At 33.0% G+C, this 113,588-nt stretch overlaps 17 protein-coding genes across 20 annotated transcripts; 10 read left to right on the top strand and 7 right to left on the bottom strand.

Moving 5' to 3' along the window:
- Window positions 1–831: 831 nt before the first annotated feature.
- LOC123882104 (UDP-glucuronic acid decarboxylase 2-like) lies at window positions 832–3,872 on the top strand. The gene is made up of 7 exons (XM_045930902.1): window positions 832–1,740; window positions 2,125–2,272; window positions 2,439–2,518; window positions 2,612–2,695; window positions 2,811–2,885; window positions 3,185–3,277; window positions 3,366–3,872. Exons 1-7 carry the CDS (start codon window positions 1,126–1,128, stop codon window positions 3,591–3,593), a joined length of 1,323 nt encoding a protein of 440 aa, XP_045786858.1. The 5' UTR covers window positions 832–1,125; the 3' UTR covers window positions 3,594–3,872.
- A 1,362-nt stretch (window positions 3,873–5,234) lies between these two features.
- On the top strand, window positions 5,235–5,543 carry LOC123922255 (late embryogenesis abundant protein Lea5). The gene has a single exon (XM_045974989.1). The coding sequence runs from the start codon at window positions 5,235–5,237 to the stop codon at window positions 5,541–5,543; it is 309 nt and encodes a 102-aa protein (XP_045830945.1).
- A 4,966-nt stretch (window positions 5,544–10,509) lies between these two features.
- On the bottom strand, window positions 10,510–12,850 carry LOC123922254 (uncharacterized protein DDB_G0271670-like). Its single transcript, XM_045974988.1, has one exon. It carries the CDS (start codon window positions 12,623–12,625, stop codon window positions 11,183–11,185), a length of 1,443 nt encoding a protein of 480 aa, XP_045830944.1. The 5' UTR covers window positions 12,626–12,850; the 3' UTR covers window positions 10,510–11,182.
- Window positions 12,851–18,517: 5,667 nt separating this feature from the next.
- Window positions 18,518–26,910, bottom strand: LOC123882103 (glyoxysomal fatty acid beta-oxidation multifunctional protein MFP-a-like). 2 transcript variants are annotated; one of them, XM_045930901.1, is made up of 18 exons: window positions 26,572–26,910; window positions 25,561–25,632; window positions 24,804–24,869; window positions 24,663–24,716; window positions 24,505–24,572; window positions 24,341–24,422; window positions 23,675–23,730; window positions 22,955–23,257; window positions 22,785–22,871; window positions 21,672–21,846; window positions 21,442–21,563; window positions 21,159–21,322; window positions 20,829–21,083; window positions 20,628–20,749; window positions 20,370–20,491; window positions 20,129–20,277; window positions 19,914–20,052; window positions 18,518–18,813 (listed from the first exon to the last, which is right to left on the bottom strand). In XM_045930901.1, the coding sequence occupies exons 1-18, from the start codon at window positions 26,669–26,671 to the stop codon at window positions 18,778–18,780; spliced, it is 2,172 nt and encodes a 723-aa protein (XP_045786857.1). In that variant the 5' UTR covers window positions 26,672–26,910; the 3' UTR covers window positions 18,518–18,777. The 2 variants fall into 2 exon arrangements, with proteins under 2 accessions (XP_045786857.1, XP_045786856.1); XM_045930900.1 differs by having other exon boundaries at window positions 20,829–21,322; window positions 26,572–26,859.
- Window positions 26,911–34,581: 7,671 nt separating this feature from the next.
- On the top strand, window positions 34,582–37,425 carry LOC123882101 (dynein light chain 2, cytoplasmic). Its single transcript, XM_045930899.1, has 3 exons — window positions 34,582–34,900; window positions 35,007–35,112; window positions 37,157–37,425. Exons 1-3 carry the CDS (start codon window positions 34,694–34,696, stop codon window positions 37,237–37,239), a joined length of 396 nt encoding a protein of 131 aa, XP_045786855.1. The 5' UTR covers window positions 34,582–34,693; the 3' UTR covers window positions 37,240–37,425.
- A 1,554-nt stretch (window positions 37,426–38,979) lies between these two features.
- LOC123922253 (protein MAIN-LIKE 1-like) lies at window positions 38,980–41,312 on the top strand. The gene is made up of 3 exons (XM_045974987.1): window positions 38,980–39,591; window positions 39,697–40,413; window positions 40,515–41,312. The coding sequence occupies exons 1-3, from the start codon at window positions 39,124–39,126 to the stop codon at window positions 41,310–41,312; spliced, it is 1,983 nt and encodes a 660-aa protein (XP_045830943.1). The 5' UTR covers window positions 38,980–39,123.
- An 88-nt stretch (window positions 41,313–41,400) lies between these two features.
- LOC123922252 (protein FAR1-RELATED SEQUENCE 5-like) lies at window positions 41,401–42,464 on the bottom strand. Its single transcript, XM_045974986.1, has 2 exons — window positions 41,551–42,464; window positions 41,401–41,470 (listed from the first exon to the last, which is right to left on the bottom strand). The coding sequence occupies exons 1-2, from the start codon at window positions 42,462–42,464 to the stop codon at window positions 41,401–41,403; spliced, it is 984 nt and encodes a 327-aa protein (XP_045830942.1).
- A 5,035-nt stretch (window positions 42,465–47,499) lies between these two features.
- Window positions 47,500–48,438, bottom strand: LOC123882100 (FCS-Like Zinc finger 15-like). The gene is made up of 2 exons (XM_045930898.1): window positions 48,112–48,438; window positions 47,500–47,885 (listed from the first exon to the last, which is right to left on the bottom strand). Exons 1-2 carry the CDS (start codon window positions 48,369–48,371, stop codon window positions 47,783–47,785), a joined length of 363 nt encoding a protein of 120 aa, XP_045786854.1. The 5' UTR covers window positions 48,372–48,438; the 3' UTR covers window positions 47,500–47,782.
- A 4,573-nt stretch (window positions 48,439–53,011) lies between these two features.
- LOC123882099 (lipoamide acyltransferase component of branched-chain alpha-keto acid dehydrogenase complex, mitochondrial) lies at window positions 53,012–57,493 on the top strand. Its single transcript, XM_045930897.1, has 8 exons — window positions 53,012–53,469; window positions 53,582–53,725; window positions 53,824–53,949; window positions 54,813–55,252; window positions 55,761–56,008; window positions 56,526–56,614; window positions 56,734–56,961; window positions 57,155–57,493. The coding sequence occupies exons 1-8, from the start codon at window positions 53,299–53,301 to the stop codon at window positions 57,266–57,268; spliced, it is 1,560 nt and encodes a 519-aa protein (XP_045786853.1). The 5' UTR covers window positions 53,012–53,298; the 3' UTR covers window positions 57,269–57,493.
- A 131-nt stretch (window positions 57,494–57,624) lies between these two features.
- On the top strand, window positions 57,625–58,836 carry LOC123922251 (heat shock 70 kDa protein 18-like). The gene is made up of 2 exons (XM_045974985.1): window positions 57,625–58,089; window positions 58,397–58,836. Exons 1-2 carry the CDS (start codon window positions 57,876–57,878, stop codon window positions 58,834–58,836), a joined length of 654 nt encoding a protein of 217 aa, XP_045830941.1. The 5' UTR covers window positions 57,625–57,875.
- A 10,874-nt stretch (window positions 58,837–69,710) lies between these two features.
- LOC123882098 (toll/interleukin-1 receptor-like protein) lies at window positions 69,711–71,130 on the top strand. The gene is made up of 2 exons (XM_045930896.1): window positions 69,711–70,432; window positions 70,715–71,130. Exons 1-2 carry the CDS (start codon window positions 69,756–69,758, stop codon window positions 70,800–70,802), a joined length of 765 nt encoding a protein of 254 aa, XP_045786852.1. The 5' UTR covers window positions 69,711–69,755; the 3' UTR covers window positions 70,803–71,130.
- Window positions 71,131–71,624: 494 nt separating this feature from the next.
- Window positions 71,625–75,140, top strand: LOC123882097 (probable acylpyruvase FAHD1, mitochondrial). The gene is made up of 7 exons (XM_045930894.1): window positions 71,625–71,808; window positions 71,904–72,069; window positions 72,149–72,201; window positions 72,926–72,988; window positions 73,577–73,627; window positions 73,739–73,856; window positions 74,681–75,140. Exons 1-7 carry the CDS (start codon window positions 71,701–71,703, stop codon window positions 74,791–74,793), a joined length of 672 nt encoding a protein of 223 aa, XP_045786850.1. The 5' UTR covers window positions 71,625–71,700; the 3' UTR covers window positions 74,794–75,140.
- A 275-nt stretch (window positions 75,141–75,415) lies between these two features.
- LOC123882096 (epoxide hydrolase A-like) lies at window positions 75,416–77,955 on the bottom strand. Its single transcript, XM_045930893.1, has 3 exons — window positions 76,994–77,955; window positions 76,534–76,775; window positions 75,416–75,900 (listed from the first exon to the last, which is right to left on the bottom strand). The coding sequence occupies exons 1-3, from the start codon at window positions 77,558–77,560 to the stop codon at window positions 75,654–75,656; spliced, it is 1,056 nt and encodes a 351-aa protein (XP_045786849.1). The 5' UTR covers window positions 77,561–77,955; the 3' UTR covers window positions 75,416–75,653.
- A 3,510-nt stretch (window positions 77,956–81,465) lies between these two features.
- Window positions 81,466–83,504, bottom strand: LOC123882094. Of its 3 annotated transcripts, none has more exons than XM_045930890.1 (3): window positions 82,869–83,504; window positions 82,261–82,535; window positions 81,466–81,764 (listed from the first exon to the last, which is right to left on the bottom strand). In XM_045930890.1, exons 1-3 carry the CDS (start codon window positions 83,174–83,176, stop codon window positions 81,709–81,711), a joined length of 639 nt encoding a protein of 212 aa, XP_045786846.1. In that variant the 5' UTR covers window positions 83,177–83,504; the 3' UTR covers window positions 81,466–81,708. The 3 variants fall into 3 exon arrangements, with proteins under 3 accessions (XP_045786846.1, XP_045786848.1, XP_045786847.1); XM_045930892.1 differs by having other exon boundaries at window positions 81,466–82,195; window positions 82,869–83,266; XM_045930891.1 differs by having other exon boundaries at window positions 81,466–82,181; window positions 82,869–83,266.
- A 1,709-nt stretch (window positions 83,505–85,213) lies between these two features.
- Window positions 85,214–86,618, top strand: LOC123882093 (RING-H2 finger protein ATL2-like). Its single transcript, XM_045930889.1, has one exon. It carries the CDS (start codon window positions 85,372–85,374, stop codon window positions 86,224–86,226), a length of 855 nt encoding a protein of 284 aa, XP_045786845.1. The 5' UTR covers window positions 85,214–85,371; the 3' UTR covers window positions 86,227–86,618.
- A 738-nt stretch (window positions 86,619–87,356) lies between these two features.
- On the bottom strand, window positions 87,357–89,792 carry LOC123882092 (pectinesterase/pectinesterase inhibitor-like). Its single transcript, XM_045930888.1, has 2 exons — window positions 88,603–89,792; window positions 87,357–88,405 (listed from the first exon to the last, which is right to left on the bottom strand). The coding sequence occupies exons 1-2, from the start codon at window positions 89,636–89,638 to the stop codon at window positions 87,669–87,671; spliced, it is 1,773 nt and encodes a 590-aa protein (XP_045786844.1). The 5' UTR covers window positions 89,639–89,792; the 3' UTR covers window positions 87,357–87,668.
- An 11,169-nt stretch (window positions 89,793–100,961) lies between these two features.
- LOC123922250 (exopolygalacturonase-like) lies at window positions 100,962–102,943 on the top strand. Its single transcript, XM_045974984.1, has 5 exons — window positions 100,962–101,174; window positions 101,323–101,643; window positions 101,732–102,021; window positions 102,152–102,377; window positions 102,472–102,943. Exons 1-5 carry the CDS (start codon window positions 100,962–100,964, stop codon window positions 102,688–102,690), a joined length of 1,269 nt encoding a protein of 422 aa, XP_045830940.1. The 3' UTR covers window positions 102,691–102,943.
- The last annotated feature ends 10,645 nt before the right edge of the window (window positions 102,944–113,588 follow it).

Raw genomic sequence — 113,588 nt, 5'->3', positions numbered from 1 at the left:
CACACATTCATTTTTCACTCAACTAACTTCATCTTATTCATTTTATTATCTTATTCACTCTCTTTATTTTATAAATAATGGCATCTTCGTCCAATGATTGCCATAATTTTTCTGTTAAATTTGAAGGCCGCCAAGAACATTTTAAGTTACCGATTAGCAAATTGAGTTCGGTTGCAGCTTTAAAGAATAAGATTGAAGAAATGTTCTTGTTAAAAAACAATGAACATATACAAATCCAGCATATGGCTTATTTAAATTCATGCACGGACATCACAAGTGACTCTATCGAAGCTACAACAACAAAATATTGGTACAAATTAAAAGGTGATTTGGAAGTGCAATTGATGTTTTCCTTTGTTGAAAACGAAAATGAACCACATCGTTTGAGTGAAAAATGAAGTTAGTTGAGTGAAAAATGAATGTGTGAGATGTGGTATTTATAGAATGAGATAGTAGAAAAAATTAAAAAAATTTCAAACACAAAAAATTTCAAATCTCCTCCTCCCATGCATGCAAGCCACGCGCAGGAGACAGGAAAAAACAACAAGGAGATGGCGCCATTCTGAATGGCTACATGCTTGGTCAATGGTGCCATTTCAAATGGCTACATGTGACAAGGAGACATCTGGTACAGGAGACACAGTAAAAAGCAGATTTCAGTCAATGTAGCCATTCTAAATGGCGCTATCACATGTACATGTAGCCATTTCAAATGGTGCTATCAAGTTTGTCTTGTGTCAGAGGTGCATTACGGGAAAAAAAATTGAGAGGGGGTATTACGGGAAATAAGAGAGGGAGATGGGTATATTTTGGGAAAAAAATCTTGCATCTCATTAGTTGTGGAATGAATTACTGATCTAAACAAAATTAGAAAAATGAGTAACCTCAAACTTAGAAATAAAGTAAAGTAGAGAGAATGCACCATTTACGCACACGTTGGAACGATTATAAAGCCAATTTTCATGCATCACTATTCAACATCAATTCCCTCTCTATCTTCCATTCTAATTCTATTCTATCAAACAACACCAACACAAAAACACACTATACTACTCTGTGCAAATGCAAATGCAACTGTAATATAACAAAAAATAACAAGAAGAGAAAACAACAAAAAAAGGAAATATGACTTCTGAATTAATTCACAGAAACCAAACAAGAGATCGATCTGAGAATCAAATCACAGATTCATCATCACCATCGTTTCGTCAAAATTCTCCTCCTACAAGATCGAGAAACATGCTTAATCGAGCCACGTTTCTTCTCATTGGCATAGCAATTTCCACTTTCTACTTCCATTTTCTCCCATCTCGATCCATTTCACCTTCTCAACATAATCATCATGATTCTTCGGTAATCGAAACCGAGGTAACTCTTCCGACTAGGCGAGTTTTGTTAGAGGATCACGGTACATCACGCGAAGAAGAGAGGAAAGCGAGAGTTCCATTGGCAATTGGATTGAAAAGCAAGAGACAGAAGAGAGTATTGGTTACCGGTGGTGCTGGTTTCGTTGGTAGTCACCTTGTGGACCGTTTGATTGAAAGAGGTGACAATGTGATCGTGATTGATAACTACTTTACTGGAAGAAAAGAGAATGTTATACATCATATTGGTAATCCCAATTTTGAACTGATTCGACACGACGTCGTTGAACCTATTCTTCTTGAAGTTGATCAGATCTATCATTTGGCTTGCCCTGCTTCCCCTGTTCATTACAAATTCAATCCTGTCAAGACCATCATATCCTTCTTCCGTATTTATTTTTGCATGTTTAATAGTAAATTATATGTTATATAGCATGATACTTCTGATAAAATGTGTCGGGTGTCTGACACCGACACATAATTACATATTTTCTCAAATTATTAGCAATGTCAATATGTTAGTGTGTCAGTGGCGTTGTGTCTTATGAAGCACAAATACAACACAACACATGATGGTGACACATCGATATCAATGTGATAGTCGGGATACCTAATCTGATGAGTGTATGTGCGCTTATAGGTCACGCTTGTATATGCTATGAAGATTATACATATTGTATGTTTGTATGCATGATTTATGTATGATGTTTATTGAAATTTTTTGGAATCCTTGATTCTGATTATTTGGTGTGGATTGCACAAGACGAATGTGGTGGGGACATTGAACATGTTGGGATTGGCAAAGAGAGTGGGTGCACGATTTTTGTTGACTAGCACAAGTGAGGTATATGGTGATCCACTTCAACACCCTCAAGCTGAGACTTACTGGGGAAATGTTAATCCAATTGGTAATACTAATGATTATTTCATTTCACTCTTTCAAATATTAATTGCATTGGTGTGTATTTGTATTAGTTTGACAGCAAAATTAGGATGAATCACTGTATATTTTTTGTAAAATCTAGGAGACTCATCTTGATTTTGGAAAATCCGCCATGTCTTAATTATGTATAGGTGTAAGAAGTTGTTACGATGAGGGAAAACGTGTTGCTGAGACTTTGGCTATGGACTACCATAGAGGAGCTGGCATTGAGGTTGGTTGATTTCACTTTCACATTATTTATGAATATGAAGTAATGTTTGTGGATGGAGATATATTAACAGAGTTCCAATTTAATAATTGTTAGGTGAGGATTGCTCGAATCTTCAACACATATGGACCAAGAATGTGCCTTGATGATGGCCGTGTGGTCAGTAACTTTGTTGCTCAGGTAAACCTCTGCCATATTTTTCCATGAATTCTTAAATTTATGTTACTTATTATTGCTTGGTGAAGTGTATATTATAAACTAGTACTAATAATTATAAATTTTAAACTTTATGCAGGCATTGAGAAAGGATCCTTTGACTGTTTATGGCGATGGAAAACAGACAAGAAGCTTTCAATTTGTTTCAGACTTGGTATATTTTTTTATGGCACATTCTTACTTACATGTTCAAATATTCATTGAATTGGAAATAGATTTGGTGTTTGGCTGGTTTGATTTTAATTGATCTCATAAACAGTGATTGGTAAAAAGAACCAGTTGACTCTGATGGATTGTGAAGAACAAATTTGAACCATTAATCACTTTCTATTTTTCAATTTTTTTGGGTCAACACGATCCTTCTAATTTTGAAAAGTACCCATAATTTAAGTGTACTATATAGAAAGCTATGGGAAATATTTCATATGGATGATGAAGCTGTACATATAACAGGTAGAAGGTTTGATGCGGCTGATGGAAGGTGAGCATGTTGGGCCTTTCAATCTTGGCAACCCTGGTGAATTCACCATGCTCGAACTTGCTCAGGTATTATATTTTTCTGCACTTAGCCACTCATTCTAATGTGTGTTTGGTTATGCAACGATAAGTAAATACTCTTGGCTAATCTGTGAAGGTGGTACAAGAGACAATAGACCCAAATGCAAAGATAGAGTTCAGACCAAACACAGAGGATGATCCACATATGAGAAAGCCAGACATCTCCAAAGCAAAAGAGCTTCTTGGCTGGCAACCAACTGTGTCCCTTCGCGAGGGACTTCCTCGAATGGTCACTGATTTCAGGGTAAGATTATTTGGTGACACAAAGAGTAATGCGGACAAATCAGGTGCAGCTGCAGTATAGAATAAAACTGAGGTCCAAAATAAAATTAAAAGAACAAAGTTAGCGAAAATAAACATATGTATAACAACAAAAATTAACTTATCTGGCTTGTTTTGGATCAAATTAGATATATACACCATTAATCATCGGATGAGATTTATATATACATTTGGCAGAGAAATAAACAGCACCCTGGTTAAGGGAACAAGATGCACTTTTTTGTTGTATTTTATTTGTATTTGTATAACGTAATTTACCAACATGTTATTGTGAAATGCAGTTCTATTTTTATTGTGCAACTGATTCTTCAAGTTTGTCTAAATCTCAACTGTTATTATATATTATCAAATATGTAAAATGTTGCAAATGACCTCCATATATTGGAACAATTATTTCTCAATTGAACATTAGAGAGGGAATTCGGTCCACAATTATACCTGGCCTTCATCATTGTACCTAAAGCTTAAATGGACTAGTAACTAAATGCAAGGCTAGTTTTAACAGATGATCCTGATTAAGGATTCACAAGTCTTTGAATCAAGCCTTGTTCTTCTTTCGGTAAGTAAATCATGTCTAAAGAAACCAGGTGAGACATCTATGTTTGATCAGCCGTAAACTTCCATATAAAATTCCTGCACATTCGCCTAGGTCTAAAACAAATAGACATTGGAAGAACGCAAATTTACATGACATATCCAGAAATATTTTGACAGAGATGATTGACCAATAGTAATATTACCTATATGAAAGTAAAGAGAAATTAATTATCTTTCAACTTGTTCATTTTTTTTTTCTCATTTTATCAATAAGAAAATGAAAGGAGTGTTTAAAGGTCCTTTGATGCAACATAGGCGCTCCAAGATACCGTCCAAAGTCTCGTCTTCTCAATTTCTAAAATTTCACTCAAACTACTAGCAAGAGTTTGAGTTGTATTTCTAGAAAAGAAAACCTCAATTAGATTTGTGGAGATTCACTTTCTAACCAGAATGATTGCAGAATTCATTGAGAACTCCACAAATTAAAACGGCTTGCTCATTAGAGATCTATGCAATAAGAACAAGGTTATATATATGTGAGATAATTGAGACCCATATTTTAAGTCAAAAAAATAAAATAAAATTTGAGACCCATATTTCTTCCACCAAATTTAAGAGTTTTCCAAGTTTGTGTTGTAGCTAAGTATTGAACTTTATGATTTAATTTTTCCCGGCCATGTTATTTAAGGATGTATGTTATTTTAATATTAAAATTTGACATGTATATTTATCTCTATTTCTTGGCTTGTTCATACTTTTTACACACATTTATAAAACACAAATGAAAAACACTCAACATCAATATATTTTTTTTTTATTTCTACAGAATGAACCGACTCTTGAAGAATAAGAAATATTATCCAAATGAGTCATCTTTATAGACAAGAGTAATATTATATTATTATCCTCTACATACAGCTTTCAAGAAACACAAGCAACTACTCCCATCCCACCCACAATAATCTTCTATATCTTGTTCTGTTCTGTGCATTATAAAAGGCCTCACAAACCCTAACATGAAGGGCAGAGAGCAATAGTAGCCAGCTGCTGCAAAAGCATTCTAAAAATCCATAAAGAATAGCTTTCGCAGCAGCAACACACTAATTAATTACCAATAAATAAAACTATGGCACGCTCCCTCAACCGTCTTGTTGCTCAATCTCTCCCTCTGTTTCATCTTCATCGCCGAGGTTTTGCAACCGCTTCTGATGTTTCAGCAAGACTTGGATTGGGTAGTATAGCCTCCCAGGCTCGTGGGAAGCTGGGAAGCCTCGAAGAGAAGCCTGTGTCTAGAGATGGCCCAGAGGCCTACTCGGCTTGGGCCCCAGACCCAGAAACTGGATACTACCGGCCCATCAATTATACCCCTACAATTGACCCTGTGGAGCTCCGACGAATGCTACTCAAACCCAATACCAGAAGATCATCCAACTAGAGTAGAGCCTACAGGAGCTGCTAGCTACTGTCACATCACAGTACCATAATGGGATTTGGAGTTTTTCTACTTGTGTAACCTTTGGTTTATGTTAAGCTATAACATGTCTTTTCTTATGTTTTTTATGTTCCACTTCATGGCAGTTTCAATCTTATCTACACTATCTATGATATGACTATCCTTAAATAAAAGGAGAATGGATTCTCTTGGAATTTTTTTTAAAAAAATAATGTGTGTTTCTATATCATTAGATCAATCAAAAAAATAATAATATTTTAATTAATAGTAACAATTAAGAAAGTTAATTAACAATTATTTTATTTTAAAACCAATACTAGACATAGTAAGATTATTACATATTAATTTATATTTTGTCATAATAACAAATGAGATTTAGGGTTTAGGACAAAAGTGTGTTTTGTGTGTGCGCTCGCTATAAATTTTGTAGTATAATGATTGTGTTGAAACTTTCATTACATTATTGAGCAACCTCTTCACAAAGATGTTGGACCTACTTATAAATATTTGCACACATATTAGTTTTCAGCTCATTCGACCTTTCAATGTAACATTTCATGATTTCAAATATCATTAAGATTGAGCTAATAATGGCCAACCTTCTAAAACTCCCCACAAAAATTTTCACCCCAAAGTGAACCCCACAATAATCGCTCTAAGACTATTTTTGGATGTCCATTCGTAGACTAATACTACAGTGGATCATCTTCACAAGTGATCCACCGTGAACATGTGATATTAAATACAGATCTATTTGTCTGCTACTATCTAACATTTAACTATTTTTTGTACTATTTATTCCACTTTTGAAAGAGGCAAATTTGATTTTGGAGTTTGTTGAATTGATTTTGACATGAAGCTTTTAACTCAAACAGATCATTTTTCAACTCAAATTTATTGTTTAATATTCACTATTACGTAGATGTATAATAATTTCTCGTTCAACTCACGGTCAATTAAAGTTAATTTTACAAAATCAATTTATCAAAAATTAAATTTTCTTATCACATAGCATGTTGAGTAGTTAAGAAATAATTACTTCTCATCATGTAATTTTTGTTTTTCCATTTCCAAATAAGACTTGTAGAAGTAGCTCAAATCGGACCTGGATTCTCTGCAGTTTTGGAAATCATGCAGTCATACAATCATCCCACTTTAATGGTCCAGATTTAAAACTCATCAAATAAATAAAAGACATAAATAAATTCAGTGGTTGAGATTTACCTGCAGTCACTATTTGACTGCAGGGAATCCAAATCCGCTCAAATCACATATGAATCATGAGAAATTAGGGTGTTCCGCGCACCTTTAATATTGTGAGTAACCCAATTGTTTCGGACGGGCCAAAAGGCCAACCAATCAAGAACTGCACCAAGGGCTCATTGTCTGGTACATGCTACTCCATTCGACATAAATATAAGAAAAAATCAACTACTTTTAAACTAATTAATACTACTATTCCTAATATATCCTTATTTAATCATTTTACTTTTCAAAAGTTTGTGTGATTTTCAAGGCATAAATCACTTTTCAAAGGGTAATATAGTAAACTTAACTCATGTTTTGCATTAAATCAATAAAATTAACTACACTTAACTAAATTTCTTAAACACCGCGTAAACTGTTATTTTTTCTTATATTTATGTCCAGAGGGTGTATAATTGTAACATTTTCACCGATCCTAATTACTCCCTTCGGTCCTATATATAAAAAAAAGTTCGTGAGAAACGAAAATTTACACAACACGCAATGGCTGACAAACCCTTCACCCGCTTAGTTGCAATTCGGGCTAATGTTCCAATATATCGAAAAGTCTCACATTGTTTAAAAATTGAAGGTAAAAATAATGTATAAAATAAACAACATTCACATTACCTAATTCAGCGAAACATCTTTTATAAAGAACAAAACTATGATAGCTCACACAAGACACAAAAGGTAGACTACGGTAAATTTGAGGTGACAACACCGGTGGTGCATATCTCCAAAAAAAAATTAAAAATTGGGGGCATAAGCTTAATGACAATCCCCAAGTACACGATTACTTAATTCTTTTAATGTAGCGTTGAAGCCTCATTTTATACTTTCTTTTATATTTTAATACATTTTATTATCGGTAAACTAAAGTATCTCCGTCACACAACTAAGAAGATAGATCCATTGAAATGGTTTTTCCTAGGCATAGTTGGAGATTAAATTTTAAAGAAATAGTTAAGCGATTCAAGTATCATTATTTGTGTCACACTATAATATTATTTTAATATGCTTTTGTTTGGACTGAAATAAACATTTAACTAACAATTATGATTATGATGATAATGCATTAGAATTTGGAAATGGTTCTTGAATGTGATCGTTGTTGAAGATGTACGTCCATGGCACTCCCACCCCACACACAGATGATGCCAGGATCGGAAGATTACTTCTGTCGTATTGTCTTAGACTGGACTGGACAACACTTGTATCAGTAAACTCCAACCATTTAATTCATTCAATTTTATTTTTAAGTTCATCCAAAATCATCCAATATCTTCAATTATGATTCACTTTTCAGAGTTTCTAAGCTTTTGTCACTTTATACAAAAAACTCCCCGAGTGAGTAGTGAGAACTATTGTCACTAGAAAGGACCCTACAAACCTGAAGAACCTGGAAAGCCACGTTCCATTGCTGAGCCTAAATTTAAGAAAACACAACAAAAGTAGTAGACCCATGGTCCTCGAATAGCCCATATATTTCACAGGGTGGTTCAAAAACTATTAATAACATTTTAACAAACACTAGCTTGAAAGTTTATAATATATCTAGATCATCCATAATTTTTCTTTTAAAGAATTGAAAATTATTTCATATGTTTAAAATCACTATAATGTATAAAATTTCAATCCAACTGTGAACTTTTTGTATTCGTTAATCTTGACGAGTCTCAATGGCATATCATATGATTTTCAATTTCTTTAAAATTTGATATTGATGATCTATATGCTATAAACTATCAATCTAACGATGAATTTTGTAAAATTCATATTCATTATAATGATATCATTAACTTGTGCACGATGCTCCATATGTATCACTTGTGCATGTTAGACTAAGCCTTTGTTATAAGGTAAGTAAAATTTGACCCATAATTATTTTTACTACAAATCAAACTCAAATTCTTTTGAACGATTTTGTTCCGGATCAGAAATTTGGGCTGAACCAAGCTCAATGTCACATTCATCGGCCTAATGCCACATCCATTGACCTATATATACAACTCTTCACCACCTCCTAAGGTATGCATTATTCTATATACATTCATCAGAGCATTTTTTTGCAGGTACCTCTCCTTTTTTCGCATCACCGGTCATCTACATGCTCGGATTTCGACCTCCAACTCGGAGCATTTCTTCCATCGATCCACCAAGTAAGTTCTCTACCCTCACATTTATCTCCTCGGATAAAACTTGAATTCTATTACAAACATATCCCATTATTTAACTACTTAAAATTAATGTTTTGATTAAACAATTCAGTAAAGAGTACAAGTGGTCCATCATCCACCAAATGGTAGCAAACTAGCAACAGAGTACCATGAGTCTTGAGTAGCTTTCATCTGTCTCACTCTCATTGCATTTCTGGTACAGTCCCTTAACAAGGACTCCTGTCATCATCATCATCGTTCCCTCTAATCTTACATTATTATTTTGTTATTATCCTCACCCACCACTATCCCTCTCTCTATCCAAGTAAGTTATTTGAGTTAAACTCAAAGTTGTTTGTTTTACAGTGTGATTGATTGAGTAAAAACGAAAGAATAGTATGCGTGTGTTTGGTTCTGCGGCGGAGATAATTGATTTTGGCAGAATTGATTCTGTAAAATTGATTCTGGCCAAAATTGATTTTAAGCTGAAGTGGTTTATGTTTGGATATATTCATGAAAAAGTGAGTTGAACAAAAAATTTGAGTGTAAAAATCAATTCTAGAATCAGAAGCTACGATTTCTAGCTTCAAGTAGAATCAATTCTGGAGGCAGAATCAATTCTACTTTTGAGAAACCAAACAAGTCAGAATCAATTCTACACGTCCAGAATCAATTCTGGATGCTCCAGAATTGAAACCAAACATACACTATATAATTTTTATGGACAAACCAAAGCATAGGCTCCTTTATCCCCCAGACCAATTTTCACTGTCCGATTGAGAAGTTTCATTTCATGGGATAGTTACTACTATAGTTTGTTTACCCACATCACATGTTATGCTGTTATTTGGTTTCTCACTTTCCTTCTCACTTTCTCCACCAAACTTTCCATCTTCACACCTCATGCACTTTCTTTTGGTAGTTGCTGCCAGGAGAATTTTCATTTTCACCCCCACTGAAATCTCCCTATCCGCATAGCCTCAAATGAGGCCATCTTTAAGGAGATTCCTCCTTACATATAAAATTTCTATTTCTCAACTTACAAATCAATTTTACAATAGTTTATATAAACAACTCAAATTATAACATTTTTTTCTTGAATAAGCTAAATTAACTTATCCAAATTAGCACCAAAGAGAATCGAACCTCAAATTCTAACATTAAACGGGTAAGCTCAACACATTATCATATTAGACTTGATGATAATGCTTTAATTTAACAAAAACCTTATTGTGATGGATTTGAGGCACACAATGATTTTTCACGACCCTTCTCTCCGGATGTGCACATGGAATAGAAGAGACCCGAGAGATTTCATTAACAATTGCAAGTACTCCTACTAGAGATTAGGTGCAAAGGTGAAAACTTGAATAAATGCCACACTCTATATTTTGCTAATAGTACATTATCTACTCATTGAATATGCAAATCAAGGGGACCACTACCAACCCATTGCAAATTATCAATGAGTTTGGATATATACTTCCAAAACTAATCAGTAACAAAACCTTAATAAAATCATAAGTAATTGATTAACGAAAAAATTAATACCATCAACAACTTATTAAATTGCATATAAACACAATGACACATAGCCAAAAGTGATTTGTATCCCTAATGTGTCTCTACACCACCACCCAAACATGTGTATGCATGTGAATAGTGATATTAAAAAAATTGAAATTACATAGCTTTGCCATAACAACACCATAGTCAGTGTGCATTACAATAAGGTAGTAGCTACAAAAAAATACTATAACCAATGTCATAGTAATTAAGACAAGCCACGTGATGACAGAGAAATGCATCGAGATTTTCTTCTCTTTTCCCTCTTCTCAAAGAAGTTAAAAGTACCATTATGCCACTGAGAATTTCTGAAGACTGAACTGTGAAGGGTATCTCAGAACTTCACAATCATAACCATAAACCTGATGAATATTAACAAGAAGCAAGCAAGTATCCACAAAAATGAAAGAGCTAGAAGGACTAATGAAGTAGTAAAAATTAAGATTTAATTAAGACAAACCCACAAGAAAAACAAAGTAGTAGTAGTAGTAGGTACTAATAACAGTGATTATAGTAGTAGTAATTAACTGCATATATATTAACTTCACACTAATTAATGTGTATAATAATAAACCAAATGTTAAACTTAAACCTCCTTTTATTCTTTCTTTACCAGCTTTGTTCTGTAATGAATCATCATCATCATCATCTTCATCCTCTAGCAGCAAGTAAAGATGGCATAGCAGATAAATTTGGTGTAGCATTAATCTTATCATTAGCATCTCTAATTATATCTCTTTTATTATGATGATTCTCTTTAGAAGAAGATGATCCTTTGCTACTAAAAGCTCTCATAGGACTAGCAAATGCCCAACCCCAACTCTTTCCACTACGGTTATTATTCTGAGAAATTGAAACAGAACCTTGTTTTCCACCTCCATTAACAGCATCATCAGTAGAATTAGAAGAAACCCAATAAGATGAATTTGATGAATTAGATGATGAAGATGAAGTCATCATGAAACCACTGAATATTCCACCACATCTTCTAAGTACTCTCTCTTTCATGCAATGGTGGTGATGGTCCTGACCACGGTTAACAGAAGAACCAATATTACCATTACCATTACCAGTAGAAGTAGAAGAAACTACCTTTGATTTACCTTCACGTTGTGATTCAACTCTTCTTAGAGTACAATCTCCAAACCCAGTTGAAATTCTCTCAAAAAAATCACCAGAGAAGCTTCTACTACCACATCCAACAGATCTAGATCTTGAAACTTTACGTCCATAAGATGAACCTGTGTTGTTTCTATTAGGACTGTTATCTTCTTCTTCTTCTTCAACAATAACAATGTCGTTTTTTCTTCCTAAAGAAGAACCTGAACAACATTTTTCCTTCAGTTTTGATGCAGCAGAAGAAGAAGCATTGTTTCCATCTCTAAAACTCTTGGAGTTGAAATTCTTAGTAGAAGTTGAAGATTTTGAAGAAAGATATAGAAATGACCAAAAACCGTTTCTTTTTCTTGGACTGAAATATTCATCATCTGCATCAACCAAAGAGTTACTACTACCTCTTCTTGGTGTTGCAGTTGATTTGCTACGTTTCAGAATAATATTATTCGAAGTAGCAGAAACAGAGCCAGAAACAGAGGTGTTAGAAACAGAGGTTTTCTTCTTCTTTCTCTTAGCTAAAAGAAAAGGGATACGAGTTTTTCTAGAATAGTATTCATGGTGGTAATGATTTTGAGTAGTTTTTGACGGAATAACAGAGAGAGAGATAGAAGAAGAAGATGAAGAAGGAACAACGGTTGTAGATGAAATGGTGTTGTTGATGATGGAAGAAGAAGAAGAAGGACAATGACGAGTAGTGGAAGTTGAAGAGGAAGAAGGAGCAATAATATTATTGGATCTGAAAGAAGGTGAAGAAGAAGAAGAAACAGAAACAGAAGCATGAATAGGAAGAGGAAAAGAAGAAGAAACAAGTTTACCAAGTTTTTCTTGAAGACAAAAAGCACAGATACCACCAGGGTTGTTTCTGTAAGGATGATCAATGCATTGCATTCCATCAATGGAATCATCTTCAACACCAATGTTAACTCTTCCACCACCACCACCACCACCTTTCATAGCTTCCATGTGGATGTGAATCATCCAAAGAATTGTTGGTTGGTTGGTTGGTTGGTTGGTTGATGAGAAAGTAGATTGTGTTGTAGTACTTTATTTGATTAATGTCTTGAATGCCTTTTGAGCAGCTTAGCTTTTTCTATAAGTGATTATTTGCTTTTTTCACAAAACACAATACACAAACTCAAAAGGAAGTGAGAGAGACAAAGAGAGAGAGAGAGAGAGAGAGAGAGAGAGAGAGAGAGAAGAAGGGTGTAGATTTGATAAAGAAGCAAACAAATTAGGGAGGGAACATATGGTCAGAGGGTGTAATTGAGGAAAGATGGAAATGAGAGAACAATGAATTTTTTTCTAATATAAAAAAAAAACAGATTTTTATATTTCAAAACTAAATTATATACTCCTCCATAATACTTTATAAATATATGTTTTAGATTCATTGTATATTTAATATATTTGATCTATGATGATCATATACATGAAATATACAGTAAACTTAAAAAATGCATTTCTACTTATAAATTATCATGGAGAGAGTAAATATTAAGATTATTTTATCACAAAAAACAAGTATTAGGTAGGCATTATGTCAAAAAAATGGTTCATGTTAAGGTGAGTTTGTTAATAAAAGATTTTTGCAGCAAAAAAATGTGTCTTATACTATAGTGAATTTGTTAATAAAAGATTTTTGTTGTTACTAAAAAAAATCAAGAATATTGTTGGTATTATGAAAAGTCCAAACCAAAATTCACGTATTCTCTTTATATATATTATAGATATAAATATAGTATATAGATATAATATAGATGAAAAAGCCATAAAAAGAAAAAGACAAAAAAAGTGAGGTAGTTAGAGGAAGTTAAGGGCAATTATGGAATAATTAGAAAGTCATAGAGAAAATTAAGGACAATTATGAAATAATGAAAAATTCATCCTAAATTCAAGTATTTTTTTACATATTATAGATAAGAAAAAATTTACGTAGATATAAATAAATAACTAATATATAACTTATAATATAAGTAAGATATATTAATTATTTAATATATCTAAAGAGTAATATTTTTATATGAAAAATTGGGGGTGTAGTATATTATATTTCCTATTTTTTTTAATAGTAATTGTTAGGTATCTTTGGTAATTGGTATCACAACAAAAGTTGATAATTTTTTTTCTTATTTCTTCTGTTTTGTACTTTTTACGTTTATACACCTTTTAAAAATAAAAATACTAAAAAATCAAACAAAGGAGTTGATATTAAAATGAATAAGTGGAAGATTCTGAGTTTGATCCTTAGATCTTAATATAAATGCAATATTCTTATTAATTGAGATATGCTTATTGAAATATTTCTTATTCTTTTTTATAAGAAATTCATTTAAAAGAATTTTATTTAAAATATATATGAGATTCATTTAAAAGGTCAATCCCAAGACCAAATGATTAATTGACCCAATTATTTACCACTTATACTGCACTATGTTGGTATTTTTTTCAATTATATAAATAAGAGTTTTGCTAACTAGTGCTGAATGGGCACTAGTTAAAGAACTTAAATGGGAAAGAAAAGAAAAGTTAGACATTAAAAGACTAAAATTTAAATTTTTAAAATGTTAACTACACGGATACTAAAATAACTTTACTATTACTGATTTTCTTAACTGAAATCCTAAAGACACCAGTTAGCATTTTCCTAAAAACTAGTTTAAAGACTCGTGCATTCGCATGAGTCCATTGATTTTTATTTGATATCTAAATTTGTCATTATATTAAGGTAAAAAATTTATTTAAAATTAAATATTTAAAAAATTATGATATAATATTGTTAAAATATAAGTGGAATTATTGTGTTTTTTCTTGTAAATTTATTTATTCAATTTTTTATGTTTAACTGATAAATAATGGTCTCGTGTATATTTTTTTAAACAAAATTATAAATTTTATTACGAATATTTAGGATAATTTAGTAGTTTGATACTATTTAACTTTATACCTTATAAATTTATTCATTCAAAATATTGTTTATGTTTTTTTTTATAAAGTATTGTTTTTTTATTAATTATTTTTATATTCTTATTTTTATACGGTTTCTTCTTATTTTTTTCTATAATTTTTTTATCGACTAAACTTTCTATAATGTTTTTTTATTGTTTTAAGCATATCATTTTTTTTGTATTTGTCTTATATTTTTTCTATATATTTATTTTTTTTTTATTTTTTTTGTATTTATCTAATATTTTTTCTTTATATTTGTTTTTTTTTTTGTATTTATCTTATATTCTTTTTATTTATATTTTTTAGCAAAATCACAATGAAAGATATAAAATTTGCAACATGGTTAAAAATAATAAGGATAATTTAGAAAATTTGGTGATAATCAATTTTAATATATTAGTAATAGATAATACGATAAAATATAAATAAATTCTCTTTCTTAAAAAATAAATTTGTAAAAATAAATATCCACAATCAATAAACTTACTACTACTATTAAAATATGGGTCATGCTAAACAGTGTCCCTGGGACACTAGTTAAGCATACTAAAAAAAGAAATAAATGATAAAGTTAATGATGAGAGATAATAACTTTTCACTTCATTAAAACATTGAATGCACAATTTACGAGATAAAACTTCTATATTTATATCCTTAACTAGTGCCCGGGGCACTGTTTAGCATTTTCCTTAAAATATTAATTCCCAAAATTTATTTAACGAAAACGGTGGTAATAGTATTAAAAATAGAGAGGGAGAAATGTGTAGGGTAGTGGAAGTGGGAAGTGGGTGTGGGAGACTTTCCAGGAGCACGTGGGAGCCTGACTCCGTAATGTAAAAAACATCGAAAGAGACAAACAAAGCAAAGCAAAAACCCTTATGACAATTTTTATTTAATTTAATTCATTTTATTTGAGACCTCTAACTTGAATCAGTGGGTGAGTGCTAGAGTGTGAGAATCTAATCTATGAAAGGCTCCAGGATTTGCAGACCTATTTTTTTCGTTTGAAGAACAAAACCTTCTCTCTGCCTAGATTCCTTCTCTTCTCGCAGAGAGAGGAGACCTACTTCATTTACATTTCCTAAACCTTTATTCTTAACTTATCATTTTTTTGATATATTGAAAAGTGGATGTACGTGATCTATAATATAGGTCATATATTTATTTTCAAATATACAAAAAAATAAATTAATTTATTTATAAATGTGACTGGAAGAAGTTCTACAATGTACACTTGGCTTGGAGTATTTTTTATTTTTCTCTATTGCTAAATTATTATCACAATAAGTTAGAAAAAAACTAAAATAGTGGAGAGAATCCATTCTCCTAGTAACAATAGTGATATGTACCAATGCGGAATAAATTAAAAAATTGTATTAGTAGACGAATGAGCAAAATATTGATTGTTGTGTTTTAACTTTTAAGTGAGTAGTTAAGTTTTACATTGATTATAAATGAGTAGAATATTAGATATATAAAATAGGTGACCTATATAATTAACTTAACTTTTTGAAGTTTTAATTAAATATGTGACGTGACTCTATTTTATAGGACCAAAGCATTTGACTCGTTATTTCTCGTAACGATCGATGAGTTTTATTAGAGAGGTGATCGACTCATTGTTGGGTTGTTAATTTCTCTCGATGCTTCTTGATCTAAACTCCCCAATAGCCTTGTAACATATTAAGGGAGGTTTTTTGTTCTAAAAAAACCCTATAAAGGGAGGTTTTTTTTCTAAAAAAAACACTATACCTTGAGTTATGAGCATGACAATTTAATACGTGTAAATTGAACTTTGAAATTAAACGTAGAATTACATCTATGCAACTATTCTGGATGAGCCTTAAGCCCAACAACCGAAGAAATTCCCTTCATCTAAAATTGTTGAACACGGCCCAAGCATGACAGACCCAAGGACGCGCACCTCTGTCCAATAGTCGCAGTATCCAACGATATTGTAACGACTGTTATAAGAATGATGGACATTTACTGCTCACCAAGGCTCTTCAACTGTTTCTCGATAGTCATTGATGGTGTTGATACGTTCATCAACAGTCTTGGCCTAGTGTTAGGGGCAATAAATACTCCTCTCATGCAGATGAATTATAGGTACATTATTCTACTCTCTTAAACCTTTGCTCCACACTTTACTGACTTGAACGTCGGAGTACGTGCATGTACAAAACCCTCCTCCACTCACCGGAGCTAAAGAGGATCATCACCGGACAAAGTCAACTCTGATCAAGATAAGATAAAATACAAACCTGAAAAAAGTTCGCAAATATATACATATAGTTTAAGATGGATATCACCATTATTAGAGACGTAACTTTAGGAGTGACATAAATCTTCACATTCATGTTGGGTAGTCCATATTACTGCAATATAACTCAACATGTTCATTTAGTGGACAGGTCACGCAAAACTTGTCCAAGAGAAGAAAAAGAATGTGAGAAGTTTTTCTTTCCTTTATTATACAAAGAACTATTAATGCACTTTAAAGCCAGCAATATTACATGCTACTGTATATACCAAAGGGGAGATGTATACTGTTTTTCTACAGTGATTGATCAGTACAATAAACAAGTGCAAAAGAACAGATTAAAGAACATCCCATGCTTCAGATCACACAAATTGAACCACATTTATTATTAATATTTTTCTTTCATATTTTCTAACTTATTCTAAAATATCACTAGTAAGTTGTATTCTTAGTTCTCTTAAATATGATGAAAGTAGTGACCACATTTTGTCTATTGTGTAAATTATAAGTGTGGCCATACTAAAAGCGAAATATTAGGGACCAGTTGTACCTTTGGGAGACAACGATATTAAAACTTTACCTATAAATACAAAAAAAAAAGAACCATGCATTTCATTTGCATATGTTTGGTAGTAGTAGCATGGTCAAGTTAATCAGCATATCATGCATCATGATCACAGGTCGCGAGGTAGATTTTAGTTATAGAGGACATATCAACTTTGGAGATATCGATTGGTTCTTTTCTCAACTTTCTTTATACCTACTTTATAATAATTTTATGAATAGAATGCTGATTTTTTGTCTGGGGAGAAGAAGTAACCAGCACCATTAGAAAACCTAAACACATAACGGAGAAATTCCGGATTCGAACATGCGTAAATACAAAAAAAAATATTCAGCTTAACAATTTTGACATTGTCAGTAGAATTAAACTTTAAGACATTTAAGTAGTTCTTAGTTTGTATCTAATTATAAGACCCTCCACAAATTTCTGTAGTTAACAATCTATTTGGTTTTAACATTTTCACAGCCATTAAAATGACGGTTTATTTAACAGACATAAAACGATAATTCTACTTAAGATTCTTATCATACAATTGAAAAGGATTAAGTTTTGTATTAATTAATAGTTAATTTTTCATTTAAATAAGGAATTTTGTCATATCACTGCTTGATCTAGATTCTAATTGCCCAGTAGCCAACATGAAGAGAAGGCCAATCCAATCCTGACAACAGTTTTCAGTTGATCGTGGCAGGTCAAAGCTCTGATGGTCCATATTCTTCAATAGGTTGTACCTTGTAAGGCACGGCTAGCATTATTATTTGTATTTAAGGCTCTTAAAAGAGTCATTTAATTCACAGGTATAATGGTTTAGCCAAAAAAATGAATTTCCTCTGCATTAAAAATCAGGATGTCAGCCTGAGTTACTGAGTAACATAAAGATAAAACAAAAGGGAAGGAGAACCACATGTTTTAAGGAGAAATTACAAGGATTGTGGCTCATACAGATACTAACCTGCATAATTATTGACTCATTTCCTTTAAACTCATCTTGCATTATTAACATTGCCATTATTAGTGGTCAGGAATAGGATTATCAATATTGCCATTATTATACTTCATTCCATCACCACCAGTCCACCACGTATGACAATAATCATTCATTTAAGCCAACAACTCAATACTTCCATTATTAGTGCTAGTAACAACAGACACAGCCAAGGGCTGCAAGTGGAGCAACCCATATACCTAATCCTAAAGTACTTCTATTTTGACCAAGCAAATCTGCTGTAGTCAATTATTTTCTAATCATACATTATTCAGATCTTTCTCCAGTTTCACCTATATTCTTATGATTTAGAAGAAAGAAAGGGGAAGAGAACATTTGATTAAGTAATCATGTAATGAGCTATTAGTACCCTACAACCGCGACTTAGCTTGCTCCATTGGGGCGCCCTGCAATAAACAGCACAAATTCCATTAGAGGCTAATAGAATATTTACTAGTATAGAATTATCCATAGTGAAGGTGATATGAATCATATGATTTGAGTTCGAAAACAAAGAAGTTCCCTGAGTTATCTTATGTTTTCTTTGTTGTAGTCAAAAGGTTTCACTTGAAACCATTACTATCTTAAACTGACATGCAGATTCATCATACATAAAGGAAAAATTAAAAAAATACTAGTAAATCTTATCATGTTATCCTAGGTCTCTTAACATAAAGACAATAAAAATGAACTATTTTTACTGAGTCGGAAAAATGAGTATGATGTCAACATGAAAACAAGTAGTAGTTATTTACTTTATGCCTCAAAGGTATGCAAAAAATTTATATGCAAGGTCACACGTGGAGATGCCCCACCCTTGTGAGATCCTAATTCAAATGAAAGGGAGTGACTACATTTATATGTTCACGAAGTATCTTGTCCATAGTAGATGTCGGAATGGGTAACTCTTCCCAAAGCTGACACTGTAAATGTTGGAATAGTACTCAGAAAAAGATAACGGTGTTTCATGCTTGCATGGTTCTTCCCAACACGCATTTCACATCTCTTAAGACGAGGCTCTATCATCTTTTCTACAATAAGAGCTATTCCAAAAAAAAAAACTATGATATATGTTTTCCTATATATCTTATCTCTTGTAGCTATTCATTTGTAAGACAAGGATAATAATACAAGTTAAGGCTTATCTTAAGAGAGAACATTAATTCTACTTGCTAAAAGTTTAAAGCAATCATTAAATTAAAGGAGTTGAATTTAGCCTTTATTATATAATCAATACTATAGAATAATGTATGTTGTATCAGACAAATTTCAAAGGTAGTGCAGTTTGTTAGTGAAGTGTCTTGTGGATCTGAATTACTGAAGAAGTATCTATATTTTCTTGAGTTACAGATTAGCTTAATACTCAAGCAAGATCCACTGTTGAAAATTACAATTTGTAGGTAGTACCCACCCACCAGTGACTAATTGATAATATAGCTAGCTAATCAATCCTAGAATAGCACGATAAGTACGTATGCATAAATGGAAATAAACATAGGTTACTGACCAGAGGAATCCCTTTGGCAGCCCTTGCAGCCAAGTAGGCACAAGGCTTGAAGAATGATCCATACAACTCTGACCATTTCTCCAATCTTGAATATATGTATTTAGATCCAAGAGAGTCAGCCCAGAATATGATACCTCCCCTGGAAAATTTCAATCCCAAAATTATGAACAATTGTGAAGTTTAGGAAAACATGCCAAATAATTTCCAAGACAAACCTGTAAGCTGGAAAGCCCATTCCCATGATAGCAGAAATATCAAGATCTGCTGCTTTGACTGCAATACCTTCATCAAGGACACGACAAGCCTCATTCACCACCGGAAAGAATATCATCTCAATGATGTCCTTTTCTTTTAACTTGACGAGCTGCCCAGGTTCAGATCCACAACATCAGATCTGATAGAATTTACCGTAAAAATTTACTTCGGATTTTGTTATGAAAGCAAGAATGAAAATACCATGGGATCAATGGAGACACCAGAAATGCTCCTAGCTTTCTCAATAAAATTCTTCAATTCAGGATCAGGACTGGCCTTGCGTCGATCATCATACAAATAAAAGCCTTTGCGAGTTGTTTCGCCTGTTAGAAGCAAGTGTTGTATAATGTCAATGTGAGTCAGTGAATTATTTATTAGAAAAGCACCATGGAACTTATTTTTAACTGGCTATATTCAACAGTTATATCTACAAACTAATGCAAAGTTTATCTTCCTTACCAGCCCTCTTATCCTCTTGCAAAAGAGGAATAAGCATTGATTTATAAGTTCGCTCAGGAAAGTTCTGAACAAATTGGGAGCCAGTTGCAACAGCCACGCCGAAACCAACAAGGTCGCACAATCTGCATTAGTAAATATGTTACAAACTAGACCCTTCAAGAAGTAGGTGCGGGTATCAAGAACTTATCCAGGCACTAATACCTTAAAGGCCCCATGGGCATTCCAAATTTGGTTACTGCTTTATCAATTTGATAAACATCTGTGCCACGTTCAATAAGCAAGAGAGCTGCTTGTGTATATGGGAAGAACATCCTATTAACAGCAAATCCTGTACAGTTTCCTACCACCACCGGAGTTTTCTTTATCTTCTTTGAAATATCTAACAAGTCAACTATTACTTGAGCAGATGTCCGCTTGGTACGTACAATCTCCAGAAGTGGCATAACATGTGCAGGACTGCAGAAGCACAAGTCAAATTCAGTTAGAAAGATACAGCAGCAGGAAAAATATTTAACAAATACAGGATACCACCTGAAGAAATGGACTCCAATAATTCGATCTTGAGACTTGGTCTTTTCTCCGATCAGGTCCAAGTCAATTGTGGAAGTATTACTACCAAGTATACAATGAGGTGGACAGTACTTTTCAAGATCAGCAAAGATCTGTTGCTTCAAGGAAACATTCTCAATAACAGCCTGCCCAAACATGGAACACCAACAGTTTATATTTTGCTGAAGCTTTACAAAACATAGAACCATGCATAAATGAATGTTAGAGTCAATAGGAAAATTTATATGCGAACTCATTCTAGCACCTCTATCACCATGTCCACATCTCTGAAGCTATCATAGTTGAGGGAACCTTTGACAAGAGACAATGCCTTTTCAAATCTTTCCTGAGTTAAATTACCTTTCTTAACACGGCTCTGTAGGTTTGCTGCACAAAAAGGAAAAACACTACATGAAAACAGCAACACTCATTTCTTAATCAAAAGTGAGTGTGAGTAGTGACTAGGGAAATCCAACTGAGATAGTTCATTATCACCTTTAATCCTATTGATACCAGCATCCAAGAATTTTTCATTCACTTCTTTCAATATGACAGAATAATTACTAAGTATTAAAGCTGTTGCTATCCCAGAGCCCATTAGTCCACCACCAAGGATGGCAACCTTTTTCACGGATCTTGGAACCAGACCACGATCAGTAACCCCTGGTACCTGTTCAAGCCAAGAGGTATTGGGAAATTCATATCTCTAGAATATATACAAAAACTCAGTACACAGAATCAGGCTAGGGCACGTTCACAACTTCTTTTAAAAACACTACTTTGAAATTTAAGACACGCGTTATAGGCACAGATTCAAGATGGGTTAGGATTCACAAATTTTGAATATTTGAAATTGTAAACAGAATTATAGAAATGGTGCTAACATTACCATTTTGAAAGGAGATACAACCTATTCACACCAGGCCTATGCTTTGCAATCAATAATTATAGACTATCAAGTTACAAAACAAACTATGGAGTTCATGAACTATCTTGTTGAACTATAATTACTCTCCTAAATCTAATTACTCAAATGATCTCATTTTTAACAGAAAACAAAAATTCACTCCTTCGTAGCAATGACCATATAATTTTAAAAAAAAAAAAAAAAATCTTTATGGGGAATAAAGGCCAAATTCAGTTCTTGGCCATAATTCTCCTTTATAGCCAGTTGGGCTTATATCCCCAAGTTAGGACAGGAGACCGGACTCAGTCCGAAGTATATTCCCTACATATATAATCTGGCATTTAAGGAGCCAAAGCTCAATAAGAAGCTAAACTGGAGACTTGAAAACACAGGGGCTGAGGGTGACCTTTACTTGCAGTGCAGAGATTTGAAATCCAACACTTGGGAAGAGATTAATTTCACACTCAAAGGGGGTGGTGGGAGTTCATCATATTCTTCTTTAACATAAACAAGTAAAAGGAGACAAAAATGAGTAAAATATTATTTCTTTCCAAAACTCCTGTGTATCAGTTTAAATTGTGTTTATTAAGCTAGACCACAAAAACTTTATTTTACTCTTAATAACTAGCATAGCCTTGCAGAGATATTTTCTCACTCGAAGGGGGAGAAACGTGTAAAATTAAGACATAACTTCAACAAACCTTAGATGTTCCTCTTTGAGCAAAAAATATGTGAATTAAGCTTTTGCAAGTATCTGATTGTACCAGTTCGTCAAATGCTTCAGCTTCCTTCAAAGATCAAACACGATGTCATACACATTCCTGCAAAGTAATATGAAGGGGAAAGAATGTACACTAGAGACAGATATAACCTTCCAGAGCCCAGCACGGGGACCAGAAACTATTCCTGCTTCAATAACATCAATGCAGACTTGAGGATGCTTGAGATTAGGAGCCTGTTTTCGGGCTTGAGCGCGTGCAAATTTCAATATCTGTCTAGCTTCCCCAAGAGGTTCTATTTTGTCAGCCTTGTAAAGACTGGTAATCCATGGTCGTCGGCGGTCCAAGATATCCAGGGCCCATCGGCGTGCAGTGTTTACCAACTGATCAGGTGATACCAAAGCATCTACAAGCCCCAAATTAAAAGCGTCCTTACCTTTCACTGGCTTGGAAGTCTTAATTTAGAGAGGAAAACAAAAAGAGGTAAAGAAATTAATTAAAAATCATTGGACAGCCATGTTGAAGTCAACTCTTAAATATTTTCTGGAAAACGAAAAATGTAACTCCATTCCAAATGGAGAACTGAACCAAAAACCTGTCCTGTTTAATAAAATTTGATCATAGAACAGTCAATATGTTGTTTGATCGATTGCCAATCATGAAATTGGATAGATCCGGTTTTTAATTCAGTTCTTCATATTCAACAGAATCGCAAAATTATATATATATATATATATATATATATATATATATATATATATATATATATATATATATATATATATATATATATATATATATATATATATATATATATATATAGAGAGAGAGAGAGAGAGAGAGAGAGAGAGAGAACAAAAATTGTGGCATACCAACATCATCTCAAGTGCCTTTGGCAGACCAACGAGACGAGGAAGTCGCTGTGTTCCTGAGATAATTTATAACTTAAGGTTAACATTACTAAAGGAAAAAATGAATAAGAACAATTAGCCATAGGACATCAACTGTTACTCATGGTCAAACTTCTCTCTGTGTTTATTGCTTTTTTCCAATTATTCGATGTCTACCTAACATAAGAATCAAGGTATCAAGCCATCACCTCAGGTATGAACTTTCACTTAATACATTTATTAAAATTTAAAAGCATGCCTATAAAATTTGAACATCAAATAGGTTTCCTCTGTCACTCAACACATCATCCAGTAGCAGTGGTTAGACATGTGTTCAAAAAACAGGGAATAGACAAACGAAAAAAGTCATATGTAGAGACGAATGGAAAATAAGCCATACATTCGTCGAAGTTAATCATGACATGCACATCAAAAGTTGACTATGGTTTTTCATACTTACCTTAAATCCTTAATAATTTATAATGCACTGCTCCGGAAAAAATATCTCTCCTTATACAAACATTGCTAATAGCATAAATGATGGTCAAGTGATCAGATCTCATTCCAATTGTTTGTTCAATAACTTATTCAAACACAAAATATAAGTAGACTTGATGAAGATAGAGAGTAATTAGTACAATCTACTACCTCCAAATCCAGGAATTATCCCAAGCTGAAGTTCAGGCAAACCTAGTTGAGCGGTTGCAGTTGATAACCGTGCGTTACATGCCTATATGCGAGAAAACTTGTAATGTTTTGTAGAAAATAATGAAAAAAGTTTCTTTTTTTCCATAACAGTTAGAAATTCATACCATTGCAACTTCTAAGCCCCCACCCAAGGCAGGGCCATCAATGGCAGCAACTGAGGGTTTCTTTGACGCTAAAAAATGAAATAAATCAATTCAATGATTCAGCATAGCACAAATTGCAAAATGATTTGTAAATAAAGAAATTGATGAAAATCAAATACCTTCTATTGTATCAGTGATGATTTCTATTGATATCCACCCAGGTTTTGGACGCTCTATAAGTAGGGGAAAGGGTTAGTATGTATGAGCATCATAACTACAATTGAAAGACCCCACTCCACTCCCAAAATAAATTGAAGTACCTTTTGCCTCTTGAAGACCACTAAATGCAGAAATATCAAAACCTCCAGAAAATTTTCCCTTTGCACCTAATAATGGAAGACAAGAATCAGCTATAAACCAGTTGACCAAGATTATCTCTAGGGAAGCATAAAACTAACTTGATGTTTCATTTTCTTTTCCTTCTTAATAGATCATTTTAATTCTTTACAGTTTGAAACCGTAGTGTTTATCAATATGAAAAAAATGACAATCATATCATAGGAGTAATTCTAGTTGAGGAAGATAACTATAGCACGTTAGAAATATATTATTGTTACATAATATGATATGTCAAAAATCACTATCAAATTTTAGGCTCGATCAAGGCCTTTCCAATTTGATAGAGAATAAATATTTCAACCGATAAGATCTTAAACTAACACTTGGTCATTTTGCTCAATTGGTTCTAGAGGGTGGGAATTCGGGTAAACGGTTATCAGCTCAAGTGATGCTTATCTATAGGGACGATGATTTGACCTAAACCTAATTGCTATGACTAAAAATTAACCACGAAAAGTAGGAAACTAGGTATTTTATTCATCAAATACATCTGGTTAATTTACCTACAAAACTTTGCATGTAAAAGTACCATAGTATGAGTATGTAACCCATCTCATACCTGCACAACATGTTTATGATACTTTAAAATTAAGATTTAAAAGGTATTTGAATAATTTTTTAATTGAGTTGGGTGTTAAGATTTGAAAGCAATTCAATTCAAAAACCACATTGCAATACCTGTAACAACAATTGCCTTGACATCATCTCTCTGTGCAGCTTGATCAAAACTCTCCTTTAAACTTCGCAAAACTGGCAAGAGACATGAAGAAATGAGCAAGATAGTATAATCTTAAGTAACAAAAAGTAATTTATGATGAAAATAGAGAATGACAGTAAAAATTCTGGACAATGAAGTATCAAGTTTCACAGCATGACATGCTCAATATTTGAGAACAGAAAAAATTTAAGCAGGAATGAAATCACCAAAGTTAGCTTCAATAGTCATTAAGGACGGAACAAATTGAATAAATTACAATTAACCGAAGCCGTGATTATATTCGGGTAGAATTTAAGTGTGAGACACACACATTGAACTCCATATCCTTTGGCCTTGTTTGGGAAGGTCAATAAGCTACGTATAGAGCTTTTAGCTTCTGTTTGGTAACAGTTTCTAAAAACGAGCTTAAAGCTTATTTTACTAACTTATAGCTTATTTTTCAAACGCTATTTTTATTAGCTTATGAGCTTATAGCTTATCATATTTTCTTCCAATTTTACCCCTATCATCTTACTTAAAAAAAAAAATTAATTAATTAAACATATCTTTTTTATGTTATTTCATACTTATAAGTTAGTTCAACCGCTAATTTTAGCAAACAATACAAATTCAACCAACTATAAGCTTGCTTATCAGCTATCCGCCATTTTTTAGCAAACAGAGCCTTTGTTGTCAATCGTCATCCACCTCATTCATCAAATTATCGAATTATACGAACGGGAAAAAAAAAAAGGCAAACAAAAATGGTTTTATTATTATATTCCTGTTGCGTGTTATATTATATCCGTTCTTTCTAGGTTTTTATATGACTGCATAATTATTGAAATGAAGTTGATGATAGTGATGAAACAATGATAAATTTGAACTCAGCGAAATACATGGATGATAAACAGCGGTTCAATTTGATTTTACATAATAATTGTTATATGAAGAAGGGAAATGAGGAATTAGAAGTATATGATTGATTGTACCATCACGGGAGAGAGAATTGACAGGAGGATTGATGATGGTGATGATGGCAACTCCATCAGCTCCAACGTCCATAACCGTGTGACCTTTTTTGCTATTCATTTTGATTGATTACAGAGAAACTAATCACAACAATTACGCGATGATAACAATGGGAGTTTGTTTTGGTTTTGAGAGAGAGATTCAAGTTTGAAGGAAGAGAAGAAGTGTCGTAAACGGACCCTTTAGTTTAGAGTGACTGTGACTATTATTAGCACTACAATTCAGGAACAACGGTAGTAGTAGTAGTAGTAGTAGTCACATTATATCGTATTTATATCATTAATAATTAATTAATTAATTAATACATTATCTTAATATTTGTCCTGTGTATATATCCAAATCCTCACACCATTATTACAATTTACCCATACTTATCCGTATGTATCTCTACGCGCGCTTCTCACCGGTGTTCCCACTCTCAATTTTCTTCGAGTGTGGGTTTTCTAAAACTTTCCTTCTTTTTTTTATTAAAAAAAAATATGGTTTTTTTCACCTTTTTTCGATAAGGCTAAAACAAAAAATATGGTGTTGAAATTCTGTGTTAAATATATTTTTTTTTAGTAAGATAAATATTGTTTTTGGTGTATGTAATATTAGCAAAATTTGGTTTTTTTTCTACAAAAATAAAATTTTATTGGATTTAAATATTTATGCCTAGGGGGGACATCCAATAAATATCTATATATTATCACATTTATCTCATTTTTGTAAGGTAGTTAGAAATGGAAACATTGTGATCTTTTATTGGAAGTTAGCGTAAAACATCAAGTATTTCTCCTCACATAAATGCTCTCAATTAATAATGAACAAATTTTTTTTGGAGTTGTCCAATCAAGTATTTCTTCTTAGGGGAGATGACCGATATTTCTTTGTTGGTTGATAATATTACGGCGATCTCGTGGATTTGGTTTAGCGAAAGAGCCGGGCGCAAGTCCACCTATTCTATTTCGGATTGGTGCACTAATCCTATTGTATGTTTACAAAGCATATAATTGTTTATTTTGAATTGTAAGGGTTTGAGTACCCCTTGTACTCCTTTATAATTCAATTTTACTTATAAAAAAAAGTACTTCTCCTCGCATAAATGCTTAATTAATAATGAACAAAAAAAAAAGTGTAACAACATCATTGATTCCGTAAAAAAAATAACTTCAAGGACCGATATAAATTATATGTTAAATTGGACAATTAGTCTCTTAACTTATTTATTGATTTCATATATATCCCTTAACTAATTAACGTTAACAATTGGTTCCTTAACTTTAATTTTATATGGTTACCAATAGTTATACCAATTATTTGGTCACACTCACATAAAAATACACATTATTATTTTATTTTTTTGTTTTTCACCACCAGTTGAATCTGGTTCGCGGGTCAGTTCTGACATCAATTGGTTCCAGCTCCCTCCCGATCGTAGTTGCGGGGGATCGAACTGCGGTCCTCCCTACCAAGTTCAGCGTCAATCACCACTAAACCAACTAACGATTCGTAAACATTATTTTCTTTATACTTTTATCAAACATGTGGGAGTGATCAAGTGAAATAATCAAATGTTAGCGACTATATAAGTATTCTCATAATCGGCCAACAAGAACAGCCTATCGTCATTCAATTTGGATCCTCAGCTGCCAAACTCTCTGATGCGTTATTCCTAGCCCTTTGATTAATCTGATGGTAGAGAAAAAAAATTGTAAAAACCCTTATTACTGTGCACGGTTTTTTCTTCATTCTTCACTTTGTCTTCTTTGTTGAGGCTGCCCTCAATCTATTGTTCATCTCAACTTTCAATTTTTCTTCTCATTGTCAAAGTTATGTTATTAAATCATTAGTTTAACAAAATCAAACTGATTTCTCTGTGGGTAGCTGCAACACAAGACAACGACATATTCTACAAAATCCCAATTCTTGCTTCAAGTCAATGATGTTTCAATATTGAGGAGGGTTATATTGATCCCAAGAGTAACTCTCTAAGACTATGTGCAATGGTGGTGTTGAATGTATATTCAACTGCATAATGTGTGTTGAAACCATTGGAGCAGCCATGTTGAATCTGAGCTGGATGAAAGAGGAGATGAATATATTCAACTCAGTTGAAACTGACACGGGGGGACAGCTGGCGCGCTTCCATTTGCCTAGACAGGCGCGTGTGGCACACGCGCCGACAAACCGCGTGAAGAAGCATTGGACGCAGAGAGAGAAACTTTGTTTGGATAAAGCAGGCCACGTGGCTGCTGCTGATTGGTTAGGTGAATTTTTATGATTTTTATCCTTTGAACTCAATTATTTCATTGAAAATTAATTTTTTAATTTTTAATTTTTATACCAAAATTCGTGATTTTTTTTTCTCTACAAATAGAGACTTGGTTCATTTCATTTGGACACAGAAAAAAAAAACCAAATTTTTCACTATCTTAATCTATTATTAACTTTCTAATTAGTCTTTCTTTTGAAGTTTTAATCTTTTTTTAGTGAAATGGATCCCAACAATTCTTCTAATTATCCCAACAATTCTCAAAATCCCAACAATTATCAAAACTCCAACAATTATCAAAACCCCAACAATTATTTGTGTGTTGTTTCGTATTTTAAGTTAGTTTGCATCGTATTAATTATGTAACTTGTGTGTTGTATTGCATTTTAAGTTAATTTGTATCGTATTAATTACGTTATTTGTATGATGTATTGCATTTTAAATTAAGAAAATAAAAAAAAATATTTAAATAAATTTTGTTAAGTGTATTATTTTAATTTAATTTTAATCGATAATTATAATGTTATTTAATCATAAAAACAAAAATTAAAATTTAAATAAGAATATGAAATAGAAAGTGGTGGGGTAGAGAAAGTGGTGGGGTATGGTGTTGAATATAAAAACCATTGGAGAGGGTAAAAGTTGAATGTGTGTTGAATGATTAGGTGGAAGAAAGAGAAAATGATGTGTAGTGAAAAAGTGGGTGTTGAATATTTTTTGGTGTTGAAACCATTGTTAGTAGTCTAAAGTTACTCCAAATCAAAGCCATCCATTTTATTTAATCTGACCGTCGTAATTGATCATTAATTTTTCTTGCGTGCGGGTGTTTTACTTGATACTTTCCTATCTCACTTTCTATGGTCATATTCGTCAATGAGAAGAATAAGGAAAATCTGCATCAATCCTCCACAAACTGATTCAATTCTTACGTTATTTCAATTTTTATTGAAAAGTGATTTTTTAGAGATCTTTGTTTTCAAATGTATATCACTTGGTTTCTCTACAAATTATAAATTGCATTATCTGCCTGTTACCAATCACCTCACCTTTTCAATGGCCTTTTTTTGGGGTTAATGAATAAAACCTAAGAATTCCATCCAAAGAGTAGAAAACGAACATGGATATCAAAAATAATTAAGAATGAAAAATCAATTGCACCGAAAAGAGGATCATTATTGGAATTTTATAGAATCAAAATTTTGTGAGTTAATCAACAAAAAAAAAAGATATATTTTTTTAGGAATTTCACAAAAGCCTAATGTGATTTGTGTTCTAACAAAAGAAATATATGCATTTTGTTTATCTTTACCGTGAATTAAAAGGGATATATGTTCTTTTGTCAAACAAAACGAGGGATATATGTGAAGGAAGAAGACCAGTATTTTTGTTCTACGCCAATTACAAGGGATGCGAGAGGGAAGTATCAGGCATGATACGCACACGCTAAAAAAATTAATGGTTAATTAAGGCAGTCAGATTAAATAAATTGGACGACTTTGATTTGGAGTAACTCTCTAGAGTTACTCTTGGAGTCAATATAACCCTTCTCTTCAATATTTTCAATTTGGGTAAATACTGCAATTAGGGGTGTGCAAAAAATTTGGTTATCCTTAACCAAATTACTAACCAATCCATATCCAATTTTAGTTTGCAAAATCCATTTAAAAAAAAAACCACACCACTCCAATAAAAAAACACCAATTATAAACCATAACCACATTTTGTAATTTGGTTTGGAATTGGTTTGAAAATTTAGGCCCAATAGCTAATTCAGGCTCAATCTTCAATTTTTTAAAATTCTTTATTATATAATAAAATAATTAATTAAAAGAGGGGTGGAGGACCGGTGGTCAACCGGTGGTCAACGCCGAACCACCGGCGGCCGGTGCGGCGGCGCTCCGTCGGTGGACGGCGGCGGACGGCGGTTTCCGGCGGACCTCCGGCAACTTTCACGGCGGCCGGTGGTGGCGCTCCGGCGGCCGGCCACCACCAACCACCCATACTATTTTAATATTATTTTATTTTAAAAATCAGATTTTTAATAATTATTTTAAAAATAATTAAAAAAAATCAGTTTTTAATGTTTTTAATTTTTAAAAATAATTAAAAAATTCAGTTTTTTTTTAAAATAATTAAAAAATCAGTTTTTAATGTTTTTAGTTTTTCAAAAATTTAGTATTTTAATTTTTTTCCTATTTATTAGTTTTTTTTGTATTTAAAAATCAGATTTTTTAATTTTAAAAATTACTCTTTTTTTAAATAATAAAAAATATTTTTAAAACAATATAAAAAATAAGTTTTCGGCTAAGTAAAAAATAATTTGGGTTTAAAAAAAATATTTTGTGGGTTGATTATAAACCAATTCAATCATAAAATTAATGAAAAATTATGTTTTTAAAATAATTAATAAATCTATTTTTTTTAATCAACTAATAAAAAAAATTAGTTTAAGTAAAAAACCTATTTAAAATTGGATCATGTGAATAACTTAAATTTTATTACAAACCGGTTATAAATTGGTTCGATCCGGTTAATAACCAAATCCAAATTAGTTTTAAAAAATAACCGATTTGTTATTGAAATGGTTTTGGTTTAGAACCAAAACCATCAATTAGGTGTGGTGTGGTGTGGTTTCCAAACCATGCACACCCCTAACTGCAATCAAGGTAGGAACAACATGGTAAGATCCAGATACCATTGCTAGGAATAAGAACAACATATCAACACAATAGAATCAAATCTCAATAATCATCAGAATAATCAACAAATTGGAAGAAAATATCCAATTTTATATAATCCCAATCAAACTCAAAATATGAAGAGGGGATAATGGAATCATGGGCATAAGCCCCAAAATCAAAACGATCACCACCGGTGCAATAAATTTGTCGCCGGGGCCTTGCCTTCTCCTGTGTAGTTGAGAAGCTTGCAAAACAAAAAGAATTTGAGAGTGAAACGGTGCAAGCTTTTACTCCTATATCTCTACCATTCAACTAATCTAACAGTTAGTAATAATGCAGCAGATGGTTTGGCAACTGAGGATCCAGATTGATCATCATTTATTTGTTTTTGAAACAACTAAAGTCAATTCATTGTTAATATTAGTAGTAATTTTTTTCTTTTTATTGGAACTTAACCTGCATTTTTTTATATCTTAAATCTTTTAGAGAAATATTATCTAGACACACTTTTTGAGATAAAAATACAACATCTAGGGACAATTTTGTCATTTCATATCCTTGTCTCTTCCACTATCATTATTTCTTCTCTACCAACTTATACTTTTTTATTAAGAAAATGACATAATTATCCCTAAATGTTGTATTTTTGTCTCAAAAATGTGTCTAAATAACATTTTTCAAATCTTATATAGACTCACGCATAGTGTTTAAAATAGTAAAATTTATGCTCCCATGAAATTTTGTGTTAGTTCACTTTGTTTAACTTGTCAAAAAAAAAACACAACCATCATTTTGTTTTCAAAATTCATAAAGTTATTTTAAACGGAATGTGTTAAACAAAATGAACTAAACTTGTGTGAATTTTGAATCCACACTACTATAGACCCGATATCTAAGGATAGAAATTTAGTTTCAAGAATAAATGAGGGGTGTGCACGTAAAATGTTTTTCATTCTTACTTTTGTTTTATTTGGTTTAAGTTTGGTAAGTTGATTGCAATAAATCTTTTGTTTTAATTAGGTCCAACAATAAAGATTTTTATTTTTTTTAAGCAATGTTAGTGGTTAATATTATAATATTATGTTAATTTTTTCTCCTTTGGAGGACTTGAACTATGAACCTCTTGTCCAACCTGGAGCAAGGAAACCTCTTGTTCCTTAATCATTAATTCAAATAGGTTAACGTTGAGCTACCCATCCCACCTCAATAAATATTGTTTTATGATAGCTTCTCTTCCTCCCCTCCACGTTTCTTTTCCCCTGGGATTTCTTTTTTTGCCCTTCAATAAAAATATCGGAATGTGTTTTTCGATTTTTCTAGTTCAAATTTAGGAAAAATTTGGAAAACACATTCCGATATTTTTATTGAAGGGCAAAAAAAGAAATCCCAGGGGAAAAGAAACGTGGAGGGTAGGAAGAGAAGCTATCTTCTTTTATTTTACTGAGTGTTTTGATTAAGTGCAAACCATAGACTGCTTATAGTTTGCACTTTGCGCAATACAATTTGGTCTTTCTTGGTTTGTTTCGCTGTGTTTTTTAATTTAAAGTGTTATTTTTGTAGGTAATGACTTTATTTATTTTGTTTTGCCTATACATGGACCTTTAGATGTCCAAATTGATATGATTTTTCCTAGAGTTTTCTATAAGACGTTCTTTAAGACTCAAAAGTCGATTTAGTTTTTTTTTTTTTTGAAGAAGCTAAATTAGCCCACCCAAATTGGCGCCAGAGAGAATCGAACCTCAGACCTCAAGAGGAGCACACTCCCAGGTCCCAAGCCAATACCAATGCACCAACCCAAGTGGGTTGTCGATTTAGTTTCTTGTATGGTGCGAAATGAGTTTGACATTGATGACATGATTAAAATAAAGCGGTTTGAAGAATGCATTAAGGGTGGCATAGGCCCTAATTGCACGCAGTTAGGAAAGATCTGACCATCTAATCAAGGGTGGCGCACATGAAAGCTAATCAGAAGAGACAAAATTTGATGAAGAAGGAATAAAGAGCTTGATGAACAAATAATATTTATTTCACATGCAAGAAAGGAGTGTGCTTTAAGGCAAACATTATTTCAAATTAATGCATTGTCTTTTCTTCTTTGGTAGGCTAACAATGATGATTGAAAATTACACTTATTTGTGATATCATGTCTCTGAAACAACCATTACCAAAAACAACGAATGACATGACATTTTTATTGAAAATTACATTGCTTATTTGTGATATTATGTCTCTTTCTGGTTATGAATGAACCATTACTTTTGATCTTACTAAGAAACCAAATTTTTTTATGGCATTCTTCAAAATTTACCTCCTCTAGTGTGACACCCCTATCTTATCCATATTTTCATTTCCCCCCTTATTACTATCCCTTTACTTTTGTTCCTACGTTTATGCCTTTTTAAATTTCATTATAGCAAATTCATAATTTTTGTTATAAATTCACATATCAGGAAGTCATTATCTCACAATGATGTGAATCAATATTTGAAAGATGAGATCATATCTAACAAGAGTAATTATCGAACTGAAAAAGGTGTGCACATTTAACTCCGCTGAAAAAATTTATAATGAAAACGAAAAGTAAGAAGAGGAAAGAAACGTAAATTGCATATCATAAGAAAATCATAAAATTACACGCTATTTTAAATGTCTACTATAGTTTAGAAATCAAATCAGAATAAAAAATAGTATGATTAGTTCCCCTGAGCTTAACTTAGTTGGTAGGACATCATACTATAAGGGAAGGAACTCGTGTTCGAACTCAGGATGCTCCACTTATTCACCTTTAAAGTGGATTTTTTAGTCACTACTTGACAAAAAAATTGCAAACGTCGAACAATTAAGACGAATATTTGTGTGACGCAGTTATTACGTCACATCCAAGATGTATGTGAGTGAGAGCCCCGTCCCATGAGTCATCCAATCTACCAAACACTTACCCTACTACTATCAATTCACGACAGTGAAAGGTAAAAAAAAAAAGGTAAAACAACAACGATTCTAATATTCCGAGTTAAAAAACTACGGACCAACGAGAGAAAACGAGAATCTCATTCTTCTTTCTTTCTTCACACACCTCACACACATACACAAACACAGTCATCATCCATCTGAGAGAGAGAATCAGAATTAGGGAAAGAAAGAAAGATGAGCGAAGAGGCGAAGAAGCACAACGTAGGAGGAGGAGGAGCATCTCTAATGGCGAAATCCCTCTCCGAAGATCGAAAGCCACTGAATCCATCTCCACTCTCTGCATCTACTTCTCCTTTACCACCCGCACCCAAAAAAGTCATAATCAAGAGCGCTGATATGCTTCCTGACATGCAGAAAGAAGCCGTTGATATCGCCGTCGTCGTTAGTCTCTCTTAGTCTTCAACATTCATTTCTTCTTCTTCTTCTTCTTCCTTTTTACTTCTTATTATTTTTTTTTTTTAATATTATTATGAAATTGAATTATTAGGCATTTGAGAGGAACAGCGTGGAGAAAGATGTTGCAGAGACTATAAAGAAAGAGTTTGACAAAAGGCATGGTCCTACTTGGCATTGCATCGTCGGTCGCAATTTCGGTATTCCTCTTTCTTTCTGTTCTCTTAATTAGATCTATAAACTAATTATCTATGCTTAACTAATTGATATTTTTTACTTTGATTTATTGATTTTGTGCTGCAAATGCTGTTGATCTTACCAATTTCTAGCTCATGAGTAGTAATTTTGAAAACCTAGAATTCTCTAGCTACTATGTTATGTATGGCAGCTGTTAGCTACTTTCTTTACTCAGATGTTACTCATTTTTGAGTTCCAATGGACCTTTTAAGCTGTAGTACTTTATCTTTGCTCTCTCTAATTTGCTTGAATTTATTGTTTCTGGAGGAATGAAGAAAGTCTAAGTCATCATTTTTTATGTTAAAAAGTTAAATTCTATGTAACACTATAACACTTCAGATGGAAGGTCATACATGTGGTTATATTTAATTACTCCTGTTTTTTCAGATTATTACTGGTGTCTATGTGTCGGTGCTTTATAGATTAATTAGGGGTTTGTAGGTTTTTGAAGTTATACTTATACCTGCTTGGATATGAGTGATTGTAATTCTTGAGTGGGCAACTTAGGGATGACAATTGAACATTGTCCAGCCGAGTTTGATTGCAGGAGTATAGGACTGCATCATGTTCTGTGTTATTTGCAGGGTTTTTTTTTATCGTGTTCTTTTACTCTTCCATGGAATAGAGATGTGTTTGTTCATCATGCTAATTTGAAGTCAGTTGTGTTCGGTTTTCCCTCAATGAAAATATAGTATTTGTTTTGTTAATTTAAGAGGGGATTGAGTGTGATGGGGATAGAATAGGCTTGACAGGGAAGGGCTTGAAGAACTTTTAATAGTGTTATCAAATTGAATAGTTTATATGACCAGTATGCCAAAACAGATATCCGTTTACAGTTTACTAGATTGTCCCTTTTTGACATCCAACATTTTGTGGTTTCTAGCTTTATGTGAATATCCAAAATCCAAATATCATGCTAAATTGTTTACATGCGACTGTTGTGAGTATGATAAAGATTTAAGGTTGAGTTAGTCTGTGGCCTCTTGGTGATTTATTGAGTTTTGTATGCTTTCACCTCTTGTTTACATGTGTGTTGTTTTGCTATATGAATGCTAATACATCTGAGAGTAGGGTTTTTACTTTCATATATTTTATAATAAAGATTTTTTGCTGTTAGGCATAAACCAATATTCTCTTTTCTTTTCCTTTTCTATCAGGTGGAAAAGGAAGTAAAATCTGAATCTCTTGACTTCTTTACTAGTGTGAATATGTATTTAAAATCACTGCCCGCACAGCTTGAGTCTGAAACTTTGCCTATGTGATTTCTACTCCCGTCATTCTGAACATCTTAACCTTTAAGCTTAGTTTAAAAGTTTGATATGATCAATGGAGTTGTTTGCGGAACTTAGGAGTCCGATAATATTTTGAAATTTGAATAAGTCACTCCAGTAAATTTTTGATGTATTGAAACTATGTCATTTGGTTCCCTGGTATTTGAAGCCAGAAAGACAGATACCGTTAATCGAATATATTCATTATTCTAAATATATTACTTCTAAAAAGAAGGGAGTTTGGTCGGCTCTAGCTTGTCAAATAATGTTCAGACCTTTTTTTCAAACAAATGTTATCATTCAATGTCATATCAGGTAGGCCATAAAGAATTTATGGCAATTGTGTACCGGGAAGTGTAATGAAAGATACTGTATAACTATTAGATGGGTTTGATGGGGATGGAAGGACTGCATGGTTGGTAGTCCAGCACAATCAAAGCTTGGATTAAGCTCAAGTTTCAGATACTGAAACCATAAAGTTCTTGATGCAACTTCAATGCCATTTTGTATTGCACAACCACACCTTCACAGATATCATATTCATATCATTTATGTCTCAGAGCACTTTTATTTATCTTCTTCTTTTGACAAAATTCAGACTGCCGAAACAAATGTGGATATAATTGTTGGTCCTGCTAAGCCTAATGACATTCTTCTATATGGTATTTTAATTCTTAGAATGACAAACCCAGTTTATGATCAAGGCGTGTTCATAGAAATTTCTTTCTTTTTGCAGGTTCATATGTGACTCATGAAACAAACCACTTCGTTTATTTCTATTTGGATCAGAAAGCTGTTTTACTTTTCAAGTCTGGCTAGCCTTATTCTGATGGAGACAAAAAAGTTGACAGCTACGAGAATTGTCTTGTGATTATGCTGCTATATTAGCTCTTGTATGTATTAAATCCACTGGCACAAACTCTTTACAAGACATTCTTGTGCTTGTATATCTAATTTCATGCAAACTGGTTCTCAAGTTTGGATATGAATTAAATTGTTGATCTTCTTTCTGCTTTCCTTTGTGTTTATGTTCCATTCCATTCACATGTCTTGGGAATTCTTTTTTGTTACTACTGTAATTTTGTTTCCATTCCACATATCTTATCTTGCAAATATTTATTGTTTTCGAGATTCTAAAATCTCTGTGTACAGTCAAATTAGCATGTTGGACTCACTCTAGGTTATGTGGAATGGTTTGACCTTAATCCTTCTATGATTAATATGATGTGATGAAGAAAATTGCCGCCATGATTTTTTGCGAAAGCTATTCAACAAAATCAAAATGTTATTGTGATTTTGGCAAATTCATAGTAAATTCAAACAAGAGTTTTGTTATGTTGCAATTATATATATTGTGGGTCCAAATTTACGTTTGCTCCAAATATAGCAACAAAACTTTTCACGAGAATACTCATATACCAGTACTATATTGTAAAAGACAGATGAATTTGGATCCCCTACAATATACAGTACTAGTAGAACCTTTGGATTTTGTCTTAGATCTAAGGACTGTATAGTCGACGCAACATGTACAGTACACTGATGCATGAGATCCAATTGGGAGAGTGCGGGTTCTTCACCCAAAAACAAAAGAGAGCGTTAAAGGACACAAGCAGAGAATAATGACAAACAGCATCAGATTCCAATTACAATGATTTATATTAGATTTATCTCTGGTTGGTTCTCTTTCTGTGGTTCGCAGCTGCAAATTTCAACAACTGAATTGGCACGTACGAAAGTATCTATTCCTAGTTTCATAATTGAATTGGCCATATGAAATGAAAGTATTATTCCAAGGTTCTCATTCCTGGTTGATTATTTTATAGATGAAGTTTGAATTTGAAACTGAATATTTGTGTGTGAATGTTTATAGTTACTTTTTGGTACAATAATTCATAGTTACTAGTACTTAGTATACATACTAGTACTGTAGTAGTACAAGGTAAAATGGATAATGAAACTCCCCCAAGTCCAATGAAATGGCTTTCTTAGAACACTTGATGTTACATCAAAGTTATACGATATTTTCTCTTTAGGCCCCCCACGTTTCTTTTATACCCCCCTTACTTACGTTTTTGCCCCTGCACGGTGTTTCGGGTTATACGAATCGAACTTTAAAAAAATTCGATTAATAGAAATCGATCGCTTTTACCTTCGAGTTTTGTTAACCGAAGTTAACTGATATAGAAACAGAAGCATTTCATAACCTCTCAGTTACGTTTTTTCTTCTAAACACCAACAACACCACTCCTTCTTCTTCTTGAGAGCGATTTTGTGGAAAACTTCAACATCCTATCTCAAACCATTCTTAATCAAGTAAGTTCCATGCATTTACATTCACTCTTTTCTCATTCCATGTTTTTCTTATCACATTCACTCTTTTCTACGTTTTTTTCCCTCCCTGAGTAATTTTCTATCTCAAAATTCTATGTTTGAATTGTTGATTAATGGTTAGTTGTTAGTTTAGTTAGATGTTAACATGAATGCATGTGATATTAGGTTTAATTTGTGTATGCAATTAGATGGTATTATGGTGTACACTAAGTGTTTGACAAAATGTGTAAGTAAAATTCAATATGCTTCCATATGAATAATGTTAACCATAGGTGTTAGGATTAAATGTTGATTGAATTATAGTTTGAATTTATCATAGTTTATAAGATTGTATTGAGTGTGAAGATATTTTTCCATGTTAGGATAAATATGGAAGAAAATGTTGGGAGAGGTAGACATGGCAAGCCAAGCAATGCAAATGCTTCCGCTCGTAGAGAGCTTGCTGCAAATCGCCCTGCCAAACGAGGTCGTAGTAAGCAGCAAGGACCAATTCCGGCGCGAGGGACACATGATGCTGAGGCGGGTGGTTCGCGTACGCGTACACGGTCACGTTTAGGCCAAGCACAAAATGCTGCTGAGGATGATGATTTTGACGCGGATCAATTTCTAAATCAGGATGCCGAGTATGGCGAACCTGAAGAACCGCAACCTGATGAACCGCAAATTGAAGAACCGCAACAACCACCACGACGGAGACCGCAACAGCGACCACGGCAACCACGACGAGATGCAGCAAATGAGGGTTATGGAGGAGGACCAAGTGATATGTCATTATTAACACAATACGGAAATCATAGGGCGGTTCCGATATGGGATGCAGAACCAGATGATCACGAGGTACCGTTAAGTGTATTAATTGTTTTATTAAATGTATTAATTGTTTTAAATACTGTGATTATGTTAATTAAGTTTTCAATGTTTTGTGTTGTTGGAATTTTTCAGGTTTTAAAGAGGACTCTGCGTTGCCAAGCTAGCGGGAAAAAGGTTATGGACATCGTCAAACCGCCTCGTAGTGAGAGGTGGTTTTGGGATCCAATAGAAGCATCGGGATTGGAGCCGCTTACCCATGTCAATTTTAGCGTACTTGACTATGGGGTTATATGGGCATTTGTTGAAAGATGGCATCCGGAAACAAGTACTTTCCACCTTCCGTTAGGTGAGCTCGGCATCACATTGGACGATGTACAATGTCTGTTACATCTTCCAATCCAAGGAAAGTTTTTGAACCATACGAAGATGTCAAGGGGAGAAGGGGCTGACATGGTTAGTTCATATCTAGGAGTTGTGCGAGAGGATATTGATAAAGCATTTGCCGAAACCAATGGGGTACATTTGAAGCATACTACCCTGCAAACTCTATACACAACAAACCAGACGTCTGCTGAAAGAGCGATTGCTGAAAATAAGCCGGCGCATGTTGTTAGGCTTTACAGGGAGAGGAGCGTAAGGGCTTTTATGCTACATTTGGTTTGTTGTACCATATTCAGCAACAAGAGCAGTTACTACGCGGATGTTGTGTATTTGCAGTACTTTCAAGATTTGTCATGCGTTCATGAATGGAATTGGGGTGCTGCTGCTCTTGTTCATCTGCAGCATTATTTGGATCACGGGTCTGCGGTTAGCACGACTCAGATGGCTGGCTACATGTCATTTCTTCAGGTAAAAATATATGAGCGTTATATAAGATATTATTTGTATTTGTCTAATTTGTCACATAGACTATGTTTGGCTATAATGAATCTTGTTCGTCATACTTTCAGGGATGGATTATTGCGCACTTTCCGAGACTTAGTGTGTGGGTGGAGGCTCCTAGATATACAGCGAACATGCCACTAAATTCAAAGGTTGTTCCTGGGCAAGGACATAAGGATGCAGCTGGATATAGAAGCAGTTTGGACAATATTCAAACTTACGATTGCGTGTTCAGCCCGTATGATGCCCACCGACAAGTGCGACCTTTGATAAATGCATGTTGGTTTTCTGGATGGTTAAGGTGTGGTAAATTGAAAGCCAAGCATTTGCCGGAACGTGTGCTAAGACAATTTCAACATGTGCAAGGCATTCCAAGAAATCCGAGTATGTCTGCAACGCCGGGGATGAACTTGTGTGAGATAGATCGTGTGTTTACGGAAGAATTGGAGCTGAGGATGATAGATGAAGAGATGAGGGGTCGGCCTGTTACAAGCCCGTGGGACACTGAACCCGGATATATGTCATGGTTTTATAGAGTGTCGCATCCAGTTATGCGACCCGTAGAAACTCCTGAATCACCACCAAGGCCACCTAATTTAGAGGTGTTAATAGAGGCGGCGGAAGCAAGAAATGACCCTAATCTAATGCAAGTTTGCCGGAGTGTCAAGGTTGAGGTCGAAAGGGCAGTTCGCGATGGTAAGGCGGTTGAAGGAACTCCAATTCATGGTACTTTGCAGCGGATTCTGAATTTGCTTAATCCGATACTTGCTTATAGGCGAATTAAGCGGGGGAAGGGGACACGCTACCACACTCGGGGGGTAGACTTTGTTTGTTTTTGTAACTTTAATGTTGACGTGGTTGTTTAACACATCATTAAAAGCATCGGTGATTTGATCCCACACATCAGTCTGCTTCTCATTCTCTCCATTCTTGATTTTCACAATTTCCTTCATCTTAGAGCTCACGTTCTTTTTTACATGGAAACGACAAACCATTGCAGCCGATGTTGGAAATACCTCGGAAACTGCATTCATCAGAGCCAAATCCCTATCGGTGACAATCACCTTCGGTCTAACATCCTCATTCCTTAAGAGACTGACACACTGCTCTAGAGCCCAAGTGAAGTTGTCTTCTCTTTCATTGGTAAGCCAAGCAAATCCAACATTGAAAGATCTCCCAGTTGATGTGAATCCGACAATCTCAAATAACGGCATTTTGTATTTGTTTGTTTTGTATGTCGAATCCATCAAAAGCACAGTAGGAAAAGAATTGAACAAACTTATAGATTTAGGATGTGCAAAGAAAATGTCTTGAACGTGTTCGGATCCGTCTGCAACAACCGTCCTATGTTTGAAAAAATACCCGGTCTCGACAAGTCTTTTGGAGAGGTGTTGCATTTCAGTCATTGATGCCCTCATTTTAAGTTTTAATCGATGACTTAAATTGTAGAGTTGCTTTGCCGTTGTCTTGTTGTTTGGATCCCTATCTTTCAATGTGGACATTATATTCTTAGGCGGAACCAAATTCCTTGACATTTCCTCCATACATTGCCTTTCTTCCGGTTTGAGACGACCGACAATGAGATGGCCTTCAACTGCCTTGTCCAACTCGTGGTTATGTTTGCCATTTACAACGGTCAAATGCCATGTTTTATCGGCATGACAATAACCACGGAGTCGAAATGGACAGCCGCATTTCCTCGTGCCGGTTTGATCAGATTTTAGCTTCTTATTTGTTGACACGTACCGGCCTCCCCGCTCGCAATCCAACCTGAAATATTGCTTCCTCTTATCGCTGCCGTTGTAGGATTTGCCAATTACAATTGCAAACTTTAGCTTTAAGGCAATCTCCCGAGCCCATCTAATCAACTCATCTCGGTCAGGGGTTGCCATTTCAGTGTAAAAATGATCTGATGTATCAATCTCATATGCAACAGGTCTAGATGGAGGTTTATCAGGCGGAACCTCAACAATTCCCGGGGCACAGATAGCTAGCACAAGCTCTCGTTTGCCCGCCATAACTACATAATATAAGAGGGATAAACACATAATTAGCCACATATAATACTTAATACATATAAAATTGGTAGCACATTCTATAATCCATAACAGCTAAGGCAATGCAAGCAAAACAGACAGTCAAGGCAAGTAATTTTACATTGCAAAAATTAAAGTTCCAGTAATTTCGGTTAGTATCAACCGAATGAATCCTTCGGTTAGGCTTGGCAAGCAAACACGTTTAAACCAACACAAAACCAAAAGTTCCAGTCATTTCGATTCGTATTAACCGAAGGATTCCTTCGATTTCTATAAATCGAACGATTTTGTGTCAGAAACCTACCAACCTAGCATATATGACAGTTGAAAATAAAAGAAATTAAACGGAAGATTACCTTAATATTGTGCTTCAAATCGCCTTCCAACCCTTAGCAAACGTTCCAAACTTGATTTTAAGCAGCGATTTGACTGAAAAACGAATTGGATTTTGGGATCCTTTTGGTAGTGTGGGGATGAAGTATTGAAAGTGATGAAGAATGTGAGAGGTTGCTTTCTATATAAACATACTTCGATTCGTAAAACTCGAAGGACAAAGCGAGTGGTTTTTAAAAACCGAAGTTTTTATTTTTTCGATTCGTAAAACCCGAATTTGCTAACCAAAAAATTGGTCATTTTCGAAGGGCAAACTGGGATTTAAGGGGGGTATAAAAGAAACGTGGGGGGTGGGGAGAGAAAATATCAAGTTATACCTTTTCCTACCATGAGCGGCCACCTACTCTACCTTTGGACGGCTTTGAAGGCCATTCAAAAACTCGTGTTTCTTTCCACCTTATCTAACTATGTTTTCTATATGAAAATGAGATCTTGATTTTGAATTTCAATTATGTATTTATATCTTTACTAAAATTTAATTATTTGTTGAACCTTCTTTTTCTTCTCTAATTCTACCTAGCTAGTCTAGTCCTGTCTAATATTGTATGACAAAATACTTTATTTCAAATGTAACATCTCCCTTTCAAATACCCTACCCTTTTATCTTAGAACCGAGAGTTAGACATAACTCAATACTAACAAAATCGAATTGTAAGGTAAAGATCGACTCTTACTTACAAATCTATGTTCAGGTCAATTCATATCCGATATGAGATTTCTTAACATCAAATGACCAATATGGATCATCTCCTTGTTGGGACACGAGGGGGCAGCCGGGGATCATCCACATTGGGGTTAAGAACAACTCAACAAGTGAGTTGAACACCACACTTTAACCCAAAACCTTAAGGTGTCAGGTTTATTGATCCTCTCACTTATAAAGTGTTCAACCTCCACTTTTCTAAGCAATGTGAGACTTAACTCACACTTGCCACAACAATTCCCCCTTCCTACTAGCGCCACTTGTTGGGAGTGCGGGGGAGCTTGAGAGAAACAATGGGGCCAATGCTCGAGGACAACGAGAGATACGTCACATCTCCACCCAAAACCTTATGACATTAGGTTAATTGGTCACATATCTTATAAATTTATATATTCGATGTGAGACTTAACCACTCACACTTGAAACCCAACACTCATCTCTTTTCTTTTTCTCTTTCACAAAAAGGCAAACCACGATGGAGAAAGAAAGTAGAGAGAGAATGATGCCTCTCGCTCTCATTATTTTTGTTGGAGAAAGATAAACACATGAGAAGACATCCAACAATAAATATGATGTGCCAAAATATCTCAAGATGCAACAGGTTTTCTCCAACAATAGAGTGGAGGTATCAAAACAACAAGAATGGAAACGGAAGTGATAGCACAAAATAGTAATCGAGAGTTTATTGATAAACTCATAAGTTGACTGTGATACAGTATATGATCAAATATGATAATAAAAATGATGGAGCTATAATATTGGGCGAAAACCAAACCCACGTAGTACTCCCTCCGTCTCTTATTATAAACACCTCTTGGTGTTTTTCACGCATATTAAGAAAAGTTGGTAGTGTAATTAATGTATACTTTTTAGATGTTACAATTACTAAATTGTCCTTGGTGAAAAGATGTATTTGTAGTTGACTTTTCGGTTTTCAACGTAAAGTAGGGTTATGTCTGGAAAAATAATAATAAATGTGTTTAGGAAATTGAAAATGAGCTTATATTTAGGGACAAATTTTATGTTTGAAAAAATGCTTATAATTAAGGACGGAACGAGTAACTCTTGAGGCATGTAGTGGATTTTAAGGGAAACAGATATCTTGAAGTTTATTTTGACACAGTTTCCACGCGGTTTTGCATTACAGCCATCTGATCAAAAACGTGTGGTAGAGATTGTTTCATGTGATTTATTAATTGCGTTGATCTAGACCGTTCGATCTATACTCAACGGTCCAGATTTAAAACTGTGTGAAAATTTTGTGAAAAATTACCGCAGGAAATCTGCATCCGATTTTAAGATAAGACTTGAACAAACTTGGTGAAAGCAGCTCAAAATCATTATTTTTGGCTTTCCTAAGATAATATAAGCAAAAATTTTGCAAAGCCAATCGTGTGGGAGGCGCAAATGGGAAGATTTATACTCTTTTCTTCTTCTTGTTTTTTTTTGACTAAAGGGAAGATTTATACTTAAATCACACTTTTTGGTCCAATAATATGGGATTTGGGTTTTTTACGTTTAATGCTCTAAATTCTTCTACACGTAGTAAAAAAATTATTATAAAAGAGAAAATGTTACAGTATAAACATATTTATGTACTATATTATAAAGATGAAAGTACCCTTAAATTTTTTCTAAATGCTGAAAATATAGAAAAATTCAACTTTAGATAATCCAATTCCAATCATATGCGCACTAGAAGTTCTCTCCTATTATTATTACAAGCTGATATCACACATTTCTATACAAGGGATGCAAAACAAGGTAATGAGTGACTTCAAATTTTGAAATAATACTCAAAACACAAACATAATTCATTGGACTGATATTATGTTTTATTTACATTAACTAGAAAAGTAATTTTTTTTATAAATAAATATTAGTAGTATATTAGTTATTTGTCAATTATGTTTTCCTTCATCACAGTTCCGATTCCAATCCTTTATTTAACATTTCAAAGTCAAACTATTTAGTTCAAATAAGTTAAACTATCCAACCCAAACTATTTATTTAACATTTCAAACTCTTTAACGTTTAGTTCAAGTAAGTTGAACTATCCAACTCAGACTATACATTTTATTTGAATATATTTTATTACTTTTTCTATTGAAATATACACTCTTTTTAGTCTAAGAATATATACTAATTAAAGAATATTATTTAACCTATTTAATATTTTTGAGTGTCGTAATAATATTTAAATTAAAAATCCTCTTCATATAGTATTCTACCTGAACAATTATTATTTTTCAAAGCATGAAATTCTGTTAGAATTTACTAATATTTTGAATCATAAAAAATATGAAAATTTTCCCTTATGTCTGAGTTGGGATGCATGAAGTATCTCTCAAACAGAATCAATCACAGTTTTATTATTAATTGAAACATGTCAGACAAACTTCACTACAAATTATAATATTCTTTCCTAAGCTTTCCCTAAAAAATAGTTTCAAGATTTGCTCAGGCTCACAAAATGTGATCCAAATGTCATGAAAATGTTCTATTAACACAATTTGTAGTTCTTTATATATCTAGCTAATGGACAACCGACCATAGCATTGCCAACTTGCTTTTCAGGGATTAATTAGTATTGAAGCCAACTAATACATACATTAACGTAAACTAAATTCTATTGCCAATTGGAACTATTTTATGATATCTAGAACATCAAATTAACATGTACATGCATGTTACTAAACACTAAACCAGTAAAATATGCACATATAGTTTGATTTGTAGACATTTATATGCTCCTGATGATCAGGTGTACCCTTGTGAAATATAAATATCAAATGTGTACTACTTGGCCAAATTGTAAATATTTTAGTATTGTATATACCCTGCATGCAAAAACTTGTGATCAGTTGTTGTGTGTGGATTATTGTCATTTTGGTTCAAAACAAACACCTCTATCAAGTCCTATAACTTCAAAGAATCGTACAACATCTACCAGGGGCACAAATTAACTTCTCAATCCTAATTATCTTCGGATATATACGGTAAATTGTCGACGTAGATAATTCTAAAAAAATTTAAAGTTAATAAACATTATTCGTAAAACTATCAGAATTATTCATATCAGCAGATGTACCGACACATATATCTAAATAAGATACCTATCATAGAATTTCCTAAATAAAAATTGACAAAATAAATCACATTTCAAGTTTCAATTCAACTGAATTAACAACCACACCACAAAGAGTTCAATTCTATAATGTACAAGTGAACCAAATCTTTACTATACACAAATATGTTTCCATAATTTGATTAATTAATAAATCTTACCATTAGATCAAATGTGATATATTGTGACTTATTGGGCTACTTCTAATGTGCACAAGTAGCACAAATTGTGCACCATGCACAAGTTGCTGGTATTATTATAACGAATACGAATTTTACAAAATCCACCGTTGGATTAAAAGTTTATATTATATAGATCGTCCATAATTTTTTTTAAAAAAATTGAAAATTATTTGATATGTTATTGTGACCCATCAAAATTAACGGTTTATGAATTTTAATTGAATACCGTTAATTTTGATGAGTCTCAATAACATATCAAATAATTTTTAATTTTTTTTTTAAAATTTATGGATGATCTATATTATATAAACTTTCAATCCAACGGTAGATTTTATAAAATTCGTATTCGTTATAATAATATTCAAAACTTGTGCACCATGGAAGACTTAGTGAAGTCTTCCATGTTAGCCAAAGCCGACTTATTGATATGACCGTAGAAAACATACTTGTATATGATACTATAATTTACTCGTGCATATTAAACAAAGTCTACCATATATACCATAAATATCCTCAATATTTCACAGTAAAAAAAAAAAAAACTTAAAATAAAAATGGCAAGTATTTCTCTATGATATGGGCAATAAAGTAAAAGCATAAATACACTAAAAAGAAAGTTAAAGCATTTTGTACCAAAAGAAAAAAAGTGAAAGCATAGTAAGAACCACCACAACCATAAAGAATGCCCCTCATATTACTGGATGGACCCAAAATAATTAAATTGTGAAAGGACATTTTGGCTTCATACTAGGAAGCAAAATAAAGGACAAAGGGTCCTTAGGTCATTACAAAACTTAAACCATGGGTGAAAAACTGGATTACCAATACCATCCCTAAAAAAATTCCCTCCACCCCATTTCTAGTGTCACTCTTCAAAAAAAAAAAAAAAAACCCTCTAATCCAATTCCAAAGAACATTTCTTCTTCTCAATAGCCTCTTCCTCGTCCCTTAAAATATGCTTGCACCTACAATCCACACTACAAAATGCTCTGTCCCCTCTGTAATAAATAATATTCATATAGTAAATAAATATAAATAAATGTGTCAACATGACAAAAAAAAAAATAATAATAATAATACAAAATTCAAGTAACATATTAATTTTTTTTTTTGGGTACATAGTAACATATTAATATTAAAAGATCTGGTTTATTATGCATTATAAGATCTAAACTATATGAGATAAAATAAAAAAGTGAAAATATTTTGGTTCTAAGAACTTACTTGTACATGTAGATATCTTTCTCAGGTAAGAGCTTGTTGTTGCATAGAAAACAATGGTCAAGAAAAGTAGATTTCTGAAAAGGAAAATGGTGAGAAGAAGGATAAGAAAGTGAAGAATTTTTGTTGTTGTTGTTGTTGATAGTGGTAAGCATATTCATAGTGGTTTTGTTAATAACTTGATGAGTGTTTTTCTTGTTGATGTTGATGCTACTATTTTTCTTTGGTTCAGCTTCTTCTAACACAACACCAAGACCAACCATATTTCATTCTATGATTATATTTTTGTATTGTGGTGTCACTATTAAATTGTTCACTAAGTTGGTGGTAGTGAATGAAAAAATGGTAATAACATAACATAAATAGGAAAAAAAAAAAGAAGAAGGAGAAGATGGAATAGTACGAAAAGAGAGTATAGTGGGGCCCACTACAGCTATGTAGCAGTAACAAAGGACGAAGATTTGACTGTTTTTGCTAATTTACTGCCACGTACACACTTATTATTTGTTTTATGAATTTTTTTTAGGGTTGGAAAATAGAAGTATTTTGTCGTGTAGTGGGAATTGATGTGGTTTTGGTTTGGTGTGGCAGTTATTTATTTGGCTTTGGTACTGTGATATATTTATCCATCTACCGATCTCTATCATGGTTAAAAAGAATGAATGAGTAGTGCCCAGTCGCATTTAACTTTTGTGTGAGCTTTTAATTAGGTGAAAGGAAACAATGCATAGTGACTGAGTTTTTTGGACTATGTGAGTGGTAGAAAGAACCATGTTAATATGAGTCTAATATTTTATTTAGTCTTTAATATTGACTAGAGATAATAGTAACAACAGTTGTACCAAAAAAAAAAAAGTAACAACAGTTACTACAATGGTAAAACACTTTAGGTTTGTCCTTTTCCCAACATACACTTTTCATAAAATAAAACCAACCAACCAACCAAGCAGCATACCCTATCATCTTTCAAGCGGGTGCTTGCAGGTCATGGTCATGGACTGATTGTTGGAAAGAATCGGTCTAAAGTTATTTTGCACATGCGTCCAATAATAAACTGACATATCATGTATGTTCATTAAAAACACATGATGTGTCACATTCATTAAATGACGTGACAACGCTTCATTGGATGTATGTGTAAAAATAATTTACACCGACAATACACAACAATTAAACTCTTGGTGGAAAATGGTGACTAGGCCAACTTGCTTCGAGTCGTCCAATTAAAATAAGCAAACCACAATCCACATGGAATTTGAACCCCAACCGTGCATATAAAATGTGATGTCGGTTGAAATTTACTATTTAAATTTCGGATCCAAGTCTGCAAACATGCATCCTTCTTTTATTTCCTTTAAGTTTATAGCCATAATTTTAATTTTATACAAAGAGGGCCAAAGTCTTCATCCAAATTTCATCCAAAGCCATAAGACATATAAGTATACATTTCACCTCTATTTTAAATCTAACATTCATCTTATTCACAGTCAATGTGCGACTTAATCACTCATACTTGAAACCCAACACACGTTTCTAGTGTCACACCTCCCCGCTAAATTATTTTATCACTCCTTTTGGATTTTAAAATCTGGAAGGCAAACAATTAATATATATTTTTTGGTTTACCAAGGAAAACAATTAATTTTACACATCCAAATTTTAGAATTTGAATGTTCCTATATATGGTTTGAACTTTGAACCCCTTTTGTTCCAAAATAAAATTTAAGGATTTTTTTTCTCATATGAATGTGTAAAAAATTCACCGTTAGGCATTAATAACTGCTTATGTTATTGCTTCTTGTAGATTGAGAAGCTATGACTGAAGGAATAGCTAGTGAAAGAGGCGGCATGGATTAAAGCGGTCAATTTGAGAGCTATTGCTCCCATAATGATCAAAGATACAGTAAATCTTATTGAAGATGAATATTTGGATATGATTCTAAATTTCGGATTTAGAATCAAATTCTTCATACTAAAAATTAGGATATGTAAAAATTTAAAATTTCATTTTTCCACAAGAGGATTCAAACTATTTATAAGGGGTATTCAGATTCTAAAATCTGAATCTGAATGTGTAAAATGTGTAATAATAATTAGGGACGGGGACGTGAAAACTGTGGGGTGCGAAAAGAAAGAAGCTATACACTAGTCGGTAGATACGTTGTTTCACAATAACCATATGGCCCATACAAATGCAGCCCAACCCAATATACAGTGGATATGACAAAATTGATTGATTTGAGTTTTCAATATGATTTTAAAATGCGGATGAGATTTTTTATGAGCACAATAAATATTTGCAAGTGAATTAGTTAATGGTTGCACTATTAGACCTCTCTTGACTACTCACTACATAGTCTTGACAAATCTCTTATGCTTCTATATGACACTTCTAACGTGTTTAAGAGACTTGTTTGGCCTAAGACAGATTAATGTTATGTGTGTATTGAGAAGAACATCAACATGACACAACTTTCCTTAAAGCTTTGCAAAAACAAAGTAACTTCTCTTTTGTCTTAAAGTCCAAGTTGAGGAAGGTAAATTTTGTTATAGATGTGTAATCTAAAAAGTATAAATTGTTACTTATCTTTTACCTTTCTTTTATTAGCCTTGCATGTTCCCAAGTGTTGCTTATAATTACTAAACAACATTTTCAGCCTTGCAACATGTATGGACTTATGGTTGATTTGATTTTTTTTTTTCCATGTAGGATACAATGAGGCTTAAATTTGTGTTCAATTTGAATTGAAAATGGATGTTTTCTCTTCCCACCCCGTGAATCTTTTATCTCCCCTGAATTTCTAATTTTGCCTTTGAAAAAACTTCGGTTTGTAGAAACCGAATTTTTTTTTTGCCTTGAAAACAAATTTCGGTTTCTAAAAACCGAAATTTACTCTGAATTTGCACTAGAAAAAATTTGGTTTCTACAAACCGAATTTTTCTGCAAGGGTAAAATTGGAATATTGAGGGTATAAAAGATTCATGGAGGTGGGAAGAGAAAACATCTTTAAAATTAGAGCTGTCAAAATGGGTCGGGCTATTGGGCCGGCCTATTAGGCCTATCGGGCCAGATCTTATCAGGCCAGACTTTAGCGGGCCGGGCCTTATCGGGCCAGACCTTATCGGGCCAGGCTTTTTCATGGGCCGTCATGGGCCGGCCCACGGGCTTCTGGGCCGGCCCCTTAAAAAATTTAAAAAATATTTTAAAAAATTCTATAATTTTTTTATTGTTATATTTTGATCCTATTTTTACGCATAAATTATATATAATCTTTTTTTATTAGTTTTGTCGTTTTATTATTTTTTTTAAAACAAATTATCGTTTTATTGTTATTATTTGTGTTTTGTTCCTATCTATAATCTGTTTTATTCATATTTCTAAGCATATCATGTTTTTATTGTATTTATCTTATATTCTTTCTATATTTTTTTGTTGTGAAATTACAATGAAGGATATAAAACTTGGAATATAGTTAAAACTACTAAGGATAAATTAGTAACTTTGGTAGTAATTAATTTGATTATATTAGAAGTAGATATAAAATACTGAGATACGAGGTGGAAATCTATACCTATGTATAAAGAGGATACAAAAAAATTTGGTGTGAACTTTTCATAATAACAACAATACCCTTAATTTTTTTTTTGGCCAGCAAAAAACTTTTATTAACAAACTCACCATAACATAAGACGCGTCTTTTTTTTTAGCTGTAAAAATCTTTTATTAACAAACTCACCAAAACATAAGGCAAAATAGAAAATGTGGATCACACAAACTGACACTGGCCGCTAATAATAATAATAATAATATGACAAAAAACTTTTTGGATTATGATGAGATTATTTGTTAGAGATTTGTTTGTTTGTTTGATGAGGATAAAGAGGATGATATTATTGTTTGGGAGATTATGTGAGAAAATATAGGGATATTTAGATATAAAATAAATTTAGTACTAGAATCTGTTTTTTTTTTCAAAAAAAAAAACTGAAAATTAGTGGGCCGGTCCATCGGACCATATAGGCTTTTACTTATTGGGCCGGGCTAGTCGGGCTGGGCCACGAAGTTAACGGGCCAGGCCGGGCCAGCCCCTTTATATGAACGGGCCCCCTCGGGCCGGGTCGGGCTGGACCGGGCCGACCCCTTTGACAGCTCTATTTAAAATGGTCAAATTTGGTTTGATGAGATTTTTATGATGTTTGCTTTTTTATAGTAGAAGTAATTTTAGTTCAAAAACCAATTCTATATCAAAGCAATTATGTTTAATTTTTTTTTTTTTTTGTACTAGTTCGTCTAAAAAATGTCACGTTAATTGAATAGTTATAGTTCAATAAACTATAAGCGCTATTGAACTTACTAAACCTACACAAATTCTTGATTCAAAAAAAAAAAAAACCTACACAAATTCTTCATACTAAAAATATTGACTAAACAGGCTGATTTAATTCGCAAAAAATGTCTCACGTTGATGCTTAAATATAATCTACATAATTTTTAAAAATAAAAATATTGTGAGTGTTATCGTCATAAGTAAAATATAATTAAAAATTATTCTCAAACTTAAATTCTTTTTAACAATTCACCATAACAAAAACGGCAAATTCTATGGTGCACAAGTCTCTCAAGTTGTGCATCATTCACAAGTCACCGAAAACACTATAACGAATACGAATTTTACAAAATCCACCGTTGAATTGAAAATTTATATTGTATAGATCATCCATAAATATTTTTATAAAAATTGAAAATCATTTGATTTGTTATTGAGCCTAATGTATTTAAATCGTCTTTTGCTGCTCTATCTATTTGTTTAATTAATTCAAATAACTCATGAAAGTCATGATCCCATCCAAACAGGATAACTTATGTGTTTAATATTTTAATCGGTCCTTATCTTTACATCCCATGATGACCCATATCAAAGTTTCAACAAACAGACAAACACTTCATTATCACTATCCTCCAGTCAGCAACTTGTCAGCATGCAATGTATTGTACTCTGCTCACTCCAAATCCAAACCAAACCAAACCCAAAAAACAAAACACCTCTCAGTTTCACTTCCAAACGTCTCTTCTCATTTTCAAACTCCCTGTTTTTTTCACCCTCACAAACATCATTAACACAATCAAACATACACACAACCTTAAAATAAAACAAAAATCCCTTTTTGTCTCACTTCATCGTTTCAAAGATGCTGAGTACCCGAATTTGCCAGAGAAGAGCTTTGATCTATACCCGGAGATTGTTCCATCTTTCTGCTTCTGAGAGTTTCTCTTCTGGGTTCTCCTCCTCCTCTTACCATTCCTCTGTTTCACGGTCTTTTGACTCTTTTCTGTTACCTAAAGCTAATTCTCACATAGATGTGAGTTTTTTTTTTCTTCTTCCCTTTTCTTAATCAGTAACATGCATGATTATTATTAACAAGTTTGATGAATTTCAATATGGCACTTATTTATTGAGTTTCTGTTTTGTAGTTCAATTTTAAGCATGTTAAAGGATATTGTTTTTCTGCTCAATCTGTGTTGGATATTCCTGTTGGGAACATAGTTGAAGTTCCTTTGGCACAGACTGGTGAAGGTATTGCTGAATGCGAACTTCTCAAATGGTATGTCCAAGAGGTAAGTGTAGTACTGATTTGAATTTTGATGTATGCAATTTTCAATGAAATTTTATTGGTATTTATGATTATGAATGGTTTATTGTGTCATATTGGTAGGGTGATTATGTTGAAGACTTCCAACCACTATGTGAAGTTCAAAGTGATAAAGCTACTATAGAAATTACGAGTCGGTATAAAGGAAAAGTTTCTAGTATTCTTCATGGTCCTGGTGACATTGTAAAGGTCAGATATTAAATTTCACTCTGTTGGTATAATTCAGTAGGATGATGTTTATAGTTTCAATTTAGAAATTGTTAGGGTACATTGGTGTGGGAGGGGTTGGGAGAAGTTGATTGAAACATATCTCATTTGAGATTAGACTTTAGTTCAATGTTGTATTTTTAAGTTGATTGATAGATACTGTTTGAGAGAATTGGAAGCAAGTGAACCAATGAAACAAGTGAAAAACAGAAAGAAAGTCGGCTGCATTTCATTCACCAAGCCTGCTTTTTATGATTACATAAGAGCATTACATAGGAAGGTGATACATGTTCTGACCTCAAGTCGGCTGCATCGCTTTTCTGATGTATTGTCGGCTTTGGGTTTTATTTGAGTTCTCACGGTTTTGTCATTAGGTAAAAGGTGCCCCAGTGAGTTGAAGAGAGTCAGTGTTTATAAACTATTATTAGTCTCGATTCCTAAGCAATGCGAGACTTTTTGGTGTATTGGAAAAATATGGTAATAATACATAAATATATATGGGGCCTTTCCACGGCCTATTTTTAGTGATTGACGTCTTAAAGCCTGTTAACTGTGGAAGATATACTTTAATAACCTATATCTTGCATTAGTGTTTTGGTTATTTGATGTTAGGCTACACTCTACAGATAATGATAGGTCTGTTCATTAAGAGGCTTAGTTAATTAGTTAGGTTGCGATGGTTAGAAGAAATAAATACGACATGTTGCCCATAAATAGGAATAAGGGCTGACAGGGAGTCATTTGGTGAGAATTATATCCAGGGATTTGTGCATCGTTTTTGTTCATTAACAACTATACATTATTGCTATCGGATATATCTGAGCTTCGCTTGGGTAAAATTTCAGGTTGGAGCAACCCTTGTAAAGATATTAATTGATGAGTCTGCTTGTCCTTCAATGGATTTTGGTGTTTCAGAAAATGCTAAGTCACCTGATTCTGACCAGATATTTGTTAATGAGTCAGCATCTACAGCAAGTTTTGACGATTCAGTAAACATAAAGCAGCTAGATTCTGATATTGGAAAGGGTAAACAAGCCGGAGTTCTATCAACACCTGCTGTAAGGAGTCTAGCAAAGGAGCATGGTATAGATATAAATGAAGTATGTGGAACTGGAAAAGATGGAAGGGTTTTAAAAGAAGATGTGCTCAATTTTGCCATCAACAAAGGAATCACTAAAACTCCATCTGCTGCTTCTGGAGAACAGGTTCATCGAGCAGAAGAATACAGTTATGATGCAAAAAATAAATATGATAGGCCTTCTGAAGACACGATACTTCCTCTTAGGTAAAATAATGCAAACATGGATTTGAACCCTTTTGGTGGCCAGGATAAGAGAAACAATATACGATAAGCTATCATATCATGTCTCAATCTAGTTTGGATGAGCCAACAGTATGATAAGCTAATCTTTTCACCATATTCTATCTTGCATCTCTAGTTAAAATCTTATACTAGAGGATAGGATAAAAAAATTTCTTTATCTGGTGCACATGAAACATGTGATATGAATAAGACCATATTATGCCCATATATTATCCTTATACAACTCTCTTGTTATATACGTCACTATCCTTTCCTGACCACCAAACGGGTTCTTTACTATTTCTTATGAGAAGCGGATGGATATTTGTTAGTCATTTATGATTTATGTTAGTTTTTATAAAACCGTGATGAGCTAGAGTGTTGCAATAGTATGAAAGTGTTTTCCTTTACTCTAAGTTGTAGAATTTGAATTATCAAGAACTTGGTCATGAGAAAGTTAATTATATTTTGTTTTCTTTTCTTTTTGTAGGGGATTCCAAAGAGCGATGGTAAAATCAATGTCTCTGGCTGCCAAAGTCCCGCATTTTCATTATGTAGACGAGATAAACTGTGATGCCCTAGTGGAGCTCAAAACATCTTTTCAAAAGAATAATCCTTATCCAGATGTCAAGCACACTTTCCTTCCAATATTAATCAAATCTCTATCAATGGCCCTCATCAAGTACCCCTCTGTGAACAGTTGCTTCAAAGAGGATGCATTTGAAGTCGTCCTCAAAGGTTTGGTTCTTATATATAATTGGATGAATGATTCATAAACTTTTTTCCCCTTCCTTGAAGGTTGATTGCTTTGAAATTTTGAAGAGCGAATGTAAGGTTTTTTTCTTAGTCAAAACATGTATTCAAGAAAAGATAAAATATGATTTAAATATCATGGTGAGGTTAAACTGGTTGCACTCATTAGCCTATTGTCTCTTTGGTCCGTGTCGTGCATGCAAAATAACCTTCAACTTGAACTACAGTGTTAGTATGTATATAGATTTCTGCCACATAAAAACTTGAGTCTTTGAGAAGATTTTTTCAGTGTCTTAATCATGGGTGGTTCACAAGGATAATAGTTGCACAGTTTCTTAGCACAATATATATTTATGTTGTTCTCATGCTACGAGTGGGCTTAAAAAGGTCGTTGATGTTGGACCTTTTTCTAATCGGTGATCATTCAATTCTAGAATCGTGACTGTTAATTTGATGTCTTGGTGTCTTACCATATTTGACACAATAGGTTAATTTGATACAGGTTCGCACAACATTGGAATTGCCATGGCGACACCACATGGTCTAGTTGTGCCGAATATAAAAAATGTTCAGAATCTTTCCATATTAGAGGTTAGTTTACAATCATATTATTGTTAAAATAATGCACATATGAAAATGATATGTCTTAACATTTTTCATAGACATATAGAGATTGTTCTTATCAATTTAATTTTCTTTGTTCATAAAAGATAACCAAAGAGCTAGCAAGGTTGCAACAATTGGCTTCAGATAACAAGTTAAGTTCTGAGGATATATGTGCCGGGACAATCACTTTGAGTAACATTGGAGCAATTGGTGGAAAGTTTGGTTCCCCGCTTCTTAATCTGCCTGAAGTCTCTATTATTGCCCTCGGTCGAATTCAGAAAGTTCCACAGTTTACTGATGATGGAAATGTGTATCCTGCATCACTCATGACTGTAAGTCTTGCATATTCACATTCATCAACTAGATGTATGAACAAGTCAAAACCACATTTTGAAAGATACTACAATAATCTTCAATGATTATATTTATAGTTCATGACTTAGCAATTAGCATGTCCACTTTATAGATGAATGTTGTTTAGAACATGAAGCAACTGCATTACCTGAATTTTTTTTCTGCTTCCAGGTTAATATCGGTGCGGATCACAGAGTCTTGGATGGAGCAACCGTTGCAAGATTTTGTAACGAATGGAAAAAATTAATTGAAAATCCGGAGTTACTCATGTTGCATTTGAGATGAAATTTGATGATGAGGCAATTGCTGTAATTGTAATTTTCATGGTTAATCTTTATATTGACCATAATAATTAAAATGCCATTTATATCCTTTTTTTTTTCTTTCTTTGGTCAACGTAAACTTAATAGCCCACTTGTACTGCATGCCCAACTGTAATATGATTAGTATATGATTAATGAAGGCATTATTTCATAGGAACCATCCCCTTCCTTCAATTATTGGGAGGAACCATTCTTCCCACCTTCACAGCACGATCCATGCTGCTGAGTACTGAGTACTGACTTGAAACTCCAACTCACCAAAATTAAGAAGAAAAAAAAAGAGGAAATATAATTGAAGTCATGTTAAACTAAACCATTTTAGATAGTTGACCATAAAAATAATTTTTTTATTTAGATACTTAGTTTACAGCATAATATAATTAGAACCAAATTTCAACTATGTAACGTGATCATGCTGGAAAACCGTGTTTCAATTAGAATTTTATAATATAACTAGTAATCTATTGATTCTTGTAGTTCAACTTGAAACAAGCTACGAGTAGCAGATTTCATTATTTGATCACAATAACCATTCCCTTGGTCTTCTCTTTCTTCGTTCTCAGACATTGATGGCTGGAAAAGGAGAGGCCCCTGCTGTTGGAATCGACCTCGGCACCACCTACTCCTGCATTGGAGTGTGGCAGCACGACCGTGTCAAAATCATCCCGAATGAACAAGGCAACCGGACCACCCCCTCTTATGTCGCTTTCACAGATTCTGAGCGCTTGATCGGCGGGGCAGCCAAGAGCCAGGTCACCAGGAACCCCACCAACACTATCTTCGGTAGCCTTATTTGGCGTTTGTTTTAAATTTCACATATGTCCAAATTTCATAGACTTGTATATCATAATCTGTTATTTACAATTTTTACTATAGTACTTGCATTGTTTCTAAAATACTGATTCTATTCAACTTTTGTTTAGCTTCATTATTATTTTGGTTGTTTTGTTTATCGGGAAATTCATTTTCCTCCGAATCTGTGTTTTATGAATATATATGGAGTTACTTTTTGTCTTGATTTCAATAGAACATGATATGTTTTATTGAGGTAGTTTGCTTATTGGTTAATTGAACTAATTTGTGGTTGTAGATGTGAAGCGTCTGATTGGAAGGAGATTCTCTGATGCTTCCGTTCAAAGTGACATGAAGCTATGGCCATTCAAGGTCATTTCTGGTCCTGCTGACAAGCCCATGATTGTTGTTAACTACAAGAATGAGGAGAAGCAGTTTGCTGCTGAGGAGATTTCCTCCATGGTCCTATGGAAGATGCGTAAGATATCTGAGGCTTATCTTGGTTCCAACGTGAAGAATGTCGTTCTTACCGTCCCAGCATACTTCAATAACTCCCAGCGCCAGGCCACGAAGGATGCTGGACTCATTGCGGGCCTTAATGTCGTGCGTATCATCAATGAACCCACTGCTGCTGCCCTTGCCTATGGCCTTGACAAGAAAGCCACCGATGATAGTAATGAAGTAACAATGTTTGTCACAAGAAAGGGGGGTTTGAATTGTGACCCTTTAAAAATTTAACTGCAAAAACGATTCAAGCACAATAACACACTATGATAGTAAATGGTTAGATTAACTGGAGAACGTTCTCCTCAAATGTAAGTGCAATATAGTGATTTGTGTGAGTTAGTGTTTGCACAAATAAAAGAGTAAGGGAAGAGAAGATCACACAAAGAATTTATCCTGGTTCACCCCTTAATAGTATGGGCTACTCCAGTCCCCACTTGCGTGAGATTATCCACTATAATCTAGACCAAGATTACAGAAAAACTTCCCTTTGATCTAAGCCCAGATCAAAGACCCTTTATGATCTTAAACCAAGATCACAAAGTATCCAGCTATAACCAGCTGCTCTACCTCAATCAATTATACCCAATTGACTTGAGAGAATCCTAAGTTTATCAATGATTTCTTTGGATCTAAGCTTATACACCTAACCGGATGTGAAGCTTACAAATTGATACACTCAAAGTACTCTACAAATATATGATCCTAGATTTCTAAAGAGCTTTAGAGTAAGAGTGAAAAGGAGAGCTTTTTTTGAATGTATTAGATTGCTTTGTGTGCTTGAAGTTCTTGCTCTTCCAATTAAACCAACATGCTATTTATAGATGGAGATGCTCCTTTGTTGCTTGGACATCACACATATCCGTTGTGAGTGAAGAAATAGCCGTTGAGAGACAAATGAATAGTGAGATAAGTACTCTTTTATGGGAGAATGTAGCCACCCATGTCATAAGCTTGTACTTGGGATCAGATATGAACCTTCATTGCAAGCTGTATGTACTTGTTGCTGAGTTCTCATTGGTCTAGATTAACTTCTTTAATGATGTTCTTGGAGAACATAAAGCCTTGTTGCAAGATGTGAAGTTATTATTCCTTAAAGAAGCTTATTCGAGTAAGCTCAAGAACCAAAATCAATTCCTTGCCTTAAATGACTTATTTGCACTGTTATGATCCTTTAATAAGTCCAACTTAAAAAGTTCTTTCTTGTCTTGTACCAGTTGACTTGAATAAGTGCTTATGCTTTAGAACACACAAGTCTGGAGACCAATCTGAGATCATTCTTCTACTGCAGATTTGTCTAAAACTTGTTTGATTCTTTTCTTATGAGTGAAACAAGGTTAATTTAATCCATTGCATCTGTTCTTAAATTAAATCACTCAAGAGCACTTGTTAGATCACAAAATGATCAGAATCAAATTAAAATTTAATTAAGGGTTGTTATCTTTAAAACATCAAAATAGGATTTTGTCTCAACAATCTCCCCCTTTTTGATGATGACAAAACCTTTAATTAATTTTTGATTGTGATTCTGATTAAACCATATTCAGTAATAATACTTGTGATTTAATCATATAAAGCTCCCCCTCAATTTTAGCATTCTTTATCAATTTATAAAATATGCAAATGCAAATTGAGTAAAAATATGTAAAGACATAAATTTGAATCAAACATAACATTCATTAATCAAACTCATAATCAGAGAATATGACATTGTTCAGGTACATGATTAATGATCAAAACAAAGTGATTCAAAACATAAAAGTAATTTTAAAACATAATCTAATTCTTAGAATTCAAACAACATACAATTAGAAGTTGAAACCAAAACAACTTCCAACTATATCTACAAATTCTAAGACTGATAATACATAATTTGAAACAAGCATAACAATTCAAAAGAGTCTAAAAACTTCACAATCTCCCCCTAATTACTACAGAGTTCATTCTCCCCCTTTTGTCAACAGCAAAAAGAGGTGGGAGGCTTTAGAAAACGCTTCTAAGGATCAGCTGGTGGAGAGTTATCAGGGCTGGAATCCTGGTCAAGTTCTGGAAAATCAGGAACTTGTGGAGGAGGATTGAATGGAGGTGGATTGATACGCATTGCTGGGCAAAATTCTTCTGTGAGCCAAGTTCTGAAGAGTTGGTGTTCATGGATGGTGTAGTTCATCAGAGTGTTGTTGATTTTGATGGCTTGGAAGATCTTAGTCATATCTTTTTCAACTTTTGATTTTTTGGAAGACTTGTTAGTGAAGGAATGAATGTTGGCAGAACTTTGATATGCAGCGGAATCATGTGGGATATTTGTGCAAAAAGAGCTAAGTGAAGCAAAATTTGGAGGAAAAGAAGGTAGTGATGGTCCAGCATCAGTAAACACAGGTTGATGCATCTGAGCATACTCAGGAGGGGTTTGAATGAAATTTCTCAGAAAATCTGAAGTGGTGGTGTTGAAAGAGGTTTGAGGTGATGTCATCAAAGGTGAGAAAATTGATGTATTCACTGGATTGTTTGAAAAACCATCAGTTAAGACAGTGGTGAATTGATTTTCAGAGTTATGTCCTAAGTTATCAAATTCTAAGGATACAAAGGGATTAAACTGAATGGAGGTGGTTTTCTCACTTACACTTTCCTTGCTTTTTTCACTGGCTGACACAGGGAGAACGGTCTCTGGATGGTCTTCCTGTTGTGTAGTCATGACTTCAGCTAGAAGGTCCAGATTGTTGTCCTTTTCAAATTCTTCTCTTTTCCTTTTCTGGCCTTGTTCACTAATGGTGTGGTCTTCAATATCTCCTATGAACTTCATTCTTCCAATATTCTTTAGAGAGAATGTGGTAGATGAATTCTTTCCTTCTTCTCCTTCAAAGCTTACTTTGAACTTGTTGAAGACTCTTGTTAGAAACATACCATAAGGAAGAGTGACTTTTCTGGATTCATTTTCAATGACAGAAACCATATGTTTGAGCATGACATAGGGTAGGTTGAGAGGAATTTTGTTGAACATATGATACATTATCAACATATCATTGTCAGTGACTTTATCCTTGCTACCTTTTCTGGGAAAGATGGCATGAAGACACATGTTGTGAAACATTTTGAACACAAGTTTAAGTTTGGAAGAGGATGGATTTTTGAGAGAGGTTCCGGGTTCATAGATTTCAGACATGAATGTTTCCTTGTTCACTCCTGCCATGGAGAACCAGCTTTCTCCATACAGTTTGTGACCAGATGAGGGTACATCTAAGAGATCACTGAGGAGTTGTTCAGTGACCTTGAATTTGATTCCTTTGAGTTCAGAGGCAATGTAGGTTTGTTCAGAGGAAATAACAGCATTGAAGTAAAAAGCTGATATAAGGTTAGGATAATGAGTTTCTCTAATGTTGAACAAGTTTGTCCATCCAAGAGGGTTGGTATATTGAGTTAGGTCATGATCTGTGTTGATAAGATCATCAAAGTTATACACTCTACCAGGAAGAACAGGTTTTTTCTTTGAAAAGATTTCGAAGCTTTGTTGACAATCCTCATGAATAAGAGGAGCAGGTTTTTTGAGTTTTCTAATCATGATATCTTCTTCAGAAGATTCAGATTTTGAGGGTTTGGAGTGGTGTTTGGACGATGAAGGTCTTTTTGAGTAGGTTTTAATTTCAGGAACGGATTTGGCTTTTGGAGAGCCTGAGTGTGTATTTTCTGAATCATCATCAGAGAGAGAATACACAGTTTTATCTATTGCTGGTCTTCTCCCAGCACCTGAGGCTAATCTACTTGATTTTCTGACTTTTGAAACATCAAGTGATTTGGATTTTTTGGTTTTGTTCGAAGTTGAAGTCTTTTTAGAGATAGGGTTAGTTTTGATTTTTGGAGTGGTGGTTTTGATTTCAGCAGCGGTTTGAGAACATTGAATGGGTTCAATGACGGTTTTACAAGTGATTGGAATGGCTCCAATTAAAACTTCAGAGATTTGAACCATTGATGGTGGTGGTGATGCAGGTGTGGTTTCTAAAGTGGGTTGGTTTGTTTGAGGAGTATTTGAGGGATTTGATTGAACTTCAATCTCATTTTCACGATTTGAAAGGGATTTAGACGAGGTAGAGGAAGATGATTTGGTACCTGACTTTTGAGAAGAGGATGAACAACTTTCCATTTTGTTCTTGTTGGCTGGTCTCTTCAATCGAGCCATTGAAATCAAATTGATTTTGGGAAGATGAACAGTGAGGGTTTGATGAATAGTGGAGAAGAGATGAGGATTACGGAAGTGATGATGAAAGAGTGTAGAGTTTGTTTGGATTAAATAAACCACTAATGAAAGAGTGTCTAGAGAATAGGAAAGGATTTGATAGATAGGTTAGGTGTAGCTTAGTACAATTATGAATAGTTGTAAATTGTACTTAGGAAAACTAAAAGGAGAGAGAGAGAGAGTTAAGGCGTGAGAAAGAGAGAGACAAATGTCATGGGAAGAGTAAAAGATTTAAAAGTAATAATTAATTGGAGAAATAAACACTTAAGAGTTTTCAGACATGGCTTATATCATTTTTAAGACATGATCTTTTTCGTTCTGGGAAAGAATGTTCTCCTGACGTTCTCCAGGAAGAGGAATTTTGTTCAACAATGTTCAGCTGGAATTTTTATAATTCTTAAATTTTCTTTAATAAAATTAAAACGATCTTCAACTAGAGGTTTTGTAAAAATATCAGCTAGTTGAGACTCAGTGTCAACAAATATTAATTCAATATCCTTTTTGCAAACATGATCACGTATGAAATGATGTTTAATTTCAATATGTTTAGATCTAGAATGCTGAATGGGATTCTTTGATAAATTAATGGCACTAGTATTATCACACAGAATTTTAATATTTGTGTACCTTAGAGAAAAGTCCTCAAGCTGGTTTTTGATCCATATCACTTGTGAACAACAATTTGCAGCTGATACATATTCTGCTTCAGTTGTTGAGAGTGCTATGGTGTTTTGCTTTCTACAGCACCAACTTACAAGAGCTTCACCAAGAAATTGACAAGCACCACTTGTGCTTTTTCTTTCAAGCTTGTCACCAGCATAGTCAGCATCACAATAGGCTTTTAGGTCAAAATGAGATCCCTTTTTATACCATAGACCAACATCTGGTGTTCCCACCAAATATCTAAAAATCCTTTTGACTGCTGTAAGATGAGATTCTTTTGGAGATGTTTGAAATCTTGCACAAAGACCAACTGAGAATACAATGTCTGGTCTACTTGCAGTTAAATATAGAAGTGATCCAATCATTCCTCTATATTCCTTCTCAGACACAGTTTTACCATTTTCATCTTTATCTAAATTTGTTGATGGATGCATTGGAGTAGTCATGATCTTTGCTTCATTCATGTTGTATTTTTTGAGAAGATCTTTGATGTATTTTTCTTGACTAATGAAAATTCCATCATCTTGTTGCTTGATTTGCAAGCCAAGAAAGAATCTGAGCTCTCCCATCATGCTCATCTCAAATTCACTTTGCATAAGGTTTGAAAAATCCTCGCACATTTTTTCATTAGTAGCACCAAATATAATATCATCAACATATACTTGTACAATTAACAAATCATTTTCATTTGTTTTTCTAAAGAGTGTTGTATCAATTTTTCCTCTAGAAAAACCATTTTCAATTAGAAAAGAGCTTAGTCTATCATACCATGCTCTTGGTGCTTGTTTAAGTCCATATAGAGCTTTGGTAAGTTTATAAACATGATTAGGTTTTTGCTCATCTTTAAAACCAGGAGGTTGATGGACATAAACCTCTTCATTTAAAAATCCATTTAGAAAAGCACTTTTTACGTCCATTTGAAAAAGTTTAAAACATTTATGAGATGCATATGCAAGTAAGATTCTTATTGCTTCTAACCTTGCTACTGGTGCAAATGTTTCATCATAGTCTATACCTTCTTGTTGATTGTAACCTTGAGCAACAAGTCTTGCTTTGTTGCGAATTACCTTACCATTTTCATCCATTTTGTTTCTGAAGACCCATCTAGTTCCAATGATAGAATGGTCTAAAGGATCTGGTACTAGCTTCCAAACTTCATTTTTCTCAAATTGTGAAAGTTCTTCTTTCATAGCAATTATCCATGATTCATCAGTGATTGCTTCTTCTATGGATTTTGGCTCAATTTGAGAGATCATAGCTAGATTGTTCTCATCAACTTGAAATGATCTTCTGGTTCTTACACCTTCTGCAGTGTCACCTATTATTTGTTCTTGAGGGTGATTGCTTACAACCTTCCAAGTTCTAGGAGGTTCTTGTGGTGGTGATTCCTGTTCTATAACTTGTTCTTTTGATGAGTTTTGCTCATCTTCATCATCTATTTCTCTTACACATGATATATCATCAAATTCATCAAATTTTACATGCATGCTTTCTTCTAAGGATTTTGATGTTAGATTATAAACTCTATATGCTTTAGAGGTTAGAGAGTATCCTAAGAAAATTCCTTTATCAGATTTAGAGTCAAATTTTCCTAGATTATCTTTAATATTTAAGATGTAACAATAACACCCAAAAATGTGAAAATAAGAGACATTTGGTTTTTTATCTTTCCAAAGTTCATAAGGTGTTTTGTTTAAAACTTTTCTTATAGACATTCTATTCAAGATATAGCAAGCAGTGTTGATAGCTTCAGCCCAAAAATATTTTTCAACATTGGATTCATCTATCATAGTTCTTGCCATTTCTTGTAAGGTTCTATTTTTCCTTTCAACAACTCCATTTTGTTGAGGAGTTCTTGGACAAGAAAAGTTGTGAGAAATACCATTTTCATTGAAAAATGATTCAAAATAGGAGTTTTCAAATTCTCCACCATGATCACTTCTTATGGAAATGATATTTGAACCTTTTTCATTTTGAACCTTTTTACAAAAGATTTTAAAAGATTCAAAAGATTCATCTTTACTTTTTAAAAACAAAACCCATGTGTATCTAGAGTAGTCATCAACAATAACAAAGCCATAATTTTTACCACCTAGACTAGTAGTTTTGACAGGTCCAAACAAATCTATGTGAAGTAATTCAAGAGGTCTTTTAGTTGAAATAAAGTCTTTAGGTTTAAAGCTACTTTTGGTTTGTTTTCCTTTTGTACAACTTTCACATAATTTATCTTTGTCAAAACTTATCTTTGGTAATCCTCTTACTAGATCAAGTTGAGAAAGTTTTGCAATTGTCCTCATATTTACATGTCCTGCCCTTTTGTGCCAAATCCATTTATCCTTTTCAAGAGATACAAAACATGACTCAACAGGCAGTTCATCTAGATATATGACATATACATTCTTTTTTCTTGATCCATTAAAAAGAGTTTTTCCAGTAGATATTTGCTTAATTTCACATGTATGAGTTTTAAAAATTACTTCAAGACCATTATCACACAGTTGACTGATACTTATTAAGTTATGTTCTAGACCCTCTACATAATGAACATTTTCTAATTTAGCAGAATTAATTTTACCTATTATACCTTTACCTTTGATACTAGCTTTTTCATTATTACCAAAGGTAACGGTTCCTCCTTCCTTTTCCTCAAGGGAAAGGAAGCTGTGTCTGTCTCCAGTCATGTGCCTCGAGCAGCCACTGTCCAAGTACCATGGCTTTTTCTTGACTGCTAGCAGACATTCCTGCATTTGAGTTTAGTAAGACTTTTGGTACCCATAGTGTTTTGGGTCCTTGATGGTTAGTGTTTTTAAATGGTATTTTCTTATGAGGTGATCTTTTGTATGATTTCTTTTGAAAATAGTTTTGGAGATTATCTGGAGAATGATCTTTTACATGGTGTGTAGATCTTTTCTTAAAGCAAAAGTATCTTATATGTCCATGTTTATGACAGAAGGAACAAAATAGTCTTTTTATTTTTTGATCCTTTTTAGGTAAGAAATTTTTATCATAAATTGTTTGATACGTTTTAGAACCTATTCCATCTTTATCAACAACTCTTTGTTGAACTCCTATAATATTTTCAAAAGTTTCAGTAGTTTTCACACATTTGGTTATGTCTTTTTCTAAAACTGAAACACTTTGTTTTAGTTCTAAGTTTTCTCTTAACTTATAAACTTTATCTAGATCATGCTGAGCTTTTTCCAAAGTTTCTTCTAAAATTTTATTTTTAGTTTTATATTCATCTTTTTCTTGAATTACTCTAGTAAGTTCAATTTTAAGTTGATCATATTTTTGAGCAGTAATTTGTGAATCATATAAGAGATTATCAAATAATTTTTCAGTTTTCATGCATGATGAACAAGGTTCAAGGTTTACCTCATCAAAGTCAGTTCTTGCCATTAGGCAAACATTTGCTTCTTCTTCTGGTATATCTTCTAGATCGTCCCATGTAGCCATCATAGATTTGTAGGGAGGTTTTCTTTGCTTTAGATTTGGACATTCATTTTTGTAATGTCCAGTTTGATTGCATCCGTAGCATTTTACTTGGCTTAGGTCAGCTTCATTTCTTCTTGGTGGGAATGATCTTTTGTTTTGATTTCTTCTCATCATTAGCTTTTGGATTCTTCTTGAAAGAAAAGCTATTTCTTCTTCATCGTCTTGTTGAAGATGATTCTCTTCATCACATCTTATTTCTCTTTTTAAGTTCTCTTCTACTTGTGATTCTAGAGCAATCATTTTGTTCTTTGCTGGTTTCTTTTCTTGAAGTATTGCTTCATGAGCTTTTAAGGATCCAATGAAATCTTCCAGATCCATTGTTTTGAGATCTTTTGCTACAGTTATTGCAGTTACTATGTGTCTCCATTCTTCTGGTAGACATCTTAGTAGCTTTCTTATTCTCTCATGTGTGGTATATTTTTTACCAAGAGAATTTAGCTCATTTATGATAACTGTAAACCTTCCATACATTTGATCTATAGTTTCACTGTTACTCATTTCAAATAGTTCAAATTTTCTTACTCCTATGTCAATCCTTGTTTCTTTTATGTGGCTGGTTCCTTCATGGTGTGTTTGAAGAGTGGTCCACATATCTTTGGCCGTCTTGCATTCCATGATCCTGTCATATTCTTCCCTGCACAAAGCACTTTTAATAAATAATTGAGCTTTAGTGTTTAGTAGTACCCTGTCAGATTCTTGAGTTGTCCACTCAAGCTGTGGTTTTGGTGTGAATGAGTCTTTGACCAGTGGAGCATAGTCTCCAACTTCTACTACAGCCCACATATTGATATCTTGTGACCTAAGAAACAATTCCATCTTGTCTTTCCAGTAGTAGTAGTCATTTCCTTCAAAAAGAGGTGGTCTATTTGATGATCCTCCTTCTGAGATGAATTTTGCAGGTTTAGACATTACTTCCTTCCTGAATCTTTTCCTCAAGCACTTGTTAGATGCTTAGCTTTTAGAGGCAGTGCTCTGATGCCAATTGAAGTAACAATGTTTGTCACAAGAAAGGGGGGTTTGAATTGTGACCCTTTAAAAATTTAACTGCAAAAACGATTCAAGCACAATAACACACTATGATAGTAAATGGTTAGATTAACTGGAGAACGTTCTCCTCAAATGTAAGTGCAATATAGTGATTTGTGTGAGTTAGTGTTTGCACAAATAAAAGAGTAAGGGAAGAGAAGATCACACAAAGAATTTATCCTGGTTCACCCCTTAATAGTATGGGCTACTCCAGTCCCCACTTGCGTGAGATTATCCACTATAATCTAGACCAAGATTACAGAAAAACTTCCCTTTGATCTAAGCCCAGATCAAAGACCCTTTATGATCTTAAACCAAGATCACAAAGTATCCAGCTATAACCAGCTGCTCTACCTCAATCAATTATACCCAATTGACTTGAGAGAATCCTAAGTTTATCAATGATTTCTTTGGATCTAAGCTTATACACCTAACCGGATGTGAAGCTTACAAATTGATACACTCAAAGTACTCTACAAATATATGATCCTAGATTTCTAAAGAGCTTTAGAGTAAGAGTGAAAAGGAGAGCTTTTTTTGAATGTATTAGATTGCTTTGTGTGCTTGAAGTTCTTGCTCTTCCAATTAAACCAACATGCTATTTATAGATGGAGATGCTCCTTTGTTGCTTGGACATCACACATATCCGTTGTGAGTGAAGAAATAGCCGTTGAGAGACAAATGAATAGTGAGATAAGTACTCTTTTATGGGAGAATGTAGCCACCCATGTCATAAGCTTGTACTTGGGATCAGATATGAACCTTCATTGCAAGCTGTATGTACTTGTTGCTGAGTTCTCATTGGTCTAGATTAACTTCTTTAATGATGTTCTTGGAGAACATAAAGCCTTGTTGCAAGATGTGAAGTTATTATTCCTTAAAGAAGCTTATTCGAGTAAGCTCAAGAACCAAAATCAATTCCTTGCCTTAAATGACTTATTTGCACTGTTATGATCCTTTAATAAGTCCAACTTAAAAAGTTCTTTCTTGTCTTGTACCAGTTGACTTGAATAAGTGCTTATGCTTTAGAACACACAAGTCTGGAGACCAATCTGAGATCATTCTTCTACTGCAGATTTGTCTAAAACTTGTTTGATTCTTTTCTTATGAGTGAAACAAGGTTAATTTAATCCATTGCATCTGTTCTTAAATTAAATCACTCAAGAGCACTTGTTAGATCACAAAATGATCAGAATCAAATTAAAATTTAATTAAGGGTTGTTATCTTTAAAACATCAAAATAGGATTTTGTCTCAACAATCTCCCCCTTTTTGATGATGACAAAACCTTTAATTAATTTTTGATTGTGATTCTGATTAAACCATATTCAGTAATAATACTTGTGATTTAATCATATAAAGCTCCCCCTCAATTTTAGCATTCTTTATCAATTTATAAAATATGCAAATGCAAATTGAGTAAAAATATGTAAAGACATAAATTTGAATCAAACATAACATTCATTAATCAAACTCATAATCAGAGAATATGACATTGTTCAGGTACATGATTAATGATCAAAACAAAGTGATTCAAAACATAAAAGTAATTTTAAAACATAATCTAATTCTTAGAATTCAAACAACATACAATTAGAAGTTGAAACCAAAACAACTTCCAACTATATCTACAAATTCTAAGACTGATAATACATAATTTGAAACAAGCATAACAATTCAAAAGAGTCTAAAAACAATGTAAGGTTCTTTTAACCACACGTGATGAAGCAGACTGTGTCCTCATGAGATGCGACCATTCAATTTCTCTGAGTCCTTTATCTAATGACGAAGCTTTGACATTGCTACAAAAAATTTCTGGTGTTAACTCCCAATCTGGTCTATTTGAAGTGGCACAAAAAGTTGCTTTTAAATGCAATGGCTTACCTGGGTTGGTTGAAAAGGTGGCATCTTCCTTGAAAAATATGTCCATTGGGAAGTGGGAAGAATCATTAGTTAGTCTAAGCCACTCAACAGCGCAATATCAAATTTTTATCAGCTTTAGAGGAAACGATACTAGAGAGATTTTCACAAAATATCTTTATGACGCTTTGTGTAAGGAGGGATTCCAGACCTTCAAAGATGATCAATCATTGCAGGGTGGTGCCCCAATTGAGGAACTTCTTGAAGCCATCGAAGAATCAAGGTTTGCAATTGTTGTTTTGTCAGAAAATTTTGCAGACTCTAAATGGTGTCTTAAAGAACTTATCAAGATTCTTGATTGTCGGAAGAGGAAGAAACTATTGGTTTTGCCGATATTTTATGAAGTGGAACCAACAGACATAAGACATCTAAAAGGGAGGTATGGTGAAGCTATAACCGAACATGAAAAGGAGTTAGGAAAAGATTCTACGACAATAATGGAATGGAAACAAGCATTGAGTGATATTTCCAACTTGAAAGGAGAGCATTACAAAGGAGGGTACGTATTTATTTTTCAATTACTTTTAGTTGAATTCCATTTATCTTTAAATCTTAAAATTTTAGATTTTGTATATATGTGATTTTTTTAAAAATTTAGAAAAATGTTATTTGAACAAATTTTCGCCTTTAAGAGCTCATTTAGTCGTGTTCCTCGTTCCACAACCTTAATTTTGTATCTTATTTTTACATGTTGTGTTCACTTTTATTATTGATATATTTAGCTGGTTTTCTAAGAAATTACTTAACATACAAATGATAAGGTGTTGTATACTTTTTACAGGACCAGAGATCAATTTATCGAAAAGATTATAAGATTTGCCAATTATAACAGACATCGCTTATATATACAAAGCATGTACATGAACTAGATGGCTTCTCTTACAGTGAGTGCAGTGCAAGACAACGCTAAGTGCAGATGTTGGGATTTGGCATTTGTTGTTAATGTCTTTCTCAGTTTTATGCTTATTTGTTTCCTTCTGTCGTATTTTGGGCTGGCTGCTTTTGACCCCCCATTGTGTGTCATATTTTTGTATGTAGATGATGGAGTACCTTATGCTCCCTTTTATTCTATTTGACTTTTTTTTTAAAAAAAAATGACTAAGCTAGTTGCAAATGGGTCTAGGCTCATATATGAATTTTGATTGTAATTTATACATTTTTTTAATATTATTTATTTACTCATGAAAAAAAATCCTAAATAAATAGTATAGTTTTTTTATGAAATATCATACACATTCAACTTTGAATTTATACTTTATTACTCTCATAAAATAAAGTTTTTCGATGACAGAAAATTGATGTAACTAGTTTTCAGCTTGTTAAACAGGTGGTTAAGAATTGAGTTCCATTTTTAAATGAGTTTGATGTATACGCGTCGTCTGTGTAATTTAATTTTACACGGACAATCAATTAGAATTATTCAATCTTTCATATTATATCAAAAAGATGGAGTTAGATGTGGTGATGTGGCAGAAAATATGATTGTTTTTTTTTTTTTTTGATAAGCGCAGAAAATATGGTTGTAATTGATTGTGAGTGCAAAATTATTTTACATTGTTGGTGATTTTTTTTTTCTCTTTTTAAATATATTTAAAAATAATTTGGTTGAAAGAGGATAATTTGTTGTGAAAACTCAAAATAAAATAAAATTAGGATATTAATTAACATTTTCCTTTGATTAATTAAGTAAGAAATTTGCATAACGACGTGGCATGTGTGAGTTGAGAGTTAGACGGTGGGAAAAATAATCAGAAGAAGGGTGAGAAAATGTCGACGGCATCTTGTCAGAAACTGTTTGAATTAGGCACCAAGATCATCGGCGTCGGTAGAAACTACGCCGCTCACGCTAAAGAACTAGGCAACGCCGTTCCCAAGGTCGGTCACACACCATCCATCCCTTTCCATTTTCATTTTGCTTCTAAACAATCCATTCATTCATTCACTTCTCAATTTTCCGAATCTGATTTCAGGCACCGGTGTTGTTTCTCAAACCGACGTCGTCTTACTTGAAAAATGGCGGAACAATCGAAATCCCACACACCGAGAATTCTCTTCATCACGAAGTCGAACTCGCCGTCGTTATTGCCAAGAAAGCTCGTGATGTTCCCGAATCATCTGCCATGGATTACGTTGCCGGTATATAACTTTCTTTATCACTCTTTTCCTTTTTTTATTTCTGTTAATTGAATATATTATCTTGCTTTTGGTATATCAGGTTATGCTCTAGCATTGGATATGACTGCTAGGGACCTTCAATCTACTGCTAAGGTAAATTTGTATCTTTTTCTATCAAGTTTATAACTTAAGGATGAATTTTGTAGGATATGATGGAGGGAGTTATCGAATTAAGCACTCGTTTGATGTATGCATAGATTAGTGTTAATCAATGTTGTCAATCACATATTGCAGAAAATAGTGTCGTTATAAACACTATTTGACAACATTTTGTACTCAATAGAGTATTGCATATCACTATTCAACTACATATAAACACTATTTGACAACATTTTGTACTCAATAGAGTATTGCATATCACTATTCAACTACATAGGTGACAATTGACTAGGAATCCTTTAACTGTTATGCTAAACATAGGAAGATTTTTTTGTGGAAAGTACACCGATGCAAAATGTTTTCTCAAATACTATTTACAAGCTTGTGCTATAAAGCTCTAGTAATATGAGGGTTTATTGTAACGAAATCAGGTTGGAGCGATTGTTGCTTTATTGTATCCAACCTTAGCTTGCATTTCCAAGAGTTTGATTTCTCAATTTGAATCTGTCTGGAGTCTGTTTAAGAAAAAAAAAGTATAACAATTGGATTTGAACTACTGGGATGTAAATAAAATAAGTATGAAATGATTTGTATATTAATTCCTTTTTGCTTTGGCAATGTGTTATATTTTTCTGCTTAGTAATTTTTAAGGTGATTTAGATATGATATTTTCATGATCTAATACTTGATGTGGTTTCTTTTTCCTTTTTGTTGTTAGTCTGCAGGTCTTCCATGGACTTTAGCAAAAGGCCAGGATACTTTCACGCCAATTAGTCCTATTGTAAGAAAGTGTATGCTATGATGCTTAAACTATTCTATAAATGAAATATTAGAGAAATCATTTCACTCTTTCTTGGATAGTTATAAGGAGTAAATATGAATGATAGTGATAATATAAATTTTAGACGTTGATAGCCTAAGCCTTTACAAGGATTTGCTCTACTAACCTACACTTGCATTACCTTGGCGCATGTCATATGGCGGGATTAATATATTACTTGCTCCTAAATTTTGTGATATGTCTGATAAGTATCAAGCATTGGGGAACCCTGGCGCACCAAACCACTTAAATACTCCACCGAACATTGCATTCCACTTGATATGAGACTTGGACACCCCATAATACCCAAGTTCCTATTCAGTGTCTTTTACAACAACAAAGGAATTGTACTAGCTTCCTATGCATATAGTATTGTTGGTCTTTAAATTCAATTATACCCATTCTTTTCCAGTTAAAACCGAAATTTCAGAAAGCAATGAGTCATGGTCCCCCACATATATTATTGATATGAGAACACAATTATTTTGTATGTCTACTTATTTTATAAGCTATATTCTTCAACTGTATTTGTTTTCCAATTATTTGTAGTTGCCCAAGACTGCAGTACCAAATCCTGATGATCTAGAATTATGGCTAAAGGTTTGAGTTTTTTTTTTTTTTTTTGTACTTCTCCTTTAATACTTAGCTCTATTATTATTATTGATTATATACCTAAATTAATTGCAGTGATATGGGTTTGCGTTGTTGTAGGTAGATGAGGAAATTCGGCAGAAGGGCTCAACCAAGGACATGATATTCAAACTTCCATTTTTAATTAGCTACATAAGCTCTTTGATGACATTGTTTGAAGGAGATGTAATTCTAACTGGTATTACATTGATACCTCAACTGCTTATTTAGATTTGTGATATATTTTAGGTGACGAATGTCTTCAATACTTTTGGCATATTGTTTGCTATTTAAACTATTATTTGGGCCATTAAGTGTTTGTTCAGTTGATTGGATCGAGTGTCCTTGAAAAAAGGTCTTGGGGTTCTTGACCTCTCTGTTGGTAGACAATTATTGATAGGTTATATGTTAGTTCTGCTATGAGCCTTTGCGAAGACGCCTGTGCTCTTCGAAAGGGAGAACCTCCCTTCTCCCCAATGATGGGAAAGAAAAACTGTTTAGTTTTAATTCAATAACAATGAAGAGATCGCCACCTCTATTGGGGGTGATCTTGGATTGCTTTATTTGCTTCAAGAACATGTTTGGAGATGGGGTTGGAAATGAGTCTCCTGTGTCTACTTAGCAGCTCATATCTATCACTTTACTAGATCAACCAATTGAGAATTTGTCTTGTTTCTAACTATAAGCTAAGCTTGCGTTTTCGCATGCCCGGCTTATTATTTAACTGAATGGATGCAAAATGAGTTTACTAGCTTAACAAATGGAGCCTAAAATATTCGATTAATGAGACTTGTTATTGATTCATTAAGCTGGGAGAACTTGTGACTTTGTGTTAGGTATGTTGAACTACGGAATAAGTTTGATTTCTTAGTTAAGTTAGCCACGCTTGAGCTAGGCTTAGTTTGACTTACTTTGAGCCTTATTTGTGGACATGTTTTGCACTTAATCAGTTTCCTTAGTAGATTAAAGTATAATGCATGCATTACTCGATGCCCAGTTAACATTGATTATGATGATGTGTAGGCACTCCCCAAGGTGTTGGTCCTGTGAAAGAAGGTCAAAAAATTACTGCAGGCATTACAGGCCTCGTGGATGTGGAGTTTAATGTTGATAAAAGAAAAAGATCTGGAAATTAATGATATTGGTATCTCTCCAAAGAGAGGAGTACACCATAAAAACTCCATTATTTGGAGTCTGAGCATGTACTCTGCTTATCAGCTTGTTTCCTATTCCTAGAACTAGAATCAGTACTCTGGACCTCATTGGAAGTGATTATGCATCATGATAATGGTGACAACTATGTTATTGTGGAAAGTAAGGATTATGATGTGCTCAATAAGCAACCACCTGATTTATGATGACCGGGTGATAGATATAGCCACAGTAATAAATAACAGTATTGCTATTTTTACCCAAGAAACATTAGTTATACAGTGGCAAAACGGGTCGATCACACATCTGATCCGTTTAATTATCTGAAAAATTGGGTTGGCGTGCGAATTTTTTAAACAATACACTTTTTTTTTTATGGAAAAATTATGTGAATTACAACACCAAATAATTTGTTTGCCGCTGTTAATTACTCAAATAATTAGGGGCTGGATGACAATTTGAACGTTGGATGGATCAACCAAACCCCATTCCATTTCCGAAGAGTTAAAAGCAGAACAAACTTTATCATCCCTTTATATATTATTATTACACACTTCATGAAAAAAAAATTCTTTCAAATTTGCAAAGGTAAAAATGTATTAAAACTTTTATTTTAAATTAAATGTTTATAAATTCAATAGACGAGAAGAGTTCATAGACATGTACACTGCAATTATTCAGATAGCCCTTAACAAACCCAGAGAATGAAGAGCTCATAGACAAAGTACTTAGACATTATTCATATCACACTTAATAAAACCTGAGCATGAACACTCAGCAAGAACAAAGATACAACCAAAGCTGGAACAAAGAGACGCCATTCCAAATGCACACCCAGAGCAAATTAGAATTTTTTGAAGAAATCATAGATGTGTTTGTTGATCTCATCAGCCCTTTCTTGATGGACGAAGTGTCCTGCCCCTTCAATTACAACCACATCCTCCAGAAGTGGCACATCACTTTTCAACCCACCTTTGTGAATGTAATCTTTTGCACCAGGTGCATTGTAGGTAAGATCAAGATCACCCACGATAAACTTAACTGGAACTTTGACCTTGGCACCAGTCCATGGAGCATTGAGCTCCCAGTTTCTACAAATGCAAGGGATGCAATAAGGTAAAATTAGTTAAATTTGTCTTAGAAAAACTATTAATCTCCGACACAAACATAACATGACACCGACACATAGACATGTAATAATTTAAGATAAAATGATTGAATATAATTGCATGTGTCGGTGTCAGATACTAACATGTGTCGAATATCCGACACGTCTTCGATCTGAAATTTCGTTGTTGCGTAAGAGAAGAATCAACATTTGATCGACGTGAGCTTATTTATTGAAATAAGCACTTATGAAACTGATTCGAAGAACTTGTGAAGATAACTTACAGCATTTTCATAAGTTGTTTACACCTTAATTTCATAAGCTCTCTAAGATGGCTTATGAAAACCACTTATAGCTTATATGAAAAATAATTTAACTTTATTTATCTTTTGTTATAGAAATAGCTTTTACATAAGCTTTTTATCATGACAAAACAAGCTGCAAATTAAGTTGTTTATATCCAAACATGTCTATATATGATAAGTGTTTATGCTATAAACACTTGTTATGTTTAAAACCTCAACAGAAATCAATGAAACTTACTCTTAAAAACATTTTGATTGATAAATTGATACTTAATTTAGTAGTATGTAAGAAGAGTTGAAGATAAACTTACAGATCTATATTTCTGTAGTAATTCAATGCTCCTGTGAAACCAGTCTTGTCAAATTTAGAGGCATAGTAATTACATTCTTCTTCAGATAACCATGGAGGCAACACTATAGGAGAATCAACAGGATGTCCAAAACCTTTACCCTTAGGTAGATAAAGTGGACCGGGGTTTCGGTATGTCAGAAATTCCTTAAGAACTCTTTCAGTGCCAATCTCAGCAAATTCTGCTTCTATATCACCAGGCTCCTGTAATATTATTGCAGGTGACAGAAACAAAAAACCACTTAGAACAATACTCCCTCCGTGACAATATATAAGCAAAATTGACCTTTCTACGTTCATTGCATAATTAATGTATCTGGTACCGGATATATTAATTATGGAACGAACTAAGGTGAATTTTGCTTATATATTATAACTTTAGGTACCAAAAAAACTGCACAAAACCTAAAATATCAACAAACCTGAAATCTGGAGATGTAATAGTCATTACCATAAACTGCTCTAAGAGTATCAAGAGGCTTTCTTTTGGGGTTTCTAGGAGTAAAAGAAACACTCAAATTAACAAGAGCTTTGATTTTTTCAGGGCGATAAAGGGAAAGATACCAAGCAATAAGAGCACCCCAATCATGACCAACAACAAACACATTCTCTTGATCAGCAGCAATTGCGTCGAGAAGTCCGATTATGTCACCGACAACATGGAGGCTTGTGTAGGATGTTGGTGAATCTGGTACATCAGTGTCACCGTATCCGCGGAGGTCCGGTGCCACACAGCGGTAACCGAGAGAAGCTAGATATGTGATCTGGTGGCGCCATGAATACCATAGATCAGGGAAACCATGGATGAAGAGGATGAGTGGACCTTGACCCTTTTCAGCTATGTGTATGTTTATGCCATTGACGGTTACTGTTTTGTGTTCTATGTTTTCTAATTCCATGTTTCTGTGGTGTGAATTTGTTGAGTTGTGGAAAATGTTTATGAGAGTTTGAGTGACTAGGGTGTACAACTTTGAGAACAATATTCCCATTTTATGGGAAATAATTGACTAGAGGTCACCGTCCATTACTTACATAGAATTGATTTTTAGTCCCTCAACTATTTGGATATATTTTAGAGTTTAACGGAGACGTACTAACCGTGCAAAATAATTTTCATTAGAGGATTTATGAGGCACACTTCCATGTGAGAGTTAGAGATCAAATATGTTTAAGGGATCTAAATCTCTTGCCATTAAGGTCAATTTATTATTGGTATTTAAATTTAATTAGGAGAAATTGATTCTAGAAGTATATGTTGATCTTGTTGGAGAGTTCGCGAGAGTGTCAGAAGAAATAATGAATCAACGCTAAAAAATTATGTACAACAAAGGAACACATTGCATCTCTATCCAAAATTTGCGCCAAATATATGAGTTAATGTCAAGTTTTATATTTGTTTATGTAACGAGTACCCTAAATACACTCTTTAAATTGGATGAAAAGATAAAGTTGGTGATTGCAGGGCATTTTATAGTCTCTATCCACATTTTTCTTGCATGAAAAGATAAATTGGACGAATAAAGGGAGTGTAAACTCTTTTGCTTGTTGCTTTTTGCTTTAGTTGCTTCCTTGATTCACTTACTTTCCTTGTCGAAGCATCATTGATGTTCCATACGTTTTGCTTTTGCATTTGGTCATGTCCCGGGCGTGCTTTCTTGGCCATATTCACTCAATATTGTTGTGAATGAGTTGTGAAAGATCAAATAGACCTACCATACTACCTATATTTTTATGTAACTACTAAAAAAATAGGATCTTCTAAAATCTAAGACAAAGATAATGATATTCATCGTTGTTGAGATAGAAAATTTCAGTCTCTGATGAACTTACTCCGTCTTCAAGGCTACAAAATTGTGTCGCCCCATAATTATTTGTCTCTATCCACATTTTCAGGCTCTAATTACTAATTAGACATGTATCTGAGTTCGATCAGTTGCATTATTTTTCTCAATATTTTGAATCAATAGAATTTCAAATAAATGGAAAATTCAAAATCTTGAATAATATTCAATTTATATAAAAAGTACTAAACACACAAAAAAAAAAAAGTTTGTATGGAGCATACCCGAAAATGTGAAAAAAAACATCAAAACATAAATTTTGTCAAAAAAACATCAAAACATAAATTTGTTTTTTTTTTATCGGTCTTTGTTTGTCTCGTACAAAGACCCGATTATTAATATATTTCTCCGTTAAAAAAAAAAAAAAGTGAACTCAAATGATATTGAAGAAGATCTTTAGGATTCCCTCCAAGTAATTGGTCTCTATACCCCCAACAATTTTTGTGAATATTTTAAGTTATATCTTGATCTTACCTTGATCAGAATCGACATAGTCGGTGGTTATCCTCTGCAGTACGGTTGTGGTGAGAGGGTTGTACATGCAGATACTCCGGCGCTCAAGTCAGTTTTTTTTTGTGAAATGAAGGTTTTATTGATAGAAAGTATTGTAAGTGAACTTTCTGCATGAGAAGGTATATATAGTCCCAGCATGGAGCCAAATTCATTAATGTGAGGACGAATAAAATGTCCTCACCATTAATAGATGTTGGAATAACGGCTGAAAAATAACGATTGACAGTAAATATCAAAAAATAGATGGTGAGAGTTATATTACCATTGTATTCTTTACATTTTATTTTAACAAGTTTACATTTTACTCCCTCCGTACCACAATATATATTACTTTGAAGAAAAAATTTGTACCAAATTATATGTCGTTTTTTTTTTCTTTCGGCTTTTCACCACCAGTTGAATCTGGTTCGGAGGTCAGTTCTGGCATCAAGTGGTTCCAGCCCCCTCCCGATCGCAGTTGTGGGGGATCGAACCGCGGTCCTCCCTACCAAGTTCAGCACCAATCACCACTGAACCAACTAACGATTGGTAAATTATATGTCGTTTTACAATATCAATAAAGCATTGAATGATATTTTTCCTATTATACACTTACTTTTTTATTACTCTCTCTTCTTTCAATTCTTCAATTTATTTTTCCCATACAATTAATGAAGGATAATTTTGTAAATTAACTCAAAATTTCTCTTTTCCATGCAACAATAATTATATTTCTTAATATGCGTAAAAGTGTCAAAGTGACATGTATTGTGGTACTGAGGGAGTACATTTTATTTTATTGACAAAGAAAAGACAATAAAAGAAAATACTCTATTCGTCCCAAAATAAATGACCTAGTTGATCACCTTCACGTTTGTCAATGCACAACTTTAATCATTAATATCTTAAATTATCTATTATTAAAAATTATATATTTCGAAAATACACATCGAGACAAATCAAATAACATCTCGTATGCTAATATTTGCATATACATATTAGTAGAACAAAATACAGTCAAAAGAGATCATATGGATAATAGACAAAGTCAAAAATATGTCATTTATTTTGGGACGGAGGGAGTAGTAGAAAATATGATACTCTTGTCCGTAATAATTTTAAGAGTTTAATTGTTGTGCACCGTCGGTGTAAATTATTTTTACACATACATCCAATGACGCGTTGCCACATTATTTAATAAATGTGACACAACATGTGTTTTTAATTACCACACATGATGTATCGGTATATAATTGGATGCATGTGCAAAATAACTTTACACCGACGGTACATATAAATTAAATTCTAATTTTAATAGTTAGGTGTGAGAAAAATCAAAGAAAACATTGATGATTGTTTGATGATTTTAATTTGAGTATTCTGTATTCTCTATGGTACAAGTACAACAGTGGCTGACCTTACTGACTCAACATGTTCTTGGGATTGGAATATTTTAATGGTTGGACCTACAAAAATGAAGCTTAGGCTAAGAGCTATTCCTCCACCTCATGATGATTAGGGGTGGACAACGACCCGAAACCCGATTCAATCCATAAAAACCGAGACTAAAAAATTGAACCGGGTCGGATTGAGACTGAACCGTGAGCTGACAGATCTAAAGTGGCGGTCTGATATGAGTAGGGATGACAACGGGCGCTCATGGGTGCGGGTTTGACACTTACCAAACCCACACCCGAAATCATCACCCAAACCCAAACCCAAACCCAAACCCAAACCCAAAGCCTGTTCGGGTGGCAAAACAACACCCACGCCCACACCCATTGGGTTCGGGATTTTTCCACCCAAACCCAAACCCGCAACACATTTGAAAATAATTTGAAAATTTAAGAAATTAAATTTCAACATAGACTTTGAATTAAATTACAACTAAAATTAAGGTCTTCCAAGAAAATTCAAACATAGACTTTCAAGAAATTACAACATAGACTTTCAAGAAATTAAATTACAACTAAAATTTAAGGTCTTCCAAGGAAATTGAGGGAGACTATGGGGGTAATTAGGTAATTATAAAATATTTCGGGTGGGTGTATGGGTTTCGGGTGTGGGTTTGACTGATGCCAAACCCACACCCATATTATCGGGTGTCACCCGAACCCAAACCCAAACCCAGTCAAATCGGGTTTCGCCCGTTGACTTGGGTTTGGGTTCGGGTGGATCTCTCGGATTTGGATTTTTTTGCCATCCCTAAATATGAGTTGAGGGCGGTCGGGTTCGGTTTATAAAAGTTGATCCGTGGGTACTTAAACCTGACCGAGTACTTAGTGTTATTTTACTATGTGACAGTAAGTGTCAGTGGTGTCAGTGTATTAATATGTCACAATCAGAACTTTATATTAATACACTCTCTCGTTAAACACTAATTCCAAAACAAATAGCTTCACAGCAAAACACCAATACCATGAAGCTCACAAGACAATAGCAAAGTACACTACTGACTACACCAGTTCAATTATGCAGAAGGACTTAAGCAGCATTATTACAATGAAACTCACTAGACAATATCTATGCAAACTAATCTGTTACTGAAGGACAGCTAACAATACCAGAATTAAGCACTAATTTTCAATTATGCAGCTCACAAGACAATAGCTAAGTACACTACTGACTACACCAGTTCAATTATGCAGAAGGACTTAGGCAGCATTATTACAATGAAACTCACTGGACAATATCTATGCAAACTAATCTGTCATAATAATTATAACTGCCTAATTCAACTCATCATACTCATTCAACTCCATCATTATAGCCTAAAAATTACTAATATTGGGACATAATTACCTTCAATCGTCATCGAGCCTCGTAGAAGCCGAAGAACTACCAAGATTTGATAAAAAATCTGCAAAACACAAAAAGGAATTCATTATTACTATGCCTCATGTGCAACTTGTCAATATAGGATGCCTCTGAGATGTATATTTGCTCCTGACATATACATCTACAAGATCATGGCTAACTTCGCAAGCTAAGAATTAACTCAGACAACACCACCACGCAGCAAGAAGTGAAGAAAAATTACAAACTAGAGAAAACTAATTGACAAACTAAAATGAAGAAACAGTCAAACAAAGTAACTAAACCAAAGTTAAAAAACCAAACAAAGCAACCCAAATGCTTCTGGCTAAGCTGGAGAGGACACCATCCAACGCAAACTTGAGGCGCAAGAGGATGAAGCCAAAATAAAAAACCCCACCAGCAAGATTGATCAATTACTTCTAGCCAACCAAGCACGAGGGCTAGTCAACACCCGCACCAGCTACAAGAAAACAGCTAAAACAAAGAATCAAAGATAGATTTACTATAGTAAGTAAAAAGAAGATATCTTTTAATCTTACCTTGCTCAAGTTGCTGTAGAGTGTTAAGATCATCATATGAAACCAAAGATGATGTCTCAATGCCATGATCTTTTTTTTTAACCCAATCTTGTGTGCAAATCAATGCATCAAGCACTCTCCCTCCGGTACTAAAGGCAGATTCAGAGGCAACCGTAGAGACTGGTATAGCCAACACTTCTCTTGCAATTCTTGCAAGGACTGGATATCGAGTACAATTATCCTTCCACCAAATTAGGACATCTAAATCCCCTTCTTCCTCTAATATTTCATCCAAGCTAATGAATATAATGAATATATTATTCAATAAGCTAATAATCTAATGAATATATTATTCAACAGATTCAAGGAATGAGAACTAAATGCACACAATGCCAGAACACAAACTGATTGTATATTGAGCACGAAAATAGTAATGATCAGAAACAGTAATTGTAGCAGCAGAAGAATGCATCATCTATGGTTATTTACCATCAAATTCATATACCTTTTCTATTTTGCTGCATCTCAGAACAATAGCAATACACAAGAACTACTTAATTATAGAACTACTCAACAGATTCAACAAGTTATTCAACAGAAATCAACATTAGATTATTAGATTCACTCACCGATTAAGCTGATTTTGCGATTTAAGCTGATTGGATTGTCGTCGATGGTGAGTGGTTGTGCGACAGAGGACGAGATGGATTCGCCGGTGGGAGTGGGTTTGACGGAGGAGGATTCGCCGGTGGGAGTGGGTTTGACGGAGGAGGAGAGTGGGTTTGACGGAGGAGGAGGATTTGCGATGATTGATGAAACTGTGATTTTGTGATTTGGTTTCTGACTGTGTTATTTGGTTTCTCGCTTTTGAAATTAATTTTGAGAAGAATAAACCGGTTCTAAACCAACTAAGTGAAATGGTAAACCGGTTTACCATTTTTATGTTTTATGGTCTGGGTTGGTTTTTTTATAAAATGGGCTGGGCTTTTAAAAAATAGAAATGGTTTGGTTAGTAATTTGGGTATGGTTAACCTTATTATTTGCACACCCCTACTCTCGTACACATCTGCCTCCTCTCTCACCTCAACCTCCTTCATCCACCTTCACCATTAGAAAAAAAGTTCAACGCCAACATAAAGATACTTAGCTAAGCAAACACACTCCATTTGATTTTACTTCTTTCCTCTCTTTCTCCTTTTTTCTTGCTTATTGGAGTTTAAATTTTTGTATATTGTTGTATTGATTGGTTTGAAAGATTGTTTTATGGTAATATTTCTGGAATCATAAGTGAGAAAAACAAAATTGAAATGATTAATTAAATAAGTTACTAACAAAGAAATAGAATCGAAAATAAACAATATTACGGTCAATACTGAGCAGTGGCGGAACCAAGAATTTTTTCTTGGGTGGGCCGTTAAAAAAATTTATAATATATAAATTAAATAAAAAAAATTATATTGCGTATAAAAATTTAAGTCATAATAAGCAATAATTTGATAATTAAAAAATTAAATTACATACCAAAAAATAATACACTGCGTATGTCAAATGACTTGAAATCATCAATAATTGACTTTGAACTATTGCTTGCTTAATTAGACAATCAAAAAAATTTAGATTGAAATTTATTCATTAATAAATATAAGATAATAATTACACACGGATTAAATAAATTAAAAATAGTTGTGTTTTATTTTTTTGGTAAAAATAAAAATTGTGAATTGATATATCATAAGAAAAATATTAATCTCAAAATTATGTCTTTACATGTTTAAGGCAACATTTATCCTCAAAGGTGTGTGTTAAAAGTTGATTTTTGAAAGGAAAAAAAAAAAAAAGCAAAACCAAAAATGCATGGTTCGAACCCATGACCTTCACCTCCAATGCATTAAGAATTGAAACCTCTACCAATTAGGCTAACCCTGCAATTATATTTCTTTTCACCTTAACAAATATATATAGTATTATAAATATGTAATTTTATTAAAATACCAAGGATATATTAGTAATTTCCTATTTTTTGGGGGAGGGCCGTGTCCCGCCTCAGCCCTCCCCTAGTTCCGCCACTGATACTGAGAAGACGAAGAAAGGAGAACTGTTGGTTCCGGTGGAGTTGGGAGGATGGGTTTGGATGTGTGATGGCGGCCAGTGTGGTCGGAGGTCGGCGTTACAGTGGTTGGTGAGATAATGGATTTGTGAATTATTAATTTTATTTTTTTGGTAAAAGTGAAAAAAATCTGATGTAAACACATATGATAGGTATGGTGGGATTTCAATATCCTACGGTAAAATTTTACTTATGCACCATGAAATACTCCATCCGTCTCATATTATAAGCAAAAAAAATTATTTTTTCATGTCCCAAATTATAAGAAAAAAAAACTAACTTTTATTATTTTCAAGATAAACTTTTACTTAATTTACTCTCTCTCTTCTTTTCCCCATACTCAATAACCAATAAAAACTGTTTTTACATCTTCCCATAAAACTTATTTCAACAAACACACAAAAAGTCAACCTTAAAATTATGATATTTTACTTTTCTTAATAAGTGTGAATTTTTTTTTTTGCTTATATTATGAGACGGAGTAGTACTTGACAAGATGGTTCATAATAGAATTCGCCTAAAACTTAAGTCAATTAAACGTATAAACGGGGGTTGATCAGTGATTGTAACTCATCGCATACTGTATTAAGTTTTTTTATGTTAGTTCCACCACAATTCCTTCCACATTCATTCACCTCTCCTCTCAATTGACTTTGGAAAACTGTGGGTTGACTATCCCTTTTCACCAAAACCGCAACACAATTTCCATAACATTTCAAACACAGAAAATTACGCAAAACAAAACTTAATGCACTACTAATAAATCCAAAAATCCATACGAGAACAAAGGACATAAATGACATTTCATAAAAACCGCGTAAACCATAAAATTAACCCCTGTTCCCAAAACCTTGTAAAAAAGAATTAAGAAACCGATGAAAGGACAATAAACAGCATCAACACAACTAAATAAATAAACTGAAAACTACTTATCACTCACCTCAACTAACAATCGAAAAAACCTTCTCATTCTCAATTCCAACAACATTTCATTATTTACTAGTAAAATACCCGTGCAATTCGCAATGGATTCGGGTCTGAAGAGCGATACCGAATCCGAATACAACTATGCCATTAGCGGCAAAATAATGCTAACAGCCACTATCATTCTCTTCATCATTATCATCATAATACTCTCTTTTCATCTCTTAATTCGATGGTACCTTCTACGTTCCAGCAACCGTCAACAACACCGCCGTAACGGTAACCGTCACGTTCAACGTCAACCGTTCGTTTTCTACGTTGATCCTTCCGCTCCTGCTTCACTGATCCAAGCCGTCTCTCGAGGTTTAGATGCCTCTGTTATTTCCTCACTCCCAGTCTTCAAATTTTGTCCTAAGACTCACCCGAAGGGAGTGGAATGTGCGGTTTGTTTATCGGAGTTTGAAGAAGGGGAAACGGGTCGGGTTTTACCCAAATGTAATCATAGTTTTCATATTGATTGTATTGATATGTGGTTTCACTCTCATTCTACTTGTCCGCTTTGTAGAGCTCCCGTGGAGCCGGCTCCTCCGGTTCAATTGACCCGATCCGAAGTAGTTATTGATGTGTGTGACTGTGAACCGGAATTGGTTTTGGATTCAAGTTCCGAGGAAGAAATGAACCGGTCTGAACCGGAGTTTTCTTCTTCTTCTTCTTCTTCAAGTTCGAAGCAATCTTCGTTTGTTGGCGTTACAGTTGAGATTCCAGAAAGAAGTGAATGCGATTGCGAGAGGTTCGTAGCTGGTGAGTCGAGTTGTGATTCATCGTCGTCGTCGTCGTTTCGATCCCCGATGAGTCGTGTGTTGTCGTTTACCAGAATTCTTAGTAGAGAGAGGAAACCGAGTGTTTCTGTGATCGAGTTAGATGAAGAACGAGGTGGAAGGGAGGTGACTCAGTGAGTTGATTGATCACTTAAATCGGAGTGTGATGATGTGGCGCTTTATAAGCTGGCGGCGTGTAGCGGTGTTTGAATGGCATGTGGCATAGTAATGACGATGGTGATTTCTCACTGGCCTTACACGTGACATATTATAAACTTTTCATTTTTTAATTCTTCATTTTATTTACTGTAGTTGTATAGTACGGAGTATCTTGTTTTTGTAACAGTAGATAAGGTTGTCTTTAGAGAATTATTAAAAGTAGATTTATAACTTATAGAAATTTTTTTATTTTTTGACTAAAGTAAATAAAAAATCTTAAACAAAAGAAGTAATTATTAATTTGGTCAAACATCAAATTGGACCGTCTTTGATTTTTTAACTTTCAGACATTATTAATTATTGCCATTAAAAAAAAACATTACTATCACCAAAAAAAAATTACTGTATTAATTATTTTCGAGAAAAATTGATAAAAATGAATTAAATCTATCTTAAAAAATAAAGTCTTGGTCAAACTTACTATTTTTACATGTTTAAATTGAATTTTGAAACAAATGGCAAAGTATTAATTATATATGTTTTTAATCTATACAATGAGCAAAATTTCATCTTTATAGGTACGTTTGACCCAACTTTATTTGACCATAAAAACTATTTTGATACTAAAGTTAAAAATAAGAATCATGAAAATATATAACGTTAAAGTTGTTGGATAATTGTTTGTTAGATAGGTTCTAAGAAGCTAAGCGATTAGATGTTCATGAGTTCATTATAGTCTTGAGAGTGTAAATCCAAACAAGATTTTAGTTAAACTATATTTTTTTTTGTTACACGTTAAACTAATTTTTTAATATACTAAATATCATTATTAAACTTTTGGATTTTAATAAATTTTGGGTTTCAAACACTTTTTTTTGGTGATAATATTGTGGGATATGATCATCGCAAAGAAAGATTTGTGGATGAAAGAAAAGAGAAAAGGGGGCTTATTCACCATTATATATCTAATTGTAATTAGTTCATTACTGATTTGGTCTTTCAATTAGCTGATAGACATGATTTGGTCTTTTAATGATCAGTTGATTATTATAATTTGGAAGATTTAACAAATCCATGCCACCTAATTATAAATTATAATATAATATATAAAGAAAGACGTACGAAATATACATTTTGCAAATGTAGTGGAAGCAATATTCACATATTGAACTCAAAACCTCAATGGTGTAATTTGAAGCATAATTAAAACAAAGTGTAAATTAAAATCGAAGGAGAAACTTAATTAATAATAATCAACAAACACCAATATACTTATATATGTATATAAAATGTGAAATTGGTTAGGATTGAGAGCATGCATGCATGGAGGGATGGCTACATACATATACATATACATATACATATTATTATTATATATTAAGAGGTAGCTTAAATTTAATTAAGCAGCTTAATTAAATAAATTATTGTGGTGCAGGTGTAAGTAGTCCAGCTGGTTTTGGTCCAATTGAATAAGGAATTCCAGCTTCAACAATCCAAACATCACGCTGAGTTGAATTAGCAAGTTCAAAAAACTTTCCTGGATAATAATCACCAGCTTCAGGGGCAGTAAGGACTTTAAAACCAGGCCACTTCACTCTTCCTGCAGTGTTAGCACCAGCACCGATATTGTTGTATTCGTAATAAGTACATGTGTCTTCAAAAGCGCTTCCCATCCATGGCATATAACCTTGTGGTACAAAGATACCGTCAATATCAGAATCCATGATAACAACCTTGGAGTAATTTCTCCATGGTCTACCCAAATATGCTATCTTGGGGTCCAAGGTAGCTACATCTGGTTCACCGGTGAAATGACAGTTTTGGAAAACAAGGGCAGATGGACTTTCGGGTTTGGTTCTTCCGCCTGCTGTTACCATGCATTGTTGATCTTCCAATGGCTTTTTGACGATGAACTTGCAGTTTTGGAAAACTCCGACAGCATCACCAAAGACAAAGTCGATGGTTCCTGTCACCGTACAGTCGCGGTAGAATTGTCTTTTTGATTGTACGTATAGTGTGTCTTGGAAACCGTCCATGTGACAGTTGTAGAAGATTGCTTTGTCTGCTGTTACACGGAGGGCTACTGCTTGGTGCTTCTCAGCTCCTGCTGAGTTCTCGAATCCGACGTTGATGGCCATGAAATGAGCAGAGTTCACACCTGTCATTGTCAATTAATAAACAATTAATTTGATAGTTGAATCAGCGAAATTCAATGTTTATAATGAATTGTATTGTTGAGTTAGTATGACTCATATGCTTCAGGAAGAGTCTGGGGGGCGGCCCAAAAGCCGAGCTAGCCGAGCAAAGTGAAATTTAGTAGAAAAATTAAAGGAAAGGACAGTATTTGGCACTTACTGAATGTTGAAGTGAGGTAAGTCTGAACACCATCAACATAGTTTTTGCTGCCAGTAAATCTGGTCTTTGTAGGACCATCACCAATAATAGTAACATGGTCCCTATGTTTATCCAAAGTAACATACTCATTATAGACACCAGCCTTAACATGAATGACAAAAGGAACCTTGTTCTTAGTAGGAACAAGTTTAAGTGCCTCAGTCAAAGTCTTAAACTGTCCAGTACCATCTTGAGCAACAACAACATTAGGCTTAATACTCTCAGGTGCCACAAGAAGTTTCCTTTGAGTTTGACTAGCCCATGTTGGTAAACCATCATCATCAGACAAAAGTTTCCTATGATTTATGGAACTTGCTAAAGAACTCAAGTTAAGACTTTTCATAATATCTGCAACTCCACTTATAATATCAAAAGCATTGTTACTTAGCTCCAAAGATGTGTTAAGAACCTTAGCCATGGTTTGTCCTGCATGAGTAGTTGTGTTCTCAAATCCATCTAAACATGTTTGTTGATGAGTAAGTGTACCTGCGAGCCAAACCTTAAGATCATAAGCATATTCATCTAGCTTACTTAGCTCAAATTTATCCAATGTATTAATTGATTGATGAACATCATCAACTGCATAACCAAGGACTTCTTTGCAAATTTCCATAGCTTGTTTTGTCATGTCATTGGTAGCTAATTCATGGTAAAGTGTTGAGTTATCAATCTGTTTCAAGAGTTCATTAGCTGTTGCATTGAATGCTGCTTTCACCAATTCCTTCATGTCTGAGGTTTCTGTTGAAGCTTTTTCAAGACTCTTTTCGCAGGTTTTTTTGTACTCTGCTGCATCACAGAGTATTTGTACATTTTTTTGTGATTTTGAAATTTGGTTACCACTACCATGACCTCCTCCTAATTCTTCGGTAGCATCTTCGGTCGATATACCTACTGCCACCGCAGCAACCATGGCGATAAGTAAGATCGAAGATACACCGAGAGCAGCGAACTTCTTCTTTTGCTCATGGTTTTTATTTTCTATTGCACCTCCAGCCATCCCTATGATTTAAGAAATTACAATAATTTGTGGGTTTTTTTTTCGATTTTTTTTTTTTGTGTTTTATTCAGAAGATTGATCAAAATATTAGCCCTCTGGGCAGTGTTTATTACAATGCCCGGGGCACACTAATGATTTTGATTTGAAAAATGTTGAAATGTGTTATGCTATTTATATGACAAGAGTTCTTTGAATATTACTATTTTTGTTGTTAAATCAATGGTGGGTAATTCCTATCCCAATTACTAAATTTGGGTTGCAATGTTTACCACAATGTTGTTGTTGACTAATTTTGATCCATTTAATGTTTAGCAAACCGTGGCTTATTGGTTTACAATTTAGAGGAGCTCCTTGAATCATGGACTTAATAACGGGTTAATATAACAATGGGAAAAATGAAGATTGCCATTTTGGGTAAATGTTAGAAGCATGAAATATAGTTATCTTATTGATTCCTTTTTTAACATAACCAAAATTAAGAGGTGTCTATCCTATCCGTGAGCTTAGCTCAGTTGGCAGCAGGGACGGATCCAAAAATCAATCACATGGGGGGCTGAATTTCTTTTTTTAATAATAAATAATAGAGTTAAATATATTTTTTGTCCTTATAAAATAATGAGTTTTTATGTTTAATCCTATTAAATTTTAACTGAAAATATCCTCTAAAATCTTGTAGTTTGGTAAGAATAGTCCCTATTTTCAAATATTTATACAAAAAATTGATACAAAACTTAAAAAATCTTAATTTTATAAAGACAAAAAATATATTTAACTCAAAATTATAAGATAAAATCAAAATAATTTATTTAGAAGCACTTAAAACAAGAGTGGGTAAATTAAGAGGTGTCATTCGCAACTCAAATACATTAAAAGTTATATATATTAAACATATATGCATGGGGGAGGGGGGGGGGTTGAAGCCCCTGCTTGCCCCCCTTGGGTCCGTCCCTTGGCAGGACATTGCATTATATATGCAAGGGGTCAGAGTTCAAACCATGGTCATCCGAATTATCCACTAGGTTACTTGGCAAAAAAAAATTAGGATGTATTGGCTATTCGATTTGGATCGATTTTGAGATAAAAATTCACCCGATCTAAAAATAGTTCGGTTTAATATATTGTAAATTGAATGTCAATACAATATATTAAAAATTAAGAAATTTAAAATTTAAGTGATTTTTGTCTAGAGGTACTGTTAACCAATGCCCAATAATATAAGTTGGATTCCTATAAATTTACCTTTGAAAAATTCATCCAAAATTTGTTTCGATCTAATAATTTTTGCAACAAACATCTAAAAATATTTAATTTCGTGCAATTTTCCATATTTTTATTCAATTTACAATTTTATTAATTTAGATCAGTATGAGTTTTAACACTCCTACTCAAATTATCTCTAGCACAAAAGCCACAAACATGTGTACTAGATGATATAGTTGATGCCATCAAACTATTATACTATATTCGAATCCTTTTCTTTTATAAACCAAACTTAAGAATGAGTGATTATAAAATAATATGTATATGATTATCTATGTTTGATTCTCAAGCTAATAAATAAAAAAGAAGACTAAAAGTTTGATGTTTCAACCATGCAAGTTGGTGCTTAAAAAAAGAAAAAAACCATGTAAGTTGGTTATTGGAGTGTTAATCGAAATTGAAGTGTGACGAAATCAATAACAAATGGATGTTTAATAGATGCGACTATTAGATATTGAATGAGTTACTTGAGAACCTTATCTGTGTAGCAAACTAGCAATGAAGTCAAGAAAATACGGATTTGGAACGGTTAAAACTTCGAAGGTACTGTAACTTAGAGTCTGGTTTGGTAAAAAAGAATAGATACAGTATATTATAAATTATTTATAGTAAATGAGGTTAAAGCAAGCTATAGGCTATAGCATAACAAGCTTATTGAATTTGTAGTGTTCGATAAAATTAGCGATTGATAATGGCGGAACTAGCGGAGGGTTGAGGTGGGCCACGACCCTCCCAAAAAAATAGGAAATTACTAATATTATATATATTTACTAGCGGGCAAGGCAAACGCGAAACTGTGCCTAACTTATGTAAAAAAAGATATGTTTTATGTTATGGTCAGTTTGTTAATAAAAGATTTTTTCTGCTAAAAAAATATATGTAATTTGTTAGTATTATGAAAAGTCTACATCAAAACCCATGATAAAAGAAAAAAAGAGGAAGTTAAGAGTAATTATGGAATAATTAAAAAGCTTTGGGGACAAGTTCTTTGCGAAGCTAGGAGAGAACTTTCTTTTTATTATGGATGGCAATGCGTAGGGTATGAGTACGGTACTATAGTATTCAACCCCATACCCATAGTTTGAAAAACTACCCGTACTCATCCCACAACCTTTGTACCGGTCCTCATACCCTATCGGTACCTAGGTACTCATACCCGTACCCGTTACCCGCAATTTTACTAAAAATAAATCGATCAATTATAAAATATCATATCATTTTAATATAATTAATATTTTTAAAAGATTTTAATGTTGACTCATCAAAATTATAAACAAAAATTTTACTAACCTCTGTCTCTTGTCAAAGTTCATTTCTTTGTTGACATATTCACACTGTGTTTGTATTATGTTATATTAAAAATGTGTAATAGTTTAATAGTGTTGTATTTTTTTAAATTGATATACATATGTAATTATATAATAATATATAAAAAATAAATATATATTATGTGTGTATGTGGTGGGGTGAGTATTAAGGTACCCGTACCCGCACCCATACCCGTTCATTTTGCGGGTAATTATCCATACTCATGCCCGTAATCAAAATACGAATTTTTATCCTATCCATTATGAGTATTTTTTGCGAGTGCCCACTCTATATAGGTCAAATTGCTATCCCTACTTTTTATTCAACCCCATTTCATATCTCTCTTGGGAGAGAACTTTCTTTTTATTCCTGCGGAAAAACTTTCCCACCTTTAGACGTTCAAAAGAGACAGACCCACAAAGATACTCTGCAAATTGAAATCTACAGTTTTAACACTAGTAAGAAAAAAAAAAAAGAACATAATGTTTTAACATTCTTTAACATTGGTCGAACAAATATTCTATTCTTTATATATATAATTTTTTTCAATATAGAATCATATTCAGCGTATCTCCATGATCTTTTTCTTTTCTTTTTTTGTCTTAAAGTTGAAACATAATAACTCCTTTTTCTAATCTTTATTTTCCTGAACAATCAACCAGATAATTTGAGTTGAAGAGAATCTCTAACCCAAATCGCACTGGCAACCTTATCGTGGCCCAAATCAAGCCCAGTAAATACAGAAAAAATCTTTCATATTCTATACAAAAATAACACAAAGAATTAATATCTTGTTTTTTGCAATAAAAGAAAGCCCGAAACATAACTAAATTAGACCAATATGGATGAATATGGATATATTCCAATCAACCAATAATAAATTATTGATTATCTAATTTTATTTTATTTTTGTTGATTATGTCTCTGTTTCATGCTGAGTGACACATTTGTCTATTTTAAATTTTCAAAATTATTATAAAAATTTTCAAACAATTACTATTAATATTATTATTTTAAAATATTTTTTTTATATATTATTGGTTCCACTTAATTGTACATAGCTCAGGGTTCCTTTCTATCGAAAAAAAATACTGCATTCACTCGTTCAACATATCTTTAGTGGTTGGATTAAAATCGAACTGTCTAAATTTCAAGTTCAATATTTTATATTTTGAAACTCTAGTGAAATTTGAATCATCTAATTTTAATCCAACAATAAAAAAATGTACCGAGTACGGGATTGTCATTTTGTTTTTTTGTTTTTGCCACCAATTTAATCTGGTTCGGGGGTCAGTTCTGATATCAAGTGATTCCAGCCTCCTCCTGATCGCAGTTGTGAGGTATCGAACTATAGTTCTCCCTACCATGTTGAGCGGGGATTGTGACTTTTTGTTGACTGCATATGAACCGTTGGACATAGGTGTGCTGCATTGCTAGTGAAGTTAAGGAACCATTTTAGCTTTCTATATAAGGGGGAGGCAGAGGATTCTAATGAAGCAACTACAAAACACACACACACACAAAGCATAACTCAACCACACTCAAACAAATTAATGGCACCTCAAAAAAACCTAAGAGAGATAGGTATGGAAGGTTTTGATCTGATAGATAAGTTCTATGGAGCACCAAGAAGGACCAAGAACAACAGGGCATTTCCTGCAAGACAAGGACGTTGGGTAGTTCAAGTTCCTAATGATGAAATGGAAGAGCCTGTAATGAATAGCAAAGAGGCAGCTACTCGATTTGGTGGGATACTTGTTCGTGGTAGACCAATTCTAAATTAATCACTTTGCTAATTCACACAAACTTCACTTATCACTATAATTTGCATATATATGGTTCTGTTATATTGAATAATGTGTGCTTCTATATACATAACATAACATAATGTAATATAATGTGTGTAGTAGGAAGCAGCTCAATGACCTGCAAATTATATAATATTATATTATGGAGGTCTTCTGAATCATGTAGCTATATCATATGAATCTATGATCATATAGGACTTTATATATTTTCAAATTTTCAATCCTTGTATGTGTAATGTGTTTGATGTACTAAAATTCAGAGTGCAGGTTATAGGGAAACTGAATGTGGCTCTTCTTTTCTTCCACAACTTGTATTCTATCTAGGCCCACTTCACATTTTTTTGCCACTCCCCAATAGTGAGATATTTTTTATCTCTTTAGATTTCATCCAAAAATTTGATCTTCATAGCCAACTTAACATTACAGAGTAAACAACCACTTTCGTCCCTGAAAATATTACTCGCTGTCATAACAATCCCTGAATCAACAAAAAATCATTTAAAAGTCCTTGATTCAACCGCTCCGTTAGCCAAAATCGTCGCTGACGTTATCTCAAATCACAAAACCGTTTGTTTCTTATGACCTATATCAATAGTTGACTAATTGGACCATGACTTGGCAGTTTTGATTCAAAAACCAAGTCCACTTAGGCAAGGATTAAAATGAAAGTGAAGCTCAATTAAAACAAATTCATACCAAACTCATATGAGCTTCAAACCTTCATCCAAATCTGAGAAAAATGCAACCAACACCAATCCACTAAAACAAAAATCTTCCCAACTTAAACGGAACAAAAACCATCACAGTTTTTGGTGAAGAAACAGGCATGAACAAGAATAAGCAAAGAATTTTAACATCCAATATTAACTCCTACATAACAAAAACCTAAAGTTCTTAACTAACAGATCCAATCTCACCTTCCTTCTCCACCAAGTTTCTTAAGCAACAAATTATTTACATTGATCTGGAAATAGACTTTGCTTTTTCATTTTCCTCTTGCACCTTTCTTGGTTGTACGTTGTTGTTGTTGCATTTGAAGAAGCCATTGTGTTTCTTGTTTGAATTTAAAGTGAATAATTTGAAGCCATTAGTGGTGTTGCGTTTGAAGAAGTCATTAGCGTAATTCTTCTTGGTAACAGATGAATTATGGGTAATTATATGGGCAAGAAAATGTGGTTAGCTAGAGTTGAGTTTTTAGATTTTTTACTATTTTATCGTCTTTATTTTTATTTAAGAAAAAGTTTTTTCACTCTCAATTTGATCCTTGTCATATGGTGGTTGTGAAGTTTCTATAAAAAATTGCCAAATATTAGTCTGATGTGTCAATGTTGGGCCACATCAGCAAAAACTAACGGAAGTTGTTCCAAAGATAACGCCAGGAACGGTTTTGGCTAACGAAGCGTTGAATCAGGGACTTAAAATATGTTTTTGCTGATTTACGGATTGTTATGACAGCAAGTGACACTTTCAGGGACAAAAGTGGTTGTTTACCCTAACATTATATATAAGAATACCCTTAAAATGAAAATAGTAAAATATCATCAAAATCGTACGGGCAATTGTTTGTTTTTTTCTATGGTCAATGTCTCAATTGCCAAACAAAAGTATAAATGAGTTCTATTGTGATTTGTGAACGACATTCATAAACGGTATATAATAGATCACTACTTAGAAATTTTCAGAAATTTTAATAATGATCAATGATATTCTTTAAAAGTAGTAAAAGTTTTTGAGTTTTTTTCGTCTATACAATTAAGATGGTGACCTGATATCAAATGTGTGTCTATGTTTTGTTGTTTTTAATCGAATTAACATAAATTAAGTCACTATCCTAATCATGAAAATGAGAAGAACCATTAGTTTATACTTTCAAAAAGACAAATGCCATCGCTAAAGTTTTGAACGTTTTTAAATATTAATTAACGGTGAACCTTGATCCGAATTAGAATTTGTCACAAAATGATCTATTGCGTATCATGAATTTTTATAAGGAGATTAAGGGATATCATTTTCTATAGTTTGTTTTCACAATAAGTACTTTAAGAAAGAGCAATGATTGGGAGGAATCTCCTATCTTATCATCGCATGCCATGCCACTAGTCGATTAGGACTAAGAAACTTATGCCACATTGAAACGTGGACTTAATCTCGTTTGCTTCATCATATTATCTGATCTGATTTCATTACAAAACAGAGAATGATCGTGAAATAAAAAACGAAACAAATCTGCCTAAAGAGAACTGAATGGATATAATCAGTCAAAAGTTAATAATATAATTTCATTGCAAAATAGAGAATATAAAATCCTAGGACAAAATATTGAGAAGCAGGGACGGATTTAAGGGTGGCAACGGTGGGCTTTGGCCCCTCCCTCCCACCTCCAATGGTGTATATATTATATTTTAAAGTTGTTTTTTATATATAATTATTATTAATTTGTATGTATATTTATAGTGTAAATTAATTCTGATAAATAAATTATTGTAAAATAATTTTATATCGGTATAATTTGATCTCTATTCATATAAATTATAATTAAATTTTATGTAATATTTCTTATAAAAAATGGTCAGTCCCTGTTCGATTAGTTTCTGAATCTGTCACTGTTGAGAAGGATGAACAAGTTGAGAACCATATGTAGCAACTAGCAACAATAAAATCAAAATATTGAGAAATCGTTGATATGAATTGATTTTTAGAAAAATCGAGTGTACTCTCCATTTTTTAGAAAAATCAATTTTTATCACCACAAAACAAGTCATACACGCAGTAAACTAAAGTGATAAAAATTGACTGATAAAATTTTTACTTAGTGTATGACTGATTTTGTGGTAATAAAAATTGATTTTTCTAAACTTGATATAAATTAAAAATGAATTTAATGTAAAATGATTTAAATTGAATATATTTATGTAAAAATGAGTTGAACAATCAAATCAAATATATGTAAGAAACAAACTAATAAAATTGCTCACTCTTTACCAATTGTGATTACTAAATTATTTTATTTCTAACTAGATAACTTAGTTTATGTTTTATCCCATTAAATTTTTTTAGTAAGATTTTTAATGAAACAAACGTTGTTTACATACTTGACTTCTTTTTTTAATTTTTCTCGTATTTTGTCATAATCTCTTGGATATCTGTCCTTTCTTAAATAAATTTAAAAATGCATCACCGTCTCTTTTGTTTAAAAAAGAAAAAACTAATTGACTTAAGGCATGTTTGAAACAATTTTTAAATACTTTTTTTAAGTTTACAAAAAGAAAAACTGTTTAAAAACTAAAAAACAAAAACATGTTATAGGCGTTTTGCTTTATAAAATTGTTTTTAAAACCTAATTTATAAAACACATTTTAAAAATTAAAAAGCAACACTAGTTTTTCTTTTGTAAGAAAGAATAACGCCTTATTCTTCTTGGTAGTTCATGGGACCTAACATGTCCTCTCTGACCAAAAGATTGAAAAGCCTTATTCTTCAAATAATGAAAGGTCATGCTTATTTGACAAGCTAGTTACAATACTTCAAACTAGACATACTTCCGTTCCGTAAGAATCAAACATATATACCAATATGCCAAGGATCAAATCTTGAGGGACTATGTAATACCACCATTCCAACACCGAAAGAATTATTATTCATCAACTAACATATAATGTAGTTCAAGTTATATTGAGATTATAAGAATCAAACATATATACCATATTATGTCCCTAGCTACAATACATTGAATTTAAAAAGGTTTATGATTCTCTAAAATTTTATTCTTATTAATTGAGACTGAATTGACAGTAAGTGGATAGGAAACAAATTAATATGTAAGTTATTAAAATATAGAGAACTAGTTGATAATAAGTAGTTAAGTACATGAACTAAGTGTTGGGAGAGTTGGTAGCATGACCATATTTTATAAAAGAAATTGAGTTCAAACCCACTAGATCTAGTCTAGTAGGTGAGAGTTTAGAGTAATATGCATGAAGTTTTAAGTTCGATTCTCATTAGCTTCATCGTAAATAAATAAAAAATTGAGTTCAATTTCTACAAGAAACCTATTTTGGAGGTAGCTAGTCCAACCCTGGATTAAAAAAGGAATGTGTTAGGGTATCTTAATGGGCCTACTATGATTATTAAAAACCTTAATTAATTGTGGATTAGCAAAAATAAATAATGTATACCTATATAATACGGCATTGGTTTTCAGATTTGCACTAACATATCAACCCTTGTTCTTTTGACTCCTTGAGTAATTAAGAAATGAAACACAAAATTCAGAAAATTGGGCAGCAGAAGAGCTTTTGGAGCTCTCCTTCACAGCCTCAAAATCTATGTCAATACAAATTTTACCCAACCTACTTGACTGCAAGGGTGATCCAGGTGAAGGTAGAAGAAGTCAAATGCAATGAAGCTGCTTCAAGATTAATATTAATATCAGAAAAAACAACATAGTTGCACAGAGAAGCTTTGTTGGGTCATATCATATGATGACACTTCATGTAATAGGGCACTAAATAAGAAGGTCTATATCTCAATGTTTAATTTTAAAGCACTAATGTGTTTGGATAACATTGCACTAAATTCAAAGTTTCTTTGTTTTAAAACAAATAGGCTTGCAACTGAAGGTGTGTAGCTATGCAGAGGATCCAAGGAGTTGGGATCCTCTCTGTGGATCCAAGTTTATAATTAAAAGATGTAGTTATATTTGTATTTATTATATATATATATAAATAAATGATGTAAAGCGAAATAGATTTTCACAATATGAAGAATCAAAATTCGAATCTCGGGTAATCACGTCTAGTGCCTGATAATATCTCAAATGAGATTATTTCGGGTGAAATAAACCTACAAGAATATTATTTTTTTACGTAAGAAAAAAAAATTATATAATCGTTGATCCTTTTTTGTTGTTGTGTGATGGACTATTCGCAAGTGTACGAATTCGCCACGTAGTAATAAAAGAATATCGATCCACAGGGATTGCGCGACTAAACAAGTATAATAGTGTCTATATAAACATCATGCAATAAGAAAACATAAATTGGGGGTTTGGTTGAGTAATTTGACGGTAAGAAAAACGTGCTAATTCAATAAGTGGAAAAGCGAGGTAGAATCATCGGAATCACCTAGTCTATAGCTTAATCACATGCAATCTACCATACAATATGAAATCACTCAAGTATTCGCAACTGGATCAACAATATGGTGAACCGCAATCTCTTGTCAAAATCCACCCTATTCGTTGTCGATACTCCTCCGATCTCTCGGATGAAAGCTACCTACAACGAAGGATTTGAAAACGCGTTGATCGTTCGCTACACTCTATGTTTCAATCTCTCGACCGGAAACACTCAAGTGCTTAATGCAATTCAGTTCAGAAATTAAATCAATATTCTCATACGTGACTTAAATCTAGATCCATTACAACGCTAATGAAGAATCGTAAGACATTAAGTTTAGATTTGCATTAAACGAATACTATTACAAGAGTAAATTCATACAATATAGCAGATTACACTTAATTAATCTACATCCTAAGCTATCCTAGATCCTACCTCCACGAGAAGTTTAGCTCCTCATGTTGCTTCGTTCGCCTCCTAGCTTCAACTTCATGGCTTGAGAATCCATGCTGCTGAGGTGCTCGAAGCTATCCAATGAAATCCAGGATCCAACAGAAAGAATGCTCCGAAAATCAGAATGTAGATGAACAGTAGCAGAAATTTCGAACCCCTGCACCAGAAAATGAGATTTCTATATATAATAAACACAACCACGCCGCGCGTGGTTGCAAATCTCCTGACTACGCCGCGCGTGTAACGGTTTCACGCGGCGCGTGATCAAATCTGAAGTCTCTGGTCTGCAACTCTGCAACCTTTACGCCGCGCGTGATAGCTCCACGCCCCCGGCGTAGTTATCTTTCCTTTCTTCACGCCGCGCGTGATAAGTGCTACGCCGCGCGTGATCAAGTCAGAGAGCAATCCAATTTTGATCAAAGCTTCCCGCCGCGCGTGATAGACATCACGCCGCGCGTGATCAAGGTGAAAAACTTGGCTCTATGAGACCTCCATCACGCGCTGCGTGATGGGCTACGCCCCCAGCGTAGTTAAAATGATATTTTCCTGCTTTCTTGCAGAACAAATAATCCTGCTTCCGAGTAGATTTCTCTTGAATTTATTGCTTAAAACCTACTAAAATGCATCTAATGTTACTCAAATAGGCATGGATTAGAGAGTGCGACGATACGTCATCATTGTGTAAGCTGAGTATCATCCGCGTGTAACTGTAGAGACTGATCAATTCCTCGAGGCTTGTGAAATCCAAATGGGCGACAAACTCTCCCTAAGAGTTTTAACGCTACTGCAAGCCCAAGTCAATGATATAATCGTTGACCCTTTGTCATCTTATTTTAGGGGTTTTTTATAATTAATTTTGATCCTCTTTGTTCATCAAAGAAATATAAAAGCATTGATTCAATTAATTTCTTCACACACATTATGTATAAGATAAACCTTAAGATATTAAAATGGTTATAAATTTAAAGGGACGACATATGAATTATATGCTTTGTGTTTTCAATGATATATCTTACAGTCAACAAGATGTTTTTCAACCAATGAAGAAAAAAAGTTTTTTTTTTTTTTTGTTACTATTAATAGAATGTGGCAGTTAGAGAATGAGAGGAATTGAATCCGAATGCAGGGGGCTATAGCTTAATCAATGTACCTAAACATAGCATAACTAAATTTAACTAAGCTAAATAAGACAAAAAAAACTACTAATCTCCGTTGATTTAGATGAACCATTTGTTTTTCCTCAATAAAAATGTTATATATAATAGATAAATTGAGAAAGAGATATTCATTTACCCCATATTCTAAGCCTCCCCCTGGAGGCCCCTAAAATAAATAAAAATTTGAAAGTTTATATTTAATAAAAGCATTCAAAGCACAATGGCCATTGCAAAGAGTGCTACTATTCTTATTTTGTTCTTTGCATTGGCCAATTATGTGAATGCTGGGGATATCTCAAGAGTAAGGCCACCCGTTGGCCAAGATATTTTCGGGGGTAGAAATCACGCTAAGGATGTCCTCCTTCCAGGAGAAAAAATAGTTAATGTCTTGAGTTTTGGCGCCAAAGGCGATGGCGTGACTGATTGCACTCAGGTAAAAATAAAATCATCTCAAATTTCTACATCGTGTTACGAAATCAAATTATAAGACGAGAAGAAATATTATTTTCTTCTCATACAAGTTATGTTAATTTCCAAACCTTATCCCTTATTAATGCGCGATTTGTGTTTTGTCTATGTAGGCTTTCATGTCGACATGGCAAGCAGTCTGCAAACAACAGGGACAAAATCGGTTTTATGTTCCTCCTGGTAGATATTTGGTTTCTTCAATGTTTTTTATGGGACCATGTCTTGCCCCACATCCAGTAACAATTCAAGTGGAAGGGACAGTTTTGGCTTCTACCGATATTTCGGAGTTCGAAAACTCAGAATGGCTCATGTTTGAACATATTAATGGCCTAAAAATCATTGGTGGAGGTACTTTTGATGGACAGGGTCAAGACTCATGGAAATATACTGAGAATTGTGAAACTAGCAATCAAGCATGTGCAAGAAACCCCAGTGTAAGTTCAACAATAACACTAACTAATTAATTAATTAGCATATGTTTTCATTAATTTCTTTACTAATACAATATTATTGAAAATGCAGAGTTTGTTTTTCGCGGAAGTCCAAAATGTAATTATAAGTAACATTAAATCACTGAATCCCAAAGGCTTTCACATATTCGTTACTAAATCTTCAAACGTTAGGTTGCGTAGACTTAAACTCATTGCACCTGAAACTAGTCCCAACACTGATGGCATTCATATTAGTAGCTCAGTCAATGTGATTGTAGCTAGAAATACCATTCAAACCGGAGACGATTGTATCTCTATGATACAAGGTTCTGAAAATGTTTTCATCAACAGACTCAGATGTGGACCTGGACACGGTATCAGGTAACTAGTATAACTAACTTTTACATCTAATACTCGCAATAATCATCTTATGAGTGATTTTTAATGACGCGACAGCCTATTAACGATGTTAAAATAATTACGTCTAAAATAATTTATTTATGGATGACAGTATTGGTAGTCTCGGAAAGTATCCAAATGAGCGAGAGGTGAAAGGTATTAGTATAAAGAACAGTCAATTGATCGGCACAACCAATGGTTTGAGAATTAAAACATGGCCAGACAAATATGGAGGCGGAGCATCGGAGATAAGTTTCAGTAACATTAACATGACAAATGTTAAAAATCCAATCATTATCGACCAAGAGTATGAATGCGATGATGTCTGCAAAAAGAAGGTACTTAAATATTGGTTTATTTAATGATCATTACTATACAAATGGAAGATGATATTACTATTACTATTAGTAATTGAAATTTGTTTATGTGCAGCCATCACTGGTGAGGATAGCAGATATTCATTTTGCAAATGTAAGGGGAACTACAATTTCACCAATTGCAGTTGATATGAGGTGCAGCAAGACATATCCATGCATGGGAGTTACCATTCGCGATATCGACCTGAAGTTTGGAAATGCACCTTCACAAGCTAGATGTGTTAATGTTAAGCCTATCTATGGTGGCATGCAAAACCCACCAGCTTGCCCATAAAAATTCTTGTTTTATCAGTCATTGCCAAAATGTGCATTTTGTAAGAATGATCCTTGATTTTTTGAAGAATTTGCTTTGGATTCCAATTGAACTAATTAAAGACTGATGATATTATAAAATCAATCAAACATCACTTGGTTGTTATACTAGTTATATATTAACATGCAAGTCTATGTTTCATAATACTAATTTTCAATCTTATTACAAAAATATGAAGAATTTAAGAATAAATATCCAACTTAAAACTTTATTCAATGCGAACGACAGTTCAATTTACATTAATGCAGTTCGTATTTCGTAAGAGTTCAAATCATCATAGAACACTAAATATTGTGCAAGCTAGAATCATTGATGATCTGATAATACATTGTTAAATTCTTTAACAAGTGGGTAAAAGCGATATAACTAATCACTAATTAGACCCTGCAAACTGATCAAAGAGATATAACATATTTCTAGCTACTTATTCTAAATAAAGTTTTTACTTTAATATAATATAAAACCTAATTAAGTATGTTCATTCACAAATAGTTTTACAAATAAAAAATAATAGGTATGTACATTCACAAATAGCTTTTTAAAGCAACTATTGAATAAAATTCAATTGACACCCATGCAAATGTATCAAGTGTCTGAGATTCAAATTCTCATATTGTGTGCAAGCTAGAACCATTAATGATCTCATAATACATTGAAAAATTATTTAAGAGTTTGTCTAACAATGTGTAATATTCCGTTAAATATGTAGGACTAAAAATATATTTTTTCTTTTTACTAATATTTAACTCTCTTTTTTTGTTGAGAAAGTCTAATATTTTACCTTTATTCATATACTTTGTTTGGTTAGTTATAGTTACAGTCTTATAGGGTTTCCCTCGCGATCATTCCTTCTCCTTACGCGTTTCTTTTTCTTCTTCGCTCATTCTCCGTTCCTCCCAAAAGAATATAAATATAAAAAGTTGAAAAACATATATAAAAATTTATTAAAATAGACCTCTCAAAAATTTTAGTTAAGGTTGCAATATTTAATATAGACCTCTCAAAATGGTTCAAAGATAGACCCTTGAGAATTTTAGTAAAAAATAAGTTTTATAATAATAAAAGTTGAAAAACATATATAAAAAATTATTAAGAATAAAGTAAAGTCCACAACTCCACATTTAGAAGATCATATATATATATATATATATATATATATATATATATATATATATATATATATATATATATATGTACAAGGATACATATTCAGATGAATCAGATATCAATTCATCGCCGCTCCTAATAAGCAGCTCAGAATTTCCTTCTAATGTCTTTCCATTAACCTTGATACTACCCTCTTTTATTTTTAGAAGTGTTAATGGGAAACCTCCACCCTGAGCAAAAGAAAATAATAAAACAGTGGTCATTAAGTACAGAGGCAGAGGTACAGGGGAGGCAAGGGGTGGCTGTGGTCCCCCCAAGCTTTTTCAATTTTTTTTTACTATTGCTTAAAAAAAAATTATTGGGTCTTGCCTCTTATGGTAAAAAAAGCCTTTTAACAATATAAACACTTATTTTGTCTTCTTCTCCAATTGTAAAACCTAATTGTTCTCCACTTCTCCCAATCTCTCGCAAAACCAAATTCCAAAACCGTGTCTCTTCTTCTTGAAGCTTGGACCACTTATTTTGTTTTCTTCTCCAATTCCATTCATCTCCAATTTCTTGGTAAGTGGTAGATTCAATGAGCAAGCAACTGAGCTTATTACATTGAGTACATCTTTAAATCCCAAAAATGCATTCAAGTCATTTAATGCAACATTATGAGTTTGAGGTGCTTAAAGATGTTAACTTTCAAAATTTGTCCACTATTGGTGAATTGCGTCAAAAATTAGTTGAGACAAGTAAATCAAATTCGTACCCATTGATTGATCGAGTGCTACGACTTGTTTTGACTCTTCCTGTGTCAACAGCAACCACTGAACGTACCTTTTCAGCGATGAAAATTATAAAAACAAGACTACGTAGCAAGATGGGAGATGATTTTCTCAAAAGTTACATGATTGTTTATATTGAAGATGAGATTGCTGAAAAGTTCACCTCGGATATGATAGTTGACGAGTTTGACAATGTGAAACCAAGACGATTAGATCATAAAAAGTGAAGGTTAGTTTTTATTTTATTTTATATTTGTATGACTATATTGGCTTTGAAGAATACTTATATGTTCTTAAATTTCTTATATATGTAGTAGTGCATTTGAAAATTTACTTTTTCTATATACTAAATTATACTTTTGAGACTCGGTCCCCCTTATGTTTAAATCCTGACTCCGCCTCTGATTAAGTATATGTACATAGTATATTATTATTATTATTATTATTATTATTATAATATATATATATATATATATATATATATATAAAAGAAAAACAATGTTAACAAATTTAGCAAACCTAACAACATACCTCTATGGGGCGAATGTCACATAAACAACTCTCAACCCGAGTTTCAAAAACTTTATCATAAAGATTAATATGTCAAATCTACATAGATAACAAATGATTATGAAAATAAGAAATTTCAAAATCACTATATTTAAAAAATGACAAAAAAAAAAACACACACACACACCTTTGGAGATTGTGACAAAAGTCTCCCCCATAAAGGCTTGGAGGGTGCTTCTTTAGAAGGAGATCCAAATGAACTGCATTTAATCAATGACTTTAGAAAAACATACTAATTTGTTGGAATTATAAGAATAATAAAAACCAAAATAATATTATTATAAAGTTTACTAGTGTATGGACCTTTCAAAAAAATCTAAAGTGGACATTTGCAATTTTTAATAATTTTCTTTTATAATAATTAACAAAAATCAAAATAATATTTTATTAAAACTTATTAGAAACATTAGGGTCTATGGTTAGAACAAGTCCGTATTAAACTGAGCCATAAAATAATACTAATTCAACTTTGTGATGAACTTAATTAATAAAGTACAAAACTTTGGATGTAATTTTGTCCGAGTAAATAATATTTTGTCTCTTCTCTACCAAAAAAAAAATAATAATAATATTTTGTCTCTACCCAAAATAACATATTTTTAGTTAAAATTTTTGAATGATATGCTCAGTTGGGAATCATATTTCTTTTGATGATAAGTAAAATATATAATTAAAAATTGAGTACAATCTAACTCATTACATAAGAAGGTCAAAAGAAAATAATACCAATTCAACTTTGTGATGAACTTAATTAATAAAGTATAAAACTTTCGATGTAATTTTGTCCGAGTAAATAATATTTTGTCTCTACCCAAAATAACATATTTTTAGTTAAAAACTTTGAATATGCTCAGTTGAGAATCATATTTCTTTTGATAATAAGTAAAATATATAATAGAGCTAAACAAAGTAAAACTTACCCAAATTTTTTTTCCATCATGCGTAAAGTGTCTCTAAATCAACGGAGAAGAAAAGATAACTGGAGAGAAGAAAAGAGAGAAAAATATAAGGGCGTGATTTAAATTTAGTCTAAACCTTCAATCAAAAAACAAGGTAGAAAAGAGAGAAAATAACCAGAAAAGAAAATGAACGGAAATGGATTTTACATGCTAAGAAATACTAATCAATTTTACATGAACAAAAACCTCAACTTTTACATAAACAAAATTTCAACAAAACCTCAACTTTTACATAAACAAAATCTCAACTTTTTGAATATTAAAAAAAAATAGCAACATGAACAAACATGAACAAAATCACCGCAACTTTGAATACAAAGAAAGAAAATAGCAACATGAACAAATATGAACAAAACCACCACAACTTTGAATACAAAGAAAGAAAATAGCAACATGAACAAAACCACCACAACTTTGAATACAAAGAAAGAAAATAACCAGAGAATCATATGGTGAAATTATTGAAACAAGAAAATTGATTTTGGTTGTTTCTCCTTGATTATTGAAACAAGGAATATGGTGAAGATAATGAGTTTGTTTCTTTTTTATGTTTTGAAGTGAGTTTTTGAGTTTCCACTTTGTTCTGGTCCTAGTTTGTGTTGGATCTAGGAAAGTAAAGTCATTGGTGAAAAAAATAAAAATAAAAAAGAGTGCAGAGAGGGAGAGAAAATAACCAGAAAAAAGACAAATGAACGGAAAGAATGCATTCAGTACCCTATGGAGCTACCAACAACAAACAACGCAGGTCGATCTGTACTATTTTGCAGCTCCTCTCTCTCCACTCAGTCACTCTCACACACTATCTACAAAGAATGAATTGATAGTGTGTATGCACAAAGACACGTGGAAGTATATTAATTCGTTGGATCTAGTAAATAAAATTCCTTTCGAGTATATTAATTAGTTTAAACCTTCAATCAAACAACAAGGTAGTAAAAAGAGAAAATAACAACTTTTACATAAATAAAATCTCAACTTTTACATGAACAACACCTCAACTTTTACATAAACAAAATCTCAACTTTTTTGAATATAAAGAAAATAGCAACATGTTCAAACATGAACAAAACCACCACAACTTTGAATTCAAAGAAAGAAAATAGCAACATGAACAAACCACAACAACTTTGAATACAAAGAAAGAAAATAGCAACATGAACAAAACCACCACAACTTTGAATACAAAGAAAGAAAATAACCAGAGACTAAGCATATGTTGAAATTATTGAAACAAGAAATCTCAACTTTTACATGAACAATACCTCAACTTTTACATAAACAAAATCTCAACTTTTTTGAATATACGATAGAATAACGCACCCGGTACTTGTCCTTTGCGAGTTATATAATACCCCTTATATAACACCCCCTTGAAAAGGATGGTGCCTGAGATCTCACTATTACTTATGCATGTGCAGGAATGCTATACGGTAGAGGTCGATGTGTTGTTGGGACATTGTTGGGACACTGGTTGACAAGTTTTTCTTTTTTAAAAAAAAAAGAAAAAGAAAAGAAAGAAGACAACAACATAAACAAAACCTCAACTTTTTGAATACAAAGAAAGAAGAAAAGAGAGAAAACAACATGAACAAAATCTTAACTTTTTGAATACAAAGAAAGACGAAAAGAGAGAAAACAACATGAACACTAGAGCAACAAAAGTAAAGTCATTAGATCTCGCTTTTGTTGGTGAAAAAAATAAAAAAGAGCCACTTATAGGTGAAGAGAAAGAAGAAAAAAAAAGAACTGGAAGAAAATTATAGAAGAAAAAAAATCATAAATTAAGTTGAATCATTGAATAGTCATGACGTGACTTAGTCCTTATGTTTTCTCTTTTCCCTTACAACTCTTTTCCCTTTTCCATATACACCACGTAATAGTCATGACGTGACTTAGTCCTTATGTTTTCTCTTGCCACATAATAGTCATGATGTGATGTTTAAAACTCTGTTTAAACTTTGTTTAGTCGTTATGTTTCACTCAATTTTAACGTGCCTTTGTATCAATTTTAATAGTCATGAGTGTTAAATATATAATGTACTTTTAAAATATATTTCACAAATAGTTAATATAAAAATAAAATAAAAGTTCTCTCACCTTAGCCAATTGTCCTTTGCTAAAATATATGAGACTAATTACCTTAAGATCACTGCCAGAATATCCATTAGTTCGATCTCCCATTGCTTTTAGATCAACTTCCGGCGATAAATTTTCATCGGCCAATATGACTCGGAGTATGTTTTCTCGGTTTGGAGAGTCGGGCAAATTAACCATGAACTTGCATATAAAACCAGTAACAAAATACGATCATCATACACTTAAAGGCCATTAATCATTTCTATAAGGAATTTGTGTCTCTCCAACACATTGAACCAACCGATTAAAAACTAAGGAAGAACAATATTAAACATTCATTACCTTCGTGGAAGCCTCCTTATAACCGTCTCATCAAGATCGAATGGTATGCTCGTAGCCGCAAGAACAAGTACGCGGTTTTCCTCTTTTGTGCGAAGATCATCCCAATGGATAAAGAATTCGATCTCCATCTTATTGTACACAACATCATTTGTACTGCTTCCGCGTTTTCATAACAAACTTTCCACCTGCCACAAATACCACAACAGTTTAACAAATAGTTAGAAATAACAACATTAATATAGAAGAAGCCCAACAAAAGAAGGATATGAACCTAACTATCAGCATTTTAAAAAATAAGATATAAATGAGATGTTATATACTAACCTCATCAATAAAAATGACACTTGGGGCAATTTTATTAGCAATAGAAAATATTGCTTTCATGTACTTTTCAACTTCCCCAAACCACTGTAAATTGCAACAAATAAATGAGTTCAATCACAAAGTAAAAATACATATACAGTATAGCAAAAAATTATTAATTTCAACGTTATTACCTTTGAAGTAATATTGGACAAAGTAATGTTGATATAATTTGCCGCAGCTTCTCTCGCAATAGTTTTGGCTAGCATCGTTTTACCCGTGTCGGGTGGCCCAAAAAGCAATACTCCCTTGCAAGGCTACATTCAAAATAATTATAATAGTGTTAAATACATGATATACTTTAAAATAGATTTCACAAATCTATTATTATAAAAATAAAATAAAACGTTATTCTACCTTAGCCAACTGTCCTTTGGTAAACAACTCGGACCTTTGTAAAGGAAGCATCACTAGTTCCTTCAAAGTGTCTTTCACACTTACTAAACCTCCGATATCATCGAATGTGATCCCCATGTCAGTGGGAGGAATAACATCAGCAAGCACTCTTTTCTCAAATTCATCTTCAATAAATACATCCTAAAAAAAACCGTAAACATCAAAATCAAAATATAAGAAAACACGTAGTTTAAAGTATTTTATTCAAATTGCCAATAAAGTAAATAAATTTGAGAAGGCCCGTGTTTGATTACCTTCAATGAATCATAGTTTGGTGTCAGTTTACTGAACTTTAAACAAAATTTGATAGTTTGGTTTTCTCTTTAAATTGAACCATGATTGATTGGGTGTAACATTTAAACTTGCATAACATCTTATTTTTTTAGTATTAAACTAAGCTTCTTTTCTTTTTCTATTAATTGTCCGATTGGGCAATAGACAGCTGCTGCACACAAATTCTGCAATAAATTATATAACTTTTGTTGTCATAGCCTTCGCTAATATTGTTTTACTTGTGTCGGGTGGCCCGAAAAGCAATATTCCCTTGCAAGGCTACGTTCAAAATAATTAATGAGTGATAAATATATAATGTACTTTAAAATATACAGTATTTCACAAGTAGTTACACTATAAAAATATGATGTCATGCTCTCCATTTTTGATAAATAAAAAAAAAAAAAAAAGTTACAATATAAATATAAATTAAAAGTGCTCTTCTCACGTTAGCCAGTTGTCCTTTGCTAAACAACTTAGGACTCTGGAGGGGAAGCATCACCAGTTTCTTCAAAGTGTCTTTCACACTTACTAAACCCCCAATATCATTGAATGAGATTCCAATGTCACTAGGAGGAATAACATCAGCGAGCACTCTTTTCTCAAATTCATCTTTGGTAAACAAATCCTAAAGAAATTGATAAACATCAAAATAAAAATTGTGGAATAACAGAGCAAAGAGATTTATCATTATCATATCATCATAAGTAGGTTACAGCCCAAATATACAGAGGAGATTATAGTTACTGAGAATAAAAACTAGCCTAACAATTAGGAGAAATTATAGTTATACATGAATCAACAACCATTAAACAACTAGCACTAATTGATACAATATTAATTAGATAATAAGCCACATATCTTAATCCTTAATTTATGTAATACTTTCTATAAAAATATAGGAAAGCACGGTATCGAAAGATTTTTTTTGTTAGAAAAAAAGGGGCCTAAAGCCCCAAAAATTGTCAATAGAGTCAATAAATTTGAGAAGGGCCGTGTTTGATTACCTTCAATGAATCATGCAAGTTCTTATCTACTCCTTGAGTGCTTTCCAAAATATCATCTCCATACTTAATGTTGCATCAACGACATATAAAATATTTGTTAACAAATAAAATTTCATATCAAATAATATCTATGTAATTGAAACGTAAGAAATTGGTGAGCTCAATTAACCTCTATGAAGATAACACTAAACTTAAATTCTTTAACACAATCTTCAAACTAACTTATCGTCCAACCAACAACTTAAACAAACTATATCAATAATATAGCTAGCAAATCTCAATGTTTGCATACATTGTGAGATAGCTTGGTTTGTTTATGTTTAAAAATAAATGTTAATTATACTCATTTTTCTTAAAGTTTCAAATATTAATGAATGTAGGGTTAATAGATTTTAACCCCCCATAATGTGAGCGAATTTTGTTTTACTCCCTGTAATTTTTTTTTTTTTTGAGATTATCCCTTGTAATGTCAAGAGTCTAATAGCTTACTAATTAGACTCACACAATTTAAGTGTAAGGAATCCAAAGATCGAATGCATAATCTCTCTAAATAATATCTTTAGTAACTATCAACTCAACTATACTTACGTAACAACCCAAATACATTTTTTTTACTAAAATATTAAATACCAAATATCACATAAAAATATTTATAGATTAATAATATATAGTACGTCATTAAAATAGATGGCAAATTACTAACATACCATGATTTTATTTATAAAAAAGTACTAACATACCATGATACATGAGATTTGATGAAACACCTCCAATATAAATTATTTTGCAATCACTTGGCAAAAACATAAACTAGAACAACAAAAAGAAACAACAACAAACAACCCTTACCCCATGGTACCACCCATATTCAAAAATATAAAGAAAAGAGAAATGGTATAAGAGAAGTTTGTGAAGAGATGGAATGAGAGATGATATAAGAGATGGAAGAAGAGTTGTTTATGAGGAGATGATATGAGAGATGTTTTTTTGAAATATTTTTTGTAAAAATACTAAATGTTTCGTCATTTAATAGTTAAATATTTTTATAGTAAAAATAAGTTATACTACTTTTAAAAAAAATAAAAGATTGAATAATTTTTATTAACAAATATGATAATTCAGCGCACTATTTTAAAAAAATAAAAAGATTGAATAATTTTTATAAATAAATATGATAATTCGTTGCACTATTTTTAATAGTGAAATAAAGTTACGATATTTTTCAAGAAAATACAATGGGTGAGTTATTTAACTTATTTTTATGAAAAAAATGATGATTTTTATTTAAATATTTAATATTTAAAAAATAAAAAATAAAAAATTTGGGTAACCCACACCCACGCACGACCAACCCAATCCAACCATCAGACGTATTAGTTGTCTCCTTATTCTCTCTCTATCTCCATATAATAACAGGTTATGCGCCACCACTACACATTTTCTTCATGTATTCAAATTAGGACAAAACTTAAAGTGTTAGTCCCTTGGGTGGTGAATTGCAATACTGTTTTTTATGGTACATCTTATATGGATGTGGTTAACATGGAAGATTTCAAAATTAACGATTTATAGATGTATATAAAAAATAATATTTAATGTAGGAATATCACTGGTTTTGCTTCAATGTATTTAAATAATACACGGGACAAATTGTTTTGAAGACATTCCCCAAATCTCATAAAAAAAAAAAAAAAAATCCTCACATCATCACGGTACAAATTGTATTTATATAGTTTCCTTAGATCAGTGAGCCCAATCAATATTTCAAACTCCCTTATCTTATTTGGTACTTCATATAACCATGTTTTTAAATTTGCATTGTCATAAATAAGTGCAAGTGACATGAAATCACTTGTCAAAATAAACTGATATGAAATGTTATACTAAAATACGTAATAACAGAGATAACCATGATATCAAACATAACTTTCTAAACTTGACTATGCAAACCAAAATCATAATATTTTATCTTATTGCTTTAAACTTACAAAGATGGACAATATTGACATCAAATAATAGTGCGTTTGGTTTTAAGAATGCGAGAATTGGAAGTTGTTAATACAATATAGTTAGAGTTCCATGTGACGGTAAGCTCATAATAATTCATGTCCATGACTATACATGTATATGAAGAAGCTTGCATTGCATTATTTGGTTTAGGATATTTGTTTTCATATATAGGTACTGTTTGACCAGACTTGTTTTCTAATTTTTTATGATTTTAAGAAGAAGTCAAGCCAAACACAATTTCAAATAAGTACTTAATAAAAAAAGAACTTTTATTTTAATGAACAAAAATGAATGGAAGGAGCTTGTATCAAAAGTAGTTGAAACTTACTTTGAAACAACTTTACACGGAGACGGAGCTTAATATCTTAGTCTCCCCTTCGATACTTTCTAATTAATTTATTGCTTAACGTTTTTCTACCAAGATTTTACATTTTTTTATTGAAAAGAATATAATAAATTATTTTGTTGTTTTATATAGTGATGATCATCTACGTATCGTTTCATTGTTTTATATATTATTTCTATATTATGAATTTTCCACACTTATCTAAAGGTGCTAATAAAAATTATATTAAAACTCGTCTATAAGTGATGATTCATAAATTCGAAATTAGAATTTGAAAATTTAGATCAAAAAATAGATTCAAGACAAATTAACGCGTCATTAGAAAATATCGGAAGTATCTATTTTTTATATTTTAAATATTTTATTTTTTATTTACATGATAATTTGTAATAGATTTAAATCTTCATAAATATATTTTACCAAACAATTTTTAACTAAAAAATAGCTTTAGAATAAAAAAAACAAAAATTACCAAACAATTTTAACTTTTGTTTTAAAGCACTTACTTTTAACTTTATTTTAAAAGTAACTTTTACAATGTAAAAAAGTCGGCCCAAACGGATCCCTAGTCACCTCCATTTGAAAGTGTCATCACACATTCATGAATAGCTCCGCCAAGTCTAATTAAATCTATTTGTTT

The sequence above is a fragment of the Trifolium pratense genome, linkage group LG4 (genome assembly GCF_020283565.1).
Source record: "Trifolium pratense cultivar HEN17-A07 linkage group LG4, ARS_RC_1.1, whole genome shotgun sequence".
NCBI classification, from domain to species: domain Eukaryota; kingdom Viridiplantae; phylum Streptophyta; class Magnoliopsida; order Fabales; family Fabaceae; genus Trifolium; species Trifolium pratense.
This window is presented reverse-complemented; position numbering and strand designations above follow the sequence as displayed.

Bases quoted from the DNA above. Each gene is read 5' to 3' on its own strand.
- LOC123882104 (XM_045930902.1), top strand. From the start codon at position 1,126: ATGACTTCTGAATTAATTCACAGAAACCAAACAAGAGATCGATCTGAG. The intron at 2,519-2,611 runs GTTGGTTGATTT...AATAATTGTTAG, and splicing joins ATAGAGGAGCTGGCATTGAG to GTGAGGATTGCTCGAATCTT. The intron at 2,696-2,810 runs GTAAACCTCTGC...AACTTTATGCAG, and splicing joins TCAGTAACTTTGTTGCTCAG to GCATTGAGAAAGGATCCTTT.
- LOC123922255 (XM_045974989.1), top strand. From the start codon at position 5,235: ATGGCACGCTCCCTCAACCGTCTTGTTGCTCAATCTCTCCCTCTGTTT.
- LOC123922254 (XM_045974988.1), bottom strand. From the start codon at position 12,625: ATGATTCACATCCACATGGAAGCTATGAAAGGTGGTGGTGGTGGTGGT.
- LOC123882103 (XM_045930900.1), bottom strand. From the start codon at position 26,671: ATGAATAGCAAAAAAGGTCACACGGTTATGGACGTTGGAGCTGATGGA. The intron at 24,870-25,560 runs GTATTGCAATGT...TTCCATTATTAG, and splicing joins CAAGGCAATTGTTGTTACAG to GTGCAAAGGGAAAATTTTCT. The intron at 20,278-20,369 runs GTATTTTCATTC...GAACCTGGGCAG, and splicing joins GTGTCTCCATTGATCCCATG to CTCGTCAAGTTAAAAGAAAA.
- LOC123882101 (XM_045930899.1), top strand. From the start codon at position 34,694: ATGAGCGAAGAGGCGAAGAAGCACAACGTAGGAGGAGGAGGAGCATCT. The intron at 34,901-35,006 runs GTTAGTCTCTCT...TTGAATTATTAG, and splicing joins CCGTTGATATCGCCGTCGTC to GCATTTGAGAGGAACAGCGT. The intron at 35,113-37,156 runs GTATTCCTCTTT...TTCTTTTTGCAG, and splicing joins CATCGTCGGTCGCAATTTCG to GTTCATATGTGACTCATGAA.
- LOC123922253 (XM_045974987.1), top strand. From the start codon at position 39,124: ATGGAAGAAAATGTTGGGAGAGGTAGACATGGCAAGCCAAGCAATGCA. The intron at 39,592-39,696 runs GTACCGTTAAGT...GGAATTTTTCAG, and splicing joins CAGAACCAGATGATCACGAG to GTTTTAAAGAGGACTCTGCG. The intron at 40,414-40,514 runs GTAAAAATATAT...TCATACTTTCAG, and splicing joins GCTACATGTCATTTCTTCAG to GGATGGATTATTGCGCACTT.
- LOC123922252 (XM_045974986.1), bottom strand. From the start codon at position 42,464: ATGGCGGGCAAACGAGAGCTTGTGCTAGCTATCTGTGCCCCGGGAATT. The intron at 41,471-41,550 runs GTGTGTCAGTCT...TGATGAATGCAG, and splicing joins TTCACTTGGGCTCTAGAGCA to TTTCCGAGGTATTTCCAACA.
- LOC123882100 (XM_045930898.1), bottom strand. From the start codon at position 48,371: ATGGTTGGTCTTGGTGTTGTGTTAGAAGAAGCTGAACCAAAGAAAAAT. The intron at 47,886-48,111 runs GTAAGTTCTTAG...TATTTATTACAG, and splicing joins AAAGATATCTACATGTACAA to AGGGGACAGAGCATTTTGTA.
- LOC123882099 (XM_045930897.1), top strand. From the start codon at position 53,299: ATGCTGAGTACCCGAATTTGCCAGAGAAGAGCTTTGATCTATACCCGG. The intron at 56,615-56,733 runs GTTAGTTTACAA...TGTTCATAAAAG, and splicing joins AGAATCTTTCCATATTAGAG to ATAACCAAAGAGCTAGCAAG. The intron at 56,962-57,154 runs GTAAGTCTTGCA...TTCTGCTTCCAG, and splicing joins ATCCTGCATCACTCATGACT to GTTAATATCGGTGCGGATCA.
- LOC123922251 (XM_045974985.1), top strand. From the start codon at position 57,876: ATGGCTGGAAAAGGAGAGGCCCCTGCTGTTGGAATCGACCTCGGCACC. The intron at 58,090-58,396 runs GTAGCCTTATTT...TTGTGGTTGTAG, and splicing joins CCCCACCAACACTATCTTCG to ATGTGAAGCGTCTGATTGGA.
- LOC123882098 (XM_045930896.1), top strand. From the start codon at position 69,756: ATGAGATGCGACCATTCAATTTCTCTGAGTCCTTTATCTAATGACGAA. The intron at 70,433-70,714 runs GTACGTATTTAT...TACTTTTTACAG, and splicing joins GGAGAGCATTACAAAGGAGG to GACCAGAGATCAATTTATCG.
- LOC123882097 (XM_045930894.1), top strand. From the start codon at position 71,701: ATGTCGACGGCATCTTGTCAGAAACTGTTTGAATTAGGCACCAAGATC. The intron at 72,989-73,576 runs GTAAGAAAGTGT...AATTATTTGTAG, and splicing joins TCACGCCAATTAGTCCTATT to TTGCCCAAGACTGCAGTACC. The intron at 73,628-73,738 runs GTTTGAGTTTTT...GCGTTGTTGTAG, and splicing joins ATCTAGAATTATGGCTAAAG to GTAGATGAGGAAATTCGGCA.
- LOC123882096 (XM_045930893.1), bottom strand. From the start codon at position 77,560: ATGGGAATATTGTTCTCAAAGTTGTACACCCTAGTCACTCAAACTCTC. The intron at 76,776-76,993 runs GTTTGTTGATAT...ATAATATTACAG, and splicing joins ATTACATCTCCAGATTTCAG to GAGCCTGGTGATATAGAAGC. The intron at 75,901-76,533 runs GTAAGTTTATCT...TTGCATTTGTAG, and splicing joins TACTACAGAAATATAGATCT to AAACTGGGAGCTCAATGCTC.
- LOC123882094 (XM_045930890.1), bottom strand. From the start codon at position 83,176: ATGGTAAACCGGTTTACCATTTCACTTAGTTGGTTTAGAACCGGTTTA. The intron at 82,536-82,868 runs GTGAGTGAATCT...TATATTCATTAG, and splicing joins TCGCAAAATCAGCTTAATCG to CTTGGATGAAATATTAGAGG. The intron at 81,765-82,260 runs GTAAGATTAAAA...TGTGTTTTGCAG, and splicing joins TCTACAGCAACTTGAGCAAG to ATTTTTTATCAAATCTTGGT.
- LOC123882093 (XM_045930889.1), top strand. From the start codon at position 85,372: ATGGATTCGGGTCTGAAGAGCGATACCGAATCCGAATACAACTATGCC.
- LOC123882092 (XM_045930888.1), bottom strand. From the start codon at position 89,638: ATGGCTGGAGGTGCAATAGAAAATAAAAACCATGAGCAAAAGAAGAAG. The intron at 88,406-88,602 runs GTAAGTGCCAAA...TGACAATGACAG, and splicing joins TTACCTCACTTCAACATTCA to GTGTGAACTCTGCTCATTTC.
- LOC123922250 (XM_045974984.1), top strand. From the start codon at position 100,962: ATGGCCATTGCAAAGAGTGCTACTATTCTTATTTTGTTCTTTGCATTG. The intron at 101,175-101,322 runs GTAAAAATAAAA...TTGTCTATGTAG, and splicing joins GCGTGACTGATTGCACTCAG to GCTTTCATGTCGACATGGCA. The intron at 101,644-101,731 runs GTAAGTTCAACA...TTGAAAATGCAG, and splicing joins CATGTGCAAGAAACCCCAGT to AGTTTGTTTTTCGCGGAAGT.